This window comes from Aethalodelphis obliquidens, unplaced genomic scaffold (assembly GCF_003676395.1).
Source record: "Aethalodelphis obliquidens isolate GAN/ISIS:26980383/991018 unplaced genomic scaffold, ASM367639v1 scaffold13, whole genome shotgun sequence".
Lineage (NCBI taxonomy): Eukaryota > Metazoa > Chordata > Mammalia > Artiodactyla > Delphinidae > Aethalodelphis > Aethalodelphis obliquidens.
The window spans coordinates 35,681,858-35,802,378 of record NW_020837957.1 but is presented as its reverse complement, the minus strand read 5'-3'; the positions used below and the strand labels follow the sequence as shown (position 1 = coordinate 35,802,378).

The window sequence follows — 120,521 nt, the reverse complement described above, 5'->3', positions numbered from 1 at the left end:
AACAAAAACTGACTACTTCTCATCAGAAATAGTGGAGGTCATAAGACAATGGAAAGACAAAATCTTTACACAAATTCAAAAGCAAAACAAAACTCTTTATCAATCCAGTGTTGTATATCCAGTAAAAATTTCCTTCAAAAATAAAGGCAAAATAAAGCAATCTTCATGAAAACAGAATTTGTCACTAGCAGACCTGCACTACGAGGAAAGCCGAGGGAGAATTTTTGGGCTGAAGGTAAATGACATCAGCTAGAAGGAAGGAAATAATAAGTATGTAAGTATAAATGACTATCAGGTTTTCTTTGCTTCATGTTTTTAAAAGACAACTGACAACATAGCATTGTGGCATATATGTAGCTGTAAAATATATGCAAACAATAACACAAGTTGCAGGGGGTAAAGGGAATTATACAGTTGCATAATTATAATTATGCAGGTTGTTACATTTTATTTGAAGTAGTAGAATACTAACTGTAAGTAGACTGATAAGGTAAGGGTATGTATTATAATCCCTTGTCAACTACTATCAAAAAAACACACATGGCAGAAGTAAAAAAAAAAATTAAGGAATTAAAATTGAATACTGAAAGATACATGGTTAACCAAAAGAGGGCAGGAAAGGAGGAAATAAAGGTCAAAAAACATAGGACAAAGAGAAAACAAATAGTAGAATGGTAGAGTTAAATTCAAACAAACCAATAATTGCTTAAATGTAAATTAGGTAGTCTGATGAAAAGGACTAGATTTTTTTTTTAAAGGCTCAACTAAATGTCTCTAAGCATTAAACTTGAAATATAAAGACAGGATGAAAGTAGAAGAATGGGGAAAAAATAGACCATACAAACAGTAAGCATAAGAAAACAAGGGGCTCTATTAACATAAAACAAAATGGACTTCAAAAGAAGGAGTATACTGGAGATAAAGAAAGACTTTTCATAAAGAGGAAAGGGGCAGTTCATGAAGAAGACATATCCTACATGTGTATGCATTGAATACCAGCTTGAAAATACATGAGGCAAAAATTGACAAAACTGAAGGACGATATAGACAAATCTACAAAGTTGGGGATTTTAACAGTCTTCTCTCAGCAACTGATAGAAGTAAACAAAACCAGTAAAAATACTGATTGGACAGCACCAACAGTTTGGGTCAAACTGATCACTACAGCTAACAGTGGTAGACTAGACATTATTTTCAAGCACATATGAAACATTCACCAAAGTAGACCATATGCTTGGCCATTGACCACAATGGAATTAAATTTTAAATTGCTGACAAAAAGATGTCTATAAAAGTCCCACATATTTGGAGATAAAACAGTATTTACTTTTAACTGAATAAAAACAGAAACATAAAATGTGGAAATTTGTGGGATGCAGACCTTCGAAATTTATGCAGGTGCAGTGCTTAGAAATTTATTGCTTTAGAATAGAAAAGAAAGTTTTAAAATCAATAATGTTTTCATTTTAGAAAGCTAGAAAAAGAAAAGCGCTAACTAGAAGGAAGCAAATACTGAACATAAGAGCAGAAATTGGTGAAATAGGAAACGGACAAACAGTAAAGAAAATTAAAGCCAATAGAATGTCAGAATTTTTAAAGGCTAACAGTAGTGAAAGCTACCAGGATATGGAGTAACTGAAAATCTCAGTATTGGTAGGAATATAAATCGGCACAACAACTTTGGAAAATAACTGGCAGTTTCTTATAAATTAAACATACACTTGCCCCCTGAACTAGCAAAACCAGTCCTACGTATTGACTCAAAAGAAATGAAGGGCTTCCCTGGTGGCGCAGTGGTTGTGAGTCCGCCTGCCGATGCAGGGGACGCGGGTTCGTGCCCCGGTCCGGGAGGATCCCGCATGCCGCGGAGCGGCTGGGCCCGGGGACCACGGCTGCTGGGCCTGCGCGTCCGGAGCCTGTGCTCCGCAACGGGAGAGGACAAAACAGTGAGAGGCCCACGTACCGCAAAAAAAAAAAAAAAAAAGGAAAACATACTGACAAAAAATAGTCTGTGAATGTTTATAACTTTGTAGATTTATTCATTTATAGCCCCAAACTGGAACCAAGCCATGTGTCCATTACAAGAGAATGCATTTAAAAATTGTGTGTTTTACGATGGAATATTACTTGGCCATAAAACAGAATGAGCTATTGACTCACAGACATGAGTGAATTTCAAAAACATGTTAGGTGAAAGAAACCAGACACAAAATTGTACTGTACACTTCAATCTATATGAAGTACAGCAACAGGCAAAACTAATTAAAAGAAAACAGTGGTTACTTATGGAGAGAGTGAAGAGTGACTGGAAGGGGACAGAAAGGAAGCAGGGTCATGAAAAGTTTCTGTATCTTGATGGGGTTTTGGTTGTATGGGTATAAACATTTATCAAAATTCACTCAGTTATATAGATTTAGGATCTGTGCATTTTTCTGTGTTAGGATTACCATATAACACAGGGTATGCATTTAAATTGAATTTCAGATAAACAATGAATAATTTTCTTAAATACAAATATGTCCCATTCAATATTTGGGACACATTTATACTAAAAAAAAAAAAAAAAGATTATTTGTTTGAAATTGAAATTGAATTGAATGCCTGTGTTTTTATTTGCTAAATCTGGTAACTCTAATCTGTATGTAATTTAACCTCAATTTAAATGAAATTGTAAAATGAAAAATGTACACTATTCATCAGCAGAAAAAGGATAAATGTTATTGGTTTTGGTCTACTATTGTGGAATCCCAGTGTTTTGGCCATTTAAGTTGAAACACCTAAACACTACAATCATTTGTTTAATAGTTGTTAGCCCTTTAATACTATTAATACTATTATTTTTAATGCTATTTTAAACAATCATACAGTGAAATCACTCTCATAATCCAGATACAGAATAGTTCTATCACCCAGAAAAACTCCCTCACCCTATCCCTTCATATTCACCCCTCTACCCACCTATAATCCCTTGTAACCATTGAGCTGATCTTTCTCTATATTCTTGTCTTTTTGAGCATGTCATATAAATGAAACCGGCTTCTTTCAAAACAAAATGCTTTTAAAATTCATCCAAGTTATTGCATGTATAAAAAGTTCATTCTTTTTTATTTTTTATTGCTAAGTAGTAGTCTCATGTATAGATACACTGTAGTTTATCCATTCACTATTTGAACGAGATTTGGGTTTTTCCAATTTTTAGCAATTACATAGAGTTGTTAAAATATTCACATATAGGCTTTTGTGTGTACGTTAAGTTTTTATTTCTCTAGAGAAGATAGGCAGGAGTGCAATTTCTGGGTCATATGGTAAATGTACATTTAAGTTTATAATAAACTGCCAAAATGATTTCCAGAGTGGCTGTGTCATTTTGCATTGCTGCAAGCAGTGTAAGAGTGCCCATTGCTCTGTATTTTTGTCAGCACTTCATATTGGCAATATTTTTATTTTAGCTATTCTGATAGGTGTGTTGTGGTATGTCATCTTAGTTTTAATTTGCATTTTCCTAATGGCTAATGATGTTGAACATCTTTTCATGTGCTTATTTACCATTTTATATCCTATTTAATGAAGCATCTGTTCATGCCTTCTGCCCACTTTTAATTTGAACTGTTTTCTTATGGTTAATGTTTGAGTGTTCTTTCTTGCTTTAGGCTGCGTTGTGTCTTCGTTGGAGCACATGGGCTCTTCATTGCACATGGGCCCTTCGTTGTGGCACATGGGCTCTCAAGTTGCAGCGTGCGGGCTTTCTCTAGTTGCAGCATGGGCTCTAGGGCACGTGGACTCAGTAGTTGCGGTGTGCCGGCTTAGTTGCAGTATGTGGGATCCTAGTTCCCCGACTGGGGATAGAACCCAGGCCCCCTCCATTGGGAGCGTGGAGTCTTAGCCACTGGGCAACCAGAGAAGTCCCAAGTTTTCAGTACTTTATAAATTCTGGATACAAGTTCTTTGTCAGATTGTGATTTGCAAATATTTCCTCCCAGTCTCTGGCTTGTCCTTTCATTCCCTTAACCATGTCTTTGGCAAAGCAAAAGTTTTTCATTTTGATGAAATCCGGTTTATTACTTTTTTTTGTATAGATCATGTTGCTGTTACCATGTATAAGAACCTATCACCAAACTCTAGGACATGTAGATTTTATCCTGTTTTCTTCTAAAATCTTTACAGTTTTGCAGCTTACATTTAGATCTGTAATACATTTTGTTAATTTTTTTATGAAGTGTGAGTTTTAGATGAAGGTTCATCTTTTGTTTTCTTTTTGTTTTTGTTTTGCATATAGATATTCAATTGCTCCAACACCATTTGTTTAAAAAGCCCATCTCTATTGAATTGTTTCTGCCCTGTTGTCAAAAATCAGTTGGCCATATTTGTTTTGACCATATTTGTGTGAATCTATTTCTGAACTCTTTGCTATTCTGTCAGTCTATGTCTCTTTCCCTTCTATAATACTACACTGTCTTGATTTCTTAGTTTTATGGTAAACCTTAAAAAACAGCTAGTGTAATTCCTCTAGTTTCTTTCTTTTTTCAAAATTGCATCTGTTTCAGTTCTTTTGCCTTTCTATATAAATGTTAGAATTAGCTTCTTGACATCTATATAAAGCTTGCGAATTTTGATTGTAATTATTTGATTATGTTGCGTTTCATGTGGATATTTTAGGGTTTATCCTTTGAGGGTTTGCTCAGCTTCTTGAATCTGTAGGTTTATGTCACCAAATTCAGGAACTTACCAGCCATTATTTCTTCAAATATTTTTTGAGCAGTGTATGTATGCTTCATCACTGTATGCAGAATCGTTTCTTTCTGGGCCTCTGAGAACAAAATGTTAAGACATTACTTATTGTCCCACAGGTCTCTGAGCTCTGTTCTTTTTTTTTTTTTTTCCCAAGCTATTTTCTCTGTTATTTAGTGTGGATAATTTTTATTGATATATTTTCTTTATTTATTTTCATTTTTTTAAACATCTTTGTTGGTGTTTAATTGCTTTACATTTTGTGTTAGTTTCTGCTGTATAATAAAGTGAATCAACTATACATATACATATATACCCATATCCCCTCCCTCTTGCGTCTCCTTCCCACCCTGCCTATTCCACCCCTTTAGGTGGTCACAAAGGTCCGAGCTGATCTCCTTGTGCAATGCAGCTGCTTCCTGCTAGCTATCTGTTTTACATTTGGTAGTGTATATATGTCCATGCCACTCTCTCACTTCGTCCCAACTTACCCTTCCCCCTCCCCTTGTCCTCAAGTCCATTCTCTATGTCTGCATCTTTATTCCTGTCCTGCCCCTACGTTCTTCAGAACCTTTTTTTTTTTTTTTTTAGATTCCATATATATGTTTTAGCATATGGTATTTGTTTTTCTCTTTCTGACTTACTTCATTCTGTATGACAGACTCTAGATCCATGCACCTCACTACAAATAACTCAATTTCATTTCTTTTTATGGCTAATATTCCATTGTATATATGTGCCACATCTTCTTTATCCATTCATCTGTCGATGGACACTTAGGTTGCTTCCATGTCCTGGCTATTGTAAATAGAGCTGCAATGAACATTGTGGTACATGACACTTTTTGAATTATGGTTTTCTCAGGGTATTTGCCCAGTAGTGGGATTGCTGGGTCATATGGTAGTTCTATTTTTAGTTTTTTAAGGAACCTCCATACTGTTCTCCATAGTGGCTGTATCAATTTACATTCCTACCAATGGTGCAAGAGGGTTCCCTTTTCTCCACACCCTCTCCAGCATTTATTGTTTGTAGATTTTTTGATGATGGCCATTCTGACCGGTGTGAGGTAATACCTCATTGCAGTTTTGATTTGCATTTCTCTAATGATTAGTGATGTGGAGCATCCTTTCATGTGTTTGTTGGCAATCTGTGTCATCTTTGGAGAAAGGTCTATTTAGGTCTTCTGCCCATTTTTGGATTGGGTTGTTTGTTTTTTTGATATTGAGCTGCATGAGCTGCTTGTATATTTTGGAGATTAATCCTTTGTCAGTTCCTTCTTTTGCAAATATTTTCTCCCATTCTGAGGGTTGTCTTTTCATCCTTTTTATGATTTCCTTTGCTGTACAAAAGCTTTTAAGTTTCATTAGTTCCCATATGTTTTTGTTTTTATTTCCCTTCCTCTAGGAGATGGGTCAAAAAGGATCTTGCTGTGATTTATGTCATAGAATGTTCTGCCTATGTTTTCCTCTAGAGTTTTATAGCGTCTGGTCTTACATTTAGGTCTCTAATCCATTTTGAGTTTATTTTTGTGTATGGTGTTAGGGAGTGTTCTAATTTCATTCTTTTACATGTACCTGTCCAGTTTTCCCAGCACCACCTTTGAAGAGGCTGTCTTTTCTCCATTGTATATTCTTGCCTCCTTTATCAAAGATAAGGTGACCATATGTGTGGGTTTATCTCTGGGCTTTCTATCCTGTTCCATTGATCTATATTTCTGGTTTTGTGCCAGTACCATTCACTCACTCTTGCCTCTGTCTTCTCCATTCTGCTGTTGAGTTCATTTTGTACGTTTTTATTTTGGTTACTGTTCTAAAATTTCCATTTGGTTCTTTTTTATACCTTCAATTTTCTATTTTAACATTTGTTGCAAGGTAAGTGACTGTTCAAGCATTTTTGTAATAGCTGTTTAACGTCTTTGTTGTATAATTCCAACATTGATGTCATTTCAGCCTTGGTATCTGTTGATTGTTTTTCATCTGGAAGTTGAAATTTTTGTGGCACTTTACCAAGTAATTTGGATTGTAGCTTGGACATTTTGAATATTATATCATGAGATTCTGGGTCTTGTTTAGATTCTATGGTGAATGGCATTCTTTTTGTTTTAGCAGGCAATGAACCTGATTAGATGCAGAATGCAGTCACCAGTCCACCTTCTATGGACTGTGGTTCCAGTGTCAGTTCAGTTTTCAAGAACTGCAGTTCTTGGGATCTAAGATTTATGTGACCTGGTCTGGAACCTATGCAATCTGGGACCTAGTCAATTGGATAGTTTAGTTCTGAAGTTCTTTTGGTATGCTAAATAGGATCAGATCCAAGCATTAGTGACTTGAGAGTGAACTTTGGGGTTCATAATCAACTTTACAACGTTGCTTTCCTCCCTCTCTATGATCTCCTCACTACTTCCTGGTTCCCTAGGCTCCCTTTCTTTAGTCCTCTGGCCAGAAACTTGGAGTTCTGTTTACTCTGTTGCTCTGTGTCTCATACCTTCATGATTGGGCCTACATCCTGACCTATATGGAGTGGGGATAGAGGAAAAAAGCAAGAGAGGTTTTCGCTACCCTCTTGAAATCGTAACTCTGTCAAACAGAAAAATTCTCATCTCTCAGTTGTAGTTCTTGTGGGTTTCCATAGTTGCTGGCCACTACTACAGGATTGTCTTGGGGAAGTCTTTGGAAGCCAATGGGAAGCCTTTGCTCCAAATGATATAACTACAAATGTAGTAACTTTGTCTTGATTTGAAGTTCTGAGGGAATCAATATGACCTGTGTACAAATTATTGCTCAAGGGGAAGTAGTATGATGCACATACAGGACAGATACCCCCTGTAAAGTTGAACAACAATCTGATCTAACTTAATGCCTAGGGTGGAAAACAGTGATGGCTAATCAGACAGGCCTTATTTATAATTTTAGAAGCAGTTACAATGTTTTCAAAAGTCCAGGCCAAATGGCAGGGTTCTAATTGCTGTGAAACTATACCTATGCTTAGATGTGAATCTTAACTTCTTGTTTACTTGTACAGTGAGTGTCACCCTTTTAAAATATTCTATGTACCTAAAGTCAGGAAATACTTTGGGGAATGCTTTTGTTTTCATATTATTTTGTTTTCAATCCTTTGACTTTAGCAGGGACTGTCTTTCAAAGAGTACAATTCACTTTAACAATCCATACAGAACCATTTTTCAGAGGTGCTAACCTTTATATTGTAAGCATAATTCATCCATTGTTTTCAATAAATATTGATTATTTAAATGGTGCCAGACCTAATGCCTTTGAGTATTGTCACACTGTTACCATTATTACTCCTATTGGTTATAGGAATTTATTAGATAAAGTAGAATTATTCATTTACATGTTGGTAGCTTGTGCTAAGCCTGAACTTCATAGCAGATTTTTTTTTAAGTCTGGAAGTAGAGCTGGATGAGCTGACAGATTGTTTGAATGAGATTGAATCCTATTAAAATGATGTTTTCTTTTCTGCATACAGAATGAAAAATACTAAATTGCTGTCATTTTATCTACATCTGTTAGACCTGCTTGCTTCTCTCTGCCTTTGCTGTTTCTCTGGTCTAGAGTAATGAAAAGTCTGCTTATTGCCATATCATGGGAAATGAGATTGAATAAGGAGGGAAGGCAAAGCATTATGAGTTGCTAAAGTTGTTCAGAGGAATTTGTATTTGATGAGCATTTAGGCAGCCACTCGATTCCTGAGCTGAAGGAATCACAATGGAAACTGGGAAGCTTACTTTGTTAGTATAACACAGGGTGGCTTCTGGGGGGAGGGAAGCCAAAAACTCTAGATAAAGAAAGATTGGGTAGTGAACTATTTTAGTAAATAACTTGCCTAAACCTCTATGTAAACAGAAGAGGCTGCTCTAAAGGGGCGTTGATAGGCCACTGTGGACTTCCACTAGGCCAGAGGCTAATTCCAGAGAACACAGGAAAGGCAGGGCAGGGAGTCCCTGGCAGGTGCTGTAGTTCTAGCAGGTCAAAGTCCACTATGCAGAAGGGCAGGCAGAAGGTAATCAGGAAACCAGGTTAGGGGAAATGTTTATAAAGGGCCTGCACAGGAGTCTGATTCAGCAGAAATTCCTTGTCTTCCTGCCTAAGGCCAGAATTGTTTTTGTGGTGTGTTGTGTGTGCGTGTGTGCTGAAATGGAGGTGGCTAGAGCTGGGCATGGAATAGATGGGAAGTCAGACAGTTCCTCAGAGTGACTCTGTGTACAGTTATCAATGAAGTACTAGAGTAGGGCAGTGGGAATGGAAAGGTGAATTTAAAAGATTTGCAAAGAATTGTTGCAGGGAGGGGGACCCCTTCCAGGGCCCGAGAGTGGGCTGTCGTCTAATACTCGGAAATGAATTGTCCAAGGAGACACGTGTGCTGACAAAGCAAGAGACTATTGGGAAGCGGCGCCTGGGTGGAGAGCAGCAGGGTAAGGGAACCCAGGAGAACTGCTCTGCCACGTGGCTTGCCGTCTCGGGTTTTACGGTAATTGGTTTAGTTTCCGGGTTGTCTCCGGCCAGTCACTCTGCCTCAGGGTCCTTCCTGGTGGCGCGTGCATCGCTCAGCCAAGATGGATTCCAGCGAGGAGGATTCTGGGAGGGTGGTAGGACATAAACGGACTGGCATCTCCTCTCTCCTTTTGACCCTTCCCGAATTCTTCCGGTTGGTGGTAGCTTGTTAGTTCCGCGTTCCTTACCAGGACCTCCTGTTGTAGGAAAACTCATGCAAGTGGTTGCTGTGATACCTGGCCAGGGTGGGCGGTTTCAGTCAGTGGTTCCCCTAACAGAATGAGGAGGACTTTGTGATAGGGATTCAGGAAACGGGGGTGTGGCAAAGGCGACGTTTAGATTTCTAAGAATTCTGTAAGGAATTCTGACAGAAATGGTAGTTGAAAAGAGATCTGAGTGGGAAAGGTAAATGTATTCTTTTCTTTTTGTTGAATTTGAGATGCTGGTAGTTATGCCACAGTTGTGATAAGAATCAAGCCACCGATGGCCTTTGATTAACTCCACAAACTAGGGAGGAGTGAAGCAATATTACTAGGAGCTACAGAAATGGTTAGAAAGGAAGTGGAAGAAGCACATGTAGACCACAAGTAAGATGCTTGACAACAGACACCCTGAGGATGAAGCCCTCATTGTGTGGCAAAGACTGATAGTAGGAAGAGGCTGCATTGTAAGAGTATGTTTCAGAAAGTGGGATGAGTGGGATCTGGGGTTTTGTGGAGAAGTTACTGAAATAAAAGAATTTCTTCTGATGAGAGGGAAAAAATTTGGAAGGATAATGGAGGCTCATGTCAGATGGTTTTGGTCTTCATTTCCTATAAGCTGAGATCATAGGGAATGAGGTGAGAGAACAATTTGGGGTTAATGGTAATGTCTGGAAATACTTTAAGACTTGTTTATGAGGTAAAATAATGAGTATGATGATCCACAACGAGGATCTTCACAATGTCAAGACATTTCCAAGTCTCCTGCCATCTCCTCTTTCCTGATCAACTTTGCTGTTTCTGGGCCCTGAGAATCATTCTTTCCCCTCCATTCCTTAAGTCCTCCAGAATCTGTTCCAATAACTGTTAAATTCACAGTGTTCTTTTCAGTTCATCAAACTAATAAGACACAATTCAGGTAAAGATTTTTAAACAGAAATTTTATTGGAAGAATTTTGATACAATAGTTTATCATTCTTTTTAAATACATCTGAGGTTAAACAAAATATATACATGAATGTCTTCAAGTAGAAAAAAGTAAAATATACATTATGAATTTGTTGTGTTGTTCTTAGGCAAATCATAATTGCTCACTTTAGCATATTCAAACCAAATTACAACATAGTCTTTGACATTCCAACCTAGCCTTGTACTCGAACGTTTATTTAGAAATGTTTTGATGCCATACTCTTCACCATAGGAATCAAACCCAAATTCAAACTTGGCCATATGTTTAGAAACCATTAAAGACAGGGAGGTAAAGAGTTGTAGGGGTGTTTAGAATAGGATTTGGCAATTTTTCATTCACAGTATTTCTGATATAAAAGACCCATTCTGTGTATTGATCAAAGTCACAAATGTTGGGGCAAAATATCACTTGGGCAGAAATATCACTGAATTTGCTATTAGAGGAAGCAATGAGATGATTACTTGGCAAGCTCTTGACAGGATATGTCTAGTTCAGAACAGAATCTTCATTGAGCCTAATCGATGCATGATATATGATACATAAAACTCAAATACTAAAATTCAAAATAAAGCTTTTTTTTTTCCACTAGTGAAAAAGGGAAGTTTTACATTGGCAGAAGCAATGAAAAGAGATGGAAAATAAGTAAAGAGAAGCTCTACTGAAATTTAGTATTTAGAGGGGAAAAGACAGAGAAGATAAAAACTATCTTAGGAATGTTTAAATCACTTAATGAATACATGTAGTGTTGTTTTTATAGAAGTACCTTCAAGATATACCTTTGAAAGAGTTTTAGATGAAAATACATCTGGGATAAATGAAATAGAATGTTATACACAGGTCCTTAAAGTAATAGGAATATGGCAACTTTCTATAAAAACAAAGAAGAGTGTGGTTTCTCATTTGGCTATACAAAATATAAAAATTCAAGTGACCCAGGTTCCACAGTCCCAGTTCTACGAAATTCCTGTCCAACAGCATGCAAAATGGAAAACATCTCGATATTTCCACTGTTCCTGTATTAAAATGAAGGAGCAGCTAGCTTAGAGGGCTACTTGAAAAAAAAAATGGCCAAAGTGAATATAAACTCACTTATTTGTGCAAAAATGCCAAAGAAAAGCTGAGATGTCTTCTGTAATAAACAGTAAATTACTGGTTTACCTGTCCCCAGTCCTTACTTGTGTATCCACTGCTGTCTACAATATTTACTCACTGGTTATCCAAACATTTACTAAGTGCGTTAAGTGTAAATTCATGCTAAGTGTGGTGACAATAGGATGTATGAGACAAAGACATTCTTTTTTACAGGCTTTCCATCAGGATCAAAATTACAAATATTAAATTTTCAAAGCCATGGGAAGAGTTCAAAGTTAAATATTATTAAGTTTAAGCATAGATTACTACTAATTGTGAAATATGTTTCTTCCTTTTGAAAAGGTGTCTATAAAATGTAATGTTGTAAATCGAATCCTATGTATCCCTCTCATGCAGTGCAAAATTATTTGTACTTCTTGGAAGACAACTTCCTACTAACTAGGTTAATGTGTCTTGGCCAGGAGTTCAGTTTCTCGTCACACACTGGTGCTGACACTATTGAATCAGTCCCTTTTAAGCAGCTTACTCTGTGTCAAAAAAACTTTACTTTCTTTTTTTAAAAAAAGTTCTTAAAAGTGCTTAAAAGAGCTCTGATTGCTCTTTTTAGCCTGCACAGTTTAAGTTAAATGGCAAAGGTAATAAGCATAAGAGAGCATCCAAAGAAGGAATGAGTCTAACCAATGTATATATAACAACTATTCCCCTATATCAATTTTTTCATGGTGATGGTTCATGATTTTATAGGAGAGTGTGTTTAGATCTGCTACAACTTCTTGGACCTTTAAATCATTGTAGAATGACATACAAAAAAGAGTAGTTGTCACCAAGAAGTACTGGATCTAGAGTCAGTGCTCTACCACTGGCTATCCCCCAGTTAGGTCATTTACAATCTCTCGAAACAGCTTCGTCATCTGTAAAATGGAGTTATGAATTAATTCCTTCCTCACAAGAATGTTAGGAGAATCAGAAGATAAAATATATCTGAAAAAGATCTATGGATCAAAATCATGGAAAAATCTTTCTTTATAAAAATATGAGGATTTTAAATGTGATAACATGAAAAAGGCCATACAAAGAGCCTGATATATAAACACTTAATAAAAGTAACCCCACCCTTCCTGTATAATTTGTAGTTAGGAAATGGTTAAACATAAACCAAAGACACACTCATCAAAAACATCGATTTGACCTTTAAATAGAACTATACTCTGCAAATACTTTTTTTGATACATAATTTTTCATTGTCTTGATTCTATGATAGAGGTCTAGATCACTAAGGCTTTTGGGGATTGTGTCTTGAAAGAATCCTCTATGAGTAAAACTTTTATTGAATGTTCTTTAAAGAATAAGATAATTTCCTTTTCTGTCAAAGTTCTGGTGAAGTGGAAAATAATTTGTTTCGAAGATAGTGACAGAAAGAAAAAAAGTTTAACTTTTTTTTTTTTAACTTTCTCAAGGTAATGCTTTTAATGAAGAGTTGAAAGTAGCAGTTTAACATCTGGGATTCTGATAAGACTTCAAAATTTTACCCTATTAAAAATTTTGTTTTGTTCTATACAACATTTAATGCCCAATTTTGTGTGGCTCTGAGAATAACGTTAAGAATTCAAGAGCTCTCTGGTGATTGAACAAGGATGAAATGATATGACCTATGAATTAGCCTGGTTTCTAAAAAGCACCAATTCACAGAATTTAAACAAAATAAAGAAACTAAACAATCCTTAAATTGGATTTAGTCTTGGGCAATTAACAGAAAAATTTACTCACAAGTTAAAAGTATCCAATGCACACCTGTCACTATTTTTTTTTAAAAAAATCAGAAAGTGGTTCCAGAAGAGTAAAAAAGAGTTAAAAAAATTAATCATATCTTTCATAAAGAATACTATGGAAATAATATTCTAAATCTCATAATTAGCTAAGAAAAATAAGACAATAAAAAAACTCCATTTATCACGTGCCTTAATGTACCAAAAATGGAGGTCAGACGTCCTTTATTTAAAAATGCTTCTTCAGAAGCATTCAGAACATTTACAGAATTACACTGGAGACAAAGCACAGTAAGTCAGAAAACCTGGATTCTGGTCTTGGCTTTGCCACTAATTATCTCTGTGACCTTGAATAAATGACGGCATTTCTGGGCTTCAATTTTCTCATCTGTAAAGTGAGAGGTAGAATGAGAGACTGCTTCTAAGGACAGTCTCCTTGGATATAAAATTCTATGCTAAGCAATGAATTATTTTTGTTCTTAAATCCCAGCATTATATAAGAGGATGCTACCATATTAATAATTCTGTAAAACTGATTATACCATGGTAGGTAAAAACATTACAGAACTCTGATCATCTGCATCTGGAGTCAACGATTTGGCTGCTTTACAAAGGTGCACAAAACTCACAGTATTTTGGTTATTGTTTACCAGTAGGCTTTGAAGAACGCTGGAGCATTCCAGGTACGTGGGAAATGCCAGTAACATCTGTTACCACTTCCTTATGCCTCTGCAGAAGATGCTGTGGGGATGTGTGAGGTACACTGAGCTACAGATAAACTAGATACTGTCCTTCACAAAGTGCACAAGGAGTAAGCAAAATAAGGGAGCCATACATAGGTTAAGCCCTTCATCTCGATCAATATAATCTAGATTTAAAAACACAAAACTAGTATAGGTATATTTCTCTTTGGGGAAGTTTACTTGGCAAGGTAAACATTCCCTGAGCAATACAAATTTTTTCTCCAGAGAATATTTGGTTTTTAAAATATCAGCAAAGTTATACTCAGATTTTTTTCCCCAAGAATTAGGCCAACAATAGGGACATTCTAAATTTATAATAATAATCAAGGAGTATTTCTCAGTGAAATTATCTACTTTAGCAATACATCTGTGCCAAGAACATTGAGAAGACAAAGTATTTCCTAAAAGGGAGAAAAAAATTCCTTTTTGTCCTGCTGCACACACAGGTTTAAGAACATTTCATTAAAGTATAAATGTTAAGGCCAACCTGCTAAATGATATGAAATGGAGATCTCTTGTAACAGGTGCAAAACTAAGAGTTTCATCTCAGTCAAATGTCCTATATATATACTCTATTCCTTACCAAAGGAAAAAACCATACTCATGCACTTGTGTATTGAGAGCGTAGTTAAATAAAGTGATGCATATTTTGACAAGAAACTTCACTTGGAATGGAGGCCTCAGTGAAAGGCAGAATTGGATCTTCAATGTGCACTGTAAATTTTACAGGCCAGTGCAAAAATTATCTCTGTATGTGAAATATCAGTACAATTTCACATAATTAGTTTTTAAAGGCACACATCTAAAATCCCCGCCTTCCTCTAGATCTGTCATTTTACACAATATGCCAAAACCTATAGAATATCGCAGGCTTCTATCAGGCTTGGTAGTGGATGCAAACTACTACTACAAGGTAGTCATTATAAGTGACTACTTATAATGAAAAAGCAGTACCATTATCAGGACATTTCCTTTTATATTTCCGTCCTGAAACATCTTAACAATTGTTTCAGTTAAATGCATTCTATTGCAGGAATTCTTAGCTTTAAACTGCCTGGCAGTAAGTAAAAATGTTTTGAAAATACTACTTAATCTGCAAAAAGGGGACTATCAACAGTTCATGGCAATCTGCAGCGGTTTAGAAAAGCATGAAGAAAGCAGTCTATAGTTTTCCTAACACAGTATATTTCATAAATTGTAGGTCAGAAATAGGGAAACAGATACCTTGAAACTTAGACAAAATCAACAGTGATTTCTGCCACATCAGTGAAAAAGTGCTTATTACTGATCTACATTCTAAACATTCATTTCCATCCTGCAGGGTTTTCCCCCCAGCAATTTAAATTTTTCCCTTTCAGTTAAAAGGGAATATACATTGTGATAAAATGAAGTACAATGGGAAAATGTCTATTCAGAACAATTTCTTCATAAAACACAGAGAATATTTAAGTAGAACATTCAAGCACTTATCTCAAATTGCAATTTTATTTTTCAAATACACAAGAGCCTAGAAATCAACTTATTTATTAACTTCCAAGATACCTGTGTTAGGAAGAGTTCTATGTTACCACATTTACTCAGTACCTTCAATACTTCAAAGTCAATAAAATGCTGCTTTAGGATTCCTGAAAGCAACTGTATTTGTGTAACACTTGCACAGGAAAACGTATGACTTGGCATTTGAAGAATGAAAAAGCAAAATAACATTGTCACAACCATTTCTGCCTTCACTCTACATGCCTTTTCCTTTCATTAATAGAATCTATAAAAACAGTAAGGAAAGATATACGAAAGTTTATCACAGACACAGTAGCTTTTATAGAAATTTAGAATTTAGCAGATGTTTTAAGTAAGTTAAAACACCCGTCTGTATAACAGAAGCATTTGCAAAGTTTTGAAAACACAGTACACAAAATAATTTAATGTAATAACTGAATTTGATTTAAAAAGCAAAATAACACCTTTTATTTTTTGATGGGATAAAGCAATAAAAGGCAGATTTTTATATATCTAAACCTATGCTGCAAGTACACAAAAAGACATCTGTATACATTACTAACAAGCGTCTTATTTTGTACAGAATACAGAATACCCATTAAAAAAAAACATATACATGACCTTTGATGGTACATTTCTATGCTGGCAAATACATTTTCTGATACAAAGGCACTTTGAAAACCCAATATGGTTTGGTTCATAAGTTTGCAAGGTACAAACAATTTTACAAACATGGTTATATTGAAGAACGTCAACAATTGTGACATTACATATAAAGCAGATTTCCATTTTTCTTTTTCTTTTTTTTTTTTTTAAATAACACTGGTTTTCTGGGAATGAAAGCAGTGGTTTCCAGCAGCTTCAGTGAAGACATTCCAGATGATTAGAGGCCCACTGTCTGAATTTCTTACTGGCTAGGATGAGGGGTGGGAGTGAGGGCATTTGAAATGAAAAAAAAAAAGGAAACAAACAGAAAACAATACCCTGGAACAAAACTAGAAACCTCAGAAATCAAAATGGTTTGGAGGGAAGAAGCACAGAAGACCAAAAGTCCAGGAGAGATCCTCTTAATTCTGATCCCTTAGTTGTAAACTCCTGGCAGAGCACAATCGGCTGACTCTGCCTGGTCTACTTGGTGCTGGGAAGTTGTAGTGATGATTTCTCTTTTTAAAAAGCTAGGTACCATGATTAGGATTTTACAGTACCAGAAAAAATTAGGTCCCCCAAAAAGCATAATTTCTTTTCATTCATTTACATGGCCGCAAAGTCAATCTGTACATAAAGCTGTCTCACTCCGGCCTGAAAAGTTAAAAAAAAAAAAAAAATTAGAAAATCAAACAAACCAATAATAGACTATACATTTCAGAAAAGTAGTAGGAAAAAAAATTTTTCTTTTCTTTTTTTTTTTTTTGAAAAAGGGAAGAATTATTTTTCTTTTCTGTCTTTGGGAAAGAATTCTCCATTTTTCATCATAAAGTGCCAATAATTTTATTTTAGAAACAAGTATGTTAATAAGTTGCAAAAAAGATTCTCCATTTAGCCCTACAAAAGAAAGCTATGCTACTAATTACATGCCCTGCCCAAGTGAATTTTGGAAAAATGAGGTTACCCAGCTACCATTATTCTGCTAGAAAACACCACAGTGCTTGACTAGTTGGCTACTAAAATCATAAATCTATCCAGTCTAAATCTTCCTATGATAAATGATTTTAAACACTGAAATAAGCATAACCATCTACTGGTTACTGAATTACTTTACACTCCAACTCCTCTTTTCAATTTTGGATATAAACTTGCTATTCAAGGACACTGATCTCAAAATTGCCCCCATCTCTCCAGTTTTATCAATTTTTCTATATTTGCTATCTATAATTCCTTTACTCTCTTCTCTCTTGAACTCATTTCAACCAAACTTTTGCTGCCAACCACTTCCCAAAACTGTCAAGGTCACCTCTAAATTGCTTAGCCCAGTGCTCAATTCTCAGTCCTCATCTTAGTAATTAATCTAGCAGCAAAAAGGACACAGACGATCACTTCCTCCTACTGAAACACTTTTCCTGCTCTTGGCTTCCAGAGAATACCCGCTGGTTGCCCTTTTACCTCACTTATCAATCTTTCTCAGTCTCCTTTGTGGGTTTTTCCTCCTGTCTTTGAATACTAAACACTCAAATACCCAAAGGCTTAGTCCTCAGATCCCTTCTTTTTTGACACTTGTCCCCTAGATGGTTTCACCCAGTATCCAGACTTTCAGTACCGTCTACATGCTCACACCTTTTGTAGACTGGAACCTACCTACCATCTACCTGACAGTTCTACTTGGATGTCTGACAAGCATCGAAACACAGCCAAATTGATCCCTATTTCCTCCCCTCTAAACTGTTGATCCTATATCTTCTTAGGCTCAATTCCTTCCTCAATGCTGCAACTTAAAAACCTTTCTTTCTCTCATACCCAACCCATTAGCGAAACCTGTTTGCCTTACCTTCAAAATAATGCAAATACAGAATCTGATCAATTTACATCACCTCCATTGCTATCCCCTGGCCCAAGTCACTATCATCTCTTGCCTACATTTTGTAACGGCCTCTGATCTCGTTTTCACTCTTTTACCTTTGCCCGCCTTTGGTCTGTTTCCAGCAGAGCAACTATAGTGATGTCACTCCATCACTCAAACCCTACAACAGCTTACCTTCCTCAGTCCTTAGCCCAGAGTCCTACAATGGCCTTCAAAGCTTTCCCATGATCTGGCCCCTATTACCTCTCTGATCTCATCTCTTACTTCTCTCCCTTTGTTGACTCTGTTCCAGCCACACTGGGCCCTCTGCCTGGTACAATGTTCCTCGAGATTGCCACATGACATACTCCCTTTCCTGTCATATCTCTACTCAGATGTCAGTGAGGCTTATCCTGACCACCCTGTTAAAAAATGCATTCAATTCATTCATCCAACAAATACATTTTGTGCATCTATTGGAATCCAGGCCCTCTTCTGTCCCCCGGGAATACAACAGCCAACAAAACAGGTAAAAAATACCCTTGCCCTCATGGAATTTATAAGCTGTTGGGAACTAGGAAGGAGGGGAGATGATAAACAAGCAAGTAAATAAATATGAGATGATGAGATAGATATTATCTATCTATCTCTATCTATCTATCAAAAGAACAAAAAACAAAAACAAAGCTTGGTGCAAGAGATGGTAAATGCCTCAGCACCCCCCCCCCTCCGTCTCCCTACCCTGCTCTCCCTATCTATAACACTTATCACTTTCTAATATATCATAAAACTTATTTGCTGTGATGCTGTTGATTGTTACTCTCCAATGATAATGTCCAAGATAAAAGGACTTTGTCCTGTCTTTTGCTGCTGACTCCCAGAACCTCAAGTAGTGCCCAGCACACAGTAAATGATCAATAAATACATGTTGGATGAACTGAAATTCTATTAATTTCCTTCTTTCAAATAAAAAACAATTTTTAAAGATTAAAGCATACAATCGGTTACAATTAAGCACTTTCTTGTCAGCAACATAGAATGAAGAGTAAAGTGGAACATCTAAGAGAAAGAAAAGCCGGAGTGGGGGATAAAATAATAACGCTACCTTCTCCCAGGAATTTCTGGGCTCCTGAAAGCATTACTTTCTACCATGGCTTTTCTTCTAGCATTCCAGTTGGAGGGCTCTGCCCAGCACTAATGAATGTCTAAGGAGTCAGGAGCTGCTCTAGTGGAGTAAAAAGCTGGAAAAGACCCCAGTAGCTTTCCAGCACAGAAAACATGCTAGCGTTTTTGCCTCATTAAAAAAAAAGAAAAAGAAAGAAAGAAAAGAAAAATCCTTGCTGTGGTAAAGTTAAAGTTCTCTGAAAATACATTGAATTGCACGCACTCAAAGAGTTTTGTGGCAGAAAAAAGATAGAACTTAACATCTGTATGATTTTAAGCTAAAAACTGAAACAGAATCTCAGTTTTCCTAATTTTAAAAGTGTTGATAAATACCAATCCTACTTATCTCACAAAAATGTTATATATTCATCCAGTATTTGACAAACATTTGATAAATCCTTGCTACATATCAGGCACTATTGTAAGGATCATATGTGAATATACAAGAAAGGATTCTTACATGCTATAAAAAACAAATTATTATGGTTGATTATATTTGATTTACTCAACCCAGATGGGCCCCGTAATAACTGTACTTAGGAGCCCTTCTGCAAAATTCTTGTGTATCTAACCTTAGGAGAAAACAACTATTGCCCAAATAAACTGGCTTAATTTCTTTTCTCTTTAACAAAATTGTTAATGAAAGAAAAATGGACAAGGTAAGTTGGGCTCCCATTATTATCTCTGCCACTTTCCTAACCGCCCCCCCCATATACAGTGAAGATAGTAATAAGAAATGAGGTAGCCCAAGGCAATAAAAAAGAAAGAGGAAAAACAAAGAGGCTAGGTAAATTGATCTTTGCATAATCACAAGTTAATTACTCAAGCTGATATCTTTCCCCAGAGGGCCTACTGCTTTACACAAAAGCCCAGTCTAACAGAAAAAGTCATTTTGTTTCATCCATCTGGCTGGATGGGAACACCTTTAAGTCTTCCAGCTTCCCATTTTCCTTTCTCAATTTCCTTCAATGTAGAGAAAAAAAGTGGAATTTCCAAAGACTCCTTTAGGAAGTCACCTACTTCCTGAATGCAAACTAGGTTTTCTTTACAGTTTATCCACACGACAAAGACATGACAAATACTCCAGCAGATCAAAACAGTGCCCAGTGCCATTAAATATTCTACCTACCGCTGGGATGACACTAAAGCCGGCTGAGGGTTGTCCTCAAAAAAAGTGAAAACCCTAGAATACTTGTGTCTTATATCCTGAGAATCATGTATAAACCGTAATTCAGTTAACACTTTTTTAAGTTGGAAAGACAGCTAGTTATTTTTAACATCCATGCTTCTAAGAAAATAAGTGTTAACCTGAAATCATAGACTTAGAATACTCTCCATAAATACTCGTTGTGGAAAGGAAGACAAATCAGCAGTAAAAATTTAGAAAAATAAACAAGAATACGGCTAAAGAAAATTACTGGGTTGTTTGTATTTCTCTACCAATTCTCAAAAACTGCAGAAACTTTCTACTTTTTTTTTTTTTTTGCTGTACGCGGGCCTCTCACTGCTGTGGCCTCTCCCATTGCGGAGCACAGGCTCCAGATGCGCAGGCCCAGCAGCCATGGCTCACGGGCCCAGCCGCGCCGCGGCATGTGGGATCTTCCCGGACCGGGGCACGAACCTGCGTCCCCTGCATCGGCAGGCGGACCCTCAACCACTGGGCCACCAGGGAAGCCCTCTACTTTAATTTTTGACTCAATGTAGAATATTAGTCTTTATCCCTTAAAAATGAATTCTTGAAAAACTGCCTTACTCTTCCATGTGAAAACTGAATCATCTCAGAATTCGTGAAATAGTGACTTAATATGATGAAATTACAAGTCATGAACAATAACTTGGGTCTGGGTTCCTTTTTCTGTAAACTGGGGAGAATACCCCACCTGTGCTGCAGGTAGATTAATATGTTAGGTGTCTATCGCAGTGCCTGGCATGTGGTGGGCTCTCAATAAGGCTAGCTGCTGCTGCTGTTATTATTTCCACCACCATCAACCAATGGACACTTAACCCCTGTGGATTAATTAAAACTAATCAATCATTATAAAAGATTAAAATTCCCTACAAACAGGAAGGGTGGAAAACTAGCTAGCCACCCGGAAAGGCACAGAGAGCTTCTCCTATTCCCTACTGTCAGAGACAGGAAGGGATCGCGCAGGCAGGACAGCGGTGCAGGTGGGAGGTCCTGAATCTGGGGGAACTCCCATCTGGGTTAGTGAGGAGGCTTTTTGGTTCCTTCCTGGCGATCAGTGTTAACTTCTATTTTGAGGCAAGAAAATAGAGCACAGAAAGCTGAAGCAGGAAGCCAGGCGTTCAGGACTTAATAGGTATAACAGAAACAGGCAGAAGAGAAGATGGAAGATATCAAGGTACAATTTCTATCAAGGAGCAAATAATATGCATTAGCCTTGATTGTCTTTTCTGCTGTGTGGAACTGAGGAGGGTAATGAACCCAAGCATATTCTAGATTTTTCTTCAAACTTTATTTCTAACCAAAGTGTATTAAAAAAATTAACAGATGATATCAGCCAGTTTAAAACAAGAAACATAAATGATAAATTGCCTTCCTCATCCAGTATCCCACATCCACTTCCTGTTCATATACTAAACATAAATAATAAATTTTCTATTTCATCTGTTCCCAAATGATAAATCATTTTTAAAAAGTTAGTGCACGCGGTGGAAAGGAGAGGGACTTTTTCTATGTCAATAAAAAACCCTGTAGTTTAAAAACTGGATTATCACTTAACTAATAATCCCAAAGGAATCAAAGTACTGAAGAGACTTCTACCAATTCACTAGTATTGCTCTATATTCGTGATAGCAAGCCAACTGCCTTAGCCATTCATGATTAAGTGATAACTATGGAACATGAGAATAAAAAGACATGCTTAATGTACAGTTCCAAAACAGTTGCAAAGCTTATAGTTTTAAAAACAAAACAAAATGTTATAATTCTCAAACTTATGTTAACCTTTTCAAAGCTAACCCCATATAAATTTTAACAAGAACAACTTTTTAACCAAAAAAAAAAAATTTTAATTCCAATTTAAGATCAGCTATAAGAAAAATACATTAAAATGTCATAGAACCACAAAGTATTGAGAAAATCCTTCTTTTGGTCTTTTGGAACTAAGGCCACCAGTATTTCAAGTCTTTCTACAAGAAATGTACTTAAAGGATTAGTGTAATTTTTTTCTTAAAAATGGAGCAATTTGATCTTTACTACTTTTGATAAGTAAAATCTATGATTAAGATATAATTTAAAATTTTTAAAAAACGTAAAAAAATTTAAATTTCATTTCATGAATTGCAAATGTTACTGCAAGGTATTGGATATACTCATAGCATAATGAATATGCATGACTAGGGCATAAGCAGTAAAGGAAAATAAATTAATAAAAAACTTCAGTTTTGCATACGTCAGAACCAAAACAACTATCACAAAACAACTTTACAATCATTAAATGTATGGAATGAAAATCATGAGAAGGATGACTTCTCTCTGCCTGCTGGGAAAAATGTGTTGAACCATTTTCACTGCAAGCCTAAGAGAGTCCCTAGTCTCTGCAAGGAATGAAATCAAGTGTGCTTGACCTTAGCTGATAAAAAGGCTTAAAATATGTTTTAGAGCTTAAAATTTTCAAAACCCAAATACAGTTTCCAAAACCAAAGAGGCAGCTGAGTAAACTTTCAACTTCAGCCATTTTAAAAGCCAAGATTTCTAAGGTTACCAGAAGAACCTCCCTCCACCTACTTCAATTACAACTTCAGCAGTTCTAAGCACAGACACAGCTGCTCACACATTTCTAAACCTATAAATTGCATTCCTTCTCAGAGGGAAAATTAAGTGACTTAAGTGCCAAAGTCTTCGGACAGTATGAGGTATCCTAGAGGTGGACAGAAGCTCAGACTGTGAGGGTGGAAGGACATGGTATAACTAGGAGAAAATCGAGACTGAAGGAGAGAATAATGACCTAGAAATGGCAGTGAAAAGCAAGGTTGTTGCTAGTCATGTTCTCCTTTTTGCCTCTGAAAAAGGGAGGAGGTGTGAGAAGGATTCAGACGTGTTGTGAAGGTTTTGCATGCTGCATTATGAAACTCATGGTGGTACAGACTTCTTATAATGTCTGTTAAGAAAAGACAGTTCTTAAATGTCTAGAGTAAATAAGTGGTACCAGCATATTGTTTTGTAGTAGAGGAGGTCTGGCTGTTGCCTACATTATAAGATTATTTCATTAATTATTCCAAAGGAACATAACCATACACCTCTATTAGAGAAGAGATCGTTTAATTTATGCTAAGGTCCTGAATTTAAACTGTCAGTCTGTCCCTCTCTCTTTCTCTATCTATATGATGCTTAGAAGGGTCTTTAAGGCTTCAGAGAGAAAGTAACAATTGAATTGGACCTTTACATTAGAGTAGGATTTTTGTCTCACACAGGTAAGTAAATAGTCTGGTGGGGCTGGCGTATGAAGTACATGGCAATGAATAATAGTAGGAGAGAGGCTTGAAAAGTTAATTGTGTCATGCTAGAAAGTTTGGGCTTTATCCTGGTGGCAATGAGGAGCCACCAAACTTTTATTTTTTAACTTTTTATTTTGAAAAGGCTTAAAGTCAAAAGAATAGCACCATAAATGCATATCTACCCATCACCTGTATAAACCAATCGCAAACATTTTGCCACATTTGCCTTATTTCTCTATATATGTATTTATTTATAATCCTTTTTACTTTTGCTGAAACATTTGAAAATTAGACATCCTGATACTTTGCCACTAAAGCCTTCAGCATGTATCTCCTAAGAATACAAGCATTCTTCTATAACCACAATACCATTATCGTACCCAAGAAGTTACACCTACACAATTATATGAGCTATTGTGTGGTCCATATTCTAATTACCCAATAGTTTCCTCTGTGGCTGTTTCTCCCCAGTCCAAGATCCAATCAAGGGCCACACACGGCATTTAATTGTGAAGTCTCCTCTAATCTAGAAGAATCCTCCATTGTTCCTTTTTTTCCTTTCATGACACTGACACTTCTTAAGAATCCAGGGTAACAGTCCACAAGGTGACGGGATTCACATTAACTATTTCTGGCAAGAGTGCCACACAGGTCATGCTGTGTACTTCCCACTGCATCACATCAGGAGGGCTGGGTCAGTTTTTAAGCACAGATTTTTTTTTTTTTAACATCTTTATTGGAGTATAATTGCTTTACAATGTTGTGTTAGTTTCTGCTGTATAACAAAGTGAATCAGCTATACGTATACATATATCCCCAAATCCCCTCCCTCTTGCGTCTCCCTCCCACCCTCCCTATCCAACCCCTCTAGGTGGTTACAAAGCACGGAGCTGATCTCCCTGTGCAATGCGGCTGCTTCCCACTAGCTATCTGTTTTACATTTGGTAGTGTATATATGTCAATGCTACTCTCTCACTTCGTCCCAGCTTACCCTTCCCCCTCCCCTTGTCCTCAAGTCCATTCTCTATGTCTGCGTCTTTATTCCTGTCCTGCCCCTAGGTTCTTCAGAACCATTTTTTTTTTAGATTCCATAAATATGTGTTAGCATACAGTATTTGTTTTTCTCTTTCTGACTTGCTTCACTCTGTATGACAGATTCTAGGTCCACCCACCTCACTACAAATAACTCAATTTCGTTTCTTTTTATGGCTGAGGAATATTCCATTGTATATATGTGCCACATCTTCTTTACCCATTCATCTGTCGATGGGCACTTAGGTTGCTTGCATGTCCTGGCTATTGGAAATAGTGCTTCAATGAACACTGAAGCACAGATTTTTAAGGCATGGAATCAGTTTCCTCATTAGATTTATGTGTTAGATAATTTTGGAAGCAGTGTCAACATCTAGATTTTTTGCCAAATATTTCCAGCAAGCTAGACCAAAAAAAAAAAAAAAAATCTGTAGTCTCTCTCTTCAGATATTCTTGACATGATGTTCTTATTCTCCCAGTATATACAGAATAACCTAGTAATCACTTTTACTTTATCAGTCACTGACTATGTCAACTCATGATGGCATAAACATTACCTGATATAATTTGGTTGCAGTCATGCACTGACTAATTCGTGATTCCATATACAGAATTAAGAAAACCTCAACAGCATATTAAGCCATTAAATGACACAGAAGTAGAGATGGCTTTGCTATCAACAAAAATGTTAACATAGTTTGCTTTTAGCCAACGCCACTGACCAGACATTATTCTTATTCCAAATGCTACCTTAGAATTCCTAGCTTCAAATATCATATAACATGTCTTATAAGGAGTGTACAGTAAGGGAGAATCTACTTTTTCTTAAAGGAGCTCAAATCAGTACAACAACGAGTAAACAGGACTATCTTCATTAACAGTATTCACTAAAGTAAGGATCTCCCAAATTTGACTCTGTGGTTGAAAAAAAACTTTCACACTTACCTCACAGTGTAGTATATATATATTCAATATGTTAAATAGTAAATCTTTTTAAGACTAGTAGATACAATAAATTCCTAGACCCTTAAAAGAAGTTAGTAAAAAAATCATACCTGAGTAAAAATATTATGTGTTTGGCTTAAAATCCACCTGGCATCAGCATCAGGTGCTACTACTAATTTCAAGGTCCCAACATAAACATCAGAACATAAGGTCCAGAAATGCTGTTCTTGTAAACTGTAAACTCCTTGCAACTGCTGCACCTAAAATATAAAGAGCACATATTAACATGAACTCAAGTTTAAGTACACCCAACTTAAATCATGCAACACATCAGTAAACATGGATTCTACTCTCTAATGAAAAAAGTGGCCTGGTGTGGCGGGGGGGTGGCTTGCATTGATTAACAAATACCTACTGGGTACTTACTATGTGCTGGTACCATGACAGGTGTTTGGGAAATATAAATGAGCACATATCAAAATTTGTGGGGCACAGCTGAGAGAGCACCTAAGTGAAATTTACATTTTCAAATACAGTTGACCCGAGAACAGCACAGGGGTTAGGGATGCCAGCCCTCTTCTCAGTCAAAAATCTGAGGATGCAACCAACCATGGATCATGTAGTACTGTGGCTATTTACTGTTGAAAAATATCCATGTATAAGTAGAACGTGCAGTTCAAACCTGTGTCGTTCAAGGGTCAACTGTACATCGATCAGAAGACAAATATAAATACAAATGAGCTAAGAAATTAGGAAAAAAACAAAAAAGTCAACTTAAGAAATAAAAAGGAAGGAAATAAAGGATGGAAATCAATGATCCACAAATTTAGAAATGACAGAGTTCACAATATCAAAAAACTAGTTCTCTGAAAAGATTAACAAGCTAGAGTCAGTGTTTCGTACGTAATGGGGGCATGTTTTAGACAGGATGATTCTTCATCGTGTACAAGTGTCAGAAACTACAGGATCTTTGCATCCCCAGGACCCAGGGAACTACATGCCAACATATACCCTTCCCCAACTCATGTGACAACCAGAAAAGGGAGGGATGTCTCAAAGTTTTTCCAGTGGCTCCTTAAGTGTTCCACACCCTTAGGTTGACAACCACTGGCAAGACAAACTCTGATGGCGGTAAAAAAATAAAATAAATGAACATGCAATTAAACAAAGTACAAAATGAAAAAGGAAAAGAACTACAAACAACAGATTTTAAAAACTATAAAACGGAATACTATATGAATGTATCAATATGTGAGTGTACAAAATACTACAGCTGAGTAGAATCCAAACACTTCTCACCACCTCTACTGCTGTCAGGCTAGTTGAAGCCACTTTAGTTTGGATTATTATAATACCTTATTAACTGGTCTCTCTATTTCTAGCCTTGCACCTCTTCATCTATTCTCAAAACAGTAGCCCAAGTAAGAATCTGTTACTTTAGATCAGATGCTTTCACTCTGTTCAGAATCCTCCAGTAGATTCCCACCTTACTCTGAACAAAAACCAGTGCTTTCACAATGACTTACATGGACCAGCGTCATGTGGCCCCTTGTTATTTACCTTATTTACCTCATCTCCTACTACTCCTCCCCTTGCTCCCTCTTCCTCAGCTACAGAAGCCTCCTCACCACTCTGAAAAGTCAGGCACACTCCTGTCCCAGGGCATTTGCTATTCCCTCTGCCTGGAGTGTCTTTCCTTCCAGATTTCTGCCTGGCCTACTTTGTTTGGGTCTTGACTCAAATGCCATCTTCTCAGGAGGCCCTTCTACTGTTATTCTATGTAAAACTACAATGCTTTTATTTTTACATTTCTCTGGTTTGTTTTACTTTTCAGCATATAATGTCGCACACTACATTACTATGTTATTTATATTGTTTCTTGCCTGTCTCCTCTGGCAGAACGCAAGCTCAATAAAGGCAGGGATTTATTTTCGATTTTTATGTTTTGTATCCTCAGCACCTAAAACTGTAAGGACCTAAGCCTGGCCCAAGTAATTGCTCAGTAAATAGTACATGTATGTATATAAAATGAATATAAATTCAATTTTGGTGTTTGCTTTGGTAACACATATACTAAAATGAGAATGATCAGAGAAGATTAACATGGCCCTTGTGCAAAAATGACATGCAAATTCATGAAGTGTTCCATGGTCATTTCACAATGTACATGTATATCAAAACAACATATTGTACACTTTAAATATACATAATTTTCATTTATCAATTTTACCTCACTAAAGCTGGAAAAAATAAATAATAAAATCAGAAAAGCAAAAACAAAAAACACAATTTCAAAAATCTAGACAAAAATGAATAAATTTCTGGAAATACAGAAAATGCTGTAATATAAGAAAAAACCAGAAGATATAAAAGGGCCATTAAAAACTGAAAAGGTAATAAAAGTTCTCTTTCATAAAGCCCCCCCAACCCCCAGTCCCAGAGGGCAGACTTTCAAGAAACTTAACATAACCTCTTAGTTTTGCCAGAAAATAAAAAAGAGGTGCTATCTCATATAAGAAATAATCTTGATCCCCAACCAGATAAAGACAATAAATCATAAGCTAATTTCTCTTATGAATTAAATAAGCTAACTCCAACAGTATATTAAAAAATAACATATCATGACTACGTTAGGTTTATCCCAAGAGGGAAAGATTAAACATCAGAAACTCTATTACTCTTATTCTTCAATTAGTGAAGCAAAGGAGAAAAACCACATAGTCATTTCAATAAAAGCATTACAATTATTTAATAAAATTCAACCCCTATTTATGATTGGAAGGACACTTCCTTAACTTAATAAAAGCTATCTACCCAAAACGTACAGAAAACGCTTAAGGAAAAAACGTTAGATGTATTCCCTTGAAGATCAGGAAAATCTTTACAAAGATGTCCAAATCACCGCTATTGTTCAATATCTCTGTATAGATCTAGAGGAGATGAACTAAGATCAGAAACCAGAAGTTAAAAAGATCTTTATAACAATTACAGCAATTTAAAAGAGAAAGAGGTTACTCAGTGAAGGGGCTAACTACCGATTCCTGGAAATAGTCAAGAAGCCGAATGACCAACTGAATGTCACAAAGGAGATTCTTCCAACAGATAGAAGTCTGGGCCAAATGAATAATAAGATCTTTTTGAATTCTGAGATTCCCTGATTCTTAAGTAATCTATTTGGGCTGTCAATTAAGAAAAAGTTGAACTTATATTTATCAAAAATATTTATTTTTATCAGAATTTGTTGTAGGATCACTTTCTATAAGCTCCAAGACACTTGGTGGGAAATGTGAGACAATAACCATTGTGCCCTTTAAAAAAACTGCTTTTACTAGGGAAAGAGGTCAAGGTGCACTTCCTCTTCCTCTTTCAGGACTCTGATGACACAGTGGTTTGAACCTGATATCCCTCCACACTTTTCTAAATGGAAATGGTATACTGCTAGGGAAACAACACCCTGATTGAACAGATTTCTTCTACCTCCATAGATATAGCAGTACAAGCACATTCCTGCAGTTATCCTAAAGCATAAGTTAAGGAATGAGTCTTATAGAAACTGGCATTAACTTTACTCGAATTAAAAAAAGTGGGGAAAGTGTAGCTACAGATGAAAATCTGTGTCGCTCTTCCTGCTCGGACCGTGTGGTTTAACAAAAAGAGCATGAGCTTTTAAAGCCAGAATGATATGGATTCAAATCCAGATTCAGCCACTACCATCTGTGACTTTAGATGAGTTACTTAAATCCTCAAACATCAATTTTACTCAATCTTCCTAGGGAAAGGAAGATGAAACTTACCCTGTATGGTTAATGTGAAGAAAAGAAACAATATATGTAAATCACTTAATATAGGGACCAGCTTAGAGTAGGCGTTCAATAAATTGCCCCTTTCTCTTCCACAACTATGCTGACTGGTCCTACCTTAAAATCATAAAACCACAAATGTCAAATGGGCAGCACTTCACTTTCCCTACCTCAAAAAGGACTATTCTATACCTTCTCTTTTCTCCTCTGGTCTTCTAATTTCTCTGCATGATTACTCTGCCCTGTAAATCAAAGAGAAAATAGAAGCACACAGAAAATCCCTTATCCTGCACCACCGAATCCACCAGTCAGCCCTCACCTCTTTCAGCACTTTCTGTCTTCCCTTGGGGGATACAGTACCCCTGGCTCCTATCTACAATTAATTCCTCCATAGTGCTTTGGGTTCTCTCCTTTTTCACCTTCTCAAGACCTTCATTCCTTCAGCAGGTAGTGAAGTAACCTGCTTCACTACCATACCATCCATTTCTTCCTGTAACACACAGGCTCCAGAACTGCACTGTGCAATACAGAAGTCACTAAACACATGTGACTAAATATATGAAAATGAAATGAAGTTTAAAAATTAGTTGCGCTATAGCTCAAATTATTAAGCTTCAAGTGCTCAACAGCCACGTGTTCCTTGTGACTTCCATACTGGGAAATGTAGATTATTGAACATCTCCATTATTGGGGAAAGTTCTATGGGATGCTGTTTTAAAACATCTTATTTTAAAAACAAATTCCCTCACCACTGTTACTGTATCTACAGCCAAGCTATCAGCTCATTTCTTTGTTCCCTTTAACAACACTTCTTAAAAAAAGTTGACTGTAACCACTATCTCTACCTCCCCAATTCATTTTCTCCTTAATCTACTATTATCATGCTTTCTCCAAACTCTACTGAAAATGCTTTTATCAAGGCCATTAATGCTGTTCATGATCCCAATCAATGGTCACTTCTCTGTTCCTACTGTAATTGCCTCACAGAAATATTTGGCACCGTTGATTACTTCCTCCTTCAACTTCTTCTGGGTTTTCCAGCTCCCATTCCTGGCTTTCCTGCCTGTGCTCTAAATCTGGAGTGGAAGCTTGACCTAAAGATTAGAGCTTAATCCTCCCAAGGTAACCTCACATAATCCTAATGTTTTAAATGCTAGTCATATACTGATGACTCAAACTCCCCCTAGTTCTCATCAGTCCCTAAAACTCCAGATTTGCATATCCAACCACTTGAGTGACATTTCCCCTAGATGTACAGTAGGCATTTCATTTTTAACATATCCAGAATAGAACTCTTGATTTGGGAGGATTTTCCACCCTCACACCTGCATCAACCTCAACAAATGGTATTAGCATCTACCTAGTTGCGATTCAACACTTTTTCTCCCTTCTGCTAATATAATCCATCTCCAAAAACTTATCCAAAATATCTACTTAGCTCCATTTTCACTTCTACCACTGTAGTCCAGGCCATGATTTTTCAGATTAGAACAGCCTCTTAACTGGTTTTCTTTGCTTTCATTCTCCCTAGAGTTTATTCTCTAATAGCAAGCAGAATAAGCTTTTAAAAACTTACATTTTGTGACACCCTATCTGCCTAAAAGCTTACTAATGCTTCCCAGTGAATAGAATTAAATCTAAACCTCTTAGTAAGACCAAAACCGCTATATGATCTGTCTCTGCCATTCTCCCCAGCCTTTCCAGCCACTCTTCCCTTTATTATGCTTCAGCCACAATGGCTTTTTTTTTTCCTGTTTTTCAAACACACTAAATTAGTTCCAGTCATAGAACTTTTCGCATTAGCATTTTCCTTTGCTTGGAACACTCTTCTCCAAGATGTTCATGTCTGGCTCCTTCTTGTCAACAAGATTTCAATTTCCTTGAATATGACTTCCTGGATAAATCTGACATAGCCATCCATGTCTCACATGACTTTGTTTTATTTCTATTATAGTAATCATCACTGATATTTTCTTATTTATTTATTGTTTAGTGCCTGTGCTTTCCCACCAGACCATAAATTCTTTGATAGACCCTGACTACCTTATTTACCATTACACCCCTAATACCTTAGAAGAATATATGGCATAAAAGGGGAGCTCACAAAATCTATGCTGAAGAAATGCTTATATCATCTGCTATTTATATTTATATTTTAAAAGAGCTGCTTGATTTCTAGATGAGGACAACTTCTACCACATTTTCTTTAGTGAAGCTCAATATTTTCCAATGATTTTATTCTGGTTCATATAAATGGCATTCATGGTCAGCATTCAGTCTTGGCAGAAATACTAAATTATACACACATGCTACCCATATTTATAAAAGTTATAACCCCTAACAGCTTGGAAACAACCAAAACCCAATGGTTTGGAAGCTTTGAAACTTACCCTCTGATAGCACTGAGGGAGAGTATTTTCCAAAAGGGGAGGAGTTCGCTGCATTAATATTCCAACAGACTCTCTTAAAAGAGGAATAACACTATAGAAAAGGAAGACATCAAACTTATTAAAGCCACATTCTGACAATCCCATCCTGCAAGAAAGTAATAATATACCTCCCAATAGAATATAACAAAGATTTGTCAGAATAATATGAGGAAAAAGAATCCAGCCATTGCTCCAAATTTTTCATGGGACAAATGAGTTATTCTTTAAAGTAAAAGAGCTAAATGAAATGTATCAATGTATGAAACAATAAACACGCCACTGAATAATACTGGAGCATCTAAAATTTAAACACAGCAGTCGTTCAACTATCATTTATAATATGACTTCAAATGGCTAGAATCTTCAAGGATAATCTATAAAGCATATCATGGCCAACTGGTCCTTAACGTTTGTCAAATATTTACATTCATTTATCTGAAGAATACTGTTAAGGAAAATACAAAAAAAATTAATACAGCATATTAAGTTCATTTGTCCAGTGTTTTTCCAACCCGATTATATATCAGTCTTCACTGATTATTAAAAAAAATAGAAGCCTGGATATAACCACAGATCTAGTGAATCAGCACCTCTTGTGATAGGGCCCCAAGGTCTGTATGAACTGATGTAATTAGTCCTCAACCAGTATTTGGAAATTATGGCTTTAGGCTACTTGGATGGTTAAATGCACACAAAGCAATTAATAGTGTAATGGTGAGGCTGACTCTAATGCAATAGTTTTCTAAACCAGCTACATATCAAATTCACCTTAGAGTCTTGTTTGTTGTCATTTCTAACATATTGAATGAGAACCTCTGAGGGAGAGTTGAGGCATCTATGTTTTTAAAAAGCTCTCCAGGGGGAGTCCAATGAGTCAGGGGGTGAGGCACTGCTCTATTGCTTGAAGCAGACTGAGAGGGAAGGTCAAGAATAGCTTCATTACACTTAATAGCTTAAGCCAGTTCTTTCTTTTAAACTTGTAGTATCTCAATATTTCTAGAGTAAAACCCCTCCTGATTATAGCTATAGGAGACAGAGATAAAAACAAAACAAAACAAAACAAAACATATACCTTTTAAGGAAGGTAGAAGGTGAAGTGTACCTTAAAAGATTAGTAGTACTTCTGACAGACAGAAAAGAAAGAGAAGATATTAATGAAGACACAAAGGAACAGGGACAATGCTTGTCTTGTTCACTGTTATATTCCCAAGGAGGCCTAGTAAAGTGCTGGTCACAAAGTGGGCCCACAATAAATACTTGTTGGTTAAATGAATGATAAATGCATAGATATTAGACGTTTTAGAATCTAGATTAAAGAAAGGAAAGGCCCCAGGGAAGAAATTCGGAGACTGTTCCATACTTTGTGTACAGTGGTAAGTATTTGGATAGGGAGGGTAAAAACAGGAAGAGAAACAAATAGGAAAATCAAACAGATACTGAGAGATATTGAGATATTTAGAAACTGGTGTCCAGGGAAGCAACACCAAGGGCAAGCTTAGAAAACTAAAAGTGTGGAGAGAATAGCAGTAATGAATATAAAAGCTCAATGTAGACAGGAGTTTAAGTCACATTCAGATGAAATTATTCTTCAGTCAGATAGTGATTTACGAGCCAAGAATAATTGGATGCCACCTTTAATTGCTTCTTCTCCCTTAAAACTCTCATGCTCTAAATCGCCAAGTTCTCATGACTTAACATTCTAAACACTTCTAAACTCCATCCCCTCCCTGTCATTCTATTACATATTCTACAGTAATCTCCATATCACTTCACTTGGATTATTACAACAGCCTCCTAAATGGTCCCGTTACCTCTAGTCTTATTTCCTTAAGTCTGCTGTGATAGGCAGCTTTAAAGATGGATCCCAATGACCCCTGCCTCCCTAGCGTTCATGCTCTCGTGTAATCCCTTCCCCTCGAGTGTGGGGCTGGATCTAGTGACTTGCTCCTAATGAGTAAAGTATGGCAAAAGTGACAAGATGTCAATTCTAAATTAAAGTACTCTGGCTTCCATCTTGTTCACCCTCCTCTCTTGCTCTCTCACTTGCTTGCTCAAAGCTGACACGCTATGAGCTGTCCTATGGAGAGGCCCAGGGCAAGGAACTGAGAGATGCCTCTGGAGAGGAACTGAGACCCTCAGTCCAACAGCCCAAAAGAAACTCAATACTGTCAACAACCACTTCAGTGAGCTTGGAAGCGGATTCTCCTCCAGATGAGCACTGGAATGACTGTAGCTGGCTGACACCTTGACTGTTAACTTGTTAGAGACCCTGAGCCACAGCCCAGTTAGCCATGCTCAGGTTCCGGAACCAAGGCAAAGATAACAATGTGTGTTATTTCAGCTACGAGGTTTTTGTGTTAAGTTCTTATGCATTCATAGATAACTAATATAACCATTCTTTACAAAGCCATTAGACTAATCTACCTAAAATCAGTATCTGACTCTCTTCCTTCCCCATTTAAAAAAAATCCATTAAGAGCTCCCTACTGCCTAGCGGATTAAGTGTAAGCTCTTTCACATGGTATATTTTTTGATCTGCCCTCCTCTAGCTTCACCTCCTATCATTTTTGCTTCACATTTTAAGCTCTCTAAAACGTAATCATGTTTGTACTTCACTTTCTGCTGTTTTTCCTTTCATGCTCTGGCTCATGCTGTAACCGCTCTAGAATGTCCCTAAACTGCCCTGTAATCTGGCTTCTATTCCTTCTTTAAAATCTCAAGTGTCACCCCTTTTAGGGTATATTCCCTGATCCCAAACTGTCCTCCAAACTGTATAAATGTCCTCTCTGTGCTCCTGTAAAAAATCTGTGATACCTATATTAACACTGGAGGAAAAATGGGTGGAAAGCAACTGGAATCGGGGTTAAGTATTTTGACAGTGAAAGAACATCAGTTATTCCTTCATCTAACCTGAAGAGTAGTGTCTGTTTCTATCTACTGTGCTGTTATTAAATAGGTGAGGACTCCCTGGATTTACCAAAAAGGCAAAGAAAAACAACACAGTAGAATAATAAGGCATAATTTAACCATTACATTTTTTCTTTCCTCTCTCCATCCTCATTTCTCAGGAAAAAGAAAGGATCAGTCACTAAATGTTTCTACATATCTAATTTACACAATTTTTATGTTTTCCTACTTTCCTTATTGTACTTCTCAGAAAATGAGGCACAAAAATGGTTCCCCTAGAATAACTTTGAGAATAAGTTTTAAAAAATTTTTTATACAGCAGGTTCTTATTAGTTATCTATTTTATACATATTAGTGTATATATGTCAATCCCAATATCCCAAATCATCACATCACCACCCCCCCGACAATAAGAAAAGTTTTTCCATGTGCCCACTAAATTTAGCTATTTTGATCATTTCTTCTCCAATCTTTATCTCAAGAAACTCCTAATAATCTGGAGATATGTGAGGTGGAAAATCACTCAAATGTAAATCATGAGACTTGGGGTTCTAATTCTGCCATTAAATAGCTTCAGGCAAATAGTATAACATTCCAGAGCATCAGTTTTCTCATCTATAGAATAAGGAAGTAGATTAAATATCTAGGCAATTTCTTCCATCGTTAATTTATTTTCATTCAATAAGAAAAAGAAAGGTCAATCTACAAGGAATACTAAGAGAGAATATATTTGGAAATGAAAGAAAATATAAGTTGCCTTTACATTCTAAACAGCAACAACAACAATGCACAACAGCATCATCAAATAAGATACACTTTGCAAATGAATTTAATCTATTACTAATCAGGTAATCCTGCAAATGGATTTTATTACACAATCAATACAAATAAGCAATAATTAAGCACTACATGCTTTGCTTGGCATCAGATTTTCTCGAATCAGATGGAATCTTACTCTAGAGTTGTGGAAATGGAGACCTAGTGCACCAAAGTAACTTGCCCAAGGACATAGCTAGTGAATGGGAGAGCTAGAATAATAAGAACAGGTCTTTTGACTCCAAACTCAATTTTGAAAAGTTCAAGTCAACATTTACTATATGCCTACCATGTGCCAGACATGTGCTAGGCACCAGAAATAAAAAGATAAATAATACACAATGCCTTACCTCAAAGGAATTCACAACTATTGAAAAAGCCTGTAGAGATCAATGGAAATCAGGCAACAAACACTTATTTAGGACCCACCATTTGGAGGAAGGCATATGAATTCAAAACAACTGTAGATTAAAAGCCTGTATCCAATTTCACTTCCCATGAACTTTTGGTGAACGGTTTTTTTATTAGTATGTCGACAACTTACTTTTAAACATACCTTTAAAAATAAAAAGTATAACTTTCAAAATAAAGTGGGGGAAAAAGGAATAGAAGAGAACATGGACTCTACTGTAACAGAAGACATGCAATATGAGCAATGATATTACTTAAGCAATAGTTGTAAAATATCACCTTGCAAACAACTTTTAAAATATTTATTGTCTTAGAATACCTAGGGCTAGTCTAGCTTTCCCTGCAAAGATCTAAAACACAATTAATACAAAAGAGTTGAGTCCAATCTAAAATAATCCTTAAGGAGATCAGCTTTAAAACATTAAAGACATTCCCTTAATACAGTCTCTTAATAAGTCACCCAAAATAACCATCTACAAATTTATCCAAACCTTTGTTCAAATTTTTGTGTTAACCCACGTGTGTTGCCTCTCAAAGACTGCTACTCCCTTGTAAGAACAACAACAATAACAACAACTAGTATGGCCCTTTTTCTCCTAAAGTTTACTTTCACCTGTGGCCCTTAGTTTGAGGATTCTAGAACTGGTGAAGTTCCATGATCACAGATTACACACTATTAGAATTAACAGAGGGGACTTCCCTGGTGGCACAGTGGTTAAGAATCTGCCTGCCAACACAGGGGACACAGGTTCAAGCCCTGCTGGGAAGATCCCACATGCCGTGGAGCAACTAAGCCCATGCACCACAACTACTGAGCCTGTGCTCTAGAGCCTGCGAGCCACACTACTGAGCCCACGTGCCACAACTACTGAAGCCTGTGCGCCTAGAGCCCATGCTCCTCAACAAGAGAAGCCACCACACCACAACGAAAAGTAGCCCCCGCTCGCCGCAACTGGAGAAAGCCCACGAGCAGCAAAGAAGACCCAACGCAGCCAAAAATAAATAAATAAATTTATAAAAAAAGAATTAACAGAGAATTTAGAGATCACTCATTTTAACACAATTCAAGAACCATAATGCAGATAAATATTTTAATAATAAAATTAACGTTAGAAGCAAGCATCTATTTTAAAATAACTAAATAAAAGATATAACTGATATGTATAAGGAAATAATATATAGAGAGTGTACCAACAGGTTCTTACTGATTTTGTTATACTATAAAATTTGGAATGGTTGCCTACTTAGGTAGAATTTTAATAAAATATTTACATTCAACAGCAGCAAGCATTTCACCAAAGCACATGGAAGCATCACACTAATTTTCTCCAATAATAGTTTTAAAATCTTGTTAAGAATTTCAGATGTAGGAGCTATATAACTAGGTTATGAAACTGGGGTGGGGAGAAAAAGGTGCTTGCTAAATCACATGGTGATAAGCAATTTAGAACCAAAGCCAATTCCTATAACAATCTCAGAGGTCATAAAAATGTAAAAGAAACCTGTAGAAACTCTATTTTTGCTTTTTAAAAATTGTGTTTAGCTCAGGAGCTTACGCCCATATTTTTCTGATTAACTATTGTAATAGGGAATCATAAAGTAGATTTTAGCATGGATCTATCTAGCCATAATGAAAGGATATGGGGAAAAAGACAAACTCAGCAAATTCCTGACTGAGCTAAGACTTAGAGCTGCATCCAAACCCAGAAAGTAAGCATTTGGAAACAATTAGAGGTTCACTTCTGGTTGACTAACTCAATTCTAGCTTTAACAGTGAAATAGCATTTTCCTAGCATATATAAAAAGAATGAGTCATTAGGTACATGAGTTCACCAGTAAAACATGGTAATAGTTTTATTCCTCAAAACCTGAAGATAAATCAAATTTACAATCATACACTTAAAATTAATATGAAAGCTTAAATGTTAGCAGATTAAATAAGCAACAGTTATTACTCTTTATTGCCAGTAACTTTGTAAATGAAAAAATACTAAATCTTACTTCAAAAGCAGCATATTTAGTGAGTCTCACCATTTCAACAGTACATAAAATTATCTAGCAATAATTATAAACAAACCAAACCAAAGAAAAGGGTATACATTATGAAAACTTTTGAAGAACAGACTGGTGATAATCATAATCATTAACAATAAAAAATTTCAGAGAGTTGAAACTATTACTTAGATCTGAGAATAAATATTAATAATAATTAAAAAATAATTACTGATTCAACTTTTTTGAATTGGCTAATGGGCTTAAGTCCTCCTGCATATTACCAGTGGTTCTTATAATCTACAAGTGTATAGACAGCTGTACTTTATAAAAGAACCCATAAATTTGAAGGTCTAGTATATATCATATACTCGAAAATGTTTAGTGGACCAAAAAAACAAAGAAAATTGGCCCCCCAAAGCAATGTATTCTGCATTCAGACATGGTGGTCCTATGACAAGCTGTAAATATGCAGTCATATTTAAACAAATACAATGATTCCGTAGTAAAAAACAATTACCCATTAACCCAGAATTTCATGAGCCTAATACAGAACAGATAACCCAGAACCACAGGAATTGTGGTTCGCCTTATAATTATTCTGAGTTTCTGAAACCTATGGTTTAAATCAACGCATATTTACAGAGTACCTACTTTACTCAATAATGGAGACAGTAAGATATCCTAAAATACCCCTAGAACTTAAGAGCCAAAGTCATGAAAAGGTCACTCTTTTCCTTAAACTTCTGGAACTTAGTTATAACACTTAATGCATTTGGTCTTTGGACTGAAACCATTAGTAAATAATGTCGTTAGTAAATAGTAATGTCTTTGTTTAGACAACACTTAATAGTTTTTAAAGTATTTAATAAATTTTTTCCAATTTGATCCTCACAACAACCTTAAGTAACTTTCAGAAAATGCTGGAATCACAGATGTAAGCAAGATCATAAGAGATCATTTAGGCCAACCCCCTCATTTTACAGAAAAGAAAACCATCTCAGAGAGATTAAGACAACTTGTTCTTTGTTACACACTGGTAAGTGGCAGAGTTGGGTGGGATAACTCCAAGACTAAAGCTCTCTGCACTACACTGCAGTCTCATCATGATTGAGTCCTCTGGAGTCAGAGACCATATTATATTCTTTTAATTCCCAGTGCCCAGCACAGTGTATGGAATATAATAAGTGCTTGACATATGTCTGCTGAATGCATAGTCTATTTTAAAATTTCAAACACTAGAGGAAGATTATTAAAATGTAAAACATCCCTTGTTTGACATGACTTTCAACCCTTCACAATAACAGCTAAATAACAAAACAAGAAAAGAGCCCCTCAATTTAGTCATTTCCCCAAAAGAATCTCCAATAAATAGAAGCAAAAGTATCTTATTCTCTATTCAAGTATAGGTGAGAAAGAATTAATTACACTTAGGCAGAAGCAATCAACATTCCCAGCTCTTGATGTGCAATTTGTTATCTTAATAAAGGCTCTTTATTATAATGAATAAGAATATTCTCATAAATAAGAAACTAAAATCACACCAACAATATAAGTAAAAAAAAATTACTAAGTGACACATATGTATCCATGAAGAGCAAAGGTGCAAATAAATAAGAAAAATGAATGAAAATTCATAATACCCTGTCAAGAGGGAGGGAAATGGGGAAAAACAATGGAATAAAAGAAGTAAGAAGAGAGGACTTCTCTGGTGGCGCAGTGGTTAAGAATCCACCTGCCAATGCAGGGGACACGGGTTCGAGCCCTGGTCCGGGAAGATTCTACATGCCGCGGAGCAACTAAGCCCGTGTGCCACAACTACTGAGCTTGCACTCTAGAGCCCACGAGCCACAACTACTGAAACCATGTGCCACAATTACTGAAGCCTGCGTGCCTAGAGCCTGTGCTCTGCAACAAGAGAAGCCACCGCAACGAGAAGCCCATGCACTGCAATGAAGAATAGCCCCCACTCACTGCAACTAGAGAAAGCCCGCGCACAGCAACGAAGACCCAAGGCAGCCAAAAATAAATAAATAATTTTTTTAAAAAAAGGAAAAGCAGAGAAAAAGGTGAAAGGATTAAAAAAAAAAGAAAAAGACGAGGACAAAGAGCAACACAAGATATACATAGTTTTGAGAGAAGACTGGAATAAATCTTCTTATTCTTATTAAATATGGTAACGTTTGTATTGAAAAGATCATGAGACTTGGAGGTACCTCCCCATTACCTCTGCAACTCACTGAAAGCAGTGGCGAGGCTAAGATGGACAAAGGCAGGAGATGAAGCTCTTTAAGGAAATCTGCATTTTAAAAAGTACAGAAGTGAAGAAACAGGATTTTATTTAGGAAAACCAGATAAGAGGGCAAGAAATATTTATTAATCACTTCAGTGATCACAAGTTTTAACTCAGAACAAAAAGGGCTTAAGATCAGCATGAAAAATCCAAGAGGAGTGGGACCAGAGTGCTGATCAAATACCTAGGTTCAACAAGGCTATTAGGAATCTGAGCTAAACAGTGTCTATCTGGTTTTAGGTTAAGCAATTAACGCACAATGCTTGCCAAGTGGCAGGTCTGTTCTAGGCTTGGTATATCTTAACCTATTTAATCCACATATAGCAAATTATGAGGAAGATACAACTATCATTGCCACTTTAAAGATGAAAAATTGAGGCTAAGTGGCTTGTCCAAGGTCACACAGATAAAAAGTAGAAACAGGATTTGAACCCAGGCAGTTTTGCTCCACAGTAAATGCTCTTAACTTCTCTGCAAGACTCCTTCCAACTAAGTCATCAGGGTGGCTTTGCTAGTGCTCCCAAAACACCTTTACCCAAAGGAGAATTCTGACATTAGGAAATGCTGACCTTCAAAGTGTATAGGAGGCCTGGACCGCAAAAAGAAATTTAAAAGCTCTGGAAAAGATGATCAGTAATAACAATATGAAAGTTTTCTGCCATCTGAGAGCTGACTGGTAAAGTCAAAAGTTGAACAGAAGCAAACCCCTGACACCTAGTTTCTGTTCTGGACCCATCCTCAATGATAACTTCCAAAGTCACATGTCTGAGAAGCAAACCTAACATAGGAAATGAAAAGCAAAGGAAAAAGTACTCTTATTTGCTTACCCAAATTAAACTTAAAATACCACTGTGAGAGTATAATTTTTATTAAATATCTCAAAGTAGGTTTCTAATTGCTACAGTGCTACATTGGATGCTGACTACATTAAAATATTTAGTTACTGAGGTAGGAATAGAAATCATGTTTTCAAAGGATAAACTAAGCAAGAGAACAGAGTAACAAGTGCAGACTATACCTAGTGGTGGAGAATTTCAAATTAATTACACACAAATTAACAATGAACAACGAATAATCAAAGGGACGAATAGTTTTTCTTTTGGCAGGAGTAAATTAAGAGTAGAAAAAACTTAATATGCTTTCAACCTTTTAAATTTTACTTTATTATTTTAAAGGCTAAAAATGTCTATGATTCCGAAGTCAAAAGTATATTTAAAATATACTTCAAAGTCTCACTTCTAATCCCTTCCCTCTGCCTAGAGGTAACTATATTTATCATATTTGTTTTTGGTTTATTCTTTGTGTTTCTTTTCAAAATTATAAGAAAACATGGAGATTATATGTGTATCTCTTCTCCTTATGGAAAAGGTAATAGTGCTACTTTTTGCCTATCTTATGCTATACTCCTATATATCATTTGCTACATATCAAGTGCTATTTTGTTTTCTTAACAATATATCTTGAAAATAATGCCACATTACCATATAGAGATATTCCTTATTCTTTATTATTATTATTATTACGGTAAAAAACATGTAACACTAAATTTATCATCTTAACCATTTTTAAATATATAGTTCAGTAGTGTTAAGTAACATTGTTGTGCAAAAGATCTCTAGAACTTTTTCACACTGCAACACTGAAACTCTTTACCCATTAAACACTATAATTCCCATCCCTCCTGCCCCAGCCCTTGGCAATCACCTTTCTACTTTGTTTCCACAATTTTAACTACTTTATATATTTCATATGAGTAGACTCATACAATATTTGCTCTTTGGGATTGGATTATTTAGCTTAGCATAATGTCCCCGAGTTTCATCCATAATGTAGTGTGTGACAGACCTTCCTTCTTTTTAAAGGCTACATAATATTCCATTGTATGTATGTACATTTTCTTTATCCATTCATTTGTTGACAGATATCTGGGTTACTTCTACCTCTTGGCTATTGTGAATAATGCTGCAATGAACATGGATATATGAATATCTTTTTGTGATCCTGCTCTGAGTTCTTTTGGACATGTACCCAGAAGTGGAATTGCTAGATCATATGTACTCTATTTTTAACTTTCCATAATGGTGGCATCATTTTACATTCCTATTAACAGTGCACAAAGGCTCCAAATTCTCCACATCCTTGCCAACACTTATTATCTATTCTTTTGATAGTAGACATCCTGATGGGTGTGAGGTGATGTCTTGTCATTTTGATTTGCATTTCCCTAGTGATTAGTAACACTGAGCATCTTTTTACGTGCCTATTGGCCAGGTGTAAATCTTCTTTGGAGAAATATTTATTAAAATCCTTTGCTTATTTTTAAATTGGTTTATTTTGTCGTCGTTGTTGAGTTGTAGACTTTCCTTGTATATTCTGAATATTAACATCTTACAAGATATATATGATTGCAATTATTTGCTCCAATTCCATAGGTTGCCTTTTCACTCTGCTGATTGCTCCTTTTGATGAGCTGAAGTTCTTAAGCTTGGTAAAGTCCAATTTGTGTATTTTTTATTTTTTTTGCCTGTCTTCTTTGGTTAGTATCCAAGAAATCATTCCTAAAACCAATATTCTGAAACTTTTCTCCTAGGAGAAAAGTTTTTGTCTAGGAGTTTAATAGTTTTAGATCATATGTTTAAGGTTTTTAATCCATTTTGAGTTAATTTTTTTATGTGGTGTAAAGTAAGGGGCCAACTTCATTATTTTGCACGTGGATATCCATTTTCTCAAAACCATTTGTTGAGGAGACTGCTTTATCCCCATTGTGTAGTCCAGGCACCCCTGTCAAAAATCATTTGGCTATATATATGCAAATGTTTACTTCTGGGCTCTTTATTCAGTTTACTGGTCTATATATCTGTCTTTATGCCAGGACCACACCATCTAAATCACTGTTTCTTTGTTGTTATGTTTTGAAATCAGGGAGTGTAAGGCCTCCAACTTTGTTCTTCTTTCTTAAGATTGTTTTGGCTATCATAGTCTCTTCACATTCCATACAAGTTTTAGTATTTTTTAAAAATCTATTTCTGAAAAAAAAAAAAGTCATTAGGATTTTGATAGGGATTGCACTGAATCTGTAGATGACTTTGGGCAGCATACACATTTCAACAATATTGAAGTCTTCTGATCCATGCATGAGATGTCTTTCCATTTATTTATATCTTCTTTGATTTCTTTTAGCAATGCTTTATGGTTTACAATGTACACGTTTCACCTCCTTGGTGGAATTTATTCTTAAGTATTTTATCCTTTTTGGTGCTATGGTAAATGGGATTGTTTTTAAAATTTCCTTTTCTGATTGGTCATTGTTATTATATAAGAATGCAACTGGGTTTTGAGTGCTGATTTTGTATTCTGCAACTTTGCTGAATTCTTTTATTAGTTCTAACAGTTTTTGTGTGTATGTGTAATCTAGGATTTTCTACATATAAGATCATGTCACGTGTGAACAGGGATAATTGTAATATTTCTTTTCCAATTTGTATGCCTTTTCTTTTTCTTGTCTGATTGCTCTGGCTAGACCTTTCAGTACTATGGCAAATAGTAGTGGGAAAATTGGGCATCCTTGCCTTATTCTTGATCTTGGAGGAAAAGTTTTCATTCCTCTCCAGGTGTGGGTTTTTCACATATGGCTTTTATTATGTTGAAGTAGTTTCCTTCTAGTCTTGGTTTGTTAGTGTTTTTAATCATGAAAGGGTGTTGAATTTTGTCACTTTTCTGCATTGTTTGAGATGACCACATCTTTTCTTCCTTCATTTTGTTCATATCGTGTATAATACTGATTGATTTTCATTATGTTGAACCATCCTTATGTTCCAAGTATAAATCTCCCCTAGTCATGGTGTATGATGCTTTTAATGTGCTATTGAACTTGGTTTGCTACTGTTTTGCTTAGAATTCTTAAATCAACACTCATCAGGGATACTGGGTCTATAGTTTTCCTGTTGTGTCTTTGTCTGGTTTTGATATCCAGTTAATGCTGGCCTCATGAGTTTGGGATTCTCCTCTCCTCTTCAATTCTCTGGAATAGTTTGAAAAGAACTGGTACTAACACTTCTTTAAATTTTTGGTAAGATTCACCAGTGAAACCATCTGATCCTGGGCTTTTCTTTGTTGAGAGTTTTTTGATTACTGCTTCAATCTCCTCACTAGTAATAGGTTTGTTCACATCTTTAAAATTCTTCATGATTCAGCAGTGGTAGGTTGTATGTTTCTAGAAATTTATCAATTTCTTCTAGGTTATCCAATTTGTTGGCATACAACTGTTCATAGTAGTCCCCTATAGTTCTTTTTATTTCTGTGATATCAGTTGTAATATCTCCTATTTCACTTCCTATTTTAGATATTTGAGTCTTTTTTTTCTTAGGTGGTCTAGCGAAGTTTTATCAATTTTGTTGATCTTTTCAAAAAACCAACTCTAGGTTTTGTTGACTTTTTTCTATTGTTTTTCTATTCTCTATTTCATTTATCTCTGCTCTAACCTTTAGTATTTCCTTCCTTCTGCTGACTTCGAGTTTAGTTTGTTCTTTTTCTAGCTCCTTGAGTTGTAAGGTTAGGTTGTTGACCTGAGATCTTTCTTTCCTTTTTAAAAAATGTATGTGTTTATAGCTATGAACTTCCCTCTTTATACTGCTTTTCCTGAATCCCATATGTTTTGGTATGTTGTGTTTTTGTTTGTTTTCATTTGTCTCCATATATTTTCTAAATTCTCTTGTGATTTCTTCCTTGATCCATTGGTTGTTAAAGAGCCTGTTGTTTAATTTCCACTTATTTTTGGATTTTCAAGTTTTCCTTCTGCTATTGATTTCTAGTTTCATTCCACTGTGGTCAGAGAAAATATTTTATATAATTTCAATGTTCTAAATTTTGTTAGGACCTCTTTTGTGACATGACATATCTTCTTTCTGGGAGAATGTTCCATGTGCACTTGAGAAGAATGTGTATTCTGCTGTAGTTGGGTCAGGCTCAACAACAACCTGTTAGGCCCAACTGGTCTATAGTGTTCAAGTCTTCTCTTTCCCTATTGAGTCTCTAATGAATGACTGGTTGATTTCCTAGTTCCTCTAAGGTACTGAAGTCTCCTACTATTACTATGTTGCTGTCTATTTCTCCCTTTTTGTCAATGTTTGCTTTATATATTTGGGTGCTCTCATGTTAGCAGCATATGTATTTACAATTGTTATATCTTCCTGGTGAATTGACCCTTTTATCCTTACAATGTTTCTTCTTTGTCTCTTGTGACAGTTTTTGTTGTCTATTTTGGCTAAGTATGGCTACCACTGCTCTCTTCAGGTTCCTGTCTGTACGAAGTATCTTTTGCTACCCTTTCACTTTTAGTCTATGTGAGTCCTTATAGCTAAAATGAATATCTTGTAGGCAGAATAAAGATGACTCTTTTTTTCTTAAAATCCATTCAGCCAGTCAATGTTTTTGAAATGGTATGTTTAATCCCTTTACATATAATTACTGGCATGGAAGGACTTACTATTACCATTTTGTTCAGTTTTCTATCTTGTAGTTTTTTCATCTCTCTTTCACCTTTTTTCCCTCTTTTACTTCTTCATTTGTGTTTCATTGATTTTTTGTAGTGACATGTTCTGGTTTCCTTCTCATTTCCCCTTTGTGTATATTCTATTAATATTTCCCTTGTGGTTATCACTGCATGTGACAAGTTGCTCTTCTTTTGCTGCTTTCAAGATTCTCACATTATATGTAACTTTTGACAGCTTGATTATGATGTGCCTCAGTGTAGGTTTCTTTATATTATATTTATCCAAGTTGAAGTTCTTTACATTTCTTGAATTTGTATATCTGTTTTTCTTCTTAGATTTGGGAAAGTTTCTTTAGCTAGGTATTCTGCACCTTTCTCTCTTTCTTTACTTTCTGAGACTCCCATAATGCATTTGTTGTTCTGCTTGTCCATAAATCTCTCAGGCTCTCCTCATTTTTTTTCTTCTTTTTTTTTACTCCTCTGCCTCAATAATTTTTGTTAAGTCCTGCCTTCAATCTCACTGATTCTTTCTTCTGCCTGGTCAAATCTGCTGCTGAGGCCCTCCAGTGAAATTTTCAATTCAGTTATTGTTGTTCTTTTGTTTGGCTCTTCTCCACAGTTTCTATCTCTTTGATGATATTCCCATTTTGTTCATGCACCATTTTCCTGATTTTGTTTAGTGTCTACCTGTGCTTTCTTTTAATTAATTTGCCATCTTTATGATGGTAATTTTGAATTCTTCACCTGGCAATTCATATGTCACCTTTTTTCAGGTTTGGTTTCTGGATATCTAATTGTTTCCATGGTTGGCTGTTTCTTTGTATGTCTTATTTTTCATTGTTGGGATTTCAGCACCTTAAGAATCAGTCAACTTTCCAGATTTTGTGGTCTGGTTTCATGCAGGGAGGACTTACTCTATATAGCCTGGCTGGAGATTCAGGAGACCTCTCAAGTCTTTTCTGGTACATGCCCTCTCTGAGCTTGCGCATGTAACCTCCTATTTGAAAAAGGATGCTGGCTCCTATTCAAGAGCTCCTCCTGGTGTTTATCTGCAATACTGCTGCCTCCTGGAGCTGTAGTAAATCACAGTCCTGGAGTTCCATCTAGTGTCTGTCTGTGATACTGCAGACTGTAATGCACAACTGACGTCTGTTCCCAGGGATGCCCAACCAAGGCACCGATTTTTGTCAGTACTTGGATACAAGCAAGACAAATCTCTCAGGCAGCACCACCCTAAAAGTCAGTTAATGTTAAACTCCTTTCCCCCCGCAGGGATATGGGAATTGGAGGTTTCTTCCCAAACAGTCCACCACGTGCAGGCTTGGGTGGTGGGAGTGGTTATGAGGAGAGAAAGTGGGGAGTGTCATGAATTTCCTGTCAAGCTTCCATGTGGTTGGCTTTCCATTAGCCTGGTGTGCAGGAAACTTTTAACTAGTTTCTGGATTTCTCACAGAGGTATTTTGTCAGTTTGTTGTGTTAAATCTGTCTCCATGGAGGAAAGAGAGTCTAGGGCTTCCTATTATGCCATCTTGCTGATTATACTTCCTGTCTCCCTTTATTCTTTATTTTTAGGGATATACAGAAGTCCCTTACTGATGTACATATGTGTTCTTTCCAATCTTTGGCACAAACACATAAAGCCACAAAGAATGGCCTTAAAATATATCTTTATGTATTTTTGCCAATTTATCTTTAGGATACATTCCTAGAAGTGGGACTACTTAATCAAAGGTAAACATACATTTAATTATGCTAGATGTTTGTCAAAGTTCTCTCCACAGAGACAGTACCACTCTCATTTCTATCAGCAATGTATGAGAGTACTTATTTTACCTACAGCCTTGCCAAAAGATTATGCAAATTTTTGGATATTTATCCACCTGATTGGTGAGAAGTGGTGTTACAATATAGTTTTAATTTGCATTTCTTTTTTATAAGTGAGGCTTAACTACTTTTACATGTTTAAAAGTCATCTGTATTTCTTTTCCTTTGAACTAAATGACCTTATACTTTTGCCTATTTTTCTATCAGGCTTTTAATTTAATTTTTATTTTTAAGAGTGCTCTCTATATTAGGGAGGTTAGCCCTTTATGACCTAAGTGGCAAATATTTATCCCAACTGATTATGCATTTTGACTTCCCTTATGGTGCTCTTTTTTTCTATGCCAAAGTTTTTTTTTTTAAATGTAACTTAATTTCATCAATCTTTTCTCTCACTGATTCTAGGTTTTGAGCCATAGCTGTTCCCCTAATATTCCCATGTTGTAAAAATAATTCAGACATGCTTTTTTTCTAGTATTAGCATGGGTTCGAGTTTTACTTTTAGAGCTCCAATCCATTTAGAATTTATCCAGGTTAACAGTATGAGGTACAGTTCCAAATTTATCTTTCTCCACATGGTTGGTTATCCAGTTAGTAGAAAGCTCATCTTTGCCCCACTGACTCAAAATGCTGCCTTTATCCCTATAAAATTTCTATTTGCATATAAATCTATTTCTGGAATTTCTAATCTGCTCCATTAGTCTGTTTGCTTTTTTAGGCATCTCACTATTTTAATTGTAAAGGCTTGGGGCTTCCCTGGTGGCCCAGCGGTTAAGCCTCCATGCTCCTAATGCAGGGGGCCTGGGTTCAATCCCTGGTCAGGGAACTAGATCCCGCATGTTGCAACTAAAGATCCTGCATGCCAAAAGGAAGATCCCGCACATGGCAACAAAGATCCACGTGCCACAACTAAGACCCAGTGCAGCCAAATAAATAAATATTTAAAAAAAAAAACAACTGTGAAGGCTTTACACTTTACATCTTCTTTTTCAAGGTTTTCTTGGCTATTCCTCCTGCTTCTTCGTTTTTCCTTATAAACTTTAAATTCAACTTTTATTACCTCCTCTCTAGAAAAAAAAACCTGTTGGTATTTTTATTAGAATAGTTTAAAATTTATAAATAAGTGTTAACATGTTTATAATGTTGATTCTTTAAAAACACCATAATTGACCAAAAAAAGGCTCTGTTCAAGTCTACTTTTGTTTTTCAGAAGTGTTTAAATCTTTTCTCCTACAAGTTTTACACATTGTATCTCTAGATTGTCCTTGTTATTGCTACTGAAAAGGTGTCTTCTCTTTAATTGTAACATTCAACTGGATTTTGCTTATATATAAAGGGTACTAATTTTATACATTAGTTTTGCATCTGTAACTTTACTAAATTACCTGTTTGTCATAGTGTTTCCACTGAGTCTTAGAGGGTTTAAAGAAATACAGTCATATATTTTACATAAAAGAATAATCTCTTCTTTCCAATTTTTAGGTCTCAAATACTTTCTCTTATCTAATGTTATTGGCTTATGATCACTAATACATTACCACACTTGCTCTGTTCCTTTTAATATTTCTAAGACTGTCTGCCAGCCTTTCTTAATTGGGATCCCTCTTCTGAACCATTGAACACAAAATGATTTCAGTGACTATTTCTCAATGTCCGCAAGAATAGTACATAACCAGTACTTTTCTAGATGCAGAGGTGAAGTTAATAACTGCATACAAATGGATACTTTACGGCATTAGGGTATTCTCTCCCAGAATGCTGGTTGAGAAAAGCTGTTAGACTATTCAGTATTTATAAATGCTCTTACTAACTATGATGGTTTTACATGTGATTAAAAATACAATTACCATACAATAATATTCCCATACGTTTGATTTTACAATATGAGTACAAACAGCAAGTTAAAATCTTGGGAAACTGTTTATCTTTATCTTAGTCCCAGAAGTATAGTACACAAATTAAAACCACTTGAAAGACAAACCGCAAAGGAAATTGTTAGGCAACACCCAAAACCATTCTCGAAAAAAAAATCTGTAATTTCTCATATATATATAACTATTTGAAGATATGGTAGCATATTACTTGTTTAAAAAAATGCTTTTTTGACTTAATATAGGCTACAAATAATTATCTATTTAACCACAAAATCAACAAGGTTTATCAAAATCAGTATCTGATCCAAATCCTGTATTCTTGAACAATGATAACCATCTAGATAATCATTTAGAATTTCAACTTTATAAATTTTGTTTCATTACTGTATATTCTTTCCATTTCATACTGCAGCTTATGACCACTACCTGTTATTTCTAAAGCCTGTACCTTGGTTTGCTTCTAAAAGTTGGGCTATTTTTTCCTTCTATATGATAATAAATAAATATATTATTTGAAATACTTTTGCCCCTAACAAAAAGACAATTTCTTTTTTTAAGAAAAGTTTTCTTTGTATTTACAAATGATTAGTGAAAGTCACAGAGCAGCACAAGATAGTATCTTTTGAGTTGCAGAAAACTGATTAAAGAAAAAAAAAAAGGCTTCAGAAATACCACACCAGTAACAAAGCTTTTTTCTGCATCCTGTTTATGTATTTTTTCCCATCATGCACAGGTACCCTTTTTATTTAAGTGAATCAAAAATCAAGCTACAGATTTATGTAGCTTTTAAATCACAGTGCAATTCAAAGCTACAACTAATTGTTCAGATTTCTGTTCTCTAAGTTGTGAACCCACTTTCCATTCCAATTCAACTTACTACGGGGGGGGGGAAGTGAAATCACACTGAAATCTCCTATATTTTCAGATGATAAAAGATTATACTCTTGCTCTTATACTCAATCTCCTGCTTTTCACTGGGAAAAAAAAAAATCCATCACAGTACAGCCGAGTTTCACACAGAAGTTTAAATTACCCTTTGCGTGTTAGGAAATGTTTAGAGAAAAAATGTCTTTTTCTAGGAAATCACTTTCACTTGAAAGTGATACTGCAACACTGGGCAGCCTAGAAGGGACAGACATCTATTTCATGGCACATTCTCAATTGAGGAACATTTAGATCTAGAGAATATATAAAGAGTACCATTATTTCTCTTGTTTTTAGTGAATTGAGAATATATGAAAAAATTAACGGTAAGGAAAATTACTTCTCTAATACTCCATTTTGTTGAGTGCTTAAAAATTTTAATCTACTTCCTAAAATTAGCTTTGACTAATTAGACAAACTCTTAAACAATTTGAGAAGTGTCTCAAAGTTATCTGCTTGCAAATATTTCATTATCATGTAAATATTTAAGTAAAATAAGTTTGCTTTCTTAACAGAAAAACAGACTGAACTGGAATGTCTTAATTTTGTACTTTGGAGCTACCTTGGTTTTTACTGCCTGCCATTAAAAAAAATATATATATATGCATATATATATATGCATATATATATATATATGCTTTTAAAAGGCAAAGTCACAATTATTGATTTACTTTAGAAAAATTAGGAAAGAAGCAGAATTTTAAAATTACATCACCCAGAGAGATCCAATTAACATTTAGGGATATATATATATATATTTTTTCCCTCCATCCTACATGTAAAGAGAAATATATACTTCAGATATGGACTGTTTACAATAATGACTCATACTTATGCATTGCCCTGTATCTTGTCATTTATTGTCACTGAATTAAGACCTTGCTACCTAATAAATCATCCCAAAACTTTATTGACTTAAAACAATAACTGTACTATTATCTTTCATCTAGAACCTGCGAATGCTCTACTACTGACCAAACTTAATAAATCAGCACATGTAGTAGAAACTCAATAATGGAAAAAAAGAAAAGGCCTAAAAATGACTAAAGAAATACTGTTAAAGTGATAACGTGACCCCTGCGTGTTGTGATCCCGACTGATCTTTCTTGACTTCTTTATATTTTCATCATTTCCCAAGTTTTCTATAATGACTACATATTTATTATCAGAAAAAGCTAAAAAATTTTTCTTACTCAATATAATCTTGTATACATGATACAGATAAAAAATACTATATATATATATTTTTATATATATATATATATATATATATATATAAAGAGACTCAGAATAAAAAAGCCAAACCCATAAAAATATTAACATAGCTCTCTAGGCTGGTGGAACTATGGGTAATTTTTTTCCTTATTCTTTTTTATATTTTACCAAGTTTCTTTATCAACATAACTATTTCCATAATTTTAAAAAACTACTTTTAAATATGTAATTTTCACTAAATCTCAGCCTCCCCTCTAAATAGCAACAGCATGTTCATGCTCTACCTGAAAACTGGCTATCACCTGAGGACACTTTTCCTTACAGCACTTTCTCTCCCACACTCCCTGTACTACTGGGACTTACCGGGAGGTAAATGTCCTCCTCACTTATCACTACTACTGTTCCTACTTCTCCCCAACACAGCTCCTTTAAGGCCCATGCCATCAGTTTATGCCACCTCCTACCCACCCTAATTACTAGTGATACAATTCTTGATAGCTCCCCTTCAGTCACTGAATAGTTTAGCAACAGGCTTATTCTCTTTCCATCTCTACGTTTTTCATTACTCTTAATTGAAATATCCACGTGAACAATCCATCCAACATTTGGCCTCTATATGATGCTCTTTTCCTGGATCCACCCCTATGATCAGACCTTAGACCTTAAGATCTCAATTTCAAGCATCTCAATAAACCTTCCTACTTCTGATTTCTTCCCCCAATCCATCTTTAACACTTTTCCCAGAATTCCAATCCAATCCACTCCCATCACTTTCATTTTCAGAATCTATTATTACCTTTAAATCTTAGCTTCCTATGTCTAAAATCCCTGCCTTGCTCCTTTCTCACTCTGCCAGTGAGAAAGGAGCAAGGCAGGGATTATAGACATGGGACACTAACACCACCCAACACTCACCCAACAAAACACTCACCCAACAAAACCTCAGACCTTTTAAATCCAGCTCTCTGCCTATTCCATACCTTTTACCAAGTAGCTGAACAAGACTAGAAAAAAAGAAAAAGAAAAAAAAAACACAACTGTGCTGGTTGCTTTCACTTTAAATTCATGACCACAAACCTCAAAGTGAGCCCTCAGTGTCGCCAGCAGTCACTGCTCCCCTTTACAGCAAAGGGCCTTGAAAAGGAGTTGACTACAGTTACTTCCATTTCCTCCCCTCCCATTCTCTCTTGAAGCTACTCTGATCAGGCTTTCATTCTCATCACTCCTCTGGACATATTATCTAAGTTACCAATTACCAGCCCAAAAGCATTTAATAGGCTTAATTATTCCTTCTTGTTTAAAACACTTGCTTTACACGGCTCCTAAAACAAGGCATGCCCATGTGTCTCCTCGCTCCTCACTGGCCACTCCGCTTTCCTCTCCTCTGCTGGAGTTGCCTCTGTTCCCCACCTCCCCTAGGGTTCAGTCCTCCAGCCACTTCTCTCTATCAGTGCTCATTCTCTGGGCAAACTCATCCAATCTCATGGCTTTAAATACCATGCAGCTTGATGACACCCAAATTTCTATCTTTCACCTCAACCCCTTCCCCAAATTCTAGATACATATACCTGCCACCTCTCTGCCCTACTCACTGCACTCCCCTCTCGTCATTCCTCAAACGATGCAGAGGACTTTCCAAGCCCTTCTAAAATACAGCCCCTTCCCCTACTTCATAGCATTTATCACTATATGACATACATTATCTATTTGCATGTCCATCTGCTTTATTGACTATAACCCCTATTAGAATATAAGCTCCATGAAGGTAGGGTATTTGCTATATTGTTTACTGACTAGCACAGAGTGGGCACTAAAACATTTGTTAAATGATTTAAAGATTCGTTAAAGTTTTCTGCTTTATCTCCAAGTGGTGGGATTGAAAGGACATTTCAATAGACAAGTTGCACATTTCAATAATGTTTGAGTTTTTTACAATCAACATGTATTACTTTTGATATGAGAACAAAGGAAAAGAACAAGCAAAAATGTTAAGCTTAACAAAAATGAAAAAGAATCAAATTATATGAATTTGAGAATATATATTTATGTAAACTACTGAGAAAAAGTTTTATAAACAGGTCAGTAGGACTTAGACAAGGCTAACACCTAAGTTTTATAGGTTTATCTTGAAAGCCAACTGTAGTTGGTTGTGGCTGCCTGAAGCATTATTTCCTTTAGCTAAATTGGGTTCAGCAGAAAAGAGGGTTGCTTTCCAGGAAAATGGAAGGGGTAGGAATTGTGGAATTCATGACAGATAAATGCTACTCCATGACTTTAAATCTATATGTGAACTATTTCCAATCTTTTATATTCAGCTGAGTGCTCCCAAGAATTCTGTACTTGTACGTGCACCACCTACTTGAGATCACCATATAAATGTCTAATGAGAGACCTCAAACCTAGCAACAACCAAAACAGAACTTCTGATCAGCAATGCCCTTTGAATCAGATAAAACAACTCTTCCCCTAGTCTTCCCTCTTTCAGTAGAGGAACCTTCATTCACTCAGTTGCTCATGTAAAAACTCTAGGAATTATCCTTAATTTCCCCCCTTTCACTCAACCCTTCACCTAAACATTCATATCTAGGAGCAATTCTTATTAATTCTAGGCCCAAAGCATTTTCTAACTTTAGCTACATCTTTCTACCTCCTAGATTATTAGTACCTTAGACCAAGGGACCCTGGCCTCTTATTTGGTCCACTTTAATAGCTTTCTAGTTGGTCTGCCTGTGTGCCCTCTTACCCCCTTTTAATCTTATTAACTACAAAGCAGCCAAAATTATTTTTAATGATACAAATCAAGTAATGTCACCCCCTATGGTTTCCTCCTCCACCTAAAATAAAATCGAAACTCCTAACCCTGGCTAATTTTCCCAGGCCTATCCCTCTGGCTTTACTTCAAAGCACTCTCCCCGTACTCCCTATACTTCTGCCATAATGAGCAACTTTCAGTGCTAATGTTCTTTCCACTACAGGGCTTTTATACTAGCTGTTCCTTAGACTAGAATGCTCTCTTCAACACTCTGATCTCAATTTAAATCCTCCCTCTTCGGAAGTCTTCTCTTATGACTCAGTCTAAAATAGCACCTCAGTCACTAACATCCCATCTTAACTCTCTGCACAATTAACTGCTAGATACTTGAGTGGTTTATTGATTAATTTGTTTGTGTCTCTCTCTTTTACTATAATGTAAGATCAAAACAGTAAGTTATCTTGTCCTTTCACCACCCTGGTGAGAGGGTCTACTTAATAAATATTTGCTGAAAATAATTTGTGTAGCTTTTTAATGTGTTATATTTCAGAAAAAAAAAGTTCTCTTGTCCTCTGTGTGTGTGTTTATTTATTTATTCATATTTGTAGAACAAGTGAATGGGACTAGAACTAAGTAAGAATTCCTGATTTAGGATTAGAGAAAATAATTCTCTGAGGCTGAAAAAACACGAATTTATTTTGATTCAAATCGAAAATGTACCAACTTTTGCCTGGCAGAGTTAGGTGCTGACTTTACAACAATGAAAAAACAGTTTGCCCTTATGGAGCTTAAGGAAGACAATAAGACAGGCTATTTCATTAGTAAATGCCACAAGAGGAGTAGCAGGCGGTGCTACAGGTATACTTAACCCCTCCTGGGAGGTAGACGATCAGGAAACGCTTCCTCAAGGAAGTGCCATTTAAACTGAAATCTAATCTCAAGGATGAGAATTGTTATCTAGTACTTGTGGCGGTGAAGGGGAAAGGAGAAGGACACTCAGTGTAAGAGTATTTTATTTTGGAGAGAGGAAACAAGAGCAAAGCTCAGAATCCAGAAAACTTATAACATGTTTTCAGGGAACTGAGTTATTTACTGTGGCTGGAGAGCAGAACAGAAATTGAGACAGGGTGAGAGAAAGACTGAAGAGATAAATGGGTACCAATGTGAAGGCCTACTGAGGAATTCAGACTTTATCCTGAGGGCAAGAAAGCCATGGCACGATTTAAAGCAAGATTATTTTTCCATGTACCATAATCTTCATTAAAGAAAGATCATTTTGGTCACAATGTGGAAAAGAAATTAGAGGGAGACAGAAAGGTCAACCTCTTCCAAGCAACAAATGATAGGAGAATTAGGATAATATGAGTGGAGACAAAGGAAAATAAAGATTAAGATCCTACTCTAAGAAGCATTAGAAGCAGCCACAAATTATAACATGCAAATAACAAAATAAAATAAACACTGAACATGCAAATAAAGAGGTACAGATGTAAGTTACCAAATCTATCAGGAGTTAAGTTTCATAGAATATGTGAATCCAAGCTGAACTTTCAAGGAAATATGTAAGATTTCCAAAGATGAAGAAAGGAGATTCCGAGTTTTATAAAAGATTTTTACATAGCAGAGATGATTCCTAGTACAAATAATTTAAAGAAAAATTTAAAATAATCTGCATGTTTAAAATGTATACTGTATCCTATTTTTTAAGCAAAAACTTGAAAACCTATGTTTATGACTAATTTATAAGATTATAATTTCATTGTAATTTTTAAAGTCTATTCTATTCAACTGCAAGCTATAAAAATCATCACAGTCTGCCCTCTAATAGCTCTTTTATCATTACAAAGATAGCTTTACTAACAGTAAAATCATATGGATAAATTAGACAAAAACAGTCCAGTCAAGATATATCTATATAAATAATTCAGATTGTGAAATAAAGGCACATAATGTTCCATTATTCTGATAAAAATTAAAATAATAATAAAATAACTTGACAGAAATTTAAGAGCTAGTAACCATACACTAATTCAGAAAATATTTATTGAGAATTTATACACACTCACACACACTTTTACATACACATTGGTACTATGACAGGCAACAGAGAGCCAAAGAGCTAAAAGATAGATTCTTCCTCAAGAATTTATAATCTAGATAGGGAGAAGGACATAAATATACTTCAGTAAGCAATTTTATAAGACTTCCGCAATGATAATATAACTTTATAAATTAAAAATTGTTCTAGAAGAGATTTTAATATTCTTTTGCATTTGATAGTGCAAAAGACAGATGTCAAAGGAATAATATTCTAACATTAATACATTTTATATTTCTAATGTTCTACTCTACAGATATAGTGTTGGATTTAAGAAAATTACTACTGATTTGATTTACAGAAGATCAATTACTAAACACCAAAAAGAAATATCAAATCCTAGGTAAACACAGAAAAAACAGTAAGATGAAAAGAGAAATAATCTATGTAGAAATTTGTTAAAGACCAAAAAACCCCAAACATAATAATAATTTAGATCTGTAATTTAAGTAGTATATTTATCACCTCTCATTTTAATACCTGAAAGTAACATACCAACACTTACCTTAAAACTATGAGCATGGCTATCAGGATTGAACAAATAGGATCTGCTATCATTAGACCAAAATTCTGCATCATGATGGCAGAGACAATTACACCGATACTCCCAAGTGTATCTGCTAGAATGTGTAAAAATACACCTAGAAATAAAACATAATGAAAATCAAAATAACATTTTCTGATCAACTGAAAATGCAAATATTTCTTAAAACTATATTCTTGATTTTATATATAAAAACCTAGCAATTTGAAAATCAGTAAGAATGCAGATTCACTGTTTAGTAAAGAAGTAATATTGATAGTACCTTTGGGAATTGAAATAATCTTTCTTTTTAAAAAACAGCAGGGGTTAAAATATTTGACTCATTAAGTTATGCTTGCTCTTAATGATCCTTAGTATTTTGCTATAATATAAATGAAGAAGTGGAGAAATAACTGATTTAAAAAATTTTTTGTGCACACTCGTCTCTGGTTAAGAGTCCAGAAGTTAATTAATACTTTGTTAGAAGAAAACTGCATTAGGCTGAAAGAATCAGTCAAGAAAACATTGTTTATAACTACAAATATATGTACACACAGAGCCCTCTGCTGGTAATTAAAATTATTACCATTTGAGACTAGAATTTCCTATGGACCATACTGCTAATCCTGGTAATTATCCTGAAGGTATTGTTACCTAAAGTTACACACTAAACTCAAACCTGATATGAAAGAAAGTAGAGATTTGAATATTTTAAAGTGGACGTAAATATATTTTGAACTTTTAATAATTAAATATTACATTAGTAGGATACTGATACTCTGCCCAAGAACCTAGATATATTAACATTTAATAATTGATACTTGACTGGAAAACCATTAAAAAAATGTCAAAAATTAAGTTTAGTATACATTATTTAAAAAAATTTTAACTAAGACAAATTATTCACCATTTAGATCTGTAAGAGGTAAAATTTACTGTATAGCAAAACACTATCTTAAACAAACCTCAACCACATGTTGCTAGAAATAGAACATTCTTCAACAGCATCAACTACTCTATCTGAAAAGAAATATCTAATGTGTGAAACCATGTGTCTACTTTAGAAATACTTATTTTTCTTTTTTATTATTCAATAAGCAATTAAAGGTAACCCAATTATGTTTTAGGTATAAAACAGATTTATTTAAACTTGAAAACACTTTCTAATAATTTAAAAATGGACTATTAACAAGTTGTTAATTGAATCTTAATACACCTGAATTGAATCTTAACACACTCTATGAAAATATGCTTCAATCAATCTGCTAATGTGGAATTTTATATCATGTATTAATACCAAATGTAACTGATTCCTCAGTACCTAATATGCTTTTTCATTTGTACACAGCATTGACCTTTACAACAACTCTTCAAAAAGTTAACAGCTCTTTTTTCTGTAACAAAAAATATGTTACAAGCACACTTATGAAAAAAATATTCTATTTCTCTATGGTGTTTCATATAACAAAGAATTAAATAGGTTAATAAATTTTGGGATCACTTTAAGTTTTAAAATTAAAACTGGAGGAAGATACACATGGAAGTGGATTGAGGGTCCCTAACCTTCAAAACTCTTAAGTGATATGTGATTTTAAATTTTAATACATTCTTTAATCAATGTTTTGGTAGGACCAGAATTGAAAGCAGCTCTAAACACTGAAAAGGAGAAAGAAAAGAACAAAGGTTCTTGATTTTCCTTTGACTGGCAAGTCCCTGGCTACATCTTATTTGCTGACCTGAAAACTGGCTTTACTAGCAAATGTCATTAACTAACTAAGCCCTTCTTACTTTCCAGTAACTCTTTCAAGAAGAAAATCACTACAGAGAGAAATCTAAACTAACATGTTTAACTTATATAAAAATTAAAACCCTTAAAAGACTTGGTAGGATACTGATATTTTAACTGCCCAAGAACCTACAAAGCCAGGGGTCATATTGAAAATGCAGCAAATAACTGAAAAATTCAGTAAAGTCAGTTTTTCATGTGTGAGTATCTATATGGAAAAGTTTTAGTACCTGGAAGTTATCCTAACCTTCAGCTTTCTACTGGGCTGCTTCAGTCACCATAAATTAATGGATACTCTGAAAATACAAGCTAATTTTCACAACAGCTTGTATAATAGATAATTAGGAATGCAAATCTGACCTCCCTTCCCTCAACTTGTGATGATTTCCAAGACTAAAACTAAATTCTTATTATCAAGGCTAAATTTGTAGCACTGGATACAGATGCATTACATATGCATGATTACAAGCTATTTCAGCAAATGCTGTCCTAAAACAATTCTGTGTATTTCACAAATGGAAAACTAGTCACTACAAGACACATTTAAGCCTCCTGAAATAAGCTCTTCAGTATGGAAGAACATATTCACAGTGAAAAAATAAAAAGCAAGAACTATATCAAAGAATAGAGGAGAAAATAAAAATAAGTACAGTTGAAGTTGGATCACAAGCTAGTGAGAAAGTCAGACTGCAGTCAAAAGTTAATAAAGGCAGGAAAATGGGGAGCTGCAAATTAGGAACTGTGACAGTGAAGTTTATATGGAAATCCAGAGCCAAAGGTTGGTTCACATCCCAAAAAAGAAACTACCATAGTTCACAGACAAGACTGATTTTCTCTAGCTTGTAAAATTCTGTAATATATCATTTTACATAATATGTAAGTCCTCTTTAGGTGTCATCATTTGATGCCTATGGATATGAGAAAGATCTCCCTTTGCATTATTTTTTTTTTAAATATAATAGACTTTATTTTTGAGCGCAGTTTTAGGTTCACAGCAAAACTAAGTGGAAGATAGAGATTTCCCTTATGCCCACTGTTCCAATTCAGGCATAACCTCCCTCATTGTCAACCTCCCCCACCAGAGTAGTACATTTGTTACAACTGACACATCATTATGACCCAAGTTCACAGTTTACACTAGGATTCACTCTTAGCTCTGTACATTATTTGAGTTTGGATGCATTACATTTTTAGCATTAAATTTTTCCACAACATAAATACATGTTGAATGTTATTCTTGGAAAAGTTGTTTAATAATTCTACAAAGGCAATCATACTATTATTTATTACTAATATAGTTATTGCTAAATATTACGGTGTTACTAGAGTCACTGGCATGAGTATTTATTTAGATTTAAGCAGTATCGTTTCTGAATATTTTAATCTTCTTATTAAATCTGAGAAAACAGCCTAGTGACAGTTAAAAGAACATCTGCTAATATACCTAATAGTATATATTAAAAAATCGACTAGGAAGGCTAACATTTTAAACACAAATACTGTGTTAAAAATTTTTCTTAAAGGAAAACTTCAGATAGCTCAAAACTACGAAAACAGTTTCATAAAACTGAGAAATATACAAATTGCTTGTCATACCTTGTAAAATCTGTCTACTGGGTCCTGTTGTTTCTTTTAAGGAGGGGCCATCTGTAGAGAGTTAAGTTAAATTATTTTAAAACATGTCTTCATTCCTTATTCAATTTTTGCAACTCAGAGTACTTTTCATTCAAATGTATCGTGAAGGATGCATGACTATATAGCCACATCAGACCTACAAAATTATTTTTAAAATTTAATATGGTAATTAAATGAAGATAGACATAGGAAATTTCAAACTGCATCAACAGTACAGAGTATTTAGGAAATTATTATATTAAGCAATCTGGTAAAAAAAAACAGTAAATAAAAACATTGAGTCTTCTAATATTCATAACATACCTTACAGAGCCTGCTGTACCAATTTTACAATTGGAAAATCCAGAAAAAAATAAAACTACTACTTGATATTATAAGAAGACCAAGAAATGAAGCCAGGACGGCATCCAGGAAAACTGGACTATGGCAAACAGTTTCCCAATAACTTCTAGATGAACGTGGCAAGCTTTTCATATAGAAGAGATAAAAATACTTTTTCATATTGCCTTTATAATGACGAAATGAAAAAATACTGCAATTTTTATACTTGGAAGATTACTAATCAGCATTAACATTAAAGCAGAAAATACAGGTAAACAATGTAAAAGATCAGCAATGTTTGTTATGGGATCATCAAGTGGACTGACGAGCTTTCTGATCATGACTAACAGTCATGGTTCTTGGCCCACAGCACCAAAGAGTGGACACACCCTTGTTACTACATCTTTGATGGAACACTGTAACAATGCCAGGTATAAAAGCATAAGGCTACACAATGACTTCTGTCTTAATATGGCACTGCTGCGTGGGGAGAAAGATGGAGCTACCTTGAAAATCCTGATAGTCAAAAGTGTTAACTCTTCTAAAAATGCAGCTCCTAATCAGAGCATGAGATTTCTGTCTATACATAGTTGGTCGAGATAAAGACAGTCTTTTTTTTTCCTTTTCCATTATGGTTTATTATAAGATATTGAATACAGTTTCCTGTGCTATACAGTAAGACTTTATTGTTTATCTATTTTATATATAGTAGTTTGTATCTGCTAATCCCAAACTCCTAATTTATCCCTCTCCCACCCCCTTTCCCCTTTGGACCATAAGTCTGTTTTCTATGTCTGTGAGTCTATTTCTGTTTTGTAAATAAGTTCATTTGTGTCATATTTTAGATTCCACATATAAGTGATATCATATGGTATTTGTCTTTCTCTTTCTGACTTACTTCACTTAGTATGATAATCTCTAGGTCCATCCACATTGCTGCAAATGGCATTATTTCATTCCTTCTTATGGCTGAGTAGTATTCCATTGTGTATATATACCACATCTTTCTTATCTATTCATCTGTTGATGGACATTTAGGGTGCTTCCATGTCTTGGCTATTGTAAACAGTGCTGCTATGAACATTGGGGTGCATGTATCTTTTTGAATTAGAGTTTTCTCCAGATATATGCCCAGGAGTGGGACTGCTGATCATACGTCAACTCTATTTCTAGTTTTTTAAGGAACCTCCATACTGTTTTCCACAGTGGCTGTACCAATTTACAATCCTGCCAACAGTGCAGGAGGGTTCCCTTTTCTCCAAACCCTCTCCAGCATTTGTTATCTGTAGACTTTTTAATGATGGTCATTCTGAGTGGTGTGAGGTGATACCTCATTGTAGTTCTGATTTTCATTTCTCCAATAGTTAGCGATGTTGAGCATCTTTTCATGTGCCTATTGGCTACCTGTATGTCTTTGGAGAAATGTCTATTTAGGTTTTCTGCCCTTTTTTTAAATTGGGTTGTTGGTTTTTTTGTTATTGAGTTGTATGAGCTGTTTGTATATTTTGGAAATTAAACCCTTGTCGGTCTCATTGTTTGCAAATATTTTCTTCCAGTCTGTAGGTTGTTTTTTCATTTTGTTTATGGTTTCCTTTGCTGTGCAAAAGCTTATAAATTTGATTAGGTCCCATTTGTTTACTTTTGCCTTTATTTCTATTGCCTTGGGAGTCTGACCTAAGAAAACATTGGTACGATTTATGTCAGAGAATGTTTTGCCTGTGTTCTCTTCTAGGAGTTTTATAGTGTCATGTCTTATATTTAAGTCATAAAAATAACATTTGGTGATAGGTCATGTAATTTTTGGAATGTAATTCTGAAGGTGTTCAAAGAATTAAGTGAAACTGCTATAACAGAATTCCTTAAAGTTTCTTAGTATTGATACTTACATTATAAGGATGGAAAATAGGAACAGAATTGATGCCAAACCTGTTTTATGCTAATAAGTGTTACTTATCCATAAACTAGTTGAGGAAAAAAAGACTTCCAGTCATATCATTAAGATATGCATTTCAGGGACTTCCCTGGTGATGCAGTGGTTAAGAATCCGCCTGCCAATGCAGGGGACATGGGTTCGATAAGATATTGAATATATCTTATCAATATCTTGGGATCTGCCTGGTCTGGGAAGATCCCATATGCCATGGAGCAACTAAGCTCGTGCGCCACAACTACGAAGCCTGCACTCTAGAGCCTGCAAGCCCAACTACTAAGCCCACGTGCCACAACTACTGAAGCCCATGTGCCGAGAGCCCGTGTTCCACAACAAGAGAAGCCACCGCAATGAGAAGTCCGCGCACCGCAACGAAGAGTAGCCCCTGCTTGCCACAACTAGAGAAAGCCCGTGTGCAGCAATAAAGACCCAACACAGCCATATAAAATAAAAAAAGATATGTATTTCAAATAAAATGTTGCTTTATGTTTATATACATATCAAAAATCAAAACAGAATTATTTTCATTGACTTTATACTAGTAAACGCTACAATAACTCCATCCAAAAGAAATGTTTAAATGTTGTCTTGTGTTCCTAAGAAATAAAATATTTTAATTTATATACATATTTTATTGCCAAGAAATATAAGAGATGGTCAACTAAGGACTTAAATATACTCCATTTTATAAAATTCTGGAAAGGAAGTGGAATAGAAATAAGAATTCGAGGAGAAACAGGATGCTGTAAAATTTATAACTGTTTATGCATTTTTGAATGGGTGACAGTGGGTCTCAAATCACTAAGGTATTTAGAGTCCAGTGACTGACTATATTCAAGAGTAATATGGAAGTTTCTTTCTAAAATATAATCTATAAGGTATCAGAAATTACATTCTTTGCAATTATTTAAACAAATTTTTTTAGAAATCATCTTAAAACTGTGGGCAATATACGGTTTTTCAAAATTATTTTGGGATGCATGTGAGCAAAAAACTTAGAAACGCAGGTTTTAAAGCATATCAGTGTAATAGTTACAAAAATATAGCAAATGTTAGAGACTGAAAAAATTAGGGGCTTAGTAATTAATCTATAAGGCCCATTTCATATTTTCAAATTGAAAGCTTTAGGATTTGGTCTGTGTGCCAAGTACAGACAATTTTTAAGCATATAATTTATTTAAAGATTAATAAAATGGTATCACCTAAGCAGCTTGTATCTATTAATCTATATTCTAAAATTTTGTGAATAAACTATTTAAATATAATTTTAAAATTCAATGTTAATTAAGTTGATAAATACCTTATAATTTAGTACCTAGTACTATATAAGTTAGCATATAAAGATGGAGGTAAATATCAGGTGATAGCTATCAAAATTACAAGAAAAATGTGAAAAATTGAAAACTGTCATATTTTTATAAGCCTATATATGGCACAAAAGGCCTCAGTATACTTCAAAAAAATCATTTGCTAAAATGCAATAGTTCCTCATTCACTGACACTCATTTAAAATAGTGGCATTTTATTATAATAAACTCACTGAAAAAAGCTACAATCACTGCCTATGCCAAGTTAATTTCATTATATACTAAAAATAAACTAGTCCAGGAAACCATTCAGTCTGACTCATTAGAAAGGAACTTGATTGCAATATTTTTAACAGATTATTTCAACTACAAAAATTAATCTACGCAATTTCTGTTTATTTAAAAAACTGTCCACTTGAAAGCATTTAGGCTATACTCACCATGAGAATGAAAGTGTCCATGTCCATGAGCGTGATCATGGCTATGTGCAGCACCATGTTTCAATTCATGACTATGGCAATGATCTCCATGGCCATGTGCCTGATCCAGAGCACCGTTAAAGAGGGAATGACTGTGTCCATGGCCTAAAAACAAAGAGTGTTAGAACAAAAGTTATGTAAAAATATATTATTTAATGGTTACAATAATACTGACATTAGTGAAAAGAATTGGCTCTAAAACCAGATTCGATTTACTTGTAGAAAGTGCTACAGATTCATTAAAACAATACTGTATAGTATTGTATAGTATAAAGTACAGGAAGGAAATAAAAGCATGGAAGGAAGTAGATTTTCATCTCCAGTAGACTTTACTGGAGATGAAAATAAGTGAGAAGTACACAAATATTTAAAGAGATTAGACAATGTTGTTCATTCATTCATTTGGAACACATTATGTTACAGCATCATTCTAGGCACTAGGGATAAAGCAGTGAACAATACAGACAAAATCTTGGCCAAAACTTTGCCAAGTACTATTATGCATACTAACAAAGATAAAACAATGCATGCATATGGTCACATTAAGACAGAGGCAGAGAAGCAGCTGCATTTGGTAAAAGGATCAGTAAAATTAAAGCAGGTAGAATCCTTAGGGGAAAAAAAGCACAAAACAGTGGGGAATCATTTCTCCATAGCAGACCTAAAAACTACTAAACCATCGTAGAAACATCTTCTACAAACTATTCCAAAGCATAGAAAAAGACTGGATGTTACCTAATTCAAAAATATCACTTATATTTACAAAAATCCTAAATACCAGAAAATCAAATTCAGCATTGCATTACATGAAAAATCATGAATAATGGGGAAATCAACTTCCAGAATGGTGGACAGAGGATGTGGGCAAACTAGCTCTCCTAAAACAACAAAAATATGTGGAACACAACTAAAAAATTTCAGAACTCTGACAATTAACCAAAACCACAAAAGGAACTGAAAATCATCTACCCAAGAAACTACCAAACCTCAGTAAGATAGCAGGGTCTTGATGTTTTAACTTGGGGCTATGCCATTCCACTTCCTGCCTCAGCTCAGTTGAGAATAGCCAAAAGCCAGCAGCTGTGCAGACAGTGGAGAGATCTGATTTCTTCTGAAGCACTGTTAAAAGCACCATGTCCAGAGCACAGTCAATATTTTGTCCAAACTTTCAGTTCCCTGAAAAAAATCTCTATTCTCAATGTGATAATTATCAGACTCAGAGTTCAGCTTTGAGAATTCAATAGCCATACACTGCAGGAAATGAATTAATCCAAGGATGTCATACAACAGAAAAAAAAACTACAATAATATCAGCAACAACAAACTCTGAGAGGGTGAAGTAATCTGATATCAGTGTCATTTTAATATAAAAGGTCCAGTTTTCAACAAAAAAATTATAAGACATGGAAAAAAAGAAGCAAGTATGCCATATATACCGGAGAAAAACCAGCCAAGAGAAAATATTCCTGAAGGGTACTCAGATTTTGAACTTAATGAACAAAAACTTTAGATCAGCTCTTATAAATATGATCAAAGAACTAAAGGAAACCATGTCTAAAGGATGAAAGTATAAAAATGATGACTCATCAAGTAGAGAAAATTAACAAAGAAACAGAAATTATCTATCTATTAGAAAACCAAACAGAGGACTTCCCTGGTGGTGCAGTGGTAAAGAATCCACCAGCTGATGCAGGGGACACAGGTTCGAGCCCTGGTCCAGGAAGATCCCACATGCCACGGAGCAACTAAGCCCACTTGCCACAACTATTGAAGCCTGCATGCCTAGAGCCCGTACTTCGCAACAAGAGAAGCCACCACCATGAGAAGCCCACGCACCGCAACGAAGAGTAGCCCCCGCTCGCCACAACTAGAGAAAGCCCGTGTGCAGCAACGAAGACCCAACACGGCCAAAAGTAAATAAATAAAATAAATTTTAAAAAAAAGAAAAGAAAAGAAAACCAAACAGAAACCCTGGAGTTAAAAAAAAATAACTAAAATAAAATATCCACTTTAGAAGGGCTCAACCACAGATCTGGGCTGCAACAACAGCAAACTTGAAGATGGATCAATAGAGATTATCCACTCTGAAAAGCAGGGAAAGAAAAGAAAATCAAGAAAAATGAACCTTAGAGACCTGTGAAAACATCAAGTGTACCAATTAAGTATAAAGGGAGTCTCAAAGAGAGTAGAGAAAGAAAAAGAGACAGAAAAAGTATCTGAAGAAATAATGGCTGGAAACTCCCTGAATTTGATGAAAAATATTATCTACACATTCAAGAAGCTCAGGAAACTCCAAGTAGAATAAACTCAAATAGAGCCATATCTAAAGACATTGCAGTCAAATGGATGAACATCAAAAAGAAATCTTGAAAATTGAATAGCAAGATAAAAATGACTTATCACATACAAGGGAACTTGAACAAGATGAAATGCTGACTTCACCACAAAATCATGGAGGCCAAAAGACAATAGGATGACAAAACTAAAATAAAAAAAGACTCAACCAAGAATTCTAAATTCAACTAAAGTCTCCTTTAAATATAAAGGAAAAATTAGACATTTCCACATAAACTGAAGTATTCCCTACAAATGAAATGAAAGGACATTTAAACAGTAACTCAAATCCACTCAAAAAAATAAAGAACACCAGTAAAGGTAATTACGAAAGAGAGGATAAACATATTTTTTTATTTGTAACTTGTTTCTTCTCCCATACATTTTATTGGGTTGGCCAAAAAGTTCATTCAGGTTTGTCTGTAACATCTTACAGAAAAACCCGAATAGACTTTTTGGCCAACCCAATAAAAGACAACTGCATAAAGCAATAATTATAAAACTGTACCGATGGGCTTAAAACATAAAACGTGTAATTCATCTGACAATAATAGTACAAAGAAGAGAGGTGGGAATCAAGGTATATCAAAGTTTTTGTGTATTATTAAATTACTATTAATCTGAATTATTAAGTTACTATTAATCTGTTTTAAGTTAAGATGATACTTGTAATCCCCAGGGCAACAGTTAAGAAAATAACTAAAAAATATACAGTAAAAGAAAGAAGAGAATTAAAAAGGTACACTAAAAAATATCTATTTAATTTAAAAGACAAGAATCGAGGAACAGAGTAACAAAAAGGACAAAAGATACAGACAACAAATATTAAAATGGCAGATGTAAATCCTACCTTAGTAGTAATTACATGAAATGTAAATTTTTAAAAAACCCCAATCAAAAGGCAGAGGTTGTCAGAATGGATTAAAAAAAAATTATCCAGCTGTATTCTGTCAGCAAATTCTAGATTCAAATGAGTTGCAAGTAAAAGGACAGAAAGGGTCTTCCCTGGTGGCGCAGTGGTTGAGGGTCTGCCTGCCGATGCAGGGGACGCGGGTTTGTGCCCCGGTCCGGGAATATCCCACATGCCGCGGAGCGGCTGGGCCCGTGAGCCATGGCCGCTGAGCCTGCGCGTCCAGAGCCTGTATTCCGCAACGGGAGAGGCTGCAACAGTGAGAGGCCCTCGTACCGCAAAAAAAAAAAAAAAAAAAAAAAAAGGACAGAAAGAAAAGTATACCAATACCATGCATTATGGCGTGCGTGTGCCATAATGGCTATCATAATACAATAAGCTAGAATTTATTGTGAGAGAAAAAGAACATCTTATATAACAAATTCAACCCCTCAGGAAGATATCCCACGGTTATAGAAATATATGAACTGAACAACATACCTCCAAAATACATAAAGCAAAAACTAAAAAAATTAACTGGGAAAATAAACAACAATAAAATTGAAGACTTCAATACCCTACTTTCAATAATGGGTAGATAACTAGGCAGAAGCTCAACAAGGAAACGGAAGATTGAGCAACTATGAACAAATCAGACTTAACAGACAGCTACAGAACACCCCACCTAACAGCAGAATACACACTCTTCTCACATGCACAAGGAAGAGTCTCCAGGAGAGACCAAGTGCTAGGTCATAAAACAAGACTCAACAAAACTTTTAAAATTTGAAATGATAAAAAGTATGTCATCTGATCACAATGAAATTAAATCAGAAATCAACAACAGAAGAAAATTAGGGAAATTCACAAATATGAAAAAAATCAAAAAACACACCCCTGAATAACTAATGGATCAAAGAAGAAATCAGAAGGGAAATTTAAAAATACTTTGAGATGAACAAAAATGAAAACATGACATACCCAAACTTACATTATAGCAATGCTTAGAAAAAAATGTTTAGTTATTATGCCTGTGCTAAAAAAAAAAAAAAAATCAAATCAATAATCTAATCTTCCACCTTAAAAAAATTAGAAAAAGAAGAAAAAAATTAAACCCAAAAGCAAGGAGAAGTGTGTAATAAATATTACAGCAGAAATAAAATGAAATGAAGACAAGAAAATCAATGGAGAAAAACCAACAAAACCAAAGGGAAAAATAACTAGACTGACCAAGAAAAAAAAAGAGAGAAGGCATAATTGCTAAAATCACTGCTGATCTTATGAGAAAAAAAAAGGCACACTTTTAAATACATATCTATAAACAATAATAAGTTATTTAGATGAAATGGACAAATTCCTAGAAAGACACAAACTGCTGAAACTGACTCAATAGGAAACAGAAATCATAATAGACCTATAACAAGCAAAAAAACTGAATAATTTTAGAACTGCCAACAAAGAAAAGTCCAGGATTCACAAGTGAATTCTGCCAAACATTAAAAAGTACCGCTACTTCACAAACTCTCCCCTACCTATGTCCTCCAAATAACAGAAGAGAAAGGAACATTTCCCAACTCATTATATAAGGCCAGTATTACCCTGAAACCAACGCCAGCCAAAGATATCAAAAGAAAACTACAGACAAATATCCCTTAAGAATATAAACACGAAAGTCCTCAACAAAATGCTAGCAAATCAAATCTAGCAATATGTCAAAAGGATTATAAACCATGGCCAAATGGGATTTATCCTAAGAATGCAAAGGTGCTTTAATATCTGAAAATCAAGCAATGTAATATACCATATTAATAGAATAAAGGGTAAAACCCAACTGATCATCTTCAAAAATAAAGAAAAAAATCACTAATAAAATCCAATACCCTTTCATGATGAAAACGCCCAGTAAACTAGGAATAGAAAGAAAACTTCCTCAATCTAAAGGGCATTTCTGAATAACCCATAGCTAACACAGCTAAAATCATCTTTAATAAAGAAAGATTGAATGCTTTCACCCTAAAATCAGGAAAAAGAAAAGAATGTCCATTCTCACTACTTCTATTTAACACTGTAGGATCTGGCCAGGGCATTTAGACAAGTTATAAAAAAACGCATTCAGATTGGCATTCATCTGGGCCTTCAGCAAGTCACAGTAGTAACATCAAAGATCACTGATCACAGATCATCATAACAAACATAATAATAATGAAAAAGGTTGATATATTGCAAGAATTACCAAAATGAGACACAGAGACATGAAGTAAGCAAATGGTGTTGGAAAAATAGTGCTGATAGGTTTGATGCAAGGTTGCCACAAACCTTCAATTTGTAAAAAAATGCAAAATCTGCAAAGCTCAATAAAATAAGGTATGCTTGTATTTAGAAAATTCTAAAGAATCCACCAAAAACCTGTTAGAATAATGAGCTATTTCAGCAATGTGGCAGGACACAATATCAATATACAAAAATGAGCTGTATCCCTTATCCCATTTTGCAATCCAAAGAAAACAATCCACTGATAATGGCAGGCAAAAAAAAAGAAGCCCTACAAGTAAAGTTAACAAAAGAAGTGTGAGACCTGTACCCTAACAACTACAAAACACTGCTGCAAGAAACCAAAGAAGCTACAAATAAATGGAAAGGTATCCCATGTTCATGGATCAGGAGACTTAACATTGTTAAGATGACAATAATTCCCAAATTGACCTACAGATTCAGTACAATTCCTATCAAAACCCCAGCTGCCTTTTTTTTGGGCAGAAATTGACAAACTGATCCTAAAATTTACATGGAAATGCAAGAAGAGACCCAGAGTAGCCAAAACAACCTTAAAAAAGAATAAAGTTGGACAATTCACATGTTCCAATTTCAAAATGTACCCAAAAGCTACCTTAATCAAGACTGTGTGGTTCTAGCCCTAAGGACAGACATATAGATCCATGAAACAGAATTGAGAGTCCAGAAGTAAACTCTCAATTGATTCTTGACAAGGGTGCCAAGACAATTCAACAAAGAAAAACAATCTTTTAGCAAATTCTATTGAGAAAAGCAGACATTTATATACAAGAAAATGACATTGGACCCAGACGTCACACCATACACAAAATTGACAGAAAATGGATCGCAGACCTAAATTTTAACCCCCAAATTTAAGGACGGTTCCTCATGAGAAAATCTATCAATGTAATTACTAATTTTAAATTAACTAAAGCAGGAAAAAAAATGATTACTTCAATAGATGCAGAAAAAAAAGAAATAGGGCTTCCCTGGTGGCGCAGTGGTTGAGAGTCCTCCTGCCGATGCAGAGGACATGGGTTCGTGCTCAGGTCCGGGAAGATCCCACATGCCGCGGAGCGGCTGGGCCCGTGAGCCATGGCCGCTGAGCCTGCGCATCCGGAGCCTGTGCTCCACAATGGGAGAGGCCACAACAGTGAGAGGCCCGCGTACAAAAAAAAAAAAAAAAAAGAAAAGAAAAGAAAAAAAAAGAAATATCCTTAACTTGATAAACCAGTTTTATCAGAAACAGACCACAAACATCAGACCCAATGGTAAAACTTTAGTAGCGTTCTTTTATTAAAGCAATGGTTCTGAACCTTTACTGCACACTAAAGTTGACTGGAGAGCTTCAAAACATGCTGATGTTTGGGTCTCTTCCTCCAGAGATTCTGATGTAAATATTCTGGGATTAAACCTGGGCATCAACGTTTCTTTAAAAGCTACCCAGGTGATTATCCAGGTTGACACAATGATATAAGCTGTAAGTATTTCTAATGAACATTGTTCTAGAGGTCCTGGCTATGTAATTAAGACAAGCAGGAATAATTGTTTTCATTCTTAATAGTGAGAAAAACTTTTCAAATACCTAAAAATGAACCAAATGAAAAATATAAAGATCTTTATTAAAGTGCCTAAGACAATTTAATAAAGTACTCAAAATATAAGATGTTAATTCTCCGCAATAAACATAAAGACAATGCATTCCCAATCAAATCCCAAAAAGATTTTTCATAAAACTTGACTAGCTGATGAAAAATACCAAATGAGCAAGACAGGCCCAAACAACTTTGGAGGGAAAAAAAGAGAGAGAGAGATGGGATTAACCCTACCAGATATTAAAACATAAAGTTTACAGCAATTATTCCAGTGTGATAGTGGGGTGGCCAAAATAAACAGGCCAGATCTGATACATAAAGCAAGGGTAAAAGTGTCCTTTTATATCAATGATGTAAAGAGCAGATTAATAAATGGTGCTTAGAAAACTGCTTATTCATTCACACCGAGAAAAAAAAGTCCTAACTCACCCCATCACAAAAATAAATTACATACAGATGAAGGACCAAAGTAGATGGGAAAAAACCATAAAACCACAGTTTTCACAGTATTAAATAATAAAAGAATACGTTTATGACCCAGGGACAGAAAATTCCTTAAACAAAGCAGAAAACATACCACAAAATATATGACAGAAAAACTAGACTATACCCAAATTAAAAACCCCTATATAAAAGCTTAAATAGACAAGCCATAGACTGGGAAAAGATATTTGCAACACATAAAACAAAGAATTAATATACAAAATATATTAAAAATGCTTGTAAGGGGATTAACAATAAGAAAAACAGGCAAAAAAAAAAAAGGGGGGGGACAATTCCAGAAAACGAAAAAATCTGAATGGCCTAAAAACATACAGAAAGATTTTCAACCACACTACTAGGCAAAGAAATACCAAATAAAATGATACCATGTTTATCAAAATATCACCAAAATGGTTTTAAACCCATAATAATATTAAGTTTTGATATGGGTGACAGAATACTAGTACTTGAATTTTTTGCTGGGGTAAAAGGGAATGAGTCATTTGGAGGGCAAATTGCTAACATCTATTGAAACTAAAAACTAGATATCCTGTGTTCCAGCAATTCTACTCATATTCCAGCAGACTGCAATTCAAAGAACTTTCTGTGATGATGGAAATCTTCTACATTTGCTGTCCAAATGGTAGCCCTATGTGACTACTGAGCACTTGAAATGTAATTAGTATAACTGAGGAACTGAATTCTTAATTTTATTAAATTTAATTGACCATAATGTAAACTTAAATAGTCACATGTGACTAATGACTACTGTATAGGATAGTACAGCTTTGGAAAAACACTTGCATGTGTTCACAAGGATATGCTTCATATGGAACTGCGAAAAACAAGAAACGACTTAAATCCACAGAAGACTGGTTAAATAAACCATGGTAACCCACACCATGGAGTTTTGTGTTTCTGTTAACAAGAGAAGGTACACTGATGGATACCAGGTGGAAGGATCTCAAAGACAGATTGTATGATAAATTTCATACCCCCATACACTGTAACTTTTTAGTAACTAGATTTGTACTGTGGTTTTGATATTTGTTTGTTTTATATAAATGATATCATACTAAACAGATAAGCTACAGAGGTCTGGAAGTATCCACACCAAGCTGATAACATGTACAACTCTGAGAAGCCACTAAGAGGGAGGGACATGGAGAAGCGGGAAGGATTGTTCAGGAAGACATTAATATGAGTCTATTAACATATTACTTTCTTTATTAAAAGTCAGTATAGTAGGTTAAACTTTAAAAATTATCAATTTTCAAAAGTGACTATGACAGAAACCAGAAATGAAGAAACAAAGGGTTCTAACCATCATACCAGAGCCATGAGAATGTCCATGACCTCCATGCTTGAAAACAAATATTCCTACTAGGTTTACCAAAAACCCAAGAATTGAAACAAGAAGCAGTCTCTCATGGTGTACATCTGGAGGGGCTAATGCTCTCTAGAAAATACAGAATACAAACAAATTGCATTGATATAATTTCTGACTGATCAACTGGTAAATTTTTAAAAATTTTTAGTTATTTTCAGAATTAAAATCACTCCAAAATTATCTGCCAAAACAGTTAATAAAAATAAAACCATTGCTCACATACTGTAGAAAAGGTAACAGTTACTATTCTTAAATAAATACATTTAAAAGCATGAACATTTGGACTAAAACCATCCTTCTTCAGAATCTTAAAATACTGTCATTAATTTTCAGTTGATTAATCTTTAAATTTTCTCTTTACTTGTTTTAATATACAAAACATTCAAGATTCATTGGCAAAATCCTCACATTCTATCTTAAGAACTCTTCCAACAGACCTCACTACAGGGACTGTGTGTTTACTTTTCATAAAGTGTCAACACTTCATTCACAGCTTGTAAAGCACTATTATTTGTTTTCAATTTGAAGTAGTTTCACATATAATTTTTTCAATTACTTTATAAGTTCCTCCTGTACACACATAATATTTTATCTAATCCAAGACTGGCCTCAATAAATAATGATAGTGTGAAAAATAGCTCTATTACAAGTATCTTTAGTTAGTAAATATTTTCATTATAGAAACATAATTTACTGACTCTAATTATTATCTACTATACCTCAACTCCTTCTGAGAAAATAAAAAAAGCAGTGAAGATCAAAAACAGGCCATTGACAAAACCAGCCAGAACTTCCGCTCTAACATACCTAAAGAAGAGCAAACAACTGAATTAAGTTAGTTCTTAAAAATCAAATCACAAATTCATATATTCAGAGGTCCTAAACCATACTATATGGTTATAAGCAGCCAACAAAGTCCCAGTGTTTATAGTATGTTTTATTGTACATATAGCATAAAATTGAGAAAATAAAATTATGAGTTATATTTAACAGCAGAATGCCATAAAATATATAGATTTCTACAAAAGACATTTTTAGAGTAAGTAGGTTTAGACAGACCTTTCACAGAAATATAAATCTCAAGCTGCCCGTGGAGAAGGAAGGACAGGACCAGATAAGTGGGCAAAGAAGGAAGGATACAAAGATAAAAAGTAGAAGAAGAGACCTTGAAAAAGGGGTTTTTATAACTTGTTAATTCCTTCTTTTCTAAGAACTCCTTATGCTTTCTGCTTTGTACCTTTCAGCTTTCAAATCTTTGGCAAGGGGAGCTTTGACTGAAGGAAAACATAATTATTTCTGAATTATCCCAGAGACAACTTGAGATTTATATTTCTATCACTCTTCTAAGATTAATAAATTTAACAAAAACTTTTCAATTACCTATTTTTAGAATCAATTCTAGCTTCACATAATTCTAATTAAACTATTTTTAAAATACCTCTCTTTTTCTCCATGGGCTTCTGAAGCTTTCTGCTTCCTACCTGTGTGAAGCATTGGGGAAAGATTTTATTTTTCCATGAGGTATATTTGGCTTAGTTAAAGTCATTAAAACAACTTTAACTTGGCAGTTTTACATGTTCAGACATTATTTAAAGGGTGCTGACAGCAATTAATGACTCTGGTTCTTGAACAATGTAACAGGAGCATCAAAAAGCTAGACTTCCTAGCTTTCTATGTTAATTTCTAGATAATACAATTTTCACTGCAAAAAATATTTTTAAAGAGAAAAAACTCTTTAAAATATACTCCATATGGTTATGTTGAAGCTTGTCTGTTAAGTACATTCCAACATAGTGTATATTTCTACACTCAGAAATACTGCATATGTCTACCTTCTAATACATATATGTGAATTAAATTAGTATCTTATTTGTCAAAGCAAACACTTTTTTTTCATTAAATTCAAAGAATTCACTGCCTGCTTTCCACAATCCATACTTAGGAATTTATCTAATATATCAACAGTGTTACTGTCCAAGAAATAAAAAACACTTTCTTTTAACCCACCCTTCTAATCCCATAGCTAATGCTTGATGGAAAGCCTTTTGTCCTTGAGTTCCATTAGATTTCAAGATCAAAGGCAGGAGTGTTTTTCAGGCATCTTTTTGTCCCTAATGCTTAGCTTAGTAGGTGCTCCATAAATTCTGATAAATTGTTGGGCTAAAGTGATTTTAATTAGGTTTAATATATTTGCTAAAGTTGACTGCAGGATTAAAATGAAAAACTTGTGAAATCTAGACACACTTGCTTTTCCAAACACACTGTGTTTACCTGAACAGACTGAGTCTTGGAATTAAAACATACGATCCATGAATGTGCTATTGCCTATTTAGTATGATGGTATGTGGATTCTTTAGCCAGGGAGAAAAAGATACAAATATATGTACATATGTATATAAGCATGCACATATGCATCTATCTACCTATCAGATATGTATTACTTTTTTTTTTTTTTTTGGCGGTACTCGGGCCTCTCACTGTTGTGGCCACTCCCGTTGCGGAGCACAGGCTCCGGACGCGCAGGATCAGCGGCCATGGCTCACGGGCCCAGCCACTCCGCGGCATGTGGGATCCTCCCGGACCGGGGCACGAACCCGCGTCCCCTGCATCAGCAGGCGGACTCCCAACCACTGCGCCACCAGGGAAGCCCCAGATATGTATTACTTTTATTCTAGCTTTGCTATTTCAAAATTAGGAGTGTGACAATACACAGAGATGACTTTACATAAAAAAAATACTGAAAAGTTTTTGCTGCCTTTCAGATTCTGCCTATGGTTTCTACTATTGCAGTCAGCCTGCTATTCTGATCATACTGAATTAGGGGTTTGGGGATTCATCACTGGCTTAGCCTACTCAGTGTAATTCTGTTATACTGGCACCTACATTTACTGCTGCTACTTACTACTATAGCAATTACTAATAGTTTCAAATGTTACATCAGCTTTTTTCCCCTAATTTTTCCCTTCTCAAAAGAAAAAAAAGCAAATAAGGAGAAGACAGGATAAACAAATTTAAAAATGTCAAGAATATTACTCTCGTATATTTTAGTTAAAGTTGAATCAGTAAAACCTGCTATGGTACTGAAGGTATTCAAAGCTATTTATAAAAACTATCTTATACCAGGAGATTATGCATTCTAAATAGAAAACAATAGATACCCTAAGAATTAAGGAATTGAGGAGAATTCTTATAGTTAGTTACTGTCTATCCAAGAAGATTGCTTAATAAGATACTCTAATTAGATATTTTTATGTAAAATATGTATGAATTACTAATTTTCCAACACAAAATTATAACTTCACATACAACCTTTAGTAATTCAAAATATACTTAAGAGTCTTTTGATTATACAATGCCATGGAATAGGTTCTTTTCTGAGCTTTTGAGCTGTTTGGATTTATAAATAAACAGGATCTCTTGCTCTATAAATATAACATAATACTATTTTTTGTCTCACTTTTTATAATGTTACAAGTAATCATACCACTTGGGTTATACCCCAAATCAGCAAGTCCTGTCACAGAATTTCACATATCTCTCTTTTAGCACTTGTCACACAATGTATAGTTATCATAGGATTTTTACAGAACTGTTTCCCCATCAGACCACAAGTTCCTCCAAGGCAGACGTCATATCTTATTCATTTTTATATCATTACAAGTAGCACAGTATTCAAATCATATTGGGCCCTCGATAAACATCTGAAGAGAACAAGAGCACGTGCAAGAAACAGAGAGTGTGTAATTACTCAAGAACAAAGCTAGCTAGAAAGCAAAGCTAGAAAGAAAGAGGAAGTAGTGGGGGAGCACCAGTAGAAGAGAGAACCAGGGGCACAAGAAACAGTGCATGTAAGAGGGTGGATGTGAACAGAAGAGAGAGAATGAGAGGAACTGCACAGGAAAGAAAGTGCACAGGCAAGGAGAATCAGGGAAAGAAAGAAAGAGAGCCTGGGAAAGGGAGAGAAAAAAAAAAAAAACAACTACAGCTGAAGAGGTTAAGGGGTGGGGAAGATGGGATGAGAAAGAGTCTTAGCCATACAGTGCTACAGCATAGAGGAAGAGTAGGAGAAAGCAAAGAATAAGAGAAAAGAAGAGAGGGAGGGAGAAAGGGAAAATGGAGAGTAGAAGGGAGAGGGAGAGAAAAAAGACCATGAGCACAGACCCAAGTAACTAGAAAGAAAGAACAGGAAAGGAAAGAAGGGAGTTGAGAAGTAAAAGGGAGAGAATGAGTATGAGTATGGGGAGACAAATGAGAGATGGAGTGAAAACAGGAAAGACAGCAAAGAAAGGAGGGAGTGCAAGACAGTACTCACAAGGGAAAGTGAGGGGAGGGGAAGAGACAGGGCAATAGTCAATAAGTAAGCAGGTGAGAGGGGGGAGCAGGAACGAGAAAGTGGGTGGGAGAGAGAAAGAGAAAGAGGATATTAGTTCTGAGCGCTACTTATTTACACATAAATATAATTACATTGTAAAACAGTCTATGAGCTCAAAAAAAGAGAAAACACTCAAGCAGAGTAAATCAAATAATGGAAACTCCATTGCTGCCCCCAATCAGAGATGGCAGAAAGCAAACTCTGCCTCTAACGTTACTAGGCTCAGAAGTGAGACCAGCCCCTTCGGCATAAAAACACTTTCCAAATATTTAGTTAATTGTACATATTCAGCAAAAGTAGGGGAAGTACTTTACATAAAAGCAGAGCTGAAGACAATAAGTAAACAAAATATCAACCAAAAAAGAAAACTAAAGAAACATGACCATTTTCATATACTGAAACTTTCTCTTTTTCCTCCTTCTTCAAAAAAAAACAAAACCAAAAAAATAGATTAAGAGTTGAGAAATTTCCCTATCTAGTAACAATCTCACCTGAAAATTTCTGGTAAAATCAAGATGCAAGAGAACTCAGATGCAAAAAAAAAAAAGTACACATTGCAGATTCCAATTATATATTGTCCAAAAACAGGCAAAAGTCACCTATGGAGTTAGGAAAGCGGGAAGGTGAGTGTTAAAGAACTAGAAGGAGGCATGAGGGGTTTTCAAGGGTTCAAGTTAGACAAATGTATTCAATTGTGAAAATTCATTGAGCTTGAGTTTTATATATTATTTTCTGTATTTCTCATACTTCAATAAAAATGTTTTTAAAAAGTCTTACCCATAAGAGAAAGCATCATTATCTCTCCATTTTGAAATAACGGACGCTGCCAATCCAGCCAAAATGGCAGTGCTATCGAAAAACATGTGAAAAGAGTCGGAAATCAAACCTAAGCTGGAAAAGAACAAACACATTGGCATATTATAATAATAACCAAATAGTAGTCATCCTTTTCTAAAAATCTAAGATCCAGCCTCTGCTCATCAGGAACTAATCTTCTAAAAAGACAACATTAAAATACGATATATTGAAAAACATTAAAGATAATTTTTTAAGCATCTAAGAAGAAACCCTCATACCCCTTGCCAAAGGAAAAGCCCAGCTGCTACTGAAAGAAGGATAGGCATCTGTCCGCCCTCTGATGACTAGCTAAGGTCAGCTGTTGGAAGAGGTGCAGGACCCTTGCTCCTTTTCTTGATACACGGCTGCGGGGAGGGGTGGGGAAATGGGCAGGAACATTAATAACACCCACTCTGACACTCAGGGGGAAAAGGCCTACCTAATGTTGAGGCTGCAACAGGAGAATGAAATATTCATCCCCCCACTTCCCCACCCAAAGCCTTGCCTAAAGTAAAAGACAACAGCAATCTACCTCTGAGAGTCAAGCAAGAGCACGGAGAGACTCCCTTGTGGCACAGGTATGCAGGGCTTGCTGAAAACTGAGAGTGAAACAAGAACACTGAGAAAACCCTCCAGTACTCAAAATCCTACACTAAGCACAAAGTGGTAGAAGCCTCTGGAAAAATGTGACATCTGTGGCTTGTTGACATCAACTAGCAATATACCACAACACAAAAGCCCAGCTCAACTATTGATCAGATAAGTTCAAAACCCCCATGCTGACAAAACAAAACAAAACAAAAAGGGCGTGCACGTTTCTGTGCATAAATACTACTAACCTCAGTCTCTATTACTCTTTTAAACATAATATGCAGCACTCAATAAATATTTATAAGGCATATAACAAGATCAAGGAAACAAAATAATAAGACCCATTGTTAAGAGCTGAAACAGTCAACAGAATCAGAAGCAGAAAAGTCCCAGAGATTAGATTGTAATAGGGACTTTAAAACAAATATGATTAATATGTTAAAGGATGTGGTACAAAGCTGGAGAAAATTTATGAACGAACAGGGACTTTCCACAGAGACAGAAACTATAAAATAATCAAATGGAAGTGATAAAAACTTTTAAAATATCATAGTATTAAAGATTAAAAATAACATACATGAGCTTCTGAGCAGACAGGACACAGAGAGAAAGCATCAGGTCAAAACAAATTATCCAAAGTAAAACACAAAGAAGAAAAGGAATGAAAAAAAATAAAATAAAAAAGAACATTCAAAACCTATCAAAGCATCAAACAGACTAAAATACATGTATTTGGATTCTCAGTAATAGAGAAGAAAGAATAGGGTAGAAAGAGCATTTAAAGAGAAAATGCTTGAAGAGTTTCCCAAAATTAATGAAAAACAAAAAACAAATCACATATCCAAGAAGCTTAATGAAGTACTAGCAAGGGAAAAACCCTACATACCTCACAAATTGCTGAACACCGAACAGAAAGAGAAAATCTTGAAAACAACCAAAAAAAAAAAAGAAAGAAAAATTGGATACAGAAAAACAAAGATAAGATTAATAGCATATTTTGCATCAGAAACTACTCAAGGCAGAAGGCAATGAAGCAATGTCTTTAAAGTATTGAAAGAAAAAAAAAGCGTCAACCTAAAATTCTATATCTAGCAAAATATCTTTCAAAAATGAAGATAAAATAGATTTTTAATACAACCAAAACTGAGAGAATTCACTGCCAGCAGATCTGAACTACAAGAATAGAAAGTTCTTTAAGTCCAATATGATACCAGATGGAAACTTAGCCTTGTATGATGATCACTGAAAATGATAAATAGGTGTAAAAATATTAAAAATAACTTTATTTTAGTATCTTTAGAAGATAATTGAGAATAGAAAAAAAGAGGAAAAAACAATAACCCAAAAATTGGTTCTTTGGAAATATCAGTAAAATTCACAACCTTTAAATAAACTGACCAAGAAAAAAGAGAAAGAGCTCAAAGCACTAAAATCAGCAATGAAAGTGAGATACTACTACTGACTTTATAGAAATAAGAAGGACTATAAGAAAATACTATGAACAACTAAATATAAACCACTAAATTAGATAACTTAGATGTAATAAACAAATTCCTAGAAACAATCTAGCAAAACTGGGTCAAAAAAAAAATCTAAATAGATTTATAACAAGGAAACAGATTAAATTAATAATTTTAAAACTTTCAACAAAGAAAAGCCCAGGCCCAGATGGCTTCACTGGTAAATCCTACCAAACATTTAAAGAACAATAAATATCAATCCCTGGGCTTCCCTGGTGGCTCAGTGGTTGAGAGTCCGCCTGCTGATGCAGGGGACGCGGGTTCGTGCCCCGGTCCGGGAGGATCCCACGTGTTGCAGAGCAGCTGGGCCCGTGAGCCATGGCCGCTGAGCCTGCGCGTCTGGAGCCTGTGCTCCGCAACAGGAGAGGCCACAGCAGTGAGAGGCCTGCGTACCACCAAAAAAAAAAAAAAAAATTCAATCCCTTACAAACTCTTCCAAAAAACAAAAGATGAAGGAATACTTCCCAACTCATTGTATAAGCATTACCCTGATACCAAAATCAGACAAAAGACACCACAAGAAAAGAAACTACAGACAAGTATTTTTTGCAAATACACACACAAGAATCTTCAACAAAATACTAGCAAATTAAATTCAGCAATATATAAAAGAGTATACACTACAACCAAGTGGGATTTATCCCAACAATGCAAGGTTGGTTAACTACATGAAAATCAATCAATATACTACATCATATCAATGGAATGAAGGACAAAACCCACATAATCATCTTAATAGATGCAGAAAAGCATTTCACAAAATCCAACACTTTTATGATAAAAACACTCAACAAACTTGCTATAGAGGGAACTTCCTGGACTGATAAATGGCATCTACGAAAACCCCACAGCTAACATCAGCATCACTAGTGGCCAAAGACTGAATGCTTTCCCCTAAGATCAGGTACAAGATAAAAACGTCCCCTTACCACTTCTATTTAACATTGTACTAGAGGGTGTAACAAGGGCAATTAGGCAGGAACTGAAATAAAAGGCACCCAGACTGGAAGGGAAGGAGTAAAACTATCTCTATTTGCAAATGGCATGATCTTGTATATACAAAATCTTAAAGACTCTACTAAAAAACTATTAGAACTAATAAATGAGTCTGGCAAGGTTGCAGGATACGAGATCAACATACAAAAATGAATTATATTCCTATATAATGTGATGCACAAAAATGAAATTTAAAAAATTTCCATTTACAATAGCATCAAAAAGAATAAAATAATTAGGAATAAATTTAACAAAAAAGTATAAAAGCTATACTCTGGAAACTATAAAATATTGTTGGAAAAAAATTAAAGAAGACCTAAATAAATGGAAAGACGTCCATGTTTATGGATCAGAAGACAATACTGTTAAGATGGCAATACTTCCTCAATTGATCTACAGATTCAACTCACTCTCCATCAAAATCCCAGCTGACCCCTTTGGAGAAATTGACAAGCTGATCTTAAAACTCATACGGAAAAGCAAGAGATACAGAATAGCCAAAACAATATTGAAAAAGAAAAGCAAAGTTGGAGGACTCACACTTCCTAATTTCAAAACTTATTATAAAGCTACAGAAATCAAAACAATGTGGTACTGGAATAAGAATATACGTATAGATCAGTAGAATGGAATTTAGAGTTCAGAAATAAACCCTCACACATTTATGGTCAACTGTTTGTTGACAAGGATGCCAAAATAGTTCAGTGGTGGAAAGAATAGTGTTTGCAACACTGACACAACTGGATATCCACATGCAGGAAATGATTTTTGACCCTTACTTCATATTATACACAAGGGTTCACCTAAAATGGATCAAAGACCTAAACATAAAAGCTAACGTATTCACAACCTTGGATTGGGCAATGGTTTCTTATATATGATATCAAAAGCACAAGCAACAAAAGAAAAAAAGTAACAGACTGGACATCACTGAAATTTTAAAACTTCCATGCTTCAAAGGACATATAAACAAAGTGAAATGACAGTACACAAGTGGGAGGAAATATCTGCCAATCATATATTTGACAAGGGGCTTGTATCCAGAATATATGAAGAATTCTTAAAAATCTTCAAAAAGAGATATTATCCAATTTTTTAAATGAACAAAGGATCTGAATAGACATTTCTCCAAAGAAGACATACAAATGCCCAATCAGCACTAGAAAAGTTACTCAGCATCATTAACTACAAAGCAGGGAAATGCAAATCAAAACAATGAGAAACAACTTCACATGCACTATGATGACTACAATAAAAAAGCCCAATAATCCCAAGTGTTGGTGGAGAAACTGGAACCCTCACACACTGCTGGAATAGTATTTGGTAATAAAAATAAATGAAATACTGATACATGTAGAACATGGATAACCCTTGAAACCATTATGCTAACTGAAATAAACTGTCACAAAAGATCATATGCAAATGATTCCATTTATATGAAATGTTCAGAATAGGCAAATATATAGAGATAGAAAATAGATTAGTGATTACCTAGAATTGGGGCAGATCAGGAGATGAGAGAATTGGAGGGTGATGGCTAGGGGTGCAAGGTTTCCTTTTGCAGTAATAAAAGTGTTTCAATATGGACTGTTGTGATGGTTTTACAACTCTGTGAATACTATACTAAAAGCCATTCAAGAGTAGACTGTAAATGGAAGAATTTTAAGGTATATGAATTATATCTCAATAAAGCTGTTTTAAAAAACCATATCTGACAGTCTAAGGCAGGGTGAGCAATCTATGGCCCACAAGCCAAATCTGGACCACCATTCATTTTTGTAAATAAAGTTTTACTGAAACACAGTTATGCTCATCTGCTTACACACTGTCTATGGCTGCTTCTGCGCTGTAACAGTAGAATGGAGAAACTGTAACAGAGATCTTATGACCCTTAAAGCCTAAAATATTTATTATCTGCTGTCAAGAGAAAAGGTTTGCTAACCTCCGGTATAAAGCCAAAATAGGAACACTGTATTGTAGGGTTTACATAAATGTGAAGTGTATGACAATAATAGCACGCAGGGACTTCGCTGGTGGCACAGTGGTTGGGAGTCCACCTGCCAATGCAGGGGACATGGGTTTGATCCCTGGTCCGGGAGGATCCCACATGCCGCAGAGCAACTAAGCCCGTGCGCCACAACTACTGAAGCCCACACACCTAGAGCCCGTGTTCCACAACAGGAGAAGCCACTGCAATAAGAAGCCCACGCACAGCAACGAAGACCCAACACAGCCAAAAAAAAAAAAAAAAAAAAAATTAATAATAATAATAGCATACAGGATAGAAGGAAATGGAAGTGTATTATTATAAAGTTCTTACAAGATACATGAAGCAACATATTATTTGTGATGTTAAAGATTTGTATTATACATGCTTTAAAAAAAAGCTACTGGGGGGGGGCAGGAAATCCTATTGGGCAGAGGATCCTGTACCAACACAAAGCAGATGTTTTGCTCTGACCAAAGGAGCAGGAAACTCACTCTCACCCAAGACCATCTACATAAATGTGACAGACTTTAGCTGTCACCAAAGGAAGGAAAAAATGTTAGAAACAAACAAACAAACAAAAGAAAAACAAACCAAAAAACATACCCTTGAGGCCCAGACTCACAGGGCCTGCCTAAGACTGAGGCTTGGTCAAGTTAATGAATGCTCCTCTGCCCTCACCACAAACCTCACACTGCGTAACAATCAACAGCAGTCTATAGCTTGGCAGGGGGAGGGTGCATTGAGCATGAAGAGAGAACTTCTGTGACACATGCATATGAAGAATACTGGAAACAAAAGGCCTAATCGCCTGTCGGAAGATGCATGCCTATTCCTAGTCATAAATACTACTATCTCAATGTCTACTGATCTCTACTCACAATGTCAAGGCTTTGATCAAAAATTTCAAGAAACACAAAAAACAGCAAGCAAAATAACTCATTGTGAAGAGATAAAGCAGTCAACAGAATCAGACCAAGATGCTGGCCCAGATACTGGAACTATCAGAACTATAATTAGTACATTAAAGGATCTATGGAAAAGGTGGGGGAAAATGCATGAATCAATGCGAAATTTCAGCAGAGAAATGGGAAGTACAAAAATTTAAATGGAAATGCTAGAAACAAAAAACAAGGCATCAGAGATGAAGAATTCTTCCACTTGGCTTATCAGCAGACTGGACAGAGCTGAGGAAAGAAATCAGGAAACTTTAGGCTAGGTCAACTTCTGAAAGCAAGCATATCGGCAGCTCAATCTTTAAAAAGCAAGAAGCATCAGAATGGTTAAGAGCACTACTTCGGAAGTCAGAGTATCTGGGTTCAAACCCCAGCTCTACCATTTACTAATTCTGTGACTGTGAAGTTGTTTAACTACTTTGGACCTCAATTTTTTAGCCATCATTTAAACAGGTAACAGTAAAAAATGTCATAAATGTTATAACTGAATTAATATACATGAAACACATCACAGTGCTTGTCACATTAAAGCCACACTGATATTCCCATTATTACTATTATTAATATGAATACCTTATAATATCTAGTGTTCCCAGTATGATCTATAGCTCTCAATATTTGGTTATATGCTACAGCTTTCTTCAATTGTAAGTGCTACAAACTAAAAGTCAAAAACATTCTTCATAGAAGTTGAAAAAGCAGTTTTTACATTTCCTTATAATTTAGGATAATTATAAAATTAGAAACAAGTAAAGCACATTACTCACCCACACAGAAAGGAACAAAAATTTATAAATTTCTCAAAAATCATTATAAAGTATTTTGAAAATGTCTTAAGTTTTATCATGAACCTTGTATATTTTATTCAACTATATATAGATGCATGATAGTTTAAGTATCGTCTATACTTATCTGATACCCAACTCAAAGCAGGATAAGAAATAGTGAATAAATGAAAAGGCTAAGTGAGAAAATCAAAACCTGAGAACAAGGTAAGGTTCTTGCTATCCAAGCAATCCTCTCAGATTTAAGTTATTTTAAGATTTTCCTTGGATAGTTAGATCACCGTAAAACTACACACTTGGCCCTTAATAGCTTTGTAACACTGAAAATAATAATTTAATTATATTTTGAGGTATGAAAGACCCATTTGAAGAATATCTCTGTAAGGTGTTATAAAACCAATAAAAACATTATGATTTTTTCTATGCTCTGATAAAGGACTGATATAGTAAGCTATTTTTAAAATTTGGTTTCAGAAAACTCTGTCTCTATTCTGATAAAATATTGTTGTGGTGTTGCAGTAAAACCTGACAATGAGAATCTTTACCCACCCTGCCTTGACTTCATGAGATTTTATAACCGAATTTAAAAGTCAATTTCAGCAACGACATTAGGCTACATATTTAATAGGTTTATTTTTTTCTCTGTATATGTGGTTTTTAAAGTTTTTATTTCTTAATTGGAGGGTTTTATTATATATATGACTTTTATTCTAAATAACTGTAAATTAGTTATAGAAGCAAGTATTCATGCTAAATCAATATAAATTTTAAAATTTACTGATTTATTGATCTACATATACTAGTGCAAGAAAAGGGTAAACCTCTACTGTATACTAGAGCAATCAAGTTCCCTTTTAAAGAGGCTTAGATATAGCATGGCAATTTTAATACTCATCAAAATGAGATTTTGATTTTATTTAAACTTTAAGTAAATTTAATTGTCATTAAAGTGTTATTTTATTTTTAGCATAACATAAAACATGATTCTACCTGAAATAATACTTCCTCTTCTTAGGTGGTAGAACATCACGTTCTCTTAAAGCACTGTGATATGAGATCTTTTCACCTAAACCTGGTATCATGACTGGAAAATTACTTAGTTACAACTATGTAGGCAAACTCATGTGAAAAAAGTCTACTTCTAGTTCTCTGCTCACCTATTATATGTCAAAATAGTGTTCATGAGGAATGTCAATTTTGCTGCTCATCTTCAATATCAGTAAATGTTTCTGATTATGAATTATCACTTAAACTACATGGCATAAAATTCCTTAGAAAATAAAGGTAGCATAGAGAATATTTAAGGTTATATGATTTACACATCAAATGTGACTTGATTAAGAAAATTAGTTGCTAAAAGCAGCCTCCTTGTTTTAGGCTCCTATCTTTAAACACTAAATACTAAAATGTATTTTTAAACTTTTTTTTTTTAAGTGACCACTTTCTAAGGACATTTTTATAAAGAAAACTTCTTAGGATATAAAAAAGAAACCTGATCACTGAAGCAAAATATAATAAATGTGAACAGAACATTTGGCAAAAGAAACTTATGAAATGGATTTTATTTAAGGTCTATTGAAGGAAAAAACAAAGAAAGGGAGAAAGAACCTATAAATTAAGAGGTATGAGACATATCAACCAAATACCATTGATCTTGTTTAAATTCTGATTTGTAAAACCAACTTTAAAAAGAATTTATTTAATAAGGGACAGGTGAACACTCACTGGACATTTGATATTAATAAATTATTAATTTTTATAGGTCACAATGACATCAGATTATGTTGAAAGGGGGGGCTCTTATGTTTTAGACTCAACTGAAGTAGTTATGGAAGAAATTATACTATATCTGGTATCTGCATTAAAACAATTCAATGGTGACAAGTGTAACAGATGAAACAAAATAGGCCACATGTTAATAAACATTAAAGCTGGGTGATGGATACATGAAGTCCACTAAACTCTCTACTTTTATATACATTTTCCACAATAAAAAATTTTTTAAAGGTCTACTGGTAACTAGGCTAACAGCATATTTACAGTGGTTGTTAGAGATTAATTCAAAATCAAAGAAAGGGAATCATCAACTTGGGTTCCATGAGATAGAAAGGGGGAAAGAAACTATCAACTATCGATTAATTAGCAAGAATTAGAAAATCCTTAGAATCCTGATATTTGTATAAGTTGTTAAACTAATGAGAGTTACAGTGAAAAACCCACAACTCCACTACATTCCATATAACCCTTTACTGTAAAGAAAAATTCTCAGCACAATGGAATCGAAATCTACATTTTTAAAGTAGAAAAAAAAACTATAGAAAAGCAAAAGTCATCACCATAACCTGGTAAGTAATGCCTTTTGGGAAGAGAAGGGAAAAGTTGATAAAAGTCTAAGACATTGAAAATTTTTAATGCTATAGAAAAATACGTAACTAATGGAAGCCTTTTTCTTAACCAAGGAAGTACTTTACAAACATATGCTATGACATACTTTATAAGAAGTAGGACCAAATGAGTGACTGGTATGGCCTAAAACATTTCTTTAACACATAATTACTTTGCTAATACAAAGACATTTGCCTTTAGAGTTAAATGAGTTTCCTCTATGTCTAAGGGGGAAAATGGTTGTAACAGCTTTGGTAGAAAGTATCACTGAAATTAAGAATTTTAAGACAGTGAAGTAAACATAAAATAGAAGAGCATAAAAACAAAGAAAGCAAACTATATTAAGATACTAGGGAAAGAATCACCTTATAGTAGAAAATACTTGGATAACAGGTACTTCTAGGCTCTTCTGCTACTCTGGAAAGTAAAAAACTCCCTGGGCCTCCTATGCTTTTCCACCTGTAGAAGAGGTCCAACCGGCTTATTTCTCTTTCTACTCCCATTTCATAAGCCTACATATTCCCTTTCTTCATTTGTGAAAAATCCTTGACTTTCAGCAGAATACCTGGTTGACTGGAGCAAATATGGCATTTGCAACTGGACATGAACATGTGACAAAGGTTGAGCCACTGAAATATCAGTGAAAACTGTTGTGTGTTAGCGTCCAGATAAATCTCCTTAAAAGACACTTTACATACTTTTTCATTCTGGACATTCTGCTGCTAGGGATGGCTGGAACTCTAATAGCCACTTTGGAAATAAAGTTTTATCTTGTTTAGGCAATCACTAATTTGGGGTTTTTCTAAAACTTGAGAAAGAACCTAATCCTAGATGGTACAAAACACATTGTTTACATATACCATTCTACCATGAGATTAGTTACTCATCGATAAATAAGTAAATGAAAATAAATGCTAGAAGGAAAAGAACCCTAGAAGGAAAGATCACATATGGTATTCCTACCATTTTCCTACTAAGAATAGGAAGGGTTTAATGTCCCCCTCACCCTGCCCCAAATGGGGTAGTTAGCATGGTTAGTTTAGGGAGGTTAATTCCATATATTCATTATTCCTTCATTATTTCATTCTGTAAACGTGTATTAAGCACACTATGCACCAAGTACTAAGGTGCCTGAATAAGACAGAAGAGATCCCATTTTAATAAAGTTTACATTCTAGTAGAAAGTAAAAGCCACTGGATATTTAATGAGGGAAAATATACAAAGAGCTTAGCTATTCTCCACTGATGACACATTTTCACCAACAAAAATATAAACCAAGTATAATTAAGCTCTTATTTAAAATGAAGGTGTTGAATAAGAACCAAAACTATTTAACATTTGTTGCAACTAGATCAAATGTTTCTAAGAACCTTTATTCATGAAGAGAAAGAATGTTTTATCTATCTTTTAATTCCATAATGGAAAAAAACTCTTGACATTTCATAACATCTTGAAACTTAACTTTTACATAATGCAAAAGAACACAGAAATGACTATGACAAAAACAAAAAACAAGTTTTGGTAACAATTTTACTCAAGGAACTTAAAATCTAATTGAACCTTTAGGAACAGAGATAATCTAGTCATATAAAGAAATCGTTGATCAGTCAACAAAGGGGCCCAAAATTTGTTGTGTCTAAATAAGACAAAAAGCCAGATTATGAAAAGGCCCAAGCAATTTCCAAGTCTGCCAAGGCTTCAACGGGAACACATTTGTACTCCCAATTAGCTGATAAAAGTTAATATTGGGGGAAAAGTGACTGTGGATGTGGAGGCTAACATAAAAATGTATACCTGCTAATTAATCTAGGCATGACAGACAGTGGTTCAGAGCTAGACGGCAAATCTGTAAGATATAACACAAAGGGAGTAAACTGGAGGAGAAAAGGCCTAAAATTAAAAGAACAAGCTACCTGAGGGCAGAACAAGTCATGCATCACTGATGTTTTCCTTATGTACTGATGAATATTGACTAATGGCTTAGAAAACAATGGTTTTAGTAATTTCCTCAAGGGATCTCTACAGATCAAAAGAATTACTTTCCATAAAGAGATGGTTTAGGCACTTCAAATATGAATCCCTTGAACAAGACATTTCACATAGTAATTTATGCAATGGAAAGCCATAGTGAAATGTAATGTATTGTAATATAAAGTAATTGTAGCAAAACTGTATGTAGGCAAACCAAGATACAGCCAGCACATATACCACAATATGGCATAATTTAGGAAGAAGAAAATATAAAATATAATATAAATATCACATATTTATAATAAAGTATCATTATTTCAATACAAGTTAAGACAATAGAGTGCTTTTAACATGTATATTAACATGTATATTAACATGTAATATATTGAAGAGTGTTAATATTACAGGACACATATATCGGATTCCCAGAGGATTAAAAATGGTTATTACATATATTGACATTTTATTATGTTTCAGTATGCCTTTTACACTTAAGTGGTGACTAAACCAATAACCATCATAATCTGCTGAGTATTTTTGATAAAACTGAATTGACATTTGAATTTAAAAGTCCACGTTTTCATATGAAAGTATACATGTCACAAAAACTGGTGGTATCACCTAATGTCATTGTTCAATCTCAATAGAGATAAAAATCAAGAACAGCAATTCTCTCTGAAAATGGACCTTAAAGGACAGAGACTAAGTCTATTTAATTAATAGGAAATAAAGCATAGATGGTATAGGTTCTTATTTTGGGGTCCAAGACCTATTTCAAGAAACCCAAAGAAAAAACTTAAGTTTTATATAAAATTTTGAAGTGTTGTCTATTATGAGATTCTCAAATGAGTATGATATTTAAAGAGGAATCAGTACACCTACAAGTGAGATGATCTTATCGTTGCTGAACAATTTTATAAGACCTTAAGTTATTCAACAGCAAACACCTGGATAACAGTACTGCATCTTCACAGTTACACTGGATAGACCTCTCTCCATTGCAGTTAAAAACAAAAACAACCAAAGGTGACACCAAAAACCATCAACTCAAGAGATGTAAGGCTTTTAGAAAACTATATGGGATCTTCTACCGCAGTCAAGACCAAAGGAAAATCATGATACAGTTTCAGCATAAAATTAAAAGAGAATGAAAACATGTTTCTTTCGATATCCCCTTTATAAACCTCTTCCTGGTTTCAAGACCTAATAACAAATTAAGTAGAACATCTCAGATATTCCCTCCCGGAAGTTTATGGGTGAATCCCAAATGCCACTCCCCCACAGAGTGGCAGGAAACGCGTTTCTCCCAATTCCAAGAAAGTGGACAAAGCTAAGGTGAGTAAGGACAAAAGACTCTCTCCATCTGTCAAAATGAGGAGAGGACTTGTCACTCCGGTTTGACGGAGTGGGAGGAAGTGGGAAAAGGAAGAGGGGACCTAAATCTTAACTGCTGCACGTGATGGCCTCGGCTCTTAAGAAATGTAACCGTGCCAGATTGGTGTGTATATGAGAAAGCAACTCAGCAGCAGAGGTGGTGGCAAAGGCAAGAGCTGAACCTCCTGGTGAGGAGCTACGTGGCATTAAGCAAACAGTGCTTCGTCTCCCCCACCCGCTGCTTCCGCCCCAACCCTTTTCCCCTTTGGTTACCAGTTGCTCCAGATGCCGTACAGTAGTTCAACAAAAGCGAAAGAGAGGTTCAGGCACAGGAAGAAAAACAGGTTCCGAGACGTCTTGTCCGACAGGATAGACCTAAGCATGACACAAGTAGGGAACAGCCGGGAAAGTCAGGAGTGCCGGACCAGGAGGTTGGGTTCCCCTTTCAGGACCCTCCCAGTCCACCCGTTCCCGTCCTCACACGAACGAGGGTGTCCCTGACGCTCCCTCCCTGGACCTCGGGCCATCCTTAAGTCTGGGCCTTTTCCCCTTCTGCCGGACACCCCCTTCCCGCAAATACGGCACCCCGCACCTAAACCAGCCTGAGATCTTGCCGAACAGATTGAACTTAGGTGGTTTGTATTCATCGTCCTTGATGGACAGGGGCAACATCTTCTCTGCCCGGCGAAGGGCCGGGTCTACTCCCCTCTAGTAGTGGCTCCGTGGGTGATGGTAGTGACAGTGGTGACGCCTCAGATGGGAATCTGGGAATCCCGCTTGCCCCGGGCCGCGCGCGGCTTCGAGACAGACAGACTCAGACACACACCGGAGAACCCGCCGACTTCCGGCCCCAGCCGCGCAACGCGTCCTGGGACGGGAAAAGGGGAAGGCGGGGCCGAGGGAGGGACGTGCGCGGTGGGGCGGGGCTTACGAAGAGGGTCGGGTTGCGCGAGTATTGGTGGGGGCAAAAAGAGTTGGCAACTATTAAGTGGTCTAAAGGGCCGACTTGGAGTGGAGTCCCGCCACCTGGACTCAGGAAGAAAATCCTGAGATGGCCACCCACACACTGGGCTGGCTGGGAGGTTGTGAGCCCACTCACGCCCACTCCGACTGCCTACCATTCTTGTTCCCGGATGCGCTGGCGTCCAGCGCCTGCCCTTTCGCCATTGCCCCTATTAGCATTAAATCCTGGTGCATTAGAGAGCAGTGCTTAAGAATCCAGGCGGCGACATATTCTCTCGCCGCCAGTCCGCAGGAAGCGCAAAGAATGGTTTTGCTGGATGAACTCCATGGGCGCCCAAATCCTAGTAATCCACCCCGTCCCGCCCCCGAAAACAGTGCCTGACCTTTCTGTACTGCCACGCAGGAGGCAATCAATAAATGTCTTCCGAAAGAATGTTTAAAGGTATTTAAAAGAGCCTTTTAAAAGGAGATCCTACGAGACCGTGTTGAAATTGAGGTTTGGTTAAGGCATTGCTTCCCCGACAATCTCAATCCGTTCATAACCCAAAACTCGAGTTCCTACACGTCCCCTTCACTTCCAGGTCATCCCGGAGGCCGCCGCGGCGGCTCTAATTCTCGTGAGAACCCCATAACCAGTTTCAGGGAAGTGCAGGGAAAACTGACTCGTTGGTGGGACGTGAGGGCTTGCGGAGCGCCAAAGGCGAGCCCGGCGGGCCAGTGCTGGGCGCCCACGGTGGTTGGAACTCCTCTTCCAACGCCTCTCTGGGAAATTGTTTGGGTAAGGTCAGGTGGTCCATCACCTGAATGATTAAAAGTTGTTACCCTTGGGGGGAGAAATGGGGCAAAGGAGGACTGGCTTTTGGAGGTGGGCTAGAAACTACAAAACCGAGCTTCTTGGGAACGGCTTTTTAGTCTAACAGGAAGTGGAGCGTCACCGAAAGGGAGGGGCGGCCACCCGGGACTGCCCTCTTCTTCAGGCTCTCTCTTTGTGGGCAGCGTTTCATCCAGGTTATCAATCCGGTGAGTAATGCCGGGTGAATGCACGCTGCTGGGTTTGGAAAAAAAATGAAAAATGAGCAAGCGAGACCCCCCTTTCGTTTCATCGTAACCAAGCTGGAAGCAAATAAATCGGCTAGGTACCACTGCAGTCTTCTGCGCTCGAGGTAAGGAAATAGGAAAATGCTCTCGTGTTAAAAATCTTTTTGCAGTGAGAATATATGTGTTTTGCACTCCTTCTTGGAACTTTGTGAGTGTGTGGGGTAGTGATTCTGTGGTTTTATTTTTGAAAATAAAATTTACTTATTCTACAATTTTTTTTTAAATGTTCGTGTTAATTAAACTGCTGTGTAAAAACAGCTAGATTTCAGAAATTAAGTTCTGGACAGAGTATTTTGTCTTTGTCTTTCTTGGCGTATATTTCATTATTTTAATTTGAACATAGAAATATTTTCCATTAGTAACATTTACTTATATTTTTAGGAAGCTTTTATATTAGCCATAGACTGAGTTTTACTGTACTGCACTGCTGGGGAAACGTTAAGTGGGTACAAACTAGGTTGAAGATAAATATTTCCACAGCGATTGAGTGTTTCTCCAAAGCTGCTTTATTTCAGTATGATGTAACTGGGAGTGGGGGTGGGGTGTGCATATATGGAAATAACTAAATTTCAGCAACTGGTTTCCAGCGTTCTCTTAACTCATCCAGGTCAGCTGCAATCTGAGCCTGTGTTTTTGTATTCTGCCTTTGAAAATAAATTCTACATTTTGCCCTATATTGCTGCAGATGAGAAATTGTTCACCTGGGTTATGGAGAAATCTGCGATACCCTTTTTCAAATAGTTTTGAAATAAGTTGGAGAAATTGAAGTTTAATTTCAGTTACAGTGGTCCTGGAACTCCTAAATTCCCCACTGCTCACTCCCCAGAATATAAGATAGCTATTCCGGTGAGGGCCTTCTTTCAAAAAGTGGCAATGCCACTTCACATCTTTCTTTCTTAGACGACATAATTACCAACTTCAATACTAAATATTTTATTAGAAATATAAATTGGACACTAAATCAGGAAAAGTGCTATGAGTGGAAAATGTTTGACATGTCTCACGTGATTTGTCATCTTGAAATAATGTTTGTCCCATATATGTTAACCAGTATATGTTGTCATATCAAAATTAAAGTTAGTTTCATTCATTCAACAATCATTTAATGAGTGTCTGCTATGTGCTAAGCTCTGTGCTGGGCACGGGGTGGGGGAAGGGAGGTAGCTTAAAAAGCCTGATAAAGTTCTTTCCCTGGAGGAATTTTATGGGAAGAAGAAGCGGGATGTGAGGAGAGGGCAAATCAGTTCAGGATTTTAGAACTAAATGCTATTTAAGATGTACACAAGAGGTGCTTTTGGCGTAGCGAGGAGGAACAACTGTCACCTGATGAGTCCAGATACATGCTAAGCCATCCCTTTACCCCTTCAGTAACTTGAATCATGAAAAGAATATAAGTTTGGAAAATCAAAAATGATTCTTCAGGTCTATTCAGGTGGTCATTACAGATGCAGTATCTTGCTGGTCTCCAATCAGTTCTGAATTCCTTCATATGTTATGGATTTATAAGATCATAAAATAGGTAGATATATTAATGAACATTTTAAACCAATAAATGGATTTCTACCCTGAACTTTTAAATATTTGTTTAGATCATCTACTAATTAATTGCATTAGGTTAACTGTGCAGACTATATGGGGGAAAAAATCCCTAACTTCTTAGACATGTGATTAAGGACTGTGAGAAATGAAAGCCGAGAAGATTAAGGGGCAGAAGCTCATCTCCAGCCAAGGTTCCAGCTCCTTTTGGGCAATAGTAAGGAATAGGAAGGATGCCATCTGTCATTCCTCAGTAATCAACGCTGACATTTACCTGCAACCCTATTATAGACCCTGAGTTTTTTTAGTACTTCAAATTGAATGCCTTATGAACCTTTAGTGAAAAAAGGAGTTTTGATGGTAGATAAAACTACAGATACTTAAAAATCTAGAAATTGAATACAAGTGCAGGTTGCTAATGCATTCAGAGGTCTTGCTCCATGGCATATATGTTCTGGTTTCAAAAGTGTAAACACATTAGATCATCAGCATGATGTGAGTTTATTCTGCTTCTGGATACCTAAGAGAAAGATGCAAACAAAAAATATAGCAATGTTAGCACCAACCTGACAGGTAGCACCTACCTAATTGCCTAAATGTAGTTTTTAGAACACAGTATAGCAAATTTTAATTTCTAAAAATAATTCAAAGCCTATGGACGATAGCATTAAAAAGCATTTTTTTTAAATTTCCTGGTGATTGACAAAAACATCACAGAAAATTCTTTGATTTCCCTTAATAGTGCCAAGAGAGCCTGTTCCTATCAATTACTGAAGCCATAAGGAAAATTTTTTTCAAAAATTAAAACTTTACCATAATGAGGTAAGTACCAGTTTTTTTTTTTTTTACTTTTCAAAAATTGTGGTAAAATACACATAATATTTGCCATCTTAACCATTTTTAAGTGTACAGCTCAATAGTGTTAAGTGTATTGACATTGTTGAGCAGCCAATCTCAAGAACTTTTTCAGCCTGCAAAACTGAAATTCTATAACCATTAAACAACAACTCTCCATTTCTCTGTTCCCTGGGCCCCTGGCAGCCACCATTCTACTTTCTGTTTCTCTGAATTTGACTACTCTATATTCCTCATGTAAGTGAAATCATAGAGTATTTGTCCTTTTGTGCTGGCTTATTTCACTGAGCATGATGTCCTGAAGGTTCATCCATGTTGTAGCATGTGTCAGAATTTCCTTCCTTTTAAAGCCTGAATAATATTCCATTGTATGTCTGTACCACGTTTTGTTTATCCATTCATCTGTCAATGGACATTTGGGTTGCTTCCATTTTTTGACTATTGTGAATAATGCTGCCATGGACATAAGTGAAATACCAGTATTTTTATCTGAGAAAAATTGTTTCCTATAGAGGTGTTTTTGTTTCCTTGGAAATAAGAGTTTTTACTTGAGCCAGAGTCTGTTAGAAAATACTGTATTGCCTGTTTTAGATCTTATCCATTGAAATAGTATTCCAGGTTATAGTATAAAGTCAATACCTACAAAGTTGAAATATTCTTGTAGACTAGAACAAAGCTGAAAACAGAGACTACTTGAAAGACACTAAAAATACAATGTAGGTCAAGTGTGAGAGTCGGGAGTTTGTTTGGACCCACCACTCTTTCTGTGGCTCAGGAAACATCATTTAATATTCTCAGTCTCAGCTAGCCCATCTACAAAATGGGGTGGATATATTTTAATTCCCGTGTCTCTGAAGGTTTGAAACATTACTGATTTGAGTTGTTAGGTAACATAAAGAGGGAAGAGGTCTGACAACTTCCATTACTATTGCTAAGCTCTGTGAGGGCAGGAATTGATGGCCTTGCTCATTACCATCCCTAGTGCCTGACAGTGCTGGGCTCGTGCATGGTAAGCACCTAGGAATGTTTATAGACTGACATAACTACTATGGATATTCTGACCTTCCTCTAATAAAGTTAGGAAGCTCATATGAATTAAGATTACGTCTTTGTTAGGTTTAATATCTAAAGCTATTTACAAATCATAATTCATGTGTATGAAATCTGTTTCTCTTAGAGAAACGATTTTGCAGTGTGAGTTTATTGCTGAAAACCAGTGTTGTATAAAAGGGAGAGGGTTCCATAGAATATTCCAGGTTTCTGTTTCCCAACACTCTTGCCTCCCCTCCATCTTCCTGTGACTAAAACAGAGAGAAGTTCAAGTAAAAAGCTTCAGTGTCCTGGAATGGTAAAAGTAATGTATTTGCAGATGTACTTGGCTTCTTTTTGACCCATTTCTGGAACTGATTTTGCATGGCACTGTACTGAGCTAAAAATGTTTTTCTATTTCTAGGCTTTCTTCTTAGGATGCATTGACTCCTTGGATCCTTATAAGTCGTGGATGTTCCTCTTAAGAATAAGGCCATTCCTTCTCCTGCCCTGATATATGCCCATAAGTTTGGTCATCTCCAAACACCACCATCATCATTATCATACAATTAATTGTCAATTCCTGGAGAAAGATGCAAGATGAGAAGGAACTTTCATCTAGCATAATTCAGACCTGTGCACTTTGAGGGTAGAGAAGGCCTCACTGCCTCAGTAACAAATAGCTGGATTGAAGGACGCAGTGCTTTAAGAAGCCTTTATACATAATATTTATGTTATTTCCTCTTAAATCAATGATGAGAAAGCAAATCTAATTAATTGGTAGTAGCTGCCTGAAGAAGTATTGAGAAGCAATTTGATGCTTTGTACAGGATGCTTAGGAGGGGAAAAACAAAACGCCAGGACTGTCAGGCAGCCTTTGCTACTGATAACAGGGTGAGATTAGGGAGGGAGGTAGAGACACAGGTACTTAGTGTCTGCTGTCTGTTTTAAATGGTGTCTTCGGTGTTTATTTGAACTTGATTTACCTGTAAGGGAATGGCTCACTCAATCTTGCTGCCAGGAGAAGAACTTGCTCTAATTTAATGCGACCAGTGCAGAAATTCTTTCCTTAACAGCTTGAAGTGAGAAATGACCTGTTGCAGCAACTTCTGTTTTTCAAATGTGATACTGTAGGAAATTCAGCTATTTATCAATATGTTTTAGCACCTCTGTTTCAGAACTATAGACTCAAAATGCAGTCTATAGTCCTAAGCTTTCTAAATGACAGGACGTAGATTGGCTACTGATGATCATGTATATGTTGTTGTTAAAGTGATTTTCTATTGACAGTATATGTGCATCTGCATCAGTTCAGGCAAATGCCTTATGCCTGGACCTTGGGTTCTTTATCTGTGAAACAAGGAAGCTGGCTTAGGAGGGCTCTGAGGTCTCTTTCAGTTTTCTGAGTTTATGATGTGTTTGTATCATAAGGCATATAGATACTGGGGCAGTTTTGGAGACATTGCTTTATCCTTCATTGAGCGTAATACATAGCAGTAGGGATTTCAGGGGCCACCTGGCTAGCAGTGTTCGTGTTCAAGGTAAAATATATGTAGAGCAGGGCTTTTCCACCTTGGCATCACTGGCATGTTAGGCCTGGATAATTCCTTGCTGTGGGGCCTGTCCTGTCCATTGTAGGATGTTTGGCAGCAGCACTGCCATCTGCCCACCAGAGAGCAATAGCATCTCCTAGCCCCAGTCACAGCAATCAAAAATGTCTCCCGACTTTGCCCCATGTTCCCTAGAGAGCAAAATCGTCCCTGGTTGAAAACCGCTGGTCTAGGAGATGCTATGTAACCATATCAAAATAACTAAAAGGATGTGCTCTCTACTCACGAGGAACTAAATAAGTTAACATATGTGCAAAAAATATCATCTGGGGATCTTTGATTTTGCAGATGATTAGGAGAAAAAGAAGGATTTTTGTTTTGCTGACATTTACTGTGTTTATCAAAGTCACATTTAGTTTACTATAGTCATAGATGGAAGAAGGGCAGAAAGGGGATAGACTAAGAACTGTCAGATCCTTTCTGGAATGAGGCAGGGTGCCAGGAAATATATATATCAATAGATATAATTTTAAATTAAATAATTTTAATTCTTGGTTCTTTCTAAGTAAGGCATAGGTTATCCAGATGTATTCATTTTCATATCCCCCCATTCAAAACTCAAAGCTGTGATTTAGGTGATAGATTCTTCTCTGGACAAAGGACAGAAGAAAGCTATAAACTGAAATCCAGATAGCTGTGAACTCATCATCACTCTCCATACTGTTCTAAGGCTGTTTCCAGTAGGCCTACAATAAAGTTCCAGACTTCAGCTATTCTCAAAGTAGAGATGCCCCTTGCACTGCAGTCTATAAAGTTTTTGTTCTTGCTTTTCTATGTAGACTGCAAATGTAACATAATTTTATCAGGCGATATCATTTAATAAATACTACATGAAATATTTACATTGTCTTTCCAAAGATATAAATTATATCTCTCAAAACATTTTTGATACAAGTAAAATAGGGGATTAGAAGCTATCTGAAAGAGGAAATTTCTCTGACAGATAAAGTGGGGTAACTCCCACTTTAAAGTGTAGATAAAAGTGAAACAGTCGTTCACGATTATCTTTGACAATGTATATTCATAGTAGGCTATAGAGATGAATCTTCATTACTTTTTCTCCACTAAAACTGCCAGGTAGCTATTAATGTCTGTTTTAGAGACTAGAGACACTGCTATGTAAGTTTTATAGTATGTTACTCCTACTCAGCTGAAGAAAATGAACATAAAGATCTTAATCAGGGTATACTTTAATGCAGTTGTCAGGATTCTTAACTCTGAGTGCTTATAACCAGCCATTTTTATGCAGAACTGAAAATATGTTTTATGAGACCTGCTTTTGAGTCAGTATTAGAAGGATTATCAAGGCCTTTGAACCAAGATTATTAATTCATAATGGTTTCTCTTTGGTTTACCACATTAACAGTATACGTTGTTTTAGTAAAAGGGTGTATACAGTGAAAAGATTTGTGCCCTCAAACCTTAAATCACCATCCTTGAAAAGTAATCATGGTAAAGCTGAAGTTACTTCAAAAATAATTCATTTTGTTCGTATCTTAGAGTGAAGCTATGATAAAAGGAGAAACACAAAATTTCTTTTCTTAACAGAACAGGCTGCAGAGAAAGTCCAGGAGAGAATATCCTTGAAAGCTCTCCAAAAAGATTACTGCAAGGGAACATTTCTTTTCAAATCTGGACTTTTGAAAAGTGAGAGTTGCTGAATGACAATGACCATTCCCTTGTCCTTATGAATAAGTTCTTCCTTTGCTTGCACAGGCCTCAGCGCATTATCACATCATGGGGTGTATTCCCCTATAAGCCTTGCAATTCTCCAGTCCCCACTTCTGTGAACTTTAAAGAGAGATGTTAAAGGCACGGTCTATATGGCCTCTCTATGTCCTTGCTGACCTGTATAGAGAAAAACTGTTGCTACAGTTACAAAACACACCTCCCAACGTGAAACAAGATCGGGGAATGTGACTGTCACTTTAACTCCACCACTGCCAAGTTTCCTCGATGAAAAACAGAAGACTGATCGGACATCATTTGGATAGCCAAGTGAGATTTCGTTTGGAACCTAATCTGTTAGACAGGAAGATTTAGACTAGTCTTAGGATTGTCTGTAGAATGGTGGCCTAGCTGCAGATGCCCAACTGAAACCACAAGGTGCAAAATCAAGAGCTTACATACAGACACAGTGCACTTTTTCATGAAGGAAGCCAAAATAAACTGTACAGAAGCAGTGTTATACAAGGAAGAACAGTGACAGTGGCTTGCACAGTTAGCACACCACAGGTGTGAGTTAGCAGTGAGAAGTCTTTTCCAACTTGATATTATTTATCTGTAATAAGGAATAGATAAGGGTATCTGTTTTTTGTATAGCCTGAGAGGAAAAATTGTATTAAAAGTAGTAAGAGTGGATAGACCATGGGTCAATTAAAGTCATCAAGAATAATAATATCTCATTCTTTCTGGTTCTGAGAGATCTATTTTTTTTTCTTAAAGATATGTTTTATATGTCTAGAAACTGCTGGTTGATTTTTGTTTTCAGTCTTTTTATAAGTAAATTTCTTTAAGCTTTCTTTTTCCTCATTTCAGACTTTTGTACTTGAGTAGAGTAGTAGAATAGATCTAGGAAAAGTGCTGAGATGTATTTGAAGGCTCAGCTGCCAGCATGGAAAATGAGGCCATCCCTCAAAAGCTTGTGGAGGCTTGTGGAGGAGTAAGTAAAGTAAGTAAATCAAAAGCAGAAATAGCAGAAGAATCAAACAACAGCAGCAATTGAAAGCCAGCAGTTCTCCAAAACGAGGCAGTAGGGGTGATAATGAAACTGTATTGGAAGCCAAGAAATCAGAGTTCTGGGTATCTGTAAAACAGTATGAGATTTGACCTTTCCTTACATTTGTGACTGAGTTTTGATCAGACAAAAAATTTTGACCAATAAATCTCCAGGCCACATCCCTTGGTTTTTGTTCGCCTACTCTTCTGTAGCCATCTCAGGCAGATCCTGTAGGTATAGTGAGGAATACGAGAGTCCAGAGCTGATGACAATACCTGGTGATCCTCATGTTCTGTGACGGAGGTTGCTTTGGAAGCTCAAGAGCCCTACCTCAGCACATCCCTCATTTGAAACTGGCAGTACACTCCCCAGCCCATGATGATGAAAAAGCCTGGGCTCTGGCAGGAGTTTTTTTCCTGGATAAAAATCCTAGATCCATTACTTCAGTTGTTTAGTAACCTTGAGAAAGTTATTTAACCTCTGTAAGCATCCAAATACTATTAAATGGGAATAATAATACTAGTAAAATATAAACAAGATTCTGTTGCTCCCCTGATCAAAACCCTCCAATGGCTTCCCATCTCACTTAGAATAAAATCCATACTCCTTACTCAGGCCAACAAGATCCCCCATAATCTGGCCCTTGCTTATCATGTCATTCTGATTTATTCTCTTCGTTACCATCATGCTGAATTAGCTTTGAGTTTATTTACTTTGTTATCTGTTTGGCCCTACTATTTCCTCTGCTACTAACAGCAGAGACTTTGTCTATCTTATTCATTGCTATATTCACAGAATCTAAAACAGTGCATGCTACAGTAAGTGCTCAGTGGTTATTTGTTTAATTTACTGAGTAAGCACGTACTATGACATGCAAAGCACATAGTACAGGGCCTAGAATGTAATAAACCCACTATAATTGTTTGCTTCTGCTGCTATTACTATTATTTCATATATTAGGGTTCTGCATATGATTTCACTTGGAAAAAAGTTTGCTACCAAAATGTAAGTTTAAAGTTAGTGTACTGAAATATACATATATCAGAACATCAAGTTGTACACCTTACATATATACAACTTTTATGTGTCAACGATATCTCAATAAAGCTGCTTAAGGAATTAGTATACTACCAAGAAAAATATAATCCCATCTGAAAAAAATAATCTCAGTTCCAAATGTTTAGTAATGAAATGAGGGCAAATTTTAAAATGCACTGCTTAATTCTTCCTGTTCGGTGTGTAGATAACCCTTTGTCTGCAGCTGCAAAGCGAGCAGGCCCAGAAGGAAAGTTTTATTCACTGTACTTTTTATCTAAGGCCAAATCACCTTTTCAAAGAGGCAGGGTGAACTGAACTTGAGTCAGCTAAAAGATGATTAACCTCTCTCCTCAAAAAAGCAAAAACAAAAACATGGTAACTAGTAAGAATGCTAAGATTCTGCATTTTATTTCCATTTCTACTCCAGGTGTTGCCACATCTGCAAACTCCCTGGAAGAGTGATGGGGATTCGAGTACTTCGTTTCTCTTTGGTGGTAATCCTTGTGTTACTGCTGGTAGCTGGGGCTTTGACCGCTTTACTTCCTAATATCAAAGAAGACAAGATGCTCACTTTGCGTAGGGAAATAAAATCCCAGGGCAAGTCCACCCAGGATTCCTTTACTCTCATAATGCAGACGTACAACAGAACAGATCTCTTGTTGAGACTTTTAAATCATTATCAGGCAGTACCATATCTGCACAAAGTGATTGTGGTGTGGAACAATGTTGGGGAGAAGGGACCAGATGAGTTATGGAACTCTCTAGGGCCTCACCCTGTCCCTGTGATCTTCAAAGTACAGACAACAAACAGGATGAGGAATCGACTCCAGGTCTTTCCTGAACTGGAAACCAATGGTGAGTTGCAGCTGGGTTCTTAGTCTGGCAGGGCTGCAGCTAACCAGAGCTGGGGGTGGGTGCGTGGCTTTTGGGCCTTCTACTTGTCTTAATTGCCTGGAGAAGATAGGGAAATTTAATCATAAGAAAGCATTTTGAAAAACTTAAGGGGCAGTTTCCAAGATGTCAAGAAGCAGTCTCCTGGGGAAGAAATCGCATATATCTTGCAACAGTGACAAAGAGGTTAATATTGTGAAAGAAGATATGCTATGATTACATATTACTGCATCACAGAAGTTAGTAAAATGCCATTTAACTTATGCTTAATGTATTTTTTGCCGCCTCCTTTTCCTCCCACTCAGCAGTTACATGAGATTGTAATTTGCTTAAAAGAACCTTGGTTTTATTTATTTATAGGTTCATTAGTTTCTAGGATAATGGATGATAAATACATGATAATTTCCCCCTCAGGAAATTATAAAAATCAATTACATTTCAAGTAAAAACTTTTTCTGCTAGACAAATCTCTCCAAGAATACATTTTTTATTTACTGAATTTCATTCAGAAAATACTTCATTTGAATGACTTATAAAAACACCACTGTATCTTATAACTTCTGTCTTCACTTCCAAACTGTTTGATTTAAATTTTTTTCCTTTCATTTCAGCGGTGTTAATGGTAGATGATGACATGCTAATTAGCACCCAAGACCTTGTTTTTGCTTTCTCCGTGTGGCAGGTAATGTTGCTACATCCTTTATGAAATCATCCGTATAAAGTCTGATCTAGTGTTTAACCAGAGCAGCATGGTTTAATGTGAGAGTTACCCAAACCAGCGTAGACAGTATTTATCTAAAAGGTAGATGAATTTGTCATAATCAGATTTCCTGAGCTCAGTTAAGCTAATCTGAAAGTTACAGTATCTTTTATCTGTATTTGATTTATATTTGGTATATTGGAAAGAAGAGCTAGAACTGACTTCCAAAGAACAATGAGGAACAATGAGGAACAATGAGGAACTGAACTTCCAAAGAACAACAATCTGGTATATGATAGAGCAAAGACTAAAATCCAGAGGCACTTTCGCCTGTATCTCAAATGAGAAGTGTATTTCTGTATTAATATTGCACAGAACTTCCTTTGAAAGAAACAATTTATTACATCCATAAAATTTAATTCTGATTCTGAGACCATTGTTTAAAAATTAATAATACTGATAATAATTCTGCATGGACCATTGTAGTGGCAGTTTCCCCCACCCCCACCCCCTTAAATTCCAAGCTGGGATAAACAGGCATAAATTGCCTGGTATCTATAAAAACTCCTTTTTCCTACTGAATATGTGTTAATAGTAGACAGCTTTTACAAGTTGCACTACAAGTACCTGAAACCAGAACTGCATACAAATACCTTGAAGCCCTGTCCAATAATTAAACACTGTGCTACCCAATAAATGGTCTAATTTGCACTATAGTAACTCTCCTTAATTAGCGACTTGGGATGTAACAACATTAGGTATTAATGGTAAGTGGTCACAGTACTCTGCAGATATCATCATTCTCAAAACTTCAGTTTTCAGCTTCATGCCTAGTGTACTGATCAACAGATTTTTTCCATATCAGCAGTTTTTCCAGCCCTATAAATAAAAGCTTCCTACGCGAAAAGTTCTAATGTAATGCTCCAGCTGTGAGATTTCTATTTCAGGTAAAAAATCAATTTCCTGAAAATATCAGGGTGGGGGGAAATATGAGAACTGTGGTTAATTAGAACAATCCAAGTAAACCATAATTAAAGATGGATAAATATGACTTTAGGTTTTATTCATAAAACCATCAAGAACAGTTTCAATCCATTGCGCAAGATAATTTGACTCCTAAAGTTCTGTCCCATCAGTGCCCTGCATAGTGTAGTGATTTGGGGCCTAGAGAGAAGGAAGATTAGAGCAGACAGGTATCTGTGCCTTTGCACTCACCCATCACCTCCACTTGCAGTGCTTTACCTTTTCCACCTCCATTCATCCGTGAAATCTCTTTCATCGCATAGATTAAGTGACACATCTTCTCTGAAGGCTCCCAGCCTTTACACTCAACCCTTGACATTCCCCTTTGCTTCCCAGCAGCACAGTTGTCATCCTGTCCTCGGTGCCCCCCTGAGAATTGCACAGCTGCATTTACAGCTTTTTCACAGTGTGGTAATTCCTGGTTCACATATCTGTATCATACCCTCTCTAGACTATGCGTTCTTTGAAATGGGATTTAACCCACCCTGACTTGTGTGCGTGTGTCCCTAGTTTAGTGTCTGTTCTGTCAATGAATGAAACTCAAGTTATTTGTGAGATTGAACTAAACCTTTTAATTCTATAAGTTCATGCTTCTTTTCCATGATTCTCTGCTTTTCTTTGCTGATTTTTGTTTTATTTTTAGTCACTCTCATCCTACTATTATTGTTTTAATACTATCCTTCAAAGATCCTGACACATCTTATATATCTATATATATATGTCTATATCTATCTATCTATCCATCTATATATATATATATATATCTATATATATATATATATATCTTTGAGCAACGTGGATTTGAACTGTACAGGTACATTTATACTCAGATTTTTTCAATAAATACAAACCACAGTACTACATGATCGGTGGTTGGCTGAATCTAGAGATGCAGATCTGTGGATACGGAGGGCTGACTGTAAAGTTATAGACGAGTTTTCTACTATGCTCAGGGGGTCAGTGCCCCTAACCCCTGCATTGTTTAAGGCTCAACTGTATATGTGTGTGTTGTGTATATATGTGTGTATATATTTTTTTCCTTATGTTTTTAAAAAAGAGACACCCAAGCTGAAAAGAGATAAAAATAAACATCGTTTAAAATCAATGGTGACTTTCAAAAACATTGAAATCAACATGGAAAAACAGTAAAATGATACATGTAAATCCATAATTTTATATACGCCTAAGAGATTAAAACAATTTTTCAAAATAATCACATTATATCTTCTTATCTCCTGTAATAAATATCATTCATACAGTCAACTTCTCTTATAGCAAACTCTGAAAAACCAGACTCTTTGGTAACTCGAATTTATTAATATTGGATAATGTAAATTAGGAGAATATTTGTGAGGTTAGAAATTTTGTTAGATATTTGGTTATGATGAATTGACCTTTAAACTTATCAGTACATAGATTTATGAATTTGTCTGGAGTTAAAGGAAATTGAGATGTAGAAGCCAGGAATAAAATAACATTGACAAATCAGTTTAATTCTTTCTGTAGTAAATCATTGCCTTTCACCATGTCAGCTTTAAAGAAATGCCACACTTAATTGTTCTTTTTCCATCTTTTCAGCAATTTCCTGATCAAATTGTAGGATTTGTTCCAAGAAAACATGTGTCTACTTCCTCTGGTGTCTACAGTTACGGAGGTTTTGAACTGCAAACACCAGGGTTTGGAAATGGTGACCATTACTCTCTGGTGCTGATTGGAGCCTCATTCTTCCATAGCAAATACCTTGAACTCTTTCAGAGGCAACCTGCAGCTGTCCATGCTTTGTTAGATGAAACGCAAAACTGTGATGATATTGCCATGAATTTTATCATTGCCAAGCACACTGGGAAGACTTCGGGGGTATTTGTGAAACCTGTAAACATAGACAATTTAGAAAAAGAAACCAATGGTGGCTATTCTGGAATGTGGCATCGAGCTGAGCACTTTCTGCAGAGGTCTTATTGTATAAATAAGCTTGTTAACATCTATGACAGCATGCCCTTAAAATACTCCAACATTATGATTTCTCAGTTTGGTTTTCCATATGCCAACCACAAAAGTAAAATGTGAAAGTAAAACAAACAAAAACAAACTCAAAACTGCTTGGTATTTGAGTAGCTTCTTCATGCTATGGTCGGTTTATTTATTTATTTATCTTTAAGCACATCATGAACTTTTTTCTACTCCAGAAGTCTCTACAAGGGGGAAAAGGTGCTTAGGGCTTCTAGCATATAAAATTTAAAGGCACTTCAAAACCCAAGAAGCTGGTATTACCCAGATAGGTCTTCCTGTGAGAAGTTTTCATCCACAGATATGATTCCTTGGTCAACAATTTTATTGTTTACATCCTGAGACCGTTCTACAATTTAAAAAAAATTTTTTTATTGAAGTATAGTTGATTTACAGTGTTATGATAATGTTCTACAGTTGTTTTGACTCCTGGCACTTGCCTTAAGGACCTTTAGCAAGCTGTTTCCAGGATCAGAAACTCAGGACAGGTATTTCTCAGCTTTTTCATTAAAGGATGATTATTTTCATTTGAAGCCTGAAATGCCTCTTCAACAAAAGCCTGTGGCATAGGGAAAAGCCATGTGAGGAGAGAATAGTCTCAATCCCATATAAAAATGAGTGGAAATTTTGTGACTATCAGTACTTCCCTTGTGGTCCTTCCAACCAGCCCTTTCCAGGACTAACTTATCCCAGCATGATTTTGGTGTAACCATCAGTGCTTTTATTTCTGTGGACATCTGTTGTGACTGGGAGGGTTAATTTTAGTAGCTAAAGGATGTCTAGTTGTTCACTTGATTTTTATGAACATTTACTGCATGGATCACAAGTGCAGCCTCTGTTTCTTAACATGCAACTTATATGCAGTGAGGAGTAAATGTGTTACTAGATTCAGGTCGTGCATTTTGTCACTGAATCTGACTTTGAGATTGCACATTAATTCTTAGATTTTACATAAAGTATGTATTGTTTAAGAAACATGTATAAAATAACTCTTTTGAAAGAATGTTTAAGTAGGAACTGGCAGAAATTACAACCCTTACTATCAAATGATCTTTATTGTTATAAAAGCGTAGGTTATCTCCTGGATACTAAAACGTGTGTATTACGCACTAAGTCAATCTCTTGCATTCAGAACTTCTTCCCTCCACACAGCAAAAGATCCAGAGATCATTTCAATTACATAGATACAGGAAAAAATAAGAGACCTGAGTCATAGTAGAGGAATTCCACAGGGAGTCTGCATCAGCTGATTGTTAAGTTGCCCACTTCCTGTTATGTGAATTAGTATCTGTTCCACATGGTGTCTGTGTTTGGTCCTCGTTCACTATTGGTGGAAAGGAATACTCAGGCCTCTTTCTGCCACCTTCTCCTCTTCCTATGCCCCCTTCTGCTCCCATTATGCCGTTATATTCTCAAAATTGCAAAGCTATGAAAATAATCATGGTTAATGTTCCAACAATGAGGTCTCTGTGCAATTAGCTCAGTGTATATTGTTCCTTTACATGGGCATGTGTATGTATCTTAATGCCATCAGAGAAAGCCAATAGAACTCGCAGCCTCACTAAAAATTTATAGTGTTAATTATCTGCTTTGTCCAACCTTGGTAGTGACTTTTTGCCTCTTGAGATTGGCAGATAAATAAAATAAACTTTTACCATCCAGATGTTCTATGTTAATTAAGCAGACTCATGCTTTCGTGGTTGGTATTTACACAGATTTTCAAATATTCTCATATTTTGTTCCGAGTAAGATTAGAGGTATTAGCTACATTGCCCATGGGAAAATTTTCCAGTGGGAAAATATTCTCAGGTTTTATTTCTCATCTTGTATTCTTAAACTTATCTTCAGCATCACTTAAGTTGCTCATATCATATTTTTCAGACCTTATAGAGCAAATATGAAAGCAAAGTGAAGTTCAGTCTGTGTTACAAAAACTCTTGCATTGATTGAGGCTAGACATATACTAAAACTCTTTTTCCCTGCACCCTCTTATTCTTGCTCTAAATGATCTGGAGAAGAGAGGATGCTCAGGCTTAAAGCTACATCAGAAAAGCAATATAGCTTAGGGGTTAAATGTGCCAGTGGAGTCCTTGGGCTCAAATCCTTCCTGCATCTCGTGTATACTTCACCTCTTGGAGCTTCAACTTCCTCATCTGCAAAAATGAGAATAATATCTACACAGGGGTTTGTTTTAAGGAATAAAGGAGATAGCTTGTGTAAGTATGAACACAGTGCCTTGCCCATTTTAAATGGTCAATAAAGGAAAGATGTTGGGGTGTGTCATTGACAGTAAAGGCAGTTCATTCTACTCAACTCACCTCTCAAGCATCAGAAAGGCCCCCGGACCCACCAGGTGCGATATTTGGGAAATTGTTTCTACGTAACAAATGTTTCTACGTAACAGTGTTTCTGCATAATCATGGCAATTTTCATCTCATTTTCTTTATTTCAAATGCCCTTTTTCTAGTTAAAACAGTACATATTCATTCTAGCAATTTTGGCATATTCAGACCAGTATAAAGAAGAAATGAAAAGCCCCCAACCACATTAACGATGGCTAAACATTTTTGTGTCTATTCCTCCTGACTTTTCTAGGCATATATTTTAAAAGCATGATTTGTTTGGTATTTCATTGGATGGGTAAACCATAGTTTATATAATCAATCATATTGCTATTCTGTTTGATAATTTCTTATTATTGTAACAACATTTGGGTAAGTGTCCTTGCCATGAACAGATCTCTTTGAGCCTACCTATAATGATTTCTTTAAAATCAAGTCCAGCAAGTCCAATGCCTGGATCTATCTAGTCTTCATATTTTTAGGGGTTTTAATACATATTGCTATATATCCCCAAGAAAACATTGCCATAGCTATAGTATTACCACATCTGAGAGCACCTGTTTCTCATCAGATTCCCAACATTGCATATTATTTTAAATTTTCTTAATTTCTTTTGCCATGCACAAACGCTGCAGAATTTGGAAGGACTCTGGCTGTGTTAAGAACTCCATGTTGAGAAGACTGAAAAAGCAGGCAATCAACTGTCAAATGAAAGATTCCAGGACAGTGTAAGCTTCAGGAATCCTGAAGTGCTTCCAGAAATTCTTTGCTCCCAGGCTTGAGTATAGGCAATGAATTGTTGGCTCTTTGCTGGTCCCAGGAAAAAAGAACTTGGAAGCAACAAAAAATGCTCACAATGGTTCCTCTTAAAAAGACCTAGGGCTTTGACCACAAAGTCAGGAGTGGATTAGTGAATGTGTGTGTGTATGTGTGTGTGTGTGTGTGCCTATGTGCACGCACACCTATGTGCACATGTGGTGACAGTGGGGAGGGTAGGAGGTAGAGGGAGTGGGAAGGAAGGGGATGGAGTGGAGGACAATGCTGTGATGGAAGAGGAAGACAGAGGTGCTAAATCTCATTGGTAGCTATGAGGACATAAATGGTGAGATCTGATCATCCTCTACCGCATGCTATTTCATAAGCCAGTTTTTATTTTTCTGCTAGTTTCCTCCAACTTTCTCTCTCTCTCCCCTTCCACCTCCTCTCCATTCATGAAGGCTCTCTCAATATAAAACCCAAATATTTTCAAAAATATACTTATTGTGGATGAAACGCAAAGAGCATTTGATTCATTGGAAACATGCACTGAGTCCTGGCTCCACTAAATTTCCTCATCTGCTGAATGGGGTTGAAAATACCTGCCCTAAAATTTCACTGGTTGTTTTTGGTTTCAAAGGGCACAACGTGTAGGAAGAACTTTACAGTATCAGGAAAATGAAAGAATTTTTTAAAAGCCGTTACAAATAAAGAGCAGCTCAGCTGAGAGTGAAAAAAACTTGGTTGTGAATTAGTAGCTGTGTCAAAATTACACCTTAGCGCATAAAAAGAAGTGAACATAAATATGCAAGTACCGAAAACAATTTAAGGAACCCACTTTATTAGCTCTGGCTCAGAATGAAATATTTAAATGAAGTATTTAAACTAGAGATGACTCGAGGCTCTTTCTCTTTTCATATATCAATATTTATTTTATTTAAAAAGAAAAAAGGACAAAATTTTTGGTCAGAATACTTAAGTAGATTAAAAATAAATAAATCTGGGGCTTCCCTGGTGGCGCAGTGGTTGAGAGTCCACCTGCCGATGCAGGGGACACGGGTTCGTGCCTCAGTCCGGGAAGGTCCCACATGCCACAGAGCAGCTAGGCCCGTGAGCCATGGCCGCTGAGCCTGCGCGTCCTGAGCCTGCGCGTCCTGAGCCTGCGCTCTGCAACAGAAGAGGTCACAACAGTGAGAGGCCCGCGTACCATAAATAAATAAATAAATAAATAAATAAATAAATAAATAAATAAATCTGAAGGAAGCAGCTTTAATTTACAGCAGTGGTTCTTCACTTGGCTGATCTTCCTCCCAGGGGTCATTAGCAATGTCTGAAGACACATTTGGTTGTTACAAATGGGAGCAGTCTACTGGCATACAGGGAGGATGCTGCAGCACTGCCGCCCCCAATTAACTGTCCCAAAATGTCAATAGTGCTGAAGCTGAGAAAAAACGTGCATGATATATTATAGAATATTTGATTGGTAATTTATCTATGTAACTAACACTTTATGACACTGCCAGTTGCATTCCTAAAGTTTTATCTTATATAACAGTGCCTATTGGAACAAAATTAAGTGGGGGGGGAACATGTTTATATTACTATTAAGACATCTGGTGCATAATTCTGTGACCCAAAATCTGATCAAGGAGCCAGAAATTTCCCTGGTTAAGGTTTATTTCTGACTTTTTTTTTTCTGATCCACTTGCCTTTTTCCATTTTCACATCTGAAGAAATAGACAATAGAGCTTCAGTTTCTGGGAAGGACCTATGAATAAACATATATTTCTGAAGAACTACAGAGCAATATTACATAATATAGTGTATATTTTCATAACACATCTCTAGTTAGAGAAAGTCAGGATGGTTAAGTTAAAGTAAACTAAGTACAAATTTTCAAATAATCGTATTTATGTATGGTCAAGTATTTTTGGTTTAAACAATAAACTTAATAAACAGCTAGTGAAGACAATTTATATAGGAAAGAATCCTGGAATGAGAGAATTAAGAGACATTTTTCTTGTATCAGCTAGGTAATGAGTTCTGTAGGTTTATCTAGGTCTCAGTTTCCACATCTACAAAGGAGAGGGGTAAACTAAATGATTAGTAACTTTCTTTCCATTTGTAAAATTCTGTGACCCTAAATCAGTGTTGAATTGGTAGGTTTTAAAGGAGCCACGTTATACTTCCTGACAAGAAAAAAAATATTCCCTAGAGTTTAGCTCTGCTGGAGCTTACAACCTTCCCTACACCCTAAGCCTATCTTTCCAGGAATCCTTTCTCAAAGTGAAAACTAACTTAATAAACATCACTACCGTTGTACTGCTTTAGGACCAAAAGACGTAATCATGATGATGGGATAAAAAAGAAGTTGATGATGTCATCTTTCAGTGTTAAACACTGACTAGAAGAGGTTATGATTTAAAAGATGTTTTACAGAAACGGACTCACAGACTTAGAGAATGAACTTATGGTTACCAGGGAGGGAAGGGTGAAGGAAAGGGATAGTTAGGGAGTTTGGGATTGACATGTACACATTGCTAAATTTAAAAAGGATAACCAACAAGGACCTACTGTATAGCACAGGGAACTCTGCTCAGTGTTATGTGGCAGCCTGGATGGGAGGGGAGTCTGGAGGAGAATGGATACATGTATATGTATGGCTGAGTCACTTTGCTGTGCACCTGAAACTATCACAACATTGTTAATCAGCTATTTTCCAACATAAAAAAATTTTTTTTAATTAAAAAATAAAAGATGTTTTACTTCTTAACCAAGCATCTGTTGCCACTGGCCTTCAGGAAGATCCCCAAAAAAGTTGCAACAGGCTAACAAACCACTTGAATCAAATTGAACTATGAATCAGAAATCATTAGGTAAAGCCACTAATTTGTTAAACCCAGAATGCAAATACAAGTTTTAAAGACTGAATTAAACTATTTGATTCTACTGACATTTATAAAACATGATTTTAATGGAATTTTCTATCTTACCAGCAGATGTCAGTGCAACCTAATTAACTGAGTAACACTTTTTTTTTTTAAAGCAGATTAAATACCTGCCAGTAAACTGAGTGAAAACAGTCTTAAAATAGCAGTTAAAAAATCTACTGTCAATGTGTTTGATTAAGAATATCTTCTTAAGTGGAGCTATAGAAAAAAATCAATCCTTCAGAAGTTATTAAGTTAAAACGGGCCCTTGCCTAGGTAAATCATATTACATAAGTTATAACACATTGTTATTATCGTCATAACTTATGTGACAATAGCATTTCTCAGTGACATATAAAAGACATGACCTTAATTAAATACAAAATGCTAATCTGGGGTAAAGTGTAAGAATAACAGTATTTTAAAAACTCACACATCATCGACACTAGAGCCAAAGGAAACTCATTTGTCTCTGGGTGACGTATTTACAGTCCCTGAAGAAACACAATAAGTCCTAATGAATCCCTAAAATATCTAGAGTGTGATACCATCTGTCTTCTAGAATGTAGCCTTTGCTTGTAGCAAAAGTTGTTAATCTAATGGCAGTAACAGCAACGTCTATGATGTGGGGAATTTGTAACAGCCTACAACGTAGATACTTGTATCACCCACCTTTGAGGATTCAATAACTGATGTTCAGAGAGGTTAGGTAATTTGCCTAATAAAGAAAACTTACGCAGAAAGTCAAAGTGACAGAACTCAGATGGTTCCAAGGCTATATTCTTTCCTTTATGCAATATTCTGCTCCTCTAAAACTGCTATTTCATGACCCTGTATTAAAGAGGCCTCTTGTTGCATTTTTTTGTCACACTCGGAGTTCAAGCTATATTTTGTACAAAACATTTCTAAAACAACGGTATGGGACACAACTAGAATTAGGCTAAAATAAGGAAAAATAAAGAGATATGTGTAAAACCACTTTTAAAAAGCAAAAGCCAGTTTTTTAAATAAAATTAAATGTGCACTTACCATCTAACCTAGCAATTTCATGCCTGGACATTTACCCAAGAAATGTGAAAATATATATATCCACACGAAGACATGCATAAAAAATGTTTATCAAAATTTTGTTCATAATCATCAAAAACCGAAAACAACTCAAATTTCCATCATCTAGTTAAAGGATAAATATATTGTGGTTTATCCATGCGATAGAATGCTACTCAGCAATAAATGGGAACCAACCACTGATACATGCAACACCATGGCAGAATATCAACTCATTAAGCCAAGTAAAAGAAGACAGACACAAGGCTACATACCATACGATTCCATGTGTATAACATTCTGGAAAAGGCAAAACCATAGAGACAAAACAAATCAGTGGCTCTTTCTACAAAAGAGCCTGAAGGAAATTTGGGGGATGATAAAAATATTCTAGATCTTGATTGTGGTGGTGTTAATGTGACTATATACATTTACCAAAACTCATAAAACTACAAAGTTAAAATTGGTGACTTTTATTTTATGTAAATTTTACCTCAGTAAACCAGACTTTTTAAAAAATTGAAAGACATTGGACACAAAGTGTTAATAATTCCATAAAAATTTATGAATTGTTGAGTCAAATAACAAGAGATAGAGAAGTTAACAGCCTGAATCTTGCCTTGGAATACTTAGCCTCATCTGGGAATGTAGGAGAAACCAGGGTACTAGTGTTAGCTGGCCAACCCACTTGTGTGTGATCCTGAGTGAGAATTACTTCTCTCCAGATTTCAGTTAAGGTACTGTTAAAGAAATTGCATTAAATATCTAAATTATTTAAACCTTCTTGAACTTCTCAAGCCAAAAAAACAAAAACAAAAAAAAAGGACCAGATTCACCATTCCAAAAAATCTCCCTCCTGCTGATTAAAGGTGATTAAAGGAAATCTAATATATAATTCCTAGGTAGGAGAACAGTATTAATAATATCAGCTTTATTTACTCACCATTCCATTGGAGAGGGAAATTATATAATTTGGCCAGCAGGTGTCACGCACTCATCTATGAAAAACTGACAACTCTTTCTATCAAAATGCTTTCTTAATATTTGCCTAATATTTTCATCTGTAATGATTATGAACATTGTTTCTCTATATAAATGCTTAAAGGAAGGAGGATGTTTGAAATATTCAATCTTTTCCTCATTTTTTTTCTTAGTTCTAATCAAGGATGGTAATTAAATCTACATATCAAGATAGAAATCTCTCTTATTCCATTATGTTTAACGTTTCAAAGGTTTTTAGAAAACAGAGTAACAGCTTCATGAATATTACTTGCCTAGTTTCGGCAAACTCAGTCCTTTAATGGCATTCTGTTTATTCTCAATGTCACCTCTTGCATGAAGCCTTCCTCTGGTATCTCATATACCATAAAATGTTCTATGTTCTATGTAAAGCAGCCTCCACATTGTCTTATAACTGTTTATGTATGTCTGTCTCTCTTCTCTTTTGACCACTCCCCAAATTATAAATTCCTAGGAGGTACCAGTGCTGCATCTCCAAGTTGTAACATAGAACCTTATGCTCAATAACGTTTGTTGATGGTAAGCAAATAAGTGAACGAATACTTGAATGGATTTTGCCATTTCCAGGCATGTGGTTTTTCAACGACCAGGTGAAAAGTGAAAGGACCAGTAGGCAGTCAGATCAATAGAAAAGCACATAGAGGCACATGACTATTTTCCCTGGAGGAATGTTTAGGACAATTGTGGTTTATTGAAATAAGGGCAGCAGCATATAAAAACCAAAAATTGGGGATAATAGAGTAGTACATGGCTTATGTAATGGACTAGCAGGAAGTCCTAACTGTTTAGTACCAAAAATTCTTTGACATCTGGGGAAGCCTACAGATCCCTTCTTAGAAAAGTGTTTTTAAAGAACATAAAATAAAATACATAAGATTACAAAGAAAATTAATTACATATAAATACAGTTTTCAAAATAGGTTTAAACAATTTATTAAGATTTAGCAGTCAGTTTGATAACTACCATAATTTCATAAAAGCGATGAGTGTAAATGATGTTTTGAGAAATCTGTGACAACTGTAATACGATATGAAAATATATTTTTGACAGTCACAGTCACTGCTATTCTTTTGCAGTTTTTACCTACATTCATAAAGTAGGCAAAGTTGATGAAAATGCTAAATTTCAGGCTAGTAAAATTAGAGCTGTAATTTTTTTCTCCATTCTAAATTCACAGACCCCTTAAATTCTATTCATGAACCACTTGACAGGGTCTATGGACCCAAGGTTGAGAACCTCTGGATAAAAGGGAAGTTGGCATAATGGAAGATAGGGAATTATACAGGAAGAGGGAGCAAAAGGAGTTTCCTTCTACAGGTAGTCTTCTCTCTCTTTTCCTTAAGAAAGCTCATATTATTCACTTCCTAGCCTCTCATCTGTTCTTTGCCTCATTGCAGTAGAGTTTGTACCCCTGTCATTCCATGAAACCATCCTTTCCCAAGTCGTGCCTGCTGTCCAGGCAGGACATTAACCAATGAGTGTGTCTCGGTCCTTACCTTGTTTGATTTCTCTTTGGCTTTTGTACTGTTGACCACTCTCTTTTTAAAACTTCTTTCCTCCTTGGTCTCTTTCTTTTTCTTATATCTCTTTGGTTCCTTTTCAGCCTCCTATCCTATTTCCTCTTCTGCCTTTGGATGGGTCCCTGGAGTTCTACCTACCCTATACTTCTCTCTCACTCTGCATGCTTTCTCTGGATATTCTCTCGTCAATCTAGTTTACGTCTCTAGCCCAAGACTCTTTCCTGATCTTAAGTCCCTATATTCAACTATCTATGCCACAATTCTTCTTAAATATGCCAGGGATCCCGCAAACTCAATATATCCCAAATTAAATTTATTCTCTTCCCCTCTCTGCTTCTTCTCTTATGTTCCCCATTTGGGTGAATGACACTACAATCCAAAGCTTCCCGAATCAAAGGTCTGGAAGCTCTTTTTGATTTCGTCTTCTCCCTTACCCCCAGACATAAAAATATCAATAACTGCTGAATTTTCCAGAGTATCTATCTTTAAGATTGCTCAAGCTCATCACTTTTTCCCAGTTTTACTATTATTGCCTTAGACATTTTAATAGCTACCAACTATTCATTGTTTACGATGGATCAGGTACTCTGTCAAGTGTTTTACATAGCTGTTTTAGTTAATCCTCGTATCGCCCCTCAGGGTAAGAATGATTATGCCTAAAATTACAAATGAGGAAATAGAAGCAAAGGGAGAGGACAAACTTGCCCAAGGTCACAAGGCTTTTCAATGGCAGAACCAGGATCAGAGCATTGGTCTATTGGACTCCAAAGCCATATGCCTTCTTGTTGCTCTTAGGGTCTTCATGATTGCCCTTCGAAACTCCATTATGGTATTACCAAAGTTCTCTCTCTCAGAAACAAATTTGATCACCTTATTCTGCTGCCTATACTGTTCAGTGTTCCCAGGACCCTTCCCTATAAAGCTCAAAATCCTCAGCTGGGTTCCAGGAGCTCACCCCGGCTTATGTCTCCAGCCTCTTCTCTTGTGGCCACCCAGCTTGCGCTCCACATTCAGATGCTTTTCTTCCCATATAGGCGCACTTCACTCTTCCACCTCATAGTATCAGTTTGTTTAGGCAGCCATAACAAAGTACTGCAGACCGGGTGGCTTGAACAACAGAAATATATTTTATATATTTTATATCCAGAGGCTAGAAGCCAGAGATCAAGGTGTTGGCAGGGTTGTTTCTTCTGAAGCTTCTCTCCTTGGCTTGCAGATGGCCATCTTCTCACTGTGTTCTCACATGATCTTCCCTCTGCGCAAGTGCATCCCTGGTGTCTCTCTGAGTGTTCAAATTTTCTCTTCTTTCTTGCAAGGACATCAGTCAGATTGGATTAAGGCTTAACCAAGTGGCCTCATTTTAACTTGATTACCTCTTTAAATGCCCTAACTCCAAATACAATCACATTCACCATATGAGGTTAAGGTTTCACCATATGAATTCAGGGAGGACACAGTTCAGTCCATAACACCCACTCACAGAGCTAATTTTGACTCACCCCTTTCAACTCATTCTTTCATGCCACCCTCTCTGAAAAGTCTTCTCTGGCTGCCCCAGTTCTGAGTTAAAGGTCTCTGACATTAATACTATTACAGCCTTTGAGCTTCTTCCTGTTATAGCATTTACATTTTGTATTGCAATTACTTTTTTTCTTCTCTGACACCTCCATTGGACCAAGCTCCTTGAGGGCAGGAACTGTGACTCATTATTCATTTTTCTAGCCACAGCCCAAAACCCAGTACCTGGATCACATATGTATTTAATCAGCCAATTAGTCAGTTAACAATTTGTTAGTTAATATTTTCCAAAAGCTTATTTTGATCAGCCACTTTTCAAGAAATTAAGGACACAGTAGTGAACAAGACCAAAGAAAGTTCCTTCTCTCATGTAATTGACATTTTAGCAGGAAGTCAATAAATAGGTAAAAATAAATAGTATAATTTTGGTACTGATAAAGAAGATAAAGTAGAGTAATTTTGTGGAGAGCAGCTTTAGGGGACTTCTTTGGCTGGGGGGTTCAGGGAAAGCTGGAGGAGACATATGAGATGTGGCTTGAATGATGAGATGTAACCAATGTATGATCTATAAGAAGAGAGTTTCAAGCAGGAAATATCAAAGGGAAAGACCCTGAGATGGGAATTAACTTGGCAAGTTTGAGGGACAATAAGAATGCCAGAGTGACTATAGGGCAGTGACTGATGGTAAGAGCAGAAGGAAATGATGTCAGGAGCTTGAGCTGATTTCTAAGTGCAAAGGAAGTCACTGAAATGTTTTAAACCAGGGCTGGAGATGATATGATTTATGTCCTTAATAATATCACTCTGACTGCTGTGTGGGGTGTAGATTTTAGAAGGACAGTAGTGGAACTGGAAGACTAAAGAAGAGATTGATGTCAATTATAGACCAAAGGTCTCAGTGGGGGGTGATTTTGTACTCCCTAAACCCCTAGAGGACATCTGGCAATGTCTGGAGAGATTTTTGGTTTCTCACAACTGCGGAGTGGGAGTGCTACTGGCATGTAGTGGGTAGAGGCCAGGGATGTTGTTAAACAGCCTACAATGCACAGGACAGTCCCCATGACAAAGAATTTTGGGGGCAAAATGTCAGTAGTGCCAAGGTTGAGAAACTATGATTTAGAAATGGTGGTGGTTTGACCCAGGTGGTAGCAATGGAGGTTTTAAGAAGTACTTAGACTTAAGATATATTTGGAGGTAGGCAGTAAGCTGTACAGGATTTGTAGACAGATTGGATGTGGGCTCTTTAAGTTTGGGGCCTGAGCAATGAGGTGGATGTTGGTAATATTTACTGAGATGAAGAAGACTGGGGATTAGTTATTAGAGCATAGATGACATTTAAAGCCATAAGACTGGGTGAAATCATTCAGGTGGGTAATATAGAGAAGAAAAGAGGGCCAGGCAGAGCCCTTGGACACTCCAGCATTGGAAGTCCTGTTAGAGGAAAAGTAGCCAACACATGAGACAAGAATGAGGTCTTTGGGAAGGCCAGAGAGGATGTGCTCCAAACTGAGGGGAGGGTCAGCTGAGGAGTAGCAATACTTCTTCCACTGGAAAAGGAGGGGAGGTAAATTTCATGGATAGGTATATAGGCAGCTGAGTGGATTTGGTAGCGGGAAGAAGAGTAGCTCCCATCTGACTGAATTTATCATCTTTATGAACTGAGGTCTGAGTGTGAGCATCAGCTGAGTGTGAGTGTGAATGTGTGTGGGGGGGGCGGGGGAGAGAGAGAGATACTGGAGTTTTGAGAAGGGAGGATGTTATGAGACAGCTAACTTGCAGAGAGGGAGAGTGAAGTCACCATGGAAATGAGGTAGAATTCTCAGATAGTGTTATGAGCCATCTGAGATTTGTAGTCACAAATTTAAAATGAGTCTAGTCAGTATAGCTTCTGGATTAAAATAATTAATAACTTTTATTGAATGAATAAAGTGTCATAGTAATAATAACATCAACATCTACAATTTCTTGATCGTTTATAATGTAGCGTGGATCAGCCTTTGCAGAATACTCTTATTTATTTATTTATTTATTTATGGCTACATTGGATCTTTGTTGCTGTGAGTGGGCTTTCTCTAGTTGCAGCGAGCGGGGGCTACTCTTCGTTGCAGTGTGCGGGCTTCTCATTGCGGTGGCATCTCTTGTTGCGGAGCATGGGCTCTAGGCGAGTGGGCTTCAGTAGTTGTGGCATGTGAGCTCAGTAGTTGTGGCTCATGGGCTCTAGAGCACAGGCTCAGTAGTTGTGGCGCACGGGCTTAGCTGCTCCGTGGCATGTGGGATCTTCCCGGACCAGGGCTTCAACCCGTGTCCCCTGCACTGGCAGGCGGATTCTTAACCACTGTGCCACCAGGGAAGTCCCAGAATACTCTTATTTAATACTCTCAAACAACCCTGTGAGATAGGCAATTTAATTTACTGATAAAGAAACTATCGCTCAGGGAGATTAAGTGATTTGTTCAAGGCCACACAGTATAAGAACAGGATTGAAAACTGGGTCCATCGACTCCAAAGCTCACATTCTTCACTAGTATTTTATATCCTACTCAGGCTATGGTTAATGAAAACCACTGCCCTGAGCAGGGCTTTGTAACTTCCCTACCTTTTGAGAAGGCCAAAGATGCTAGGAACTCAAAGAGGAAGGATGGGACTAAATGGAGGTAGTGCTGAAAAAAATCACCTGATGTTCATTAAAAATGCATATAATTGATGCTCTAATTATAAATGCTGCTGTGATTTTTCTCTTTCAGGATTCTTCTTAAGGCTTACTTAAATCC

At 36.0% G+C, this 120,521-nt stretch overlaps 2 protein-coding genes and 1 non-coding gene across 12 annotated transcripts; 2 read left to right on the top strand and 1 right to left on the bottom strand.

The window, feature by feature from the left end:
- Window positions 1-10,359: 10,359 nt before the first annotated feature.
- On the bottom strand, window positions 10,360-92,601 carry SLC30A7 (solute carrier family 30 member 7). 6 transcript variants are annotated; one of them, XM_027114482.1, is made up of 11 exons: window positions 92,494-92,598; window positions 91,421-91,522; window positions 78,522-78,635; window positions 74,092-74,179; window positions 73,315-73,441; window positions 64,369-64,512; window positions 60,332-60,382; window positions 56,932-57,067; window positions 31,794-31,884; window positions 25,714-25,863; window positions 10,360-16,806 (listed from the first exon to the last, which is right to left on the bottom strand). In XM_027114482.1, the coding sequence occupies exons 3-11, from the start codon at window positions 78,605-78,607 to the stop codon at window positions 16,759-16,761; spliced, it is 921 nt and encodes a 306-aa protein (XP_026970283.1). In that variant the 5' UTR covers window positions 78,608-78,635; window positions 91,421-91,522; window positions 92,494-92,598; the 3' UTR covers window positions 10,360-16,758. The 6 variants fall into 6 exon arrangements, 5 of the variants coding, with proteins under 5 accessions (XP_026970283.1, XP_026970280.1, XP_026970284.1 ...); XM_027114479.1 differs by lacking the exon at window positions 92,494-92,598 and adding an exon at window positions 91,740-92,051; XR_003434383.1 differs by lacking the exons at window positions 31,794-31,884; window positions 92,494-92,598 and adding an exon at window positions 91,740-92,056.
- Window positions 27,653-27,758, top strand: LOC113624628 (U6 spliceosomal RNA). Its single transcript, XR_003434416.1, has one exon. It is a non-coding gene; the product is annotated as a U6 spliceosomal RNA (small nuclear RNA).
- A 71-nt stretch (window positions 92,602-92,672) lies between the features above and the next one.
- Window positions 92,673-108,277, top strand: EXTL2 (exostosin like glycosyltransferase 2). 5 transcript variants are annotated; one of them, XM_027114486.1, is made up of 6 exons: window positions 93,159-93,273; window positions 95,487-95,566; window positions 99,787-99,885; window positions 102,423-102,850; window positions 103,498-103,568; window positions 106,188-108,277. In XM_027114486.1, exons 2-6 carry the CDS (start codon window positions 95,562-95,564, stop codon window positions 106,674-106,676), a joined length of 1,092 nt encoding a protein of 363 aa, XP_026970287.1. In that variant the 5' UTR covers window positions 93,159-93,273; window positions 95,487-95,561; the 3' UTR covers window positions 106,677-108,277. The 5 variants fall into 5 exon arrangements, with proteins under 5 accessions (XP_026970285.1, XP_026970288.1, XP_026970286.1 ...); XM_027114484.1 differs by lacking the exons at window positions 95,487-95,566; window positions 99,787-99,885 and adding an exon at window positions 92,673-92,888 and having other exon boundaries at window positions 93,107-93,273; XM_027114487.1 differs by lacking the exon at window positions 99,787-99,885 and having other exon boundaries at window positions 92,673-93,273.
- Window positions 108,278-120,521: the final 12,244 nt, after the last annotated feature.

Excerpts from the sequence above, each read along its gene's own strand:
- SLC30A7 (XM_027114479.1), bottom strand. The coding sequence starts at position 91,819 with ATGTTGCCCCTGTCCATCAAGGACGATGAATACAAACCACCTAAGTTC. Across the intron at positions 78,636-91,420 it reads TACGGCATCTGGAGCAACTG|CTTAGGTTTGATTTCCGACT; the intron begins GTAACCAAAGGG and ends GTTCTTTTCCAG. Across the intron at positions 74,180-78,521 it reads AATGATGCTTTCTCTTATGG|GTATGTTAGAGCGGAAGTTC; the intron begins GTAAGACTTTTT and ends GCTCTTCTTTAG.
- EXTL2 (XM_027114484.1), top strand. The coding sequence starts at position 93,149 with ATGCACGCTGCTGGGTTTGGAAAAAAAATGAAAAATGAGCAAGCGAGA. Across the intron at positions 93,274-102,422 it reads TGCAGTCTTCTGCGCTCGAG|GTGTTGCCACATCTGCAAAC; the intron begins GTAAGGAAATAG and ends TTTCTACTCCAG. Across the intron at positions 103,569-106,187 it reads TTGCTTTCTCCGTGTGGCAG|CAATTTCCTGATCAAATTGT; the intron begins GTAATGTTGCTA and ends CCATCTTTTCAG.